Raw genomic sequence first — 138,280 nt, 5'->3', positions numbered from 1 at the left:
CACCCGGCTAACATGGGTCGGCATGGTGATAACATATCACCAGCTGACTCATGAGCGCCCGTGGGAAATTTGAAATGGAGACAGGAGATCAAACAGTATCTCCTGTCTCCATGGTTTACAAACAAAGCAGGGCAATTCTAATTGTCCCGCTTTGTTTACAACTGTATTCATGACCAGGGCTGTGTTTATTTATATATATCTATATATATATATATATATATAGATATATATATATATATATAAATAGGGACACTTCCCTTTACAGTGCCCACATAGATATTGCCAGCAACCACATAGTGCCACAGTGCCCACTGTAGATAGTGCCACAGTGCACACAGTGTCATAAGGCCCACATATAAAGTGCCATAGTGCCCACATGTAAAGTGCAGGGCCCACACTGCCCATGTGGATAGTGACACACACACAGTGCCCATGTGGATAGTGCCCACAGAGTACCACAGTGCCCACTGTAGATAGTGCCAGTGCCATAGTGCCACACACCCCCCTGTAGATAGCGCCACACACAAACCCTGTAGATAGCGCCACATCCAGTTGATAGCACCACACCCCTCCTATAGAAAGTGCCACACCCCCTGTAGATAGCACCAGACACAACCCCTGTATATAAGGCTATACATACCACACCCTGTAGATAGCGCCACACACACCCCACCTACCAAACGTCACTCTAAAGTTCCTCATTGGTAACCTGAAATCAGATCAACTCCCTTCCAGTGTTCTGGCACGTGTCTTCCTCTTATGAGGAACATAATCTCCATTCCTAGATCTCTGCTGTTGTCCTGAGATTTATTTGGCTTGGAGAAAGAGATTAGGACGGTTGAGAATTTATTGTTTCCTGAAAGAAACAAAGACTTACAGGGAATGTGTCACAAATTTAAGTAAGTTACTTATTTTTATTATCTTTTTTTTGTGTATTATTTTTTTTCCACAAGGTGGGAAGTATTAAAAATAAAATAATAATTTGACATGTTTTCCTATGTTGGCAACCAGGGGGAGCACTTCCAAGAATTACAACAAGGTGAATCAGGCAAAACAACCTGACTTACAGCTGCTGTAAATGTGGGAGGGAGACTCACCCCTTCCCTATTTTGGGATACAAGCCAGGAAAAGGTGTCTTGAAATTGATAAGCATTGTCCAGCTCCCACTTTTGAAGAGATTGTACAAATGGCAGCTGGCAGAAGCTATAGGACACACCAAAAGGCTAAGGGATTGTCCGCACTTAACGGAATTGCTGCAGAAAATTTCTGCCGCAATTCCGTTTAAAGTAGCAGACATTCCGCTGCAGAAAAAACGCACCATTTCCTGTGTTTTTTACAGCAGAAAATGGTGTGTATTTTGCTGCGTTTTTCTCAATGCTGGCATATGGTGACATCTCCTCTGAAAAACGCAGCAATTCAGTCCACTTTCCGCAGCAGGAATTGATGCACTGCCGTCCGAAAAATACGCACTGCAGGTCAATTTCTGCTCAGAATTTTTACGCAGCGTGTGGATGAGATTTGTTAAATCTCACTCACTTTGCTGCTACTGTATTCTTCTGCGGATTTTCCTTCCGCAATTCCGGATGGAAAATACGCAGCAATTCCGCTACGTGTGAACAAGCCCTAGGGATGGTGAAAGTCAAGAGGGAAGACACTGTAGTGCATGACTTTTTAGTTGACAGGTTCACACTGCGTGAAATTGTCGCCTTTTTGGAGTATTTTACATGTTGGAAAATGCATAAAAAACACTTGATTACACTTTTCATTTACATAAATGGGAAAGAGCACCATTAGTACATACGACGCGCTTTTTTTACACAAGCGTTTTTAAAAAGCTTGTTGCGTAAATAAAAAAAAGTCAATTCTTTGGCACATAAAATGCGCCAAATGTTCATATAGTCAATCGGAGCCCTAATTATGCGCCAAAAAATTTGCAAAAAGTGCACACAAGATAAAACAAACAAGCAAAAAAAGCATCAAAAAAGCTTGATTAAGCTTCCCATTTTACAACAATGGGAATGCGCGTTGGTACATACCACGCTCATTTTAACGTAAGCATTTTTCAAAAACACGTTTCGTAAAAAAGAAGAGTCTAATTAATTCTTTGGTGCATAAAATGTGCCAAATGTTCCCAGAGTCAATGGGAGTCCTAACTACGCGCAAAAAAAACCTTGAAAAATGCATCAAAATGTGTAGTGTATTCGACATGTTCACACGTCATCTTTTTCTAAGCGCCGTGTGAATATGCCCTAAGGGAATTATTTTTCATTGGCCCCTAATTTACATTGCGGCGCAGGGAGAAGACAGAAGTTTGCTGTAGGTGAGTATAAGTATTTTTCATATTACTAAGGACTCATGCACACATCCGTTGCTCGTCGTACGGCCGTGAAACATAGACCGCAAACGGATGGCTTCCGTGTGCGGTCTGTTTCAACAGACCAGATGAATGGAATGGCCAAGACTGTTCCGCAAAAAATGGACAGGAATAGGACCTGTTCTATTTTTGTCAGAACGGCCACACGATTCCGTAAAAAAAATAAATTTATGGCTCAGTGTGCTATCCGTTAAAAAAAAACCGGATAGCACACTGAAGCATTTTACTGAAGTCTGCTTGAGGCCTAACTTTTAAAAACATTTTTTGCAGGTTCCACTGGACCTATTGGACTACATCGTAGATTCGGCGGACTACTGCGATGATCTTATTTTATTTTTTAAATAAAATGGTTAGCGAGACAATGAATACGACATCTATTTCTAACGCTGTTTATTGTAGCTATATTAACCAGAGACACTTGTATGGTTGATAACTTTTCTTTTCTGTAAACTGTAAAAATTTTCAATAAACAGATTTATTAAAAAAATGGTTAGCGAGGATTGTGTGGGGGAGTTTTAATTTCAATAAAAATATTTTCTTATGTCTGTTTTTTTAATACCTTATTAGCGCCTTGGTAATGGCAGTTTTCTGTTTCTTTGACGACGTCCATTACTAAGGCGGGGCTTAGTGTTAGCAAGTAAAAAGTCTGCAACTAACCCCCAATCATTACCCCGGTAGCCACCGCCACCAGGAGTGCGGGGTATGATCCAGTACCGGACCATCTGTAGTGATGGTCGGGTACTGGGGCAGCCACAAGCTGGTATTATGAGGCTGGGAAGGGCCAAAAACCGTGACCCTTCCCACCCTGGAAACCGCCCTGCTGCTGCTATGTTGTATCTGGCTGGTTATAAAAAATGGGGGAACCCACGTCATTAATGTATTTATTTTCCCAGCCTCATAACTCCAGCATGCGGCTGCCCCAGTACCCGACCATCACTACAGATGGTCGGGTACTGGATCGTACCCGGCTCTTCCCGATACCCCTGGTGGCGGTGGGTACCGGGGTAGTAATGGGGGGTTAGTTGCAGCCTTTTTACTGGCTAACACTAAGCCCCGCCTTAGTAATGGACGCTGTCAGACAACTGCCATTACTAGGGAGCTAATAAAGTATTAAAAAAACCAAAGAGACATAAAAATATATTTAGATTAAAATAAAAAGTCATCCACACTAACCATTTTATTTAAAAATAAATAAAAAAGATCATCGCAGCAGTCCACCGAATCTTCAGTGTAGTCCAATAAGTCCAGCTAAAAAAACTTAAGTTAGCAATATGAAAAATATAAATACTTAGACGTCTGCTGTAGGTGAGTATATCTTCTCCCCTGCGCCACAATAAATACTAAAGGTCAATGAACTGTAGTTTCTGTTGTGGCACACGGAACTTAGAGATGCGACAGAAATATTAATAGTTAATAATTCTGGCGCATCATGGTGCTCCTACCCACAAACCTCCCCCACACATGCAGACTCTACATAACCGTCCTAGACACAACCTTCTTGCCAATTCAGGCACCCCCAAACCCCCACCCCGCAAACCACTACACAACCCCCCCCCCCCCCCCCCCACACACACACACACACACACACACACACACACACACACACACCTTACCTGCTATGCTGCCGTGTTTCAACAAGATAGCGCCGGCTTTCCCCCTACAAACCAGCTTCTACCCTGGTTGCTGTGAACTGTGCAGGTCACAGAGCATGCGCAGTTCAGGGTTAGAACGGCAGAGGCTTGGGATATAGGGTCGGTTCCTGTCCCTATATCCTATGCCCTGTAGCTGCTGTATTGAATTTGTGTGTGTGTCGTGAAGAGACACATACACAGAAGCAATAAAAGATGGCAGCCCCCATAAAAAAGTGTTAATAAAAAAAAATGTCATGTGAAAAACATAAAAAAATAAATAATCTTAAAATAAATAAAAACATAAAATAATATTTTTTTTTTATTACACCTTCCCTTTAAAATCCACCAAACCTACCCTGGGTAGATGAAGTGTAGGGGCCAGAAGACCGGATTACACTGTTAGATCTCTGATTCACCTCATTTTTCTAAAACCTACTCTACCTAGAGCAGTGGCCACCTCTTGGGAAAAATACAGTCTGATCCCGCTGGATCAGATTTGCTGTGCAGCTTGGTACTCGCACTTAATATTTATCAACCTTTTATAGGCTGAATTTTTGGTTCTCCTCAGACGGCTCTTGGGCGGTCAGGTTTGAGTTCCTCCAGTCAAGAGGGCCCTCCCTATGGGGTTACTTCTTGCCATTTCCCCATTATTGTGCTGCTGTAGGACATAGGGAAGAGTAGATTTCTAACATTAATCTGTTTTCCTTTAGTCCCAACAGCAGCACAAGCTTCCCGCCCTCATTAACCCCTTCCCGACATTTGCCGTATGGATGCATCATGAAAAGCTAGTGCTTCCTGCATTTTGCCGTATCCATATGACAAATGCATGGCACCGGCTCAGAAGCTGAGTTCGTGCCATCATCACTGGATGTCAGCGGTGTAACACAGCTGACATCTGACTGTAATGGCGGGGAGCTTTGATCCTACTATTAACCCCTTAAATGCAGCGGTCGCTACATTTTAAGGTGTTTGCAGCTCATCGGCACCCCAGCCATGAAATCTTAGCCGTTGCTAGCAGATCGGCAGTCCTGCCATGCAATCAGGACTGCCGACTGCTGCTATGGCAACATCAGGCCTAACAATGGCCTCCTGCTCTGCCATTACGGAAGCTGATTAGGCCCGCCGGGAGGCGAAGCCGAATCGGCTTGCTGTCAGTGAATGACAGACAGATCTAATACATTGCCCTACACAGTAGTGCAATGTATTAGAATTTTTTTTATAAACAGTTGGACCTTCAAGTCCCCTAGTGGGACGTATAAAAAAAAGTGAAAAAACCCCAAAAGTTTTAAAACATATAATAAAAGTTTCAAGTAATAAAATAAACACAAATCGCCCTTTTCCTTTATCAAGTCCTTTATTTTTTGAAAAAAAAAAAAGAAATAAACCCATATATATTTGGTACCGTAACGGCCTGAACTATAAAAATATTATGTTATTTATTCCACGCGGTGAACAGCGTAAAAAAACCCGTAAAAAACTATACAAGGATTTCTGTTTGTTGGTCACTTTGGTCACTTTGCCCTACAAATATTGGAAAAAAAAGTGATCAAAAAGTCACATTTATCCAAAAATTGGTACCTATAAAAACTACAGCTTATCCCGAAAAAAAACCAGTCCTCATACCACTAAAATTAGGGAACCAGGAACAGTAGGGCCCAAACATATCTGCTGGAAGCGAGGGTGCCCATATTATACCAGGACAAAACTTTCCCAGCAAAATTCCCCAAACTGCAAAGGTGCAGAGTGTGGACCAAAAGGGGGATAGGAAACAAAACCATTTAACAGTGCGACACTGGCCTGTGCATAGCGGATTGCGTCACAGCAAAATATCTATGGATTATTTTTTTATTTTATTTTTTTACCCCATTATTATACCACCCGACTATGCCCCTGATGTACTCTGCCCAGCTTACATATGCCCCCACATTATAAATTGAAATACCAGTAATACTCCAAACAAAACTACTACCAAGCAAAATCCACGCTCCAAAAGCCAAATTGCGATCCCTCCCCTCTGTAACCTATAGCATGCCCAAACACAGTTTACTTCCACATATATGGCATCATGTAGTGGGTGTAGTTTCCAAAATGGGGTCACTTCTCAGGGGTTTCTTTTATTACTTCACATCAGAGCATCTGCAATTGTGAACAAATACTTTGTAAATCGCCAAATTAGGCCTCAATTTTACAACAGCAGTTTATGACCACACATGGGGTATTGCAGTACTCGGGGGAAATTGCTTTACAAATGTTGGGGTTCTTTTTTCCTTTATTTGTTGAGAAAATGAAAAATTTTAAACTAAAGCTACGTCTTATTGAAGAAAAGGGATTGCTTTTAGTTTTACTGCCCAATTCTAATAAATTCTATGACACACCTGTGGGGTCAAAATGCTCACTACACCCCTAGATGAATTCCTCAAGGGGTGTAGTTTGCGAAATGTCACTTTTTGGGCGTTTTCACTGTTTTGGTCCCTCAGGGGCTTTGCAAATGCGACATGGCCTCCGCAAACCATTACTGCTAAATTTTAGCTCAAAAAGCCAAATGGCGCTCTTTCCATTCTAAGCCTCGCTGTGTGTCCAAACCGCAGTTTATGACCAGATGTAGGGTAATGCTTTACTCTGGAGAAATTGCTTTACAAATTTTGCGGTGCTTTTTCTCCTTTAGTCCTTGTGGAAATGAGAAAAATTAGCTAAACCTACATTTTCTTTAAAAAAATTTAGGTTTTCATTATCATGGCCTACTTCCAATAATTCCTGCAATAAACCTGTGGGGTCAAAATGCTCACTATACCTCTAGATAATTTCCTCGAGGGGTGTAGTTTCCCAAATGGGGTAACTTTTGGGGGATTTCCACTGTTTTGGCACCGCAAGAGCCCTTCAAACCGTACATGGTGCCCAAAATATATTCTAATAAAAAGAAGACCCCAAAATCCACTAGGTGCTCCTTTGCTTCTGAGGCCGATGCTTCAGTTCATTACCGCACTAGGGCCACATGTGGGAGATTTCCTAAAACTGCAGAATTAGGCCGGATTCACACGAGCGTGTGCGTTTTGCACTCGCAAAAAACGCGGCATTTTGCGCGCGCAAAAGGCACTTCACAGCTCCGTGTTTCAGCAGCGTATGATGCGCGGCTGCATGCTTTTCATGCAGCCGTCATTATGACACGCCGTTTGGATGTTTGTAAACAGAAAAGCACGTGGTGCTTTTCTGTTTTCATTCATCCTTTTCACAGCTGTTGCGCGAATCACGCTTGTCCCACGGAAATTCTTCCGTGTGGCATGCGTGATTTTCACGCACCCATTGACTTCAATGGGTGCGTGATGCACGAAATACGCCCAAAGAACGGACATGTCGTGACTTTTTCGCAGCGGACTCACGCTGCGGAAAAATCACGCAACTATCTGCACTGCCCCATAGACTAATATAGGTCCGTGCGACGCGCGTGTAAATCACGCGCATTGCACGGACGTATATCCCATTCGTCTGAAGAAGCCCTAAGGCCAATAAATATTAAGTTGCATTTCTCTGGTAAAACTTTCTGTGTTACAAAAAAAATTGATTTAATATGAATTTCTGCAACAAAAAAAATAATGCAATTTGTAAATTTCACTTCTACTTTGATTTAATTCCTGTGAAACGTCTAAAGGGTTAAGAAACTTTCTAAATGCTGTTTTGAAAACTTTGAGGGGTGAAGTTTTTAAAATGGAGTGACTTATTGGGGGTTTCTAATATCTAAGGACCTCAAAGCCACTTCACAACTGAACTGCCCCTGAAAAATAGCCTTTTGAAATTTTCTTGAAAATGTGAGAGATTGCTGCTAAAGTTCTAAGCCTTGTAATATCCTAGAAAAATAAAAGGATGTTAAAAAAAACTATGCTAATCTAAAGTAGACATATGGGGGATGTTAATTGGCAACAATTTTGTGTGGTATAACTGCCTGTCTTACAAGCAGATACATTTAAATTTAGAAAAATGCACATTTTTAGAATTTTTCGCTAAATTTTGGTGTTTTTCACTATTAAATACTGAATGTATCGAGCTAATTTTGCCAGTAAAATGAAGTGCAATGTGTCACGAGAAAACAATCTCAGAATCGCTTGGATAGGTAAAAGCATTCCGAAGTTATTACGACATAAATTGAAACATGTCAGATTTGAAAAATAGGGCTGTCAGGAAGGTCAAAAGTGGCCAAAGAGAATACTTTGAATCTAATGCCACCCCAGATATCAATTCATTTACACTTTGGAACGCGCATAAAGCCTGCATTAGGGGGACCTTTATTCGTCTGGGCAGCAGGCTAAAGAAGCAAAGGGACAGGGACATAAAGGTGACCATGGACCGCATCCAGGACCTAGAAGTCCAAAATAAGAAGCAACATTCCTTTCATATCACCACCTCCTTGGCAAACGCCAGACTTCATTTGAAGCATCTGCTTCTCCAAAAACATGATAAGGTCCTAAAAACAATGCAAACTCATTATTACTCACAAGATAATAAGTCCGGGGCATTACTCGCCAAGCGACTTAAAACCATCACCCAAAAATCTAGAATACCACTTATTAAACACCCTATTACCTCCCAGCCCGTCCACACACCTAGGGGTATCGCCAATGCCTTCCAAGAGTATTACCGATCTCTATACAACCTAAGGCCTGATTTACACGAGCGTGTGCGTTTTGCGCACGCAAAAAACGCGGCATTTTGCGTGCGCAAAAGGCACTTAAAAGCTGCGTGTGTCATCATTATGACACTCCGTTTGGATGTTTGTAAACAGAAAAGCACGTGGTGCTTTTCTGTTTACATTCAGAGTTTGACAGCTGTTGCGCGATTCACGCAGTTCGCACGGAAGTGCTTCCGTGCGGCATGCGTGGTCTTCACGCACCCATTGACTTCAATGGGTGCGTGATGCGCGAACAGCGCACAAAGAAAGGACATGTCGTGAGTTTTACGCAACGCACTCGCGCTGCGCAAAACTCTCGCACTGTCTGCACTGCTCCATAGCCTAATATAGGTGCGTACGACACGCGTGAAAAGCACGCGCGTATATTACGCTCGTGTAAATGATGCCTAAGAGAAGATAGTGCAACGCCTCAACATACTCAAGTGGGTATTGATTCGTTTATATCTAAAGTACACTTGCCTTCCATTTCCCAGGAACAGTTAGATGCCTTAAATCTGCCAATAACCAGGGAGGAAATAAGTAAAGCGATCAAGAACCTTCCCCATCATAAGGCCCCTGGCCCTGATGGCTTTTCCAACGATTACTACAAAATCTTTGAGCCCACCCTGATAGATCATATGCTACCGATGTTTAACCTGGCAATATCAACTGGGTCATTTCCTAAGGAGAAGCATGCTGACAGCCCTTATTGTCACGTCACCTAAACCAGGGAAATCAACAGATTCCACCTCCAACTATAGACCCATTTCCTTACTAAACGGTGATGTGAAGATTTATGCTAAAATACTAGCCAATCGGCTGTTGTCCATAATTCCCCTACTTGTTAAAAACGATCAAACGGGCTTTGTACAAGGTAGACAGGCCCAAGATAACACCAGAAGACTTTTATCCTTGTTGCAGATAGTGGAGAAGTCCCTCTCTCCCGCTGTATTCCTCTCCCTGGACGCGGAGAAGGTGTTAGATAGGGTGAATTGGGAATATGCTTTTTCGGTTCTGACGAGATTTGGATTTGTGGGGCCGATATATTCGGCAATCCGGGCTCTATACTCCAACCCAGCAGCTAAAGTTTATGTGAACAATCAGGGCCGCCATCAGGAATTTCAGGGCCCCCTACAGCTAAATTTTCTGGGCCCCCCTACTGTGGCACCGCCTGTTAACGGTACTCCGTCCAGCACTATATCATGGTACCCAGGGCCGCCATCAGGGGGGGTATTATGGGTACTGATGTGAGAGGCCCGGCCAAACCTAATTGAAAGGGGGGCCCGGCAACTGCCGCGACTTGCCTTTGGTAGAAAAAAACCAGGCCCCTGCAATGGGGCTTGTTTTTTTCACCAAAAGAATGCCGTGAGCTGCGGGCCCCCCTTTCAATTAGGTTTGGCCGGGCCTCTCACATCAGTACCCATAATACCCCCCTTGTGGCAGCCCTGGGTAGCATGGGGGTCGTCATGGGGGCCGTCAAACACTGCCGCCCGTGCGACCGATCGCGCGCACCCGCAAACTCCCGCGCATGCGCACCCGCGAAAGCCTGGAACCGCGCACAGAATTTTGAGGCAGATTTTGACCTGCCCACACTATCTTGCCGCGTTTTTTGCCTGCGGCGATTGAGGACAGCAGACAAAAAACGCAGGGAAAAATGCATTTTCTGCCTCCCATTGATTTCGATGGGAGGTCAGAGGCAGAACCGCGGCAAGAAAGGACGTGCTGCTTTTTCTTTTTTCCGCGACTGGCTCCCATTGATTTCAGATTAAATCAATGGGAGGCGGTTTTGGAAGTTGTTTGGTGCTGATTCTGACGCAGTGTCCGAGTCAATATCAAGGCCCAAAAACTCTGTGAACTGGGCCTTATTGTTAGGGCTTTATTCAGACGAACATGTAATACGTCCGTGCAATGTGTGTGATTTTCACGCGCCTCGCACGGACCTATGTTACTCTATGGGGCCGTTCAGACTGTCAGTGATTTTCACGCAGCGTGTGTCCGCTGCGTAAAACTCACGACATGTCCTATATTTGTGCATTGTTCGCGCATCACGCACCCATTGAAGTCAATGGGTGCGTGAAAAATCACACCCAGCACTTCCGCAGCAATATAAACTATGAATGAAAACAGAAAAGCACCACGTGCTACAAACATACAAACAGAGTGTCATAATGATGGCGGCTGCGCGAAAATCACGCAGCCGCGCATCATACGCTGCTACCACACGGAGCTGTTATGGACCTTTTGCATGCGCAAAATGCCACGTTTTTGCGCACGCAAAATGCACACGCTTGTGTAAATCCGGCCTTAGGGTAAGAACACACTAGGCATGAACGCTGCGGATTTTATGCAACACATTTTATTGTGGAAAATCTGCAGCGTATTACAGTCGCAGCAGAGTGGATGAGATTAGAACAAATCTCATTCACACGCTGCAAAAATAATGGACCTGCAGTGTGGCTTTTTAAGCCGCAGCGTGTCAATTTATTCTGTGGAATCGCTGCTCCTCTGTTGCGGAAATGCTGCGGTTCTGCCGCAAAAATGACACATGAGAAAAAAAAAAGGCACTTTTTAAAATTTATAAAAAAGTTTAGACTTGCCCCGGCCGTAGTCCTGGTGACGCGATCCTCTATTCTTAGCGTAGCCCCCCCTCCTGTCATGAAGTTTCATCCCATGTGACTGCTGCAGCGGTCACATGGTCTACAGCGTCATCCCAGGAGGCGGGGCTACGTTCAGAAGAGAGAGATGCGTCACCAGGACTACGGCCAGGGTAAGTCTAAACTTTTTTTCCCCTGCAGGATTCCCGCAGCGGACACGCCTCACGAAACCTGCGCCACTATTTGGAGCGGTTTTGCTGGCAAAATTACCTGCGGCTACCGGGGCGGATAAGCTGTGTAGTTTTACTCAGCATATCCGCCTAGTGTGTTCCTTATGATGTCGCTCCTGGAGCTGCTGCCGGTCTCTAAATAGGCAGTTGGTCCAGTAGAACTTGGAATTATTTTTTTTTGTAAACCAGCTTAAAAAAATACAAAACTTTTGTGTTAGGGCCTGTTCACATCACCGTTCGCTTCCGCTTCGGGGTTCCGTCTGAGGTTTCTGTTGGGTGAACCCCGCAACGGAAAGTGTAAGTGACAGCACAGCTTCCGTTTCCGTCAGCATTAGCGCAGTCGACTGCGCTATTGATTCCGTCCGAAAACCTGCCGGAACGGTGACGAACGGAAACCATTAGCGATGTTTCCGTCACCATTGAGATCAATGGTGACTGAAACGGAAGCTGTGCTGTCACTTTCCGTTGCGGGGTTCACCCGACTGAAACCTCAGACGGAACCCCGGAACGGAAGCGAGCGGTGATGTGAACAGGCCCTAACACAAAAGTTTTGTGTTTTTTTAAGCTGGTTCACAAAAAAAAATAATTCCAAATTCTACTGGACCAACTGCCTATTTAGAGACCGGCAGCAGCTCCAGGAGCGACATCATAAGGAACACACTAGGCGGATATGCTGAGTAAAACTACACAGCTTATCCGCCCCGGTAGCCGCAGGGAATTCTGCCAGCAAAGCCGCACCAAATAGTGGCGCAGGTTTGGTGAGGCATGTCCGCTGCGGGAATGCTGTAGGGAAAAAAAAGTTTAGACTTGCCCCGGCCGTAGTTTAGGTGACGCATCTCTCTCTTCTGAACGTAGCCCCGCCTCCTGGGATGACGCTGTAGACCATGTGACCGCTGCAGCGGTCACATGGGATGAAACGTCATGACAGGAGGCCGGGCTGCGCTAAGAATAGAGGATCGCGTCACCAGGACTACGGCCGGGGCAAGTCTAAACTTTTTTATAAATGTAAAAAAGTACCTTTTTTTTTCTCATGTGTGATTTTTGCGGCAGAACCGCAGCATTTCCGCAACAGAGGAGCAGCGATTCCGCAGAATACATTGACATGCTGCGGCTTAAAAAGCCACAACTGCAGGTCAATTTTTTTTGCAGCGTGTGGATGAGATTTGTTTAAATCTCACCCACTCTGCTGCGACTGTAATACGCTGCGGATTTTCCACAATAAAATGTGTTGCATAAAATCCGCAGTGTTCATGCCTAGTGTGTTCCTACCCTAAGGCCGGATTTACACAAGCGTGTGCTTTTTGCGTGCACAAAAACGTGGCGTTTTGCGCATGCAAAAGGTCCATAACAGCTCCGTGTGTCAGCAGCGTATGATGCGCGGCTGCGTGATTTTCGCGCAGCCGCCATCATTATGACACTCTTTTTGTATGTTTGTAGCACGTGGTGCTTTTCTGTTTTCATTCATAGTTTATACCGCTGCGGAAGTGCTGGGCGTGATTTTCACGCACCCATTGACTTCAATGGGTGCGTGATGCGCGAACAATGCACAAATATTGGACATGTCGTGAGTTTTACGCAGCGGACACACGCTGCATGAAAATCACTGACAGTCTGAACGGCCCCATAGACTAACATAGGTCCGTGCGAGGCGCGTGAAAATCACACACATTGCACGGACGTATTACACATTCGTCTGAATAAGCCCTAACAACAAGGCCCAGTTCACAGAGTTTTTGGGCCTTGATATTGACTCGGACACTGCGTCAGAATTAGCACCAAACAACTTCCAAAACCGCCTCCCATTGATTTAATCTGAAATCAATGGGAACCAGTCGCGGAAAAAAGAAAAAGCAGCACGTCCTTTCTTGCCGCGGTTCCGCCTCTGACCTCCCATCGAAATCAATGGGAGGCAGAAAATGCATTTTTCCCTGCGTTTTTTGTCTGCTGTCCTCAATCGCCGCGGGCAAAAAACGCAGCAAAAAAACGCGGCAAGATAGTGTGGGCAGGTCAAAATCTGCCTCAAAATTCTGTAAGGAATTTTGAGGCAGATTTTTTCGGCCTGCAAAATACTCTGTGTGAACAGGGCCATACATAAACAGCACTTTGAGACACTTTACTCACTGTGTCAGAAGAGCTGCTCCCACTCCAGTCCTCTTCAGGCGATGTCTTCGGTCCAGACGTCCAGTCCTTCACCTCCAGTCTCCAGAAAATGGCGGGGATCGTGTAACTCCTGCCGCCGCGCAAGAACTGGACTCCTCCCCCTCTCCTTACGCAGCTACGCTCTGGAGAAGGAGGCGGAGTCGGACGAGGAGGCGGAGTCGGAAGAGGAGGCGGAGTCGGACAAGGAGGCGGAGGAGGAGGACGACGAGGAGGCGGAGTCGGAGGCGGGCCAGCAGGTAAGTAAACTGCGCCGCTGCTGTCCTTCCCCGTAGATCGGACTTGTGTTGCGGGCGCACCGCCTCCCTCTCGGCGGCGCGCCTGGTCGTTCGCGCGTGGGCGCGCGCTTGCGGTCATGCGCGGGCGGTCATGCGGGTGCGCGCTTGCGTTCGTTCGCGCGTGCAAGCGGTGTTTCGCGCCGGTGATGAGAGGGGGGCCCGCAGCTCACAACATTGTTTTGGTGAAATTACAGGGGCCTGTTTTTTTCTACCAAAGGCAAGTCGCGGCAGTTGCCGGGCCCCCCTTTCAATTAAGTTTGGCCGGGCCCCCTACACTAGTACCCCTAATACCCCCCTGATGGCGGCCCTGTGAACAATACTCTGTCGGACACATTCGACATAACAAATGGCACTAGACAGGGCTGTCCTCTCTCCCCGATATTTTTTATTTTGTCCATTGAACCCCTGGCAGAACTGCTCCGAAACTCCTCTGATATAGCTGGGGTTAGGGTGGGTGGGTCCACACATAAAGTGGCATTGTTCGCAGATAAAAAAGTGGCCAAAGAGGGAAGCTCCGTATTTTCATAAGTTTTTTGTTAAGAGTATGAACATACCCTAATAGCAAGCCTTGGAGATGTGGGGCTCAGCAAACATCCTGATGGTATGTTCACACGCTAAAGTAAAAACGGCTGTATAATACAGAGCTGTTTTCAGCCGTTTTTAAAGCATCAAACGTTTTTTAATGCGTTTTTTGGAGCCATTTTTGGAGCTGTTTTTCTATTGACACAATGAAAAACGGCTCCAAAAACGGCTTAAGAAGTGAGATGCACTTTTTTACATGCTGTTTTTTCAAACGGCCGTCTGAACGAAACGCAGTTTTTCCCACTGAAATGGGCAGATGTTTGTAGGCGTTCAGCCTGTTTTTCGGGCGTTTTTTTAGGGCCTATTCAAACTGAGTATTTTGACAAGCTTTTTGGAGCGGAAACCGCTCCGCAAAAACCGGCCGAAAATGCCTCCCATTGAATTCAATGGGAGGCGGGTCAGTTTTCTCCCGTGAGCGGTAAAACCGTCTCGCGGGAGAAAGAAGGGACATGCCCTATCTTCGCGCATTTACGCCTCTGATCTCCCGTTGACATCAATGGGAGGGAGAGAGAGCGTATTTCGCAGTTTTTTGCCCGTAGCACTCAATGGACGTGGGCGAAAAACGCTGTGAAAATCGTGGCAAACGACGTCCCGGAAGGACAAAATCTGCCTCAAAATCCCAAACGGAATTTTGAGGCAGAATTTTTCTCCTGCAAAAAACTCAGTGTGAACGAGGCCTTGTAATGTCCAATGGAAAATCAGCTCCAAAAAACGCCTCAAGGAGTGACATGCTACTTCTTTTTACCGAGCGTCTTTTTACGATCCGTTTTTTAAGACAGAGGCGTAAAAAAGACGCCCGTATGAACTAAATGCTGTTTTTCCCATTGATTTCAATGGGCAGATGTTTGTAGGGGTTCAGCTTCCGTTCTTTCAGGCGTTTTTCAAGGCGTAAACGCCCCAAAATACGCCTGAAGACACTGCGTGTGAACATACCCTCAAAGTTTATGCACAAAGAAGTGGTACAGCTGCATTATCTTTGACATGCAATAAAATGTATTTGTTAATTTTGGCGAGGCCTACGCTTTTAAGAAGTAGGGTAAGGTCAAACACGTAGCATAAATTGGCACGCAAATTCTGCTGTGAAATTGAAGCCCTAGTCATAATCTCTACCACTTTGCTGCGACTGTAAACACTGCAGAATTTACGCACTGAAATTTCTGTCAGAATTTCCACAGTATTTATGCTACGTGTGGTCTCACCCTTAGGCCCTGTTCACACTGAGTTTTTTGCGGGAGGAAAATTCTGCCTGAAAATTCCGTTAGGAATTTTGAGACAGATTTTCATCTGCATGCACGAAGTTTGCCACGTTTTTCGCTCGCGCCCATTAAGTGCCACAGGCAAAAACGCCGCAAAATACGCTTTCTCTGCCTCCCATTGATGTCAATGGGAAGTCAGAGGCGTAAAAGCCCGAAGATAGGGCATGTCGCTTCTTTTTACCGCTCAAGTGTGAACAGGGCCTTAGGCGGATACATTGCATAAAAGTAATCAGCTTATCCGACCTAGAACCCGCAAGAAATCCTTCCCAAAAAAAAATCGCATCAAATTGTGGAGCAGATTTTGAGGCGGAATCTCTGCTGCAGCAAGCAGCGCTTGGAGGCAAACAAAAAAAAATAATAGCAAATACTTACTTCCGGCGTTGTCATAGTGACACGTCCCCCTGTTCTGAGTGCAGCCTGGCCTCCTGGGGTGACACTGCGTCCCATGTTACTGCTGTAGTGTGTGATTGGCTGCAGAAATGTCATCCCAGGAGGCCAGGCTGCACTCAGAGGAACTTATCGCTATGACAACGCTGGACGGGGTAAGTATTGGCTTTTGTATTAATTTAGATCTAAAAAAAAGTTTGTTTTTTCTTATACGCCTTTTCTGCAGCGGAATCGCATTTTTTCCGCTGAAAAATCGCAACATGCTATTTGTTGCAGCTTTTACCTCCCCATTGAATTCAATAGCGAAAACCTTCAACAAGAGAGCAACGAGTCCGCAGCATAAATTGGCATGCTGCGGATTGAAAAACCGCACTGCAGGTCAGTTTATCTACGTTTTTGCTGGGATTTTTTTCTGCAGCGTGTGCATGAGATTTGTTCAAATGGTATCCCCTTTTCTGCTACTGTAAATACTGCACAGAATTCCGATGTGGAGATCCTGCCTTAGGCTCCCAAATAACATAAACGCTGCAGCATTTCCGCAACGGAATTCTGTGGATTTCAAAAATCTCATGCCCACGCTGCGTAAAAAAAATGCAGAGTAAACATTAATAAATTAACCTGGGCTGCTGTCAATTTACGCTGCGTTTTAGTTAGGGTATGTACACACAGCTTATTTTCGGACGTTTTTTGGGCCTTTAACAGGCGGAAAATCGGAAGCAGAATGCCTCCAAACATCTGCCCATTGATTTCAATGGGAAACACGGCGTTCTGTTCCGACAGGGCGTTTTTTTAATCGCAACCATGGAAAACAAAAAAATTAAAAATAACTTACCCACAACGCCCTCCTTCCTGCACTCCGGCCTCAGGTCAGGCTGCAGCGTCACATCGTAGGAGGCCGGACTACGCGCAGAGAAGAGGGAGGGCGTAAGTAGACACAATGTGGCGCGATTTTTCGGACGGAATGTAATGCAAGTTCCAGCCTGGATACGCTGCAATTTTTACGCAGCGTATCCGACCCGTGGGAACCAGACCTAAGAGTATGTTCAGTGGTTTATTACCACGATTTCTGCAAAATAAATAAACCTTGGTCTGACCACACCGTGTCCTTTAACCCCTTAACGACCGCCCACCGTCTTTTGACGTCTGGCGGTGCAGGTACTCAGTCTACAGCGACGCCTTTTGGCGTCGCTGTAGTAGAGGGGGTTTAACGGCACCCTGGTGACATCTGCACTAAAAACCGGCTGTAAGTAACAGGTCCGGTTCTTAGTGCAGCCATCAGGACCTGCCGATTTCGTCGTGACCGCTGTGACAGCCAATCACAGCGGTCACATGCTGTTACTGCGTACAGAGCCGCCGGGAGTGTCTAAATGACAGCTCCTGCTCTAAGAACGAGCTGTTGCTAGCAGCTCTGTTCTTAGAGCAGTGAACAGGAGCCAATAGTATTGGCTCCTGATCTTTTGTGATCACTATGAGATCCAATCATAGTGATCACTACTGTAAAATAAAAGTAAAAACAACATGTATCTGTTTCTCCTCACTGTTCTAGCTGTGGAGAGAAACAGATACAAGTGTGTCAGTGTCCCCACACAAAATCACTTGTCCCTTACACAGTTTATTAAAAAAAAACACATTTTTTTCAGTGTTTTATAGTATATACATATATATATATTTAAATATATTTACTGTATATACTAAGAATCGTACTATAAACTTTCTTTTTAGGGTACGCTGTTAGACGGCGTGTACGCTGTTAGGCCTCATGCACACGACCGTAGCCGTGTGCACGGCCGTAATTTTCGGGTCGGCCGGCTGCGGACTGTCAGCCGCAGGCCGCCCGCAAATCGCGGGACATGCACATGGCCGCCACCATTGTTTTCAATGAGCCCGGACCGCAGAACAGGGCCGTAATAAGACATGCCCGTTCTTTCTGCGGTCCGGGCTCCCGGGCCGTGCAAGGACCGCAAAAACTCAGGTCGTGTGCATGGCCCCATAGAAAAGAATGGGGCCGCAATTCTCCCGTGCATTTTCGGGGGAATTGCGGCCGCAAAAACACGTTCGTGTGCATGGGGCCTTAGACGGCGTAGGGTGCTGTTCTAGGCTTGGGTTTACGGTTTGTGTTAGGCGTAGGGTTTAGGTTTAGGTTTGAAAAAAAAAAAAGTTTAATTCTTTTAGTGTTCTTAGTTGACTAGGCTTCATGCACACGACCGTGCTCGTAATTACGACTCGTAATTACGAGCACGGCCGGCCGTGGGCAGCCGGCCGCTTTTGCGAGCCGTGCTGTCATTATAAAGTATAGCAGCACGGCCCGTAAAATAGAAAAATAGAACATGTTCTATTTTTTTAACGGCACGGGCACCTTCCTGTGAGAAAACATGAAGGTACCCGTGAGTAACAGAAGTCTATGAACCCGTTATTGCGGGTCGTAATTACGACCCGCAATAACGGGTGTTTTTACAATCGTGTGCATGAGGCCTTAGTTGATAAAAAAAAAATTGAAACCGCTAGTTCCATTTATTATTTGCGGTTTAGACTGTATTATCATTATGGCTGCCAGAAGATAAAGCGTTGAGGAAGCCTATCAGATGCTATGCTCAGATACGGATTCTGCATCTGAAGTTGAGCTTTTAGGGTATGTGCACACGTAGTGACCAAAAACGTCTGAAAATACGGAGCTGTTTTCAAGGGTAAAGAGACGCTGATTTTCAGACGTTTTTTGAGCAACTCACGGTTTTCGCTGCGTTTTTTAGGTCCGTTTTTGGAGCTGTTTTCATTGGAGTCTATGAGAAAACGGCTCCAAAAACATCCAAAGAAGTGTCCTGCACTTCTTTTGACGAGGCTGTATTTTTACGCGTCGTCGTTTGACATCTGTCAAACGACGACGCGTAAATGACAGGTTGTCTGCACAGTACGTCGGCAAACCCATTCAAACGAATGGGCAGATGTTTGCCGACGTATTGTAGCCCTATTTTCAGACGTAAAACAAGGCATAATACGCCTCGTTTACGTCTGAAAATAGGTCGTGTGAACCCAGCCTTACTTGAAAGCGACAGCGAAAGTGTCGCTTCAAGGGATTCTACGGATATGAGACCCAGCACCAGTGATATGGGAGACGGCGCAGTTGCCACAACGTCCGTTCAAAGTGCAGCCCCTGAAATTGCACAACCCCACCAAACCGATTTAGTGTGGGAACCCACAAATTTATTTTCTCCCGCCATAAATGACTTTATTTCTACTCCTGGCATAATTCCCAATGTCAGTAATTTTTCACCACTAAATTATTTTAATATTTTTATTACGGACCAAGTTTTGGAACATTTTGTGCAGGAAACAAATTTGTATGCCAGGCAGTACATTGCCAATAAGCCTTCGTCACCTAATGCCAGGTTGTGGAATCCCACAAATTTCAAAGGGCGTCTCTCATTCCGTCAATTCATACCCTCAAAAAGTGCAAAATACGGGGTAAAGATCTACAAGTTATGTCAAAGCACTACTGGCTACACATGTGCATTTAAGATCTACGAGGGTAAAGACAGTGAATTTAATCCACCAGGGTGCCCTCCAAATATTGGTACCACTGGTAAGATTGTGTGGGATTTAATTGGCCCTTTCCTACACAAGGGGTATCATGTATACACGGACAGTTTTTATACCAGTGTGCCATTGTTTAGCGCCCTTCATTGTGCCAACACCGGAGCCTGTGGCACAATACGCAGGAATCGCAAAGGTTTCCCACGTCAACTTGTGGATAAAAAACTACGAAAGGGGGAGTCATGCACTTTTCAAATTGAGAAGATGCTGGCTTTAAAATTTCGTGACCGCAAGGACGTCTACATGATCAGCACTGTCCATTCAAGTGCAACAGCAACTATTAGAGAACGTGGGGCCTCTGCAGATAGACAAAAGCCTGTGTGTGTCATCGGCTATAACAAATTCAGGTTGCGATGCAGAACGCATTTGTCCTGTACAAAAAAATCAGCGGGCAGGGCGACATTCTTTGAATTTCAGGAGAAAGTGATTGAAGATCTCCTATTTCAATCTGCAGACCAGAGCGTAGTCCATGAGTCAGAGGATGTACACCGACTTGTTGAAAAACATTTTTTACACCCCATCCCTTCAACATCTAACCAAAAATACCCCAAAAAACGGTGTCGGGTCTGCAGCAAACGAGGACAGCGAAGTGAGTCACGATATTATTGTTCCGCTTGTCCTTCCAACCCTGGTCTATGCATAAGTCCCTGTTTTGTCCTTATCAATAAACTATGGGCTTTATTACAGTTTTGTTCGGGTTTTTGGTGGACCTCTTACACCCGACAATACTTCTAGAAATAGCGACATTAATTTGGGGAGTAGTGGTCCTTTACTGTATCTATACATACGGTGTGGGACACTGCCCCTTTATATATTCTACAGGTGATTGGTTGTTTTGTGCACATGGCGGTTCCTACCTTGCCGGGCAGGGGCTTGTTATGGTGTACCGCGTCACTTGGCACATTCGTCCCTTATACCAGTCACTTTGAATAATAAAGTAATTACAGCCCTACAAATTTTCTTTTATCCTGTGAACATGCTCTAGTTTTCCACATAGCTGGATACAATCTTCCTCCTTTTTTTTTGGATATATTGCCTTTTTCCGCCAACAGTTTAATACATTTTCCCACTCTAACTTACTATATATCAGAGCGGGTTGATATACATAATGTCTATGGACTGACATGATTTCAGGACAGCTGCTTTCTTAGCACGACATAGTCATAGGGTGTAGAAACTGTTAGGGACATCTATTTCTCAATCTAGAAAAGTAGAATCCTCCCATTTTCAAAGCAAAATGTGTCCTGAAAGCCTCCGGGTGCTCCCTTCCTTTTGGGTCCTGCCATGTGTCCAGGAAACACATTAGGGCCACAATGGGGATATTTTTGAACACAGGAGAAACAGGGTGATACATTTTCTGGTGCATTTCCTTATTCTCATGTCCTCTGTACAAGAAATCTGACCTTAAAATGACACATTTGTGAAAAAAAGTGAAATAACATTTTCTTTCCACCTGCTTTGCATTAATTCCTGCGAAAACTGTGGGGTCAAAATACTTAGTACACACCTAGATGAATACCTTAAGCGGTCTAGTTTTCAAAATGGGGTCATTTATGGGGAGTTTCTATCTTTTTGGCAGCTCAGTGCCTCTATAAATGTGTAATGGGACCTGAAACATTTTCAAGCAAAATGTGTGTCCTGAAAGTCTTCGGGTGCTACCTCCCTTTCGGGCCCTGCAGTGTGTCCAGGCAACGCATTAGGGTCACAATGGGGGCATTTTTGAAAACAGGAGAAACAGGGTGATAGATTTTGAGGGGTGTTTCTTCATTCTCATGGTCGCTTTACATAGAAATCGGTCTTCAAAGTGATACTTTTATATAAAAAGTGTTTTTGTTTTTTTATTTCACCTGCTATGCATTCAATTTAGCAAAAAACTGTGGGGTCAAAATACTCACTACAGCCCTAGATAAATACCTTAAGGGGTCTAGTTTTCTAAATGGGGTCGTTTATGGGGAGTTTCTATCGTTCTGGTAGTTCAAAACCTCTCCAAATGTACAGTGGGGCCTAAAACATTTTCAAGCAAAATATGAGACCTGAATGCCCCCGGTTGCTCCCTTCCTTTCGGGCCCTGCCGTGTGTCCAGGCAACGCATTAGGGTCACAATGTGGGCATTTTTGAAAACAGGAGAAACAGGGTGATAGATTTTGGGGTGCATTTCTTCATTCTCATGGTCGCTTTACAAAGAAATCGGTCTTCAAAGTGATACTTTTATGAACAAAGTGAAATTATATTTTTTTACGCCTGCTTTGCAGGAATTCTTACAAAAAAACTGTGGGGTCAAAATACTTACAACACCCCTTAATAAATACCTTAAGGGGTGTAGTTTTCAAAATGGTGTCACTTGTGGGGGTTTCCACCATTCTGACACCTATGAGCCTCTGAAAACCTGGCTTGGTGCAGGCAAACAAAATGTACTTCAAAATTTATAAAATCATTACTAAACTTGTACGTCTTCTAAATTGCTCAAAAAAAAATTTGTTTTTCCAAAAGTGCTGCCAAAATAGAGTAAAGCGATGGCAATATATATTTAATAAAAATTGTACAGTATGTATGTACATATGTGACATATTGCAGTTAAAAATAGGGAAAAATTATAATTTTTACAAAATTTCTTCAATTCTTCTATTTTTTCATTAATTTCCGCAAATCGTATCAGTCTACTTTTACCACTAAAATAAAGTACAACATGTGACGAAAAAATTACTTGGATATTCAAAACTTTCGCAGAGTTATTCTCTGATAAAGTCAGACATACCAGATTTAACAAATCTGGCTTGGTCATTAAGGTCTTTTCAGGCCCGGTCATTAAGGGGTTAAAGAGGCTCTGTCATCACATTATAAGTGCCCTATATTGTACATAATATGATCGGTGCTGTAATGAAGATTACAGCAGTGTTTTTTATTTAGAAAAACGATCATTTTTGACGGAGTTATGACCTATATTAGCTTTATGATAATGAGTTTCTTAATGAACAACTGGGCGTGTTTTACTTTTTGACCAAGTGGGAGTTGTACAGAGGAGTGTATGACGCTGACCAATCAGCGTCATGCACTTCTCTCCATTCATTTACACTGCAGATAGCGATATAGCTATATCGCTATGTGTAGCCACATAAACACACTAGAACGTTACTGCAGTGTCATGACAATGAATATACATTACCTCCAGCCAGGACAGGATGTGTATTCAGAATCCTGACTTCTCTGAACGTCTCTGAGATCTCGCTGTAAATGACAGCTTACAGTGTAATCTCGCGAGACTACGCCTTCTATGCTGTAAGTCACAGAGAAGTGCAGAGAAGTGGTCAGGATTATGAATACACATCACGTCCTGGCTGGAGGTAATGTATATTCATTGTCAGGACACTGCAGTAACGTTATAGTGTGTTTATGTGGCTGCACATAGCTATCTGCAGTGTAAATGAATGGAGAGAAGTGTATGAGGCTGATTGGTCAGCGTCTTACACTCCTCTGTACAACGCCCACTTGGCCAAAAAGTAAAACACGCCCAGTTGTCCATTGAGAAACTCATTAGCATAAAGCTAATATTGGTCATAACTCCGTCAAAAATGATCATTTTTCTAAATAAAAAACAGTTGTAATCTACATTACAGCGCCGATCATATCATGTAAAAGATAGGCCACTTATAATGTGGTGACAGAGCCTCATTAAATTGACTCACCAACACCAGTACTTTATAATCTCTTTACTGGGTTCAAACAGAAAATTTCATACGACCTTCTTAGAACAGTTTAATCTATTAGTGTCTCCGCTTGCATTATATAAAAGGAACCTATTAAAAGACAACAGGAAGTGAATTTATAAATGCAGTTCAAAGAAATCCCCCCCCTCTGGTTAGTAATGTAGCGCGCACACGTACGCACACGTTCATGTTAAATAAAATGTGATGTACTTTCAATGTTAGAATACATAGTGCAGTCTTTTATCCAGATACCTCACATAGAAGAAAGGTAAACAACTACTGTTTCTATAAGCATTGTTCCCCCCCCAAAAAATCGATTGAGTGGCAAATCTCGAGCTTGTATGTTACCCCTCGGCTGTTAATGTGAGCAGCCTCTCCAGACTTGTGGGGGGTTCTACTGTGAAACTTTATAAACTGAAGTCTATTTTTCTTTTTAACGTGTACCTATTGTTAAAAAAAAAAAAAATCTCAATCCTCCTTAGGCAGTTGTTGGGGCTGTTTTTTATACGGATTACCTATTCACAGGATAGGTCATCTGTATATGATCGGTAGGGGTCCGACCGATCAGCTGTTCGAGCTGTCTCCGGGCACTGAAAGCTATGCAGGATCGGTACAGGAAAAGGAAGGATGTGACCGCTGTATAGCAGCCATGCTCAGTTACTGAAGCTCTGCTCCCATTCAAGTAAATCGGAGCAGAGCTGCAGCACGGCTGCTACACAGTGGTCCGAGACTTCTGCTTCTGGCACCGACTGCTGCATAGGCTGCTATACAGTGGCCTGGAACTGTGCAAAAGTCAGGAGTATAAAAACCAGCCCCCAACCTGGACAACCGCTTTAACTCTTCTGGTTTCTGTAAACGTAAGTTGTCTCTCCACTTTTTGAGTGAACAGGCTCTTTCTGGGGTGATGCGAGAGTCAGGCCATATGCTCTGAGCAAATCAGATGTCTCCCGCTGCTGCTCCCCTCTGACACAGACTGCAGCTGCAGTCCCTTTTCCCTTGGTGACTGATAAGGTTTCTGAACATTTAAGCTGGCCATACACAATAAACGTCGGACGAACCCGCCAAGTTCTACTGTGGATGGCTTTGTCCAGACTCTCCCCCGACGGCAGATGAAATTCAGCATGCCAGATCCTTTTGTTCGTTTGGAGATAAGCCGCCACAAGAGAAGTCTGGCAGCGGCTTTCTTTACGAGAACACATTCCCGCTCACCTGAACATACATTGGAATGTAGTCGGGAGGATTAGATTTTGGCCCATGATATCTAAAGTGTACGGCCAGCTTAAGGGTATGTTCCTACAGGCAGGAGACTATGCAGATTTTCCCAAACAGCAGAAAAATCAGTCAAAGGATTCAGCAGCAAATGCAGAGATCATTGTAGATTTTCCACAGCGGTTTGACCTGTGAATGAAGTGTCAAGCAGTGACTGTAACATACTTTGTGCACCTGCAGATTTCCAGTAGTTTATATGGTGTTTCCACTTCGTAAACGCGATACAAACAGTCACAAAACCCAACTTGCGTATTTTAGTATAGAACTTATGCTCCCCATGCACGTCTATAGTTCAAACACGCAGCATCTCCACTCAAAATACGAAACATATATTGAAATAACACGGGTTTAAAAAGCTGCACTGCAGAACACTCTCCACATGACTTTTCTGCATTATATTTTCCGCAGCGTGTGGCTGAGATTTGCAGAAATCTCATCTTTGCTGTTACTGTAATTGCTGCAGAATTTCCACACCGCATTCCCTGGTATAAATCCTGATACATATTTAAGGACTTATACAGTATCACAAACGTCATATGTACTATAGATATATATTTTTTTTAAACGTACTTGTATGCTTTAAAGTTAGGAGTGAAATTTATTTACATGTACAAAGAGTGAGTAATGATACTAGCAGTAAGAATGGCAAAAATACTCATACGGTTTCATATGGAAAGACAATGTTAGAGCCATTTGTACTTTTAACTTGCTTTCTATTTTCTTATTCTTCTTATCACCAACATGGGTGTTTGGGAACAGTAATGAAATCTTTATCAGGCACTGCATGTTGGCACTAGATTCCATAACCAGGGTTAAAAATAGGTCCACTGGAATTGAGAGCTAGGGTCAGCATAATAATCCTAGCACCAGGCACTACACAGCGTTACTAGCCTTTTATCACCAAAGATAGGAGTGTATTATTGGTACCATTAAAATCACAGCATCATCAAAACTTGGTACCAATATAGTAATAATCATATTGCTTTCAGAACTGGAGTCTGCACCGGCACGACAGTACTGCCATCTGGATTTTTTTCACAATTACATTTTCTGTATGGACCATTCATTTGTTCTTACTGTAAACAGTTAAAGGTAAATTATTTTTGTTAGGTCATTTTCATATTATTTGACTATTTTTGATGGTATTAAATCGAAAAATGACTAACAACTAAAACCAAAGGATATCTAGCGGACAGCAATCTTCATGAAAGGGAACACAGAAAAAGCAGGGGTAATTTTCAAGTAGCGTTAAATAGGCACTGCAACTTTGAACAACCTTTGCATAAATCAATAGTACAAGCGAATAAAAGAACCTTTGTAATATATTTTATGATAAAAATGCCTCTTCACCACTTATCAGGCTCCACACCCACCCCCTATTACAAGAAACAAAACCATTTCCATATCTGGAAGAAAACCTGCAACAAACCACTAGATTTCATCCCAGAGAAACCAAGTTTCTGTCTGGATATTCCAGAATATTTATTACAGTAAGTAAAACATGCAAGTAACCATCAAAAAATATAATAAAACGCTTGCTCCACGCTGTTCTACCAAAGTAGAACATACATCAGAAAAATGGCTCATATATAGACATTTAGTACACAATGGCTATTTTGGTCCACAATTAATGTACGGGCTTGATTTTCCAGACATCTTCCCTTTGTGTAAATATTCACTTCCTTTTAGAATCAGTCTGTTAGTGGTGAGGAGATTATATAGAAAACATTTGTCAGCACATTTAGATTTGCAGAAAACCGGCATATCCATCTCAAGTTAGTAGGTGGGGAGTAGACATCAGGTGGCCTAGTAGAGGATGGTCACCCCATGGCCATCATGATGAGCTGCTCACTTGCCATTGCCTAAATATTCTGAAGACTTTGCGAGATTTCTCTGGAACACTCTGAAAAAAAAAAAATTCATAGATATGTATACCAACCAGGATTAAGTATTTAGCAGAGGCAAAACTACATAAATACCATTACTGCCAAAAATAGAAAAATGACTGACAGACTTTTTGGGGGTTGAAGGGCATCTTGCAACTGCACTAAGTCTGCAGTGGAACTTGTAACAGACTGTACATCTTATATTAGGCTGTCTGTTCACACATACATGCATGTCTGTATCACCACTCCGTAAACCTCCTCGCGTAGACTGTAAATCTCAGTGAGTCTATAAACTGGCAACATGAAAACGGATCCGGAAATGAGACAAAACATCCATACAGCCATGGTCCTTAAGAACTTGCCGTGAAGGGGGTTTTCCCACAATTAACATGTAACACATATTCCCAGGATAAGTGATAAATGTATAATCGCTGAGGGGCCCCACCGATCTCTAGGACAGAGGTCCGGACCCCCGTTTGCCATCGCAATGAGGAGAATATTGAATGGAGCGGCGGTCGCTTATGTGCGTTGCCGCGCCATTCAAAGTCTATAAGAATGACTGAGACAGCAGAGTACATCGCTCGGCTGGTTCCGTCATTCCCACAGTCTTTGAATAAAGCAGCAGCGCATATGCGCAACCGCCGCACCATTTAATATATATCCATATATAGACACGCGATGTCTGAGGCTTCCCCAGAGCCGGATTCCCGGGGAGAGCGGTAGAATAGGTTCCGCTCCAGGACTCTGTGGAATCCCCTAGCATCGCTGTCCATATATGGACAGCAATGTCTATGACTTCCCCAGAGCTGGACAGTGATGTCGGGATCACAGCTGGAGTCCCAGTAGGAGCGCTACTAGCGCTCTGCCTGGGACTCCAGCTCTAGGGTTGCCCCTGACATCTCTAGCCATATATGTATGGACAGTGATGTCAGGAGCTCCTCAAGCAGAGGAATCCCTGGACAAAGCGTTCGCAACGCTCTGGCTGGGGATACCACTCCTAGAGGGCACCCCAATGGAGCCATCTACTGGGGGTGTGTGTGTGGCACTATCTACAAGGGGCGTGTGTGGCATTATCTGCAGAGGGCACTGTGCCAGCATCTAAAGGGCACTGTGCCAGCATCTACAGATCTCACTGTGGCATTGTCTACGGGTGGGTGTGTGACAGTATCTACAGTGGACACTGGCATTATATAGGGGTGTGTGGCATTATCTAGAGGGCACTGTGCCATTATCTACAGAGGGCACTGTGGCATCTAAAAAGGGGTGGCCTAATCTTGACATTTGTGTGTCTGCCAAACGCTGCCAACTGAGCAGCCAAACTGCATTTAGCGTCACTTAAACTGTAAAACTGGATTGTTGAAATTGGAGTAAACTCGCAAATTTCCGTTAAGTTTAAACCTAGCGCTATTATTATAGTAATGTAGTGTTATAGTAATGTATTATCATAGTACTGTAGTATTGTTATAGTAATGTAGTATTATTATAGTAATTTAGTGTTATAGTAATGTAGTAGTGTTATAGTAGTGTAGTAATATTATAGTAATGTAGTATTATAGTAATTTAGTGTTATAGTAATGTAGTAGTGTTATAGTAGTGTAGTAGTGTTATAGTAATGTAGTATTATATTAATTCAAATAACAAATTGATTAATAATAAGTTTGTATTGTATCAAATTTGAAAGTAATGCGGCCCGTCAACTTCACATTTTTTCTATATGTGGCCAACTTACCCAGCCAAGTTTGAGACTCCTGATCTATCCTGTGGTTGCTCCTATTCACTTGAATCTGAGTTACAGTACTGCAGCACAGCCGCCATACAGTGGTCGGAGCCATCGGCTTCAGTCATTGACCACTACATAACTTCCGATGCCGAAGGCAGCTGGAACAGCTGATTTAGGGCCTAGGTGTTGGGCCCCCAACGATCATATACTGATGACCCATCCTGTGGATCCTGATGGCATCTTGACGGTCCACTGACACGTCAGGGCAAACATGCCTAATCATTTGTTCTGATGGGAAATGAGCTTCTGCCAAAAGTGTGTCCGCAGTTTGTCTGCCTCTCCTCATTAAAGTTAACATGTACACTCTGTCAGATTCCAATGTGTTTATAATTTGTGGGCACTTCTCACCAGTCTCTGACAGCTTTCTCCCTATCCACGCTGTTGGTGGGGTGCAAGAGTTGTCAGTCTCCACTGATAATTTAAATAGAGGATCTTGTGAAATCAGAACTTTAGTAAAAAGGTACAATATTTTTTACATAAGAGGATGTCCTCTATAGCATAATTTCTATCACTCACTGAAGAATCTGCTTCCAATGGGGTCCTGGATTTTTCCTCTCCAAGCAGTACTCGTAACACTTCCTTCCATCCAGCAGCAGCTGACTGGTCTGAATTTCCATTTTTTTTTGCTTCTGATTTTCCTTTCTCACCTCCCTGTTCCACTATCAACCAAGGACACCAACTTCTGTGCTGATTTAGTGGATCAAGACAACCCTTGGGAGAAGAATCCTGAATTACCAAAATAAGAGTTTTAATGTGTGTAGAAAACAAAAGCCACAAATTTGTAAACACAAAGGGTGTACATTAACCCCTTAAAGGAACAGTGTCATCACAAATAATTTTTTTATATGTTAAAGATGTTAGTGCTTTAATAAAAACGTTTATTTTCATTTGTGTGTTTGTGTTTTACTGTTTCTTATTTTTACACTTTTTCTTCCCTATGGGGGCTGCCATTTTTTGTTCCATTTCTGTGTGTGTCGATTAACGACACACACAGACATGGAATACGGCAGCCACAGTCCCATAGGGACTGCAAACGGCTCCCGTCCCATTGACTGCCGTGTACGGCGTCTGTGTGGGAACTGCGCATGCGCCGCTCCCACACAGTCCTATTCGAAATTGGCGCCGTCCGGCGCCATTTTCCTGTGGACCGGAAGTCGCGGCCGGACAGTAATATTACTACTTCCGGTCGCGGCTTCCGGACTTGTGCACATGGAACAGCGGCAGCAAAGGGAGCGGACGGGCCGGAGGGAGCCGCGGCGGCAGGAGCAGGTAAGAGATTTCAATGTATGTTAGTGTTTGTGTGTGTTTACTACTGTATGTAAACCTACTACACTGTGGGTTACCTCAAAAAATGGCGACACACAGTGTAGGAGGTTAAACCTTTCAAACCCCTCGTTTATCCCGGCACTAGCCAGGATAAAGGAGGGGGGGATGCTGAGAGCTCACTAGAGCGAGGGCTTTTAACCCAATGTTGCAATGCTGCAATTTTGGGAACTAGCTCCATCTAGTGACCAAAAATGGGTAGTATTATAAATTAGAAAAAATTTATAATATTTCCTGACTCGCGAAAAAAAATAAAAAAAATTTGAACAATGTTTAATCACCCACACACTAAATGTTTAATTTTTACAAAAAAAACATGTTTTTCTGGCAACACATTCCCTTTAAGGACAACCTGTTTGGCCTTATGGACCAGGCTAATTTTTTGAAATCTCACAAGTGTCACTATCTGGTAATAACTTTGGAATGCTTTTATTTTCTCAAGCAATTCTGAGATTGTTCTTTCGTGACACATTGTACTTTATGTTCGTGGTAAAATTTGGTCAATACATTCCGTGTTTATTTGTGAAAAACATAAATTTAGAGAAAATTTGCAAAAATTAGCACTTTTGTATCTACTTGTAAGAGATCGTAATACCACACAAAATAGTTACTAGTTAACATTTCCTGTATGTCTACTTTATGATGACATCGTTTTTTTGAACGTCCTTTTATTTTTCTAGGATGTTACAAAGCTTAGAACTTTAGCAGCAATTTCTCATATTTTCAAGAAAAACAAACTAGGTTTTGGAAATTAAGGACCAGTTCAGAAGTCCCTTATATATTGGAAACCCCCATAAATTGCCCTATTTTAAAAACTGCACCCCTCAAAGTATTTAAAACAGCATTTAGAAAGTTTCTTAACCCTTTAGGCATTTCACAGAAATTAAAGCAAAGTGGGGGTGAAATTTCATTTTTTTTTAGCCAAAGTGTCACATTAATAAAAAAAATTCTGTAACACAGAAGGTTTTTACCAGAGAAACGCAACTCAATATTTATTGCCCAGATTCTATATTTTTTAGAAACATCCCACATGTGGCCCTAGTGTGCTACTGGACAAACACCGGCCTCAGAAGCAAAGGAGCACCTAGAGGATTTTGGGGCCTCCTCTCTTTTATCTTTTATATATATTTTCGAAAGTTTGTTTGAAGCCCGATTTTTCATTGGTTTAAAATCAGGGAATAGCCATTTCTGATTGGAGACGCGTTCCCCAGGTAACGAATTGCACGGACAGGCTCCGTCCCCTATTGATGACATGGCAGCCCATAATTGGCTGCAACGTACATCATTCCTCGCTGAATTGCATAATACAGCAGCACTGCGATGTTGACCACAGCGGGTTTACACAGAGGCAGGACAGTTTTCCGGTCTCGTATAATTGAGGGACTAAAATGCATGGAGAACCAATGAGCGATTGAGGGACTAAAATGCATGGAGAAGCAATGAGCGATGGAGGGACTAATGGTAAAGATGAGGAGTGAGGAAAAATTATGCTAAATGAGCATGAATCAGAAGTTCCCGTCCCTCATCCACCACTTCGTAGTTTAGTCTAGGAGCACTGGCTTAGAACTTTTATTTCCTAAAGGGAATAAAAAAAATTTGATCATGTGATCATAGTGCTTCCAATAACATTGGGTCCGGTGTCACCAGTATTCCACCCGTACTTATGGAGCCGTTTTCTCTGCACTAATCGGCAGCCACTTCTCTCTATCAGTGCTGGAAAGAGAAGGGGCAGCCCTTTCGGGCAGAGTTTCCGCAGTGATTGAAAGTCAAAGAGGTTCATACGTACCGTTGTCTTGGTGACGCGTCCCTCTTGACATCCAGTCCGACCTCCCTGGATGACGCGGCAGTCCATGTGACCGCTGCAGCGGTCACATGGGATGAAATGTGATCCCGGGAGGCCGGACTGGAGGAAGAAGCAGGTAAGTTAACTTTTAATACTCTCCTCTCGAAGGGTATGTTCACACGACCTCTTTTCAGACGTAATGGAGGCGTTTTACGCCTCGAATTACGCCTGAAAAGACGGCTCCAATACGTCGGCAAACATCTGCCCATTGCTTGCAATGGGTCTTACGATGTTCTGTGCAGACGAGCTGTCATTTTACGCGTCGCTGTCAAGACGGCGCGTAAAATTACGGCCGCGTCAAAGTAGTGCAGGACACTTCTTGGGACGTAATTAGAGCAGTTTTTCATGGACTCCAATGAAAACCAGCTCCAATTATGTCCGTAAAAGACGCAGCGAAAAACGCGTGCACTTGTAAAAACGTCTGAAATTCAGGAGCTGTTTTCTCCTGAAAACAGCTCCGTAATTTCAGACGTATTCGGCGTTGTCGTGTGAACATACCCTAATTATTATGCGGGTCGTGCTCCCATATAAAGTATGGGAGCACGGTCCGTAAAAAGGAAAAACAGGACATGTCCTATCTTTTGCGGAGCCTCTCTACGGCACGGACACCTTCCTGTAAATATACAGGAAGGTGTCCATGGGCAATAGAAGTAAATGGGTCTGTAATTACGGACGAATTCTACGGTCGTTTGCATGGGGCCTTACAACACATGATTGGGTATTTAAATAGTGAGCTTTTACTCTATCTATACTGTAAGTCAACCTCCCGAGCAACGCCGGGTATAAAAGCTAGTTAGAATATATTTTAGGCACCATGTCAGGTTTGAAGAGGTCTTGTGGTGCCAAAACAGTGGAAACCCCCCCAAAAAAGAGACACCATTTTGCAAACTACATCCCTCAAAGAATTTATGGAGGGCTATGGCTAGAATTTTGACCAGACAGGTTTTTTTTCTGAATGTATTGGAAATAGGCAGTGAAAATGAACATCAATACCAAAAACCAGCAATCCTGACGTTTTTTATTCTTTCAGTGTTTACCATGCGCTTTGAATAGCATTCTTACTTCGTTCTGCGGGTCGATAGGATGATGGCGATACCAAATGTTTGCACAATAAAAATCACCTGTTTTTTTTTTTTTTAATATTTTTCTTTTTGTGCCGCTATATTCTGAGAATCAAAGTTTTTATTTTCCAGTCAAAAAAAGCTATGTGAGGGCATTTGGGGGGGGGGGGGGGACAGGCTGTAGTTTTTATTGGTACCGTTTTGGGCCACAAGCAACTTTTTGGTCACTTTTTATTCTATGTTTTGGGAGGAGTGGTGACCAAAAAGAGATTCTGGGATTGTATTAATTTTTTTACAGCATTCACTGTATAGGAAAAATAACAGGATAGTTTTATAGTTTGGGTCGTTAGAAATGCAGCGATACCAAATGTGTGTGCTTCTTTTAATGTTGTAATTTTTATCCTATAATAAGTGTTATGGGATAATAAAAAAATTAAAAAAATGAGTTCTTATTGGTGACAGCACCACAGGAGGTTGACTACACGCCCTAATAGGGACAGGAAACAAAGGTTAAAAGCCCCTCCCCATCCTAACTCCAGTGTCTTACAAATAACGATCGCACAACATCTAAGAAGGGAGGGAAAGAAGGGAGGGAAATAAGGGTGCTGTCATGGAGGATTCCTAGAAACCGAATTAGCGGTAAGAACTAATTCTATTTTCTCCAGTCACCCTCCATGACAGCACCACAGGAGAATACCAAATGATCACCTTTAGGAGGGACCACTGCTTGAAGTACTTTTCTCCCAAAAGGAGAGATCTTTAGTTGAAAAAACAATGTCCAAACGGTAGCGTTTGGAGAAAGTAGACAAGGTTGCTGCTCTACAGATCTGCTCTATAGTTGCGTTAGCCCTCTCAGCCCAAGTGACAGGGACTGCTGTTGTAGAAAGTGAGCTTTAAGTTTGCTTGGAGGAGATAAGACTTGAATGGGGTATGTTTGACATATTGCCTTTTTAATACAATTAGAAAGAGTACTCATTTTCTTTCCTTTATTTGGACATTGAAATTGAATAAATTTTGATCTAGTCGCCATTCACTGGATACCTCAAGGTATCTTAAAACCGTTCTCCGTACATCCAGGGAATGAAACTCTGCCTCTCTCTGGTTAGAAGGATTTTGACAGAAGGAAGGCAACACAATATCTTGACATGTGAAATTCCAAGACTACTTTTGGAAGGAAATTTGGGCCCATCTTGAAAATGATTAGATCGTCCAGTATGCTTAACGAAGGTTCTCTTATCAAGAGAGCTTGAATTTCACCAACTCTTCTGGCTGATGCAATCGCTATAAGAAAAGCCGTTTTCCATGATAGGTCTCGGATATTTAAATCTATTAATGGTTCAAAAGGTGAAATAGAACAATATTTATATACAATGCAGGAAGAAAATTTGAGACTTTTGGAGAAAGTCTGGCAGGCCAGAAACGTTACCGAAGTGTCGGGATTGTGAATAGACATCCCGTCCTGGCTGGAAGGAATGTCTATTCATTGTCTAAATACTTCAGTAACGTTAATGTGTCAGTATAAGACAGCACGTGGTGAACAACGCAGTGTCACTATGCGCTGACTAAATGAATGGAGAGAAGTGTATGACACTGATTGGTCACTGATTGGTCAGCGTCATACATTCCTCTGTACAACGCCCATTTGGTCTAAAGTAAAAACACGCCCAGTTGGGCATTAAGAAAGTAATTAGAAGCTAAAATCGCTCCCAACGTGGTAAAAATAGATAGTTTTAATAAATAAAAAGCACTGCGGTCATCTATATTATAGCGCCAATCTCTTTATGTAGGAGATAGGGCACTTATGTGGTGACAGAGTCTCTTTAAGATGAATAGCTGTCTGGGATAGTAGGTGCGATTCTGGCCCAAAAATTTTTTGCTGATAAAGCTTGAAGACTTAGATATCTTGTGCCCCCTTGGTGACGTAAATGAGCTACAGTAGTCATGTTGTCTGAATAGACTCGAACATGAGACCCCACAGTTAGATGACTTGATGCTTTCAGGGTTTCCCAAACCGCAATTAACTCCCGGAAGTTTGAGGAACGGTGAGAGACTGTCGGGTCCCAAATACCTTGGAACGTTTGCCGTAGTACCAGCGCTCCCCAGCCCATTTCGCTGGCATCAGTGGTCACTGAGATTACTGGAAATTGATGCCACAAAAACCCTTTTTTCTGATTTTTTGGAATTATCCACCAGAAGAGAGAAGTAGTCACATAACTGGAAAGAGGTATTTTCTTTTCCAGATATAGAGGATTCTAGTCCCAACTGGACAGCATCAGGCTTTGAAGAGTTTTGGTAGGAGCTTGACACCATGCCACTGACTGAATAGACGCTGTCATGGATCCTAGTACAGACATGGTGTTTCTTCTTAGTTTCCGGACTGAAGCTATCTTCTGAATAAGTTGAAGTCTTTTGTTCTGAGGTAAAAAAGGTTTGTTTTTGAGAGTTTAGTAGAACTCCTAAAATTACCTTTTGTCTCGATGGCTGAAAATCCGATTTTTTGGGAGTATGAGATCCAGCCTAAATTTTGAAGACCCTGGCAGGTCTTTTTTTAGGTGAATCTGCAAGAGGGGTGATGCATCAGCCACAATGAGAAAATTGTCTAAATAAGGAAAAATATTTATTTCTTGTTTGCTTAAACAAGCCACTATCTCCACCATAAACTTTGCGAAGATCCTTTTGGCGGAAGAAATCCCGAACGGAAGGGAAGAAAAGCGGAAGGGATGTATCTTTCGATTTGGAATGATGGCAAATCTTAGAAATTTTTGATATGGGGGATGAATAGGTATGTGGTAATAGGCATCCTGAAGGTCAATCGTGGAACGATGGTAGGATACAAATTTGTTTAACGGTTTTAGATTTATTAGTGTCCTGAAAGAGCAGCCTGGTTTTTTTTAACCAAAAATAGGCGAGAATAATGGCCTAATCCTTCCTCTTCCTGAGGAACTGGTAAAATGACTTGCATCTGAAGGAGTTTCAGAATTCCGTTTTTCAGTTCCTTTTGAAGAAAAGGGGTCTGTAGATTTGTAATGACAAATATACCTGGGGGACATGAAGAAAATTATATTTTGTATCCTTTTTGAACTGTATTTAAGATCCAGGTATTTGTGGTAATGTTTTCCCATCCCTTGTAAAATTTGGAGAATTTTCCACCCACTTTGAAGTCACTGTTTATCTGCGTTTGGAGTTAGGATGGGTTGGGGCTTTTACCCTCTCTGTGTTTCCTGTCCCTATTAGGGTGTGGATTCAACCTCCTGTGGTGCTGTCATGGAGGATGACTGGAGAAAAGGCGGTAATTGTTTTTTTTTTTACTTGAAACTTTTGTTTTTATACTTAACATTTTTATAAACTTTTTTTTTTTTTGGTCCCACTAGGGGACTTGAAGGTCCAACCGTCTGATTGCTGTGCGAATACATTGCACAACCTATGTAGTGCAATGCATTAGAAATGTCAGTCGTTCACTTCAGGCAGAGCCTAATCGACTTCCATACTTGGCAGACCAGGAGGCCATTGTTAGGCCTCCGGTTGCCATAGCAACCATTGGCAACCCCGAGATCGTCGCAGGGGCATCAATAGGCTGGAATCCACCTAGATTCAGTGGAGGGGTTAATTGGCCAGATTGGAGGCTAGATTCGGTCCTGGCTGTTACAGCAAGGTGTCAGCTCTAACATACAGCTGACACCCAGCTTCTGAGCCATCTTCTTGGCACTGACAGCTTGCCTTCACCCGGAGGCAGGGCCTAAAAGGCTTCCGTCCTTAGCAGACCAGAAGGCCATTGTTAGGCCTCTGTTTGCCATAGCAACCATTTGCACCCCCGATCGCGTTGCAGGGGTACCGATGGACTAGAATCCAGCTAGATGCAGTGATCGCTACATCGAACGGGTTAATCAGCCAGATCGGAGGTACGTGGTATGTCGTTAAGGGGTTAAATCCATGATTAATACAAGGCTAAATATTAAAAACAAAAATAATATTGCTGGCAGTCCTCTTCTTCAAGACTTACTGTACTACCAGATGAGCATAGTCTAGGACGTTTTGCCTTACGATGAGGACTAGAATACATTTCAGATGCTGCTCCTGGGTTGTCTCCTTGTCCCATGCTGCGGGTCACTGGGCGGCTCCGTACAGAATCTGACTCAGGCGAGACTGAGGATCCTCCACTGCGCACTTGCGTGTTAGCCAAAGAGGGACTCTGAGGAAAAAAAGTTTAAGAAACATATTTGTTTACACACCACTCATCTTGACCAGAGATCTAAATTTTTCACCATTAATCTCCACTGTAATCTGTAAAAGAGGTGGATTGGCTAACCACTGTTCTCTCTATCCAAAGATCCAACCATTAGGCCCCATGCACACGACCGTAAAAATAGTCTGTAATTGCGGACCGAAATTACGGACGCATTCACTTCTATTGTCCAATGATACCTTCCCATTTATTTACAGGAAGGTGTCCGGGCCGTAGAAGCGTACCGCAAAAGATAGGACATGTCCTATCTTTTGCTTTTTACGGTCTGTGCTCCAATACTTTGAATCGGAGCAAGGGCCGGAAAATGCGGGCGGCTGTCCGTGGCCAGCTGTGCCCGCAATCACGGCCCGTGATTATGGGCACGGCCGTGTGCATGAGGCCTTAAGATTAAGGTTGTAGCTTTCATTTACCAAAGGACAACTAAACAAATTAGTACTGGAACCGGATTGGTTGATATTGTCAACGGTTCTACTTTTCCTTTGAACTAGTTTTGATAAATGTACCTCATTGACGCAGATCACACAGTATACCAATTGAGAAGGATCAAGAAAGCGATATGTTACTTTCCTCAAAGTGCACAATAAAGTACATCTTTCGTGAGAGAGGCACTTCAAACAAAGACTTCTTTAAAGAGGCTCTGTCACCAGATTTTCAAACCCCTATCTCCTATTGCAGCTGATCGGCGCTGCAATGTAGATAACGGTAACGTTTTTTTGGTTTTTTTTAAAACGAGCATTTTTGGCCAAGATATGACCATTTTTATATTTATGCAAATGAGCCTTTCTTAAGTACAACTGGGCGTGTTTAAAGTTATGTCCAACTGGGCGTGTATTGTGTTCGTTACATCTCAGCGTTTTTACTTGTTTTACTAGCTGGGCGTTGTGAATAGAAGTGTATGATGCTGACGAATCAGCATCATCCACTTCTCTTCGTTACCACCCAGCTTCTGGCAGTGCACAGACACACAGCGTGTTCTCGCTCATCCGACGCGATGAAGTTCCTGTGGGAGGAAGTGAGTGACGTCACAGCGTGATCTCGCGAGGACACGCTGTGTGTCTGTGCACTGCCAGAAGCTGGGTGGTAACGAAGAGAAGTGGATGATGCTGATTCGTCAGCATCATACACTTCCATTCACAACGCCCAGCTAGTAAAACAAGTAAAAACGCCCAGATGTACACACAATACACGCCCACTTGGACATAACTTTAAACACGCCCAGTTGTACTAAAGGCTCATTTGCATAAATATAAAAATTGTCATAACTTGGCCAAAAATGCTAGTTTTTGAAAAAAAACAAAAACGTTACTGTAATCTACATTGCAGCGCCGATCTGCTGCAATAGGAGATAGGGGTTGAAAATCTGGTGACAGAGCCTCTTTAACATGCCATTAACGATTTACACTATATATACAGAACAATTTCAGGGTGCTATACAATGCACCTGGCATCCAGTGGAGGAAGACATTTAAGAGGAGGAGTGTTAAGACGACCCATGTCCATAACCTGCTGTGGGCCAACCAACATTGCCCAGAGCTCTCCAGGCATGTTTATTGGCTGGGAACAGCAGACAAAAAGGGCTTTCCAGACAGAAGTAAACTGTAAAACTCCCCAAAAAATTCTGCATGTAGTAGTATCCAGTTTCAAATTTATTCACTATATATATATATATATATATATATATATATATATACACATACATACATACACACATATACACACACACTGTTTTTCATGTTAACCCCTTCATGACATTTTATGTAAATGTACATTATAGTCGGGAAAGCCACATTTGTAGCGGGCTCAAGGGCTGAGCCATGTCAGACGCACGTTACAGGCTTCATCTCGCACGAAGGGTCAGTTTACACCGTTTTTGGCGCCGATTTTGATGCAGAAACAGCGTCGGAATCAGTGCCAAAAGAGGTCATAAATCGCCCTACATTGATTTCAATGGGAGGCAGAGGCGTTCATCTTCAGGGTGGCTTTTGGCCGCTCACGGAAAGAAAAAAAAAAGCGACATGTCCTTTCTCGCCATGGTTTACGACTCTGACCTACCAATCAATGGGAGGCAGAAAAAAGCTGTGACGCTAGTTTGAGCATTTTCTTTGCCGCGTTTTTTGCCAGCGACCTTGCATTAGCTTCAATGGCGTGGGCGAAAAAAAAAAGAGGGAAAAATACGTACGTGTGTGTGTGTGGGGGGGGTCTGGATCGGCGCTAGCTCCTTTCCAGGCTGGGCTGTTTAACCCGCCTAGATGCCACACTCAATTGTGCCCACAGTATCTAAGCAGTTAGAGAGGGCGTTGTCCTTTCGTGACCCAGTTGCCACCGCTCCCTAGCCAGGTGATCGTGGGGTGCCAATGGTTGTCATGGCAGCATGGGGTCCTAATAGAGGACGCCGCGAAAAGTACAATACAATATATAAGTATTGCAAAGTACTGTATCACAGTACAAAATTTGTTAAAGTTTTTATTAAAGTAGGAAAAATAGAAGCTAAAAAAAAAACATAATTTTCCATCTTAAGTAATGGCAGAAAAATAATTTGTAAAAAATTGCTATCGCTTCATCCATAAAATCCAGAACCATTACAATATATAGCCCGCAAGAAAAAAAAAGCCAGAATTGTTGTTTTTTTTTGTCACCTTACCTCTCAAAATTGGAATAAAAACAAGCCCTCGCACAGCTCCATCGACGGAAAAAAATGGAGTCTCAGAATATGGCGATACAAAACAAATTTGATTTAGTATTTATTTTTTAGTAAAAGATAGAATAAAAACTTGGTGAACGCAGTAAAAATGAAACAAATGCATATAAATACATTAAATGGTGCCACATCTTGTCCTACAAAATAATAGCCCTTACAAGGCTTTGTCGACAGAAAAATAAAAAGAGGAAAATGCTTTTGGAAGGCTAAAAAATGGCTGCAGCGGGAAGGGGTAATGAACACAATGCACTAGCAAATTAAAACTACCTGTTCGGGATCCCGGCTCCGAGTGATCCTTCTATTAGGGGACATAACTCCCAAAGGTATTCTGTCACCGAAACCTTCCCCTGGAGAAACTGGAGTGCTTGGCGGTCCCAGGGATGAGTCCAGATCCACAAACTCCAGCTGCTGGAAGCTCCACAGGCCAACCTTCCTCATACATCGAGGACAGTGAATGATAGAGAGAGGCAATGAACCAGAGGAAGGGCTTGATAAAAATACAGAATGAGGTTCATTAGAATTGGTGTCCCGTCCCCTTAACCCGTGGTAGTTTTTCTCATACTAATGTGACATTCTGTTAATCTGGTTTTAGGTTGCAGTCACACGTGGTGTAAAAATCCGCCACAAAATTCACAACAGTAATTCAGCAGCAGAATCCGCAGCGGAATTACTTTTGTGGCGAATTTTCTGCGGATTTGAGTGCAGAATCTCACATAGTATTGAAGTTGATTATGAAATTCTGCATCTAAAATATGCAACATGTACCGAAAATGCTGCGTAAAGTATTTCCGCAGTGGCAAAATTCTGCCTGGAAATTTAAACCATTTATGTGTTGCAGATTTTATTTTCACTCAAAGGAATACGTGGTGGAAATTTCTACAGCTGACTTTTTTGCTATGGAAAATTACGTCATGTGTGACTGCACACTTATAGTTAAAGGGGTTGTCCACTTTTTAAAAATTTTTATTAATAGAATAGGAAGTCATACATAAGTGTAACACCTTAAAGTGGACCTATCATTAAACACAAAAAAACAATTCAAACAAAACCATACAATCATCATCTTAGGCAGTTGTATGTTAAACATAGTGCAGCTAGAAATTGTGGCTAGCCTGGGTTTATGTCTTTTTCCATCCCTCTTCCTGTCTATATGCAGAACTTAAAAAGTGTTCATGGAGAAAATCAGCAATATATCCCCATCTAACAGCCTATGTCCTGTTTTATAATCTAAATGCATTAAAAATTCTGCTCATTTACTTTTCTTAAATAGTGCATTGACCTCTGTCTAAACAAAAAATAATAAACACATACGGTATAGCCCATGGATTAGTACTTGTGTAATGCATTCATGGGGTAAATGAATCCTGGCATTCAGGTAACACCATCCAGGTATCGAACAGGTAAGTAATAGATTGTTGAAGATCTTATAAAAGTGTTTTTTATTATCCTTCTATTCCTCAATTGTGTATTTTTATTGAAATGTTTAAGTTACAAAGTACTCCCCAATATCCCCCCCCCCCCCCATCCACTACTAAATTTCCCAACCAGCACAAACTATATGCACTACTCTGGCTAATGTCCATAGGTATAGAAACATCCATTGATTCCTTCTTTCTGCTGAAAATTATTTACGCATAACCCCCAAATATTCTATATAATTGTCCCTTTCCAATGTCCGCCTACTTTCAAGCAGCCTCTCATAGAATCACGTGACCGATATCAAATGTACATGTGAACACATTAGTCATTACAATTTAACCCCTTCCCGCTGCAGCCACTTTTGACCTTCCTGACAGAGCCTTATTTTTAAAATCTGACATGTGTCACTTTATAACGTAATAACTTTGGAATGCTTTTACCTATCCAAGCGATTCTGATATTGTTTTTTTGTGACATTGTACTTTGTTACTCGCAAAATTTGGTCAATGCATTCATTTGCTTATTTGTGAAAAACAAAGTTTAGCGAAAATTTGCAAAAATTAGCATTTTTCTAAATTTGAATGTATCTGCTTGTAAGACAGACAGTAATACCACACAAAAAAGTTACTAGTTCACATATCCCATATGTCTGCTATATGTTTGTATCATTTTTTGAGAATCTTTTAATTTTTCTAGGACGTTACAAGGCTTATAATTTTAGCAGCAATTTATCACATTTTCAAGAACATGTTTGCCTTTTATTAGTGACCAGCTCAGTTCTGAGTGCTTTGGAGGAGCCCATACATTAGAAACGCCATTTTCAAAACTACACCCATCAAAGTATTCAAAACAGCATTTGGAAAGTTTTTGAATCCTTTAGACCAGTGGTCCCCAACCTTTTTTGCACCGAGGACTAGTTTGATGCAAGAGTCAGTTCACACATTGCGTAAATACAGCGTATACCAGTATTAGAATACCTGTATTATGCTGTGGAAAATCTGTAGCAAACAGTAGCCGCAAAGTGGACGAGATAAAAAGTCTCATCCACCTGCTGCGTGAATGCTGAGTGGAACAAACGCTCAGAAATTGACCTGCGGTGCAGAATTTTATTCCGCTTATTTGTTGCGGGTTTTCCCCATTGAATTCAATGGGAGGTAAAATCCACAACAAATAGCAGCAGGGGCGTAGCTAAAGGCTCATGGGCCCTGGTGCAAGAATTCAGCTTGGGTCCCCCTAGCCCTCCCCAACACCACCAGACCCCTGCGCACTCCTATGCCCAGTCGCCTTGCCCAACAGTCCCCTTGGATGCCACCATAGCTGCCTCCACACAGTATAATGTGCCCCATAGCTGCCCCCTCACAGTATAATGCTCCCTATAGCTGCCCCCTCACAGTATAATGCTCCCTATAGCTGCCCCCACACAGTATAATGCTCCCCATAGCTGCTCCCACACAGTATAATGCCCCCATAGCTGCCTCCACAGTATAATGCCCCCTCACAGTATAATGCTCCCTATAGCTGCCCCCACACAGTATAATGCTCCCCATAGCTGCCCCCACACAGTATAATGCTCCCCATAGCTGCCCCCACACAGTATAATGCTCCCCATAGCTGCCCCCACACAGTATAATGCCCCCATAGTGCTTCCCACACAGCATAATGCTCCCCAAAGCTTCCCCCACAGTATAATGCTCCCCATAGCTGCCCCCACAGTATAATGCCCCCACACAGTATAATGCTCCCCTTAGCTGCCCCCACACAGTATAATGCCCCCATAGCTGCCTCCACAGTATAATGCCCCCTCACAGTATAATGCTCCCTATAGCTGCCCCCACACAGTATAATGCTCCCCATAGCTGCCCCCACACAGTATAATGCTCCCCATAGCTGCCCCCACACAGTATAATGCTCCCCATAGCTGCCCCCACACAGTATAATGCTCCCCATAGCTGCCCCCACACAGTATAATGCCCCCATAGCTGCCCCACACAGTATAATGCCCCCATAGTGCTTCCCACACAGCATAATGCTCCCCATAGCTTCCCCCACAGTATAATGCTCCCCATAGCTTCCCCCACAGTATAATGCTCCCCATAGCTGCCCCCACAGTATAATGCCCCCACACAGTATAATGCTCCCCATAGCTGCTCCCACACAGTATAATGCTCCCCATAGCTGCCCCCACAGTATAATGCTCCCCATAGCTGCCCCCACACAGTATAATGCTCCCCATAGCTGCTCCCACACAGTATAATGCTCCCCATAGCTGCTCCCACACAGTATAATGCTCCCCATAGCTGCCCCCACACAGTATAATGCTCCCCATAGCTTCCCCCACAGTATAATGCTCCCCATAGCTTCCCCCACAGTATAATGCTCCCCATAGCTTCCCCCACAGTATAATGCCCCCACACAGTATAATTCTCCCCTTAGCTGCCCCCACACAGTATAATGCTCCCCGTAGCTGCCCCCACACAGTATAATGCTCCCCATAGCTGCCCCCACAGTATAATGCTCCCCATAGCTGCTCCCACACAGTATAATGCTCCCCATAGCTTCCCCCACAGTATAATGCTCCCCATAGCTTCCCCCACAGTATAATGCCCCCACACAGTATAATTCTCCCCTTAGCTGCTCCCACACAGTATAATGCTCCCCTTAGCTGCCCCCACACAGTATAATGCTCCCCATAGCTGCTCCCACACAGTATAATGCTCCCCATAGCTTCCCCCACAGTATAATGCTCCCCATAGCTGCTCCCACACAGTATAATGCTCCCCATACAGTATAATGCCCCCACACAGTATAATGCTCCCCATAGCTGCCCCCACACAGTATAATGCTCCCCATAGCTGCTCCCACACAGTATAATGCTCCCCATAGTATAATGCCCCACACAGTATAATGCTCCCATAGCTGCTCCCACACAGTATAATGCTCCCCATACAGTATAATGCCCCCACACAGTATAATGCTCCCCATAGCTGCTCCCACACAGTATAATGCTCCCCATAGCTTCCCCCACAGTATAATGCTCCCCATAGTATAATGCCCCACACAGTATAATGCTCCCCATAGCAGCCCCCACAGTATAATGCTCCCCATAGCTTCCCCCACAGTATAATGCTCCCCATAGCTGCCCCCACACAGTATAATGCTCTCCATAGCTGCCCCCACACAGTATAATGCTCCCCGTAGCTACCCCCCACACAGTATAATGCTCCCAATAGCTGCCCCCCACACAGTATAATGCTCCCAATAGCTGCCCCCACACAGTATAATGCTCTCCATAGCTGCCCCCACAGAGTATAATGCTCCCCATAGCTGCCCCCACAGAGTATAATGCTCCCCATAGCTGCTCCCACAGAGTATAATACTCCAAATAGCTGCCCCCTCACAGTAGAATGCCACCATAGCGGACCCCATAGGCTCAGAAGAGAAGGAGCGTCATTTGGAGCGAAGATTTTGCTGGATTGGTTTCTCAGCACCATGTCGCTTTTGCAAAGCCCCTAAAGTACCAGTACAGTTTAAACTACCCAAAAGTTACTCCATTTGAGAAACTACACCCCTTGAGGAATTCATCTAGGGGTGTAGTGAGCATTTTGACCCCACAGGTGTTTCATAGATTATATTAGAATTTGGCTTTGGCAGAGAAAAAAAAAAATAATTTCATTTTCTTTACAAATGTTCAGATTATTTTTCTTACGGCAATACACCGTAGGGCTCAGAAGGAAAGGAGCGCCACTTGGCTTTTGGAGCGCAGATTTTGCTTGAATGGTTTCTGCGCGCCATGTCGCAAAGCCCCTGAGGTACCAGTACAGTTGGAGCTGGGCCACTAAATAGTAATTGCCTTTTTGCAGGGTCTTCATCCCAATGTGGACAGAACTTCTGCGCCAAATAACAAAGCTAGAGGACCAAAGGTATCCAATCGAGTGACTTCTGCAAAATTTATAATTCACCAGTTATCTTTATTAATAGTATCAGCTAAAGCAGTGGTTCCCAAACGGGGTGCTATGAGAACCCTGCAGGGGTGCCACAATACTTCTAATACACGCACGTCTGCTACAAGTACCGCCCACTGCTTCCCGCCAGAACAGAGGCGTCATTAACGCTGTGGTCCAGAGCAGCGCAAGTATGCGATTCCTTCTCCTGCAGTAAGCACACTTTTGTGCCGCTACAATCACATCTCTATGATGTCAAAAATAGGGAGTTTTGCAAATACCCTCTCTGTTTATATTATATAGATTGAGTGTTCGGAACCACAAGGGTGTAAACCACCAGTATTATACAAATATTAATTGGGGAAAGAGGGATAAGAATTGTGGTTCCTTTAGAAAATTGTAGATGGTAAAAATAATAAACTTTATTAAGAAATTTTATTAAAAACTTGTATAAAATTCTTGCAATTATCCAATGTAGGTCAAAATTTATTTCAGTGCAAATGACCCCCTGTCATGCACTGTTGGGGCACAATTAGCCCTATGTGTAATAAACGATCATTTGTTACTGTCATGCACTGACACAATCAGAGCAGCCTGTTGTCATTGAGTATGTTACTCTATGATGAGCTGTAATGTTTGCTCTAATGTGAGCTATGTCTGATTTGTCAGAGTCTAGTAATAGTGGCTCACTGGCCCTTAGTCCCAGTGTGCTGTAGTTAGATGCACTAAATATATCAGTGCTTGCTGTCAGATAGTAGACACCGTGTCAGTATCTTGACGTCCTCACCGTATAAATGTGAGACACGACAGGCAGCAGCATGATGAGAAATCGGGCAGAAAAAATTTTGTTCAAAACTGATGAACTCAGTGTGTGGTAGTTAATTGTAATAGATATATCAGTGCTTGCTGTCAAAATAGTAGACACTGTAACAGTGTCTTGACGTCCTCACCGTGTGAATGTGAGAGACGACAAGCAGCAGCACGATGAGATATCGGGCTGAGGAGTTTGTGTTCACCGCTGATGAACTTAGTGTGTGGTGTCAATAAATCTATCTGACAGCCCAAACTGAGACGGTATACTTAAATGACCACCGCTACAGTTGTCAGCAGTGATACAGCAGCCTGTGTAGAAATGTACTGTGTAAAGTGCCCTGATTGTTGGATGTTTGGTATAAATTAGACACCAGGTCAGTGTCTTATGCACCGCTAGCCACCGTTAGGGACAGACTGTGTTGCAGCAGCCCATATAAAGTGCACTGTATGAAGTGCCGTGATTTCTTAGTACTTGTGATCAGTTTGTAGACACAAAGTAAGTGTCTTGGACGTTCTCACCGCTGAATCGGGAGAAAAGAAAGCAGCAGCACAGTGAGATGTTCGGGCTGAGCAGTCACTGTGTACCGCTCTGATGACTCAGTGAAATCTTCCTACAGCGTCTGCCAAGACACAAACGCCGCTCTCCCTGCTGAGAGGCTGGGTAAGAGTGGACACGAGGTGGATTACGGACTGTTGGATTGTTTTGCAGACAGCATTAGATAGACATTAGGCCTATTGCATTGGTGTAGCTAGACACCCGACGCGTGTTTCGCCGGCATTCCGGCTTCCTCCCAATATCCTCAGCCCGATATCTCATCGTGCTGCTGCTTGTCGTCTCTCACATTCACACGGTGAGGACGTCAAGACACTGTTACAGTGTCTACTATTTTGACAGCAAGCACTGATATATCTATTACATTTAACTACCACACACTGAGTTCCTCAGTGGTGAACAAAAAATTTTCTGCCCGATTTCTCATCATGCTGCTGCCTGTCGTGTCTCACATTTATACGGTGAGGACGTCAAGATACTGACACGGTGTCTACTATCTGACAGCAAGCACTGATATATTTAGTGCATCTAACTACAGCACACTGGGACTAAGGGCCAGTGAGCCACTATTACTAGACTCTGACAAATCAGACATAGCTCACATTAGAGCAAACATTACAGCTCATCATAGAGTAACATACTCAATGACAACAGGCTGCTCTGATTGTGTCAGTGCATGACAGTAACAAATGATCGTTTATTACACATAGGGCTAATTGTGCCCCAACAGTGCATGACAGGGGGTCATTTGCACTGAAATTAATTTTGACCTACATTGGATAATTGCAAGAATTTTATACAAGTTTTTAATAAAATTTCTTAATAAAGTTTATTATTTTTACCATCTCCAATTTTCTAAAGGAACCACACATCTCTATGATGTAATTGCAGCGGCCTTATAGTGTGCTTACTGCAGGAGAAGGAATTAACTTCTGTCTGTGCATGTGGACTGGGTGCAGCTCGGAGGGTAAACCTCAGGTTAGGACATTTTTTTGCCTACCCATGTGCTCTGAGTTAGGGTGGGTGGATAGTGATGATTATTTTACTGGGGGGGCGGGCGGATGTTCGCTCCACTGCGGGGACTGATTGTCACTTTACTGGGGGGTGGCTAATGGTCATTTTACTCTGAGTGGAAGTGGGCAAAAGACATGAAAAAAAAAGCGTCAAACGACACTGGCAGTTAAAGATCTGCAGTGTGAACTTACGCGAAAAGTGTACTTCTTGTTTTTAGCCGTTTTGTTTGCCTTATTGTAAACAATTTTTGGTAGGGGTGCCCTGAGCCTGAAAAGGTTGGGAAACTAACCTAGAGACAGGCAGCTATGTTATAATAGTAAATACACACAGTGAAATAGTTGCGATAACCATAATTATTATTCCACCATTAGTTCTATTCAGCTAGTTTTTGGATGCAACTTGTGTGTTGATCCAACACATGTATGTAATGTAATCCTGTTACCTGAAGTCCAGGGGGTCACGACATGTGGAAAGTAACATGACTGACGCCATGTATAGTCATATTTACAAAGCCCATGGATGCATTACATAGGATTGATCTATGGGCTTTACCATTCTACGCTGCAGATATGGGTAAACCGCATTATTGCATGAAAGGTACGTTGGCAGAAGACATGTATATTAGAAAATGGTGTGATTTCTTGTAAAAACAATTGAAAATTAAAACTGGTATACCACTTTTGAAAAGCTATAAGAAGATCTACAGGTGTGGAGAACAGAAATTATTTTTACAAACCTGCTGTTCCATCCACAAAGAGCCAAAATGCAGGCAGAGATGTGCACCTGCAAAGAGTCACTGACGAAGCTGTGGGGGGCATTCTCTCGTCCTTGTAGCTCATCCTCAATTAAGTGAAGCAGTAGGCTTACAATGTCTTCTGTAAGGTCCTAAGAAACACAAATACACATCTCCCTATTAGAAAATGGGATCTTCCATTCAATGAGGACAATTTGATGAAATCAAATAAAAAACCCACAAAGCCTCGAATTTAACCCCTTAAGGACTTAGCCAGTTTTTGCCTTAAAGGGGTTGTCCACTTAAAAGGGAAAGATTTTTATTTTCTGAAATGAGTAAACTTTGAGATATACTTTCATTTCCTAACCTGTGCGGATCGCCGGTTTTCTGTCTCCATCTTGTGGACCCGGATGTTCAAAACATCCGTTCTTGAGGTGACTCGACGACACAGGCTGTGGGGGCGGGGGGACCTCCCCTCCTCTATCTCAGTTTATGATGAAGGGGCTGGCTGCCTGGCTTAATTCATCAGCTAAGCCAGCTCCCTCCCCCGTCACGGATGATTCAAAAACCAAGAAGGGAGCTGGCTTCGCTGATTAATGAAGCCAGGCAGCCAGCCCCTTCATCTACAACAAACAGAGAGGAGGGGGAGCTTTCCCCCCCACAGCCCGTTTCGTTGCGTCACCACAAGAACGGACGCTCTGAACTTCCGGGAACTGAAAACCTGCGATCCAAAACAGGTTGCAAGGGAAAATATATTACAAGGTTCATTTTAGAAAGCTAAAATTAATAGTTATTAATTTTGTCGAACACCACTGTGACAAAGCCCCATTTTTTTAAATCGGACGTGTCACTTTATGTGGGAATAACTTTCTAATGCTTTGACTCATCCAAGTGATACTTTATGTTAGTTGTAAATTCTGGTTGATATGTTTAGTGTTTATTTGTAAACAAAAACCATTTACTGAATATTTTGAAAATGCAGTTTTTCATATTTGTTAGTTTGTTACGCAGGTTCTCCCCAGTTGGTCTTAGTTTATGATGATTTGCTGTACATTCACATGACCACTGCAGCCAATCATTGACCTCAGCAGGGATCGTAGCATCTACAGCACATGACCACTGAGGCCACGTGGCCCAAGTGTGTAGGCAGTTTATGGATGATGAAGGCATTGATGCCATTGACTGGCCCCAAGACCAGAATCCAATCGAGAACCTCTGGGACATTATGAATCAGTGCATACGACGCCACCAAGTAGCACCACAGACTGTCCAGCTCACTGATGCCCTGATCCAGGTCTGGGAGGAGATCCCCAGGACACAATCCGCCATCAGGAGCATGCCCAGACATTGTCAAAAATGCATACAGGCACATGGGTGCCATACACACTGAGTCACATTAGAAGTTGCCGATATTGCCACGACCTTAAAACTTAATTTTGTTCTCAACTAAATACAAAATTGAACCTCTGAGGGAAGAATAAATTACTGAGAAGTGCGGATTTCAACAGTCCGTCTCTCATCTTCGATAGTTTAGTGATTTAAGATAACTTGCATTCTGAATGTTCAGTATATTCATGAGCGGTCTCTGCCCCCGCCCAGCTGCTGATGATTGAGAGCTTATTCCCTATTACGGTGCATTGAAAGTTATCGATCATCGGTGGCTAGGAGGGGAGGCGCATCAGCTAATGAATCTATCGGAAGCCTCACTCCCAAGTAAATCTTATGTCACTTAACTAACAGACATGAGTGACAGACTGATAAAGTCAGCGTGTCTTGAACAGTTCCCTTTAACTTCATTTGTGTTTTTTTCGTTCAATAATAAAATAAAAACGTCCCTAATTACCTGATGCGAACCCTAACTATGCTTCTTAATGCCAACTTCGCTGATGTTAAATGTAACTAGAGTACTTCCTTGAATTAGGACTCTATAACTACTGTACTTGATGCAAAGACACTAAACCTAACTACCCTGCAGTAGACGCCTACCTAAACTCACTAACAAACTTTGTTATAGATTTTTATATTACAGAAAAAAAAAAAAAGAAACCTCCAAGCACCAATCAAAATTGGCCCTGAAGGCTGATCAGTGATATGCGGATTTACTCATCAAAAAAGTTGGGTGACACAAGGAAGTGGATGGGGGGTATTAAGCGGGTCACTGGCACACAAAAAATGCAAACAATTTTCACGGCTTTCACGGCTATTGGTTCCTGGGCAAAATAAAATAAAAAGATGCCTGAGCGGTACCTGACTTTGGACTCACCGAGTACTTTTACATTACAAGACAGATTTTGATATGAGAATTTGTTGTTCAAGGTTTACAATAAGGTCATCGCATTTAAAACTATGCTGTTTGATCTATTCATGGCAACGTGGCTGTAAGAAATTACCATGCTTTTCAGAGCCTCATGTTTCAAGGATGGAAGTTGCAGCTCCAAGTGACAAAGATTTTGGAAACGTTCTATAAAGTCACTTATTACTGAAGATGGCTCAGATACCAGAAGGGTCCAGTAATGCTCTGTAATGAATAAAGGAAGAAGAAATAGAGTGTTGTTCACATAACTGTACGTTCAATATGTGCTTCATTAGCCAAAGTAAACAAAATCATTCATGGAGACCGATCAGATGAACTAATAAGATAAGTAAACTCAATAGCACCCACTAAATAGCCTCACAAACTCCGGATACAGCGGCTTGGCAGAAGCATGCTCTGTATGTAAAACAGTGTATCCCTCTTGGTTGACTGACAAGGGGGACTATCGGACTAATTTTACTTGCTGACGAGACGTTACAATACGACAACGGTCATGGTAACACAATGTGGTTGACACGCTCCGAATAAAAGCCCATAGAACCATAACTGCTCCAATATTAATGTAATGTTATTTAGGGCAGGCATTGCTTCCAGCTGCAGGCGCATCCTAGTGCAAGACTTATTCCCATCGCGGACATAACCTGCGGATATGCCATTAATGTCCAATAGATGCGGGTCCCACCTAGCTGTAGAACTGGGCCCTCAAACCTCCACCCTACCTTCTGCTGCTGGTCTCTGGCTACTAAGTGGCCAGGTTTTCCAGAAACGGAGTAAATTTTCTACGCGGTTTGCGGTACTCCGATAGAAGCGAATGGAAGTTAGGGGAAATGCACAGCACAGCAAGCTGCGCTGTTTCCGGAACTTGGAAGCTACGGAAACAGCTTGGCTCGCTGTGCTATGCGGCTGGCTTTCCATAAACGTCCGAGATGGGAATACCACTTCAGGCAATCTTTTGTTTTGGGCAGAAGTCTGGTGTGCTTGATCTCCGGCAGCTGTTTCACTACATATATGGGCAAGAGAAACAGCTACATGCCAGGAGTGAGACACATGCTAAAGACAAATTATCCCTATATTATGGTCTGTATACAATGCATTACATCCCGTATGGAATGATAGATCTGAAATAACAGAGGCATTCACAACACACATTACCTGGACATGGACTAACTGGCCAAAAACAAAACTTTTCATGAGATCTCCTCAGTGCTTCCTGTAATTCCAGGCAGCGCTGCTTATCTGGACAACACAATAAACAGAGGATCACAATTTAATATTAACATAATTGCTGATGCTAGTTTAACACTTTATGGCCATCTCATAGATGCCATAGATTAAAGTGACTGTCTGATGACGGCCCTTTTTAAATTAAAGAGGCTCTGTCACCAGATTTTGCAACCCCTATCTGCTATTGCAGCAGATCGGCGCTGCAATGTAGATTACAGTAACGTTTTTATTTTTAAAAAACGAGCATTTTTGGCCAAGTTATGACCATTTTTGTATTTATGCAAATGAGGCTTGCAAAAGTACAACTGGGCGTGTTGAAAAGTAAAAGTACAACTGGGCGTGTATTAGGTGCGTACATCGGGGCGTGTTTACTACTTTTACTAGCTGGGCTTTCTGACGAGAAGTATCATCCACTTCTCTTCACAACGCCCAGCTTCTGGCAGTGCAGACACAGCCGTGTTCTCGAGAGATCACGCTGTGTCGTCACTCACAGGTCCTGCATCGTGTCAGACGAGCGAGGACACATCGGCACCAGAGGCTACAGATGATTCTGCAGCAGCATCGGCGTTTGCAGGTAAGTCGATGTAGCTACTTACCTGCTGATGCTGCTGCAGAATCAACTGTAGCCTCTGGTGCCGATGTGTCCTCGCTCGTCTGACACGATGCAGGACCTGGGGAAGTGACGTCACAGCGTGATCTGGCAGAAGCTGGGCGTTCTGAAGAGAAGTGGATGATGCTTCTCGTCAGAACACCCAGCTAGTAAAAGTAGTAAACACGCCCCGATGTACGCACATAATACACGCCCAGTTGTACTTTTACTTTTCAACACGCCCAGTTGTACTTTTGCAAGCCTCATTTGCATAAATACGAAAATGGTCATAACTTGGCCAAAAATGCTCGTTTTTAAAAAATAAAAACGTTACTGTAATCTACATTGCAGCGCCGATCTGCTGCAATAGCAGATAGGGGTTGCAAAATCTGGTGACAGAGCCTCTTTAAGCTTGAATATATGACGAGTGAAACAAGATGGCCCACATGTGCAAAGCAGTTCATGTTAGTTTTTGGCGTAAATGGTGAAGTGCGACAAATTTAAACTTTTCTGAACGCTTGCCAAATTTGGAAAGTGATGAGGAAAATTGGGCATGGTCCTCAATTGACAGTTTAGGCCACATTTGTTAAGAAAACTAGATGAATATGGTGCAAATTTAGATTTTCTGTCATTTAGAATGTGGCAAATTTATCAAGAAGCGTGCACCTTTTAATAACTGTGGCGCAAACCCCCCCCCCAACAATCGGTTTTACTTAGACTAGTGTAAGATGCGCCAGTCTTCGTAAATGTTCGCTAATGAGATACTTACACTTGTTGAAGTCCAAGGCTGGCTGGAGGCTGGCACAGAGGTAGGCACTGCAACTGGAGCACTTGAGCATGTCACACTCTATGTTTGACCATCCATACTGGGCACAGGTGAGAGGAGACAATTCTGGGGGTTTCCCAGCCCATTTTAGGGAGTTTTCAGATTAAGGAAAAACTAAATATTGCTGGTGTGTTTAGATGACTGAAATATTCTAATCTAAGGGAGTTTATGACAGATCATTTTCCAATCTGAGAACAGAGGTAGAATAAAGGCTGGTATAAATGTAAGCTATAGGTAGGTGCGGCATCATGGCCAATTCTGCAGATGAGAACAGTTATGAATTTTATTCAGGTAACCATAGTAAAGGAGAAAAAAAAGGAGCGCATGGATGTTCGTATAAGTACTTATTACATCTACCAGCTGTAGAACATACCATAATAACACAGTATTCAATATTTTTTGTCAGAGAGGAGAGACTTGATGCTTTTAAGGTAAATTCCACCCAAAATCTGAACTGGGGTCTCCAACCCATTTTAGAGTATAATGTAGAGATAACTTGAAAGCAAGAAGCATATGTACAGACTATTAGAGTGATGGGACTATATCACCCCCCCAGTTGGCATGCCAACATACTGTCACAGCACTGGGGTCCTGGGTACGAATGCGACCAAGAACATCTGCATGGAGTTTGTATGTTCTCCACATGTTAAGAAGGGTTTCTCCTCCCACACAAAAAAACAACATACTGATAAGGTATCTAGATTGTAAGCCCCACAGGGGACAGCGGGTGATGACAACTTTTATACAACGCTCTGGAATACGTTGGCTCTAGATCAAGAAATAAATGATAAAACAGGAAAGGATATGGAGAATGTTTCCACCCTGGAGAAGAAAGCCTCTTTGCTTGTTGCCTCATACGAGTCCGTATCATCTAAAGCTTCAAAACTATTGTTTTCTTCTGACAGAATACTTGTGTCCTTACTGAGGATTATAAATAAGAAATAATGCGTAACATGGTGGGACCACGGTATATAAGACAATGTATCTGAAAAATGTTGTGTTAAGACACTCAGGAACAGATAAAAAGAACTTTCGTAGACATCAATAGAAAACAACCCAGAGTTAAGGGTTATGTACACATTTGTAAGCAGTTATTTTTTTTTTAATTAAAATATATTTTGGGAGTACAAGCAACTTCCAAATCACTTATTACATTTTGTTTTTACTTTTTACGATACAGCTTCTATGTTCCCTGAATACATAGTGTATTGTTCTATTTCAGCGCCAATGTTTTGGTGGTTCCTGGAGTGATGGCGTGCTGTACATCTATGCGACGGCTGCATCCAATCACTGGCCTCAGTGGTCATGTGCTGTAGATGCTACGGTCCCCGCTGAGGTCAATGATTGGCTGCAGTGGTCATGTGAATGTACAGCAAATCATTGCTCCAGGAAAATAAACTAAGACCAACGGGGACCACCAACAATTTGGTGCTGGAACGGGAGAATTTAACAGTTGAGTAATGCTTGTTTTTTAAAAAAACATTTCTAGCAGTTACTTTTATTTCTTAAGCTCTCGGACAACCCCTTTAACAGTATTTCTATATGCATTGGCTGCCCTGGACATACTATAAGAAAATAAGAATATCTGTGCACCTGAAGTACAGGCCACTGATGTTGTCCTCAGTATTTGCAAGCTGCGTGGCAGAATGTGGGTGAGACTGCATTGTGATTGACAGCTCTCCTCATAGCCCTGTCTGCCACCTCATTGCACACGACACGCAGCATTGTGATCATCATTGCATCCTCATAGATGTGTGTATCAGGACCACTCCATCACGCTGCGCTGGCCACACTCCTCTGGTTTGAGTCTACATTTTCTACACCTTTCTTTTTCTCCTAAACTTGCTACGTCCTGTCATACTTGTCAGTTTTGTAAGATACTTCCAATACAACAGATGAGTACGGTTGCATTGGACTGCCAAGTCATGATACAAACATTTTTAAATCATGGCAGACAAAGTGAATAAAATATTGTCACCACATGCCTCCATTTTGATAAACAGTAGGCATCAGAAATCTGTACTGGAGTAGGTGTGTGAGTGAGCAGACCCCTACCGCTAACATGCCTGTTCAACAGGGGTCTCCGCTAGAAACCATCGGAGCCCAATGCAGGAAGCAGCGCCACGTCCTCTGCGCTCCAGCGACTAAATCATTATCGGAAATGCACGTCATGTCAGAAGTGAAACATGGAGGTACACTTTATAGGGATTCTCCAGCAACTAAGCCCCCTGAGGTCTCAATTGCCAGACTGGTTACTAGGGACAAGCTGCCAACAACGCCATATTATGATTTTATTCAAAGAAGCCAAGTTCAAACATAGGACTCTAGATAGGACTATATGAGGCGCTCTTCTTCCGTCACTAGGGGCGAACAGACAATAACTGAGGTGGAGGAGGAAGTTCTATAAATGAGCGGGACATATATATGTATATATAGTAGACAACCCCGCGTTGCAGCCAGGAGGAGAGGAGCACTTAGAAGATGATTCATATTTCTCTCACCCTTCTAGCTCTGTGAACCCTTCCACTCACCGGCCATCGCTGCTCCGCTCCTCGCTCACTATTCCCTCATTGATCAGGTCCCGGACCTTTCCAGGAGTTCCAACAGGCGATCTCAGCGGGGTTCCCGTGGTGTCATTACTGGGTGCCGCCATCTTGATTGCCCCGGAAGTGTCCTTGCGAACCGGAAGTTGAACCAGAGAGCCGCGGATCTAGCTAGAGGATGTCAGAGTTCAGATAGTCTTAAAATGGAAATATTGTGAAATTATTTATTTCTCATTACTGTAGTAGCTCCTCAAAGAATGCCCCTTTCTAGGCCTGTCATAGAGTAAAACTGCTCCGCAACACGTACATTATTATTTCCTGGGGAGGGGGATTTGCTCAGCAAGGCACGCTGCAGTCATATAATAGCACTGCTTGTTGTGAGAATTCCCACTTGTCTCATTATAAACATTAGTGGCACAGCATCCAGTGGAGCATGCCACCATTTATATTCTGTCAAATTCGCATGGAATCTGATTGGAAAAACCCTGTATTGAATAAATCGCAGTCATCTCTGGGGTGGATTCACATGTGTCAGATTTGTTGCAGACATTTCTACAACTTTAAAAATGTCACAAAATAGGATTTATTAATATTTCATTCTGATGACCTCAAAACAATTCATCACAACATATTTAATATTGGATATATTTACAGCTTACCGACCCACATTTTGCTACACAAACTGGCCATGAATATACCCAGGACATTATCTGATCATACGCCCCCTAGAAAAGAGTCATGTAAACTGATGTTCTTTGATATCAATTTACATTTCGTAGATCCATTTAACTTTTTGCAATGCAAGTGTGAACTTGGCCTTAGGCCAGTTTCACATGATTGTAATACCGTCGCATTTACTGGTCCGTGTCATGGCTGCAACACCATGGGGATCTAAGTTCGTGGTAGTCGAACTGAGTGGGTGGGTGTTTAGCTGGGTTTTTCTCAACAGAACACATATATATATTTTTAATTATATCCTTAATTCCCGCAATCCCATAACAGACCTATTTTCTGCTTTCAGGACCAAGCATATTTCTTCCATCGCCGCATTCCAAGAGCCATAACTTTTTAGTTTTTCTGTTGGAACAGATGTATGAGGGTTTGTATCTTGCCAGATGACTTGTAGTTTTTATTGGCTCTATTTTAGGGTACATATCATTTGTCAATTAATATTTTTCTTAAGGGGGAATAGTAAAAAAAACAGTCATTTTACCAATGTGTTCTTGCGATTTGTTTTTACGCTTTTTAATCGGTCCCCTACTTCGTGCTAACCTACTAAATGTAAGTTAGCAAAAAGTAGGGAACATGTGTAAGAGTATGACTGCAGGATCTGACTACACTGTTTGTTTGTTTGTTACCATGGAGACACATAGATCTGTATAGGAGCTATACAAAGAAAATCGTACACCGTACACATTGTAAGAATACTACCCAGCACTTTACACTTATGGGCACCTTTATGCAATTTTGCATCAAAGCTTAACATTGCATAAAAAATAGAATACATTTAATGGAGGCATTAACTTTACAAACATTCACGATTATAACCTGGCGGCTAATCTGAGAATTGTGGCAGATTGTGCACAGAACACCTCGCATTACTCCGAACCTCTCGTGGAGGTGCAATTTGCCAAACCCCAGTCTTTATTATACATCCTGCATGCCCCTAGTGACCGCCTGACGGATGGGGTGCGCCTTAACCCTCTCCTCAGCCATCAAGACATGGCTTATTGTGCGCAAAAGAGCTGACTTGACTCCCCATGCTTCACTATTATTGCCATTTGTAGGTAATCCTGATAATCAACACGGGCTTCCTGCTGGAATATTTACTCGCTGGGAGGGGGCGGTGTGAGATGCATATCCGATCTATTGCTGACGGATGCCTCCCGTCCATTGAGTTTAGGGAATTTCAAGACAAGTTCCATTTCTCCTCTCAGGCGCTATTCCCATTCTTGCAGGCTTCTAGTTACGTTAGAAAAATCAAACACCAGATCTCTCCTGATCTCTCACAAGTCCTAGTGGTTGACCTATTTCTAAAAAACGAAAAATACCAAGAGAATAATATCGTAGTATTATAATTTCCTGAGATCTCCTATTGATTACGTTACCCCCACAACAGGTGCACATTGCTGGTTACAACATTTTCCTACACTATCCATCAAAGATATTACAGACGGTTTATACACCGCATCGAGACTTCTACCATCAGCATCCTACTGGGATATGGCACTGAAGATTGTCTATAGGGCCTACATATCCCCAATGAGAAACTTCCTAATGGGCAGAATTCCCACATCAGCTTGCCCCAAATGTTCAGAATTGAACGCTGACCTCTATCATTGTTTTTGGGGTTGCCCCGATATCCACCAGTTCTGGAAGGGAGTTGAATGCTTTGCATTACAACACTTAGTTCATTTTTTACCGCTCTCCCCATCTTGGGCAATTTTTGGTATTTTGGACACTCCGCGTTGCGCTTCAAACGCGACAAAAATGCTTTTTATAATTTCTAGCGCAGCCCGTAAGGCCATCCTACAGGAGTGGCTTTCGCCTCAGGCCCCACCCCTGAAATTGTTTCTGGAAAAGCTCTCTCATATTTTCAGGATGGACTGGGTGGAGGCTACACTGCACAAAGAAGCGAAAGTTAAAAAATTATTTTTCTTATGGGAATCATTTATTGACACGCTCCTGCTCAGGATAAAACAGAAGCGTAACACCTGCTTCCAGTATACCACATGGTATCTTAAACAGTCGGTAGCTGGCGCTCCACCAATTACAATTTGTTGAACGGTTGTGTAATTGCCTAAACTATACTACTCTAATGATTGAGCTTTTTTGCTCGCCTATAAGTGACTCGCGCATGTTCCTCTATAATCCAAGCCCCTCTCCCCCTCCCTCGTGGTCAATATCTACCTTAATGACTCACAGTTCTCCTCTCTATGTTGTATATGTTGAAATCATCTGCATATGTTTTTGATTACTTGATAACTATTGTACCTCTCATATTTGGACTTTCCTAATCTGATGATCTTGCTGTATGAGATGTCTGATAAGTTCAATACCAATGCTGATTTGTGTCTTCCCTCCCTCTCCACTCCCCTACTCTTCCCTCATCTTGTTATACTTAAAATTTGTTGAAACCAAATAAAAACACTTACAAAAAAAAAAGGAATAAAAAGTGTTTGAGGCTAAAAGCAGAGTTTGATACACACAAGACACCCTGAAAATGAAGCTTTAGGCTGGATTCACACAAGCATGTTACGTCCATAATGGAACGTATTTCGGCCGCTAATCCCAGACCGAACACAGTGCAGGGAGCCGGGCTCCTAGCATCATAGTCCCTGCCTCTCCGTGGAACTACTGTCCCGTACTGAAAACATGATTACAGTACGGGACAGTTGTCCGGCAGCGAGGCAGGGACTCCTAGCATCGTACATAACTATAATGCTAGGAGCCCGGCTCCCTGCACTGTGTTCGGTCCGGGACTTGTGGTCGAAATACATTCCGTCCATTACGGACGTAACATGCTTGTGTGAACCCAGCCTTAAAGGGAACCTGTGTAATGTCCACAGCATCTTCTGGCTCCACATCTCATGTAAACGCCTTCCTCACCACCGCTCTCCTCCTGCTGACTCTAGTTTGCATGCCGACCCTTCTCCTCTTAAAGGACCAGCATGTGGCAAATTCCTACCAGATTTTCTGAGTATAAAAAGGTACCTACCACATTGTCCCATGCCTGAGCAATTAGGTTCCATACTCTAGCTTGTTGTATTTTCCTGAGACTTGTATTTTGACTATGCCTCCAACCTTGCCTGAACTTGACCTCGCCTGCCTGCCCTGAGTATTTGCCTGTTTACTGTGACGACCATCTGTCACATGCCCTGATCTGGCTTTGCCAAATGTGAGTGAATGTGTTCCGGCTGCCCTGAACTATTCTAATAACGGACCCTGTATCTTATCTGCAGTTATTTTACCTCGCCTGTCCATGGTGACTGTTGCCAACGGAGACTACTTTGGGTGTTCACATCTCTGTATGGAGGTTAAACAGTGAACACCTAGCTATCCCTTAGCCCCGCACCAATTATGCAGTCCTGTCTGAGAGGGACATATGATAGAGGGGGAGAATCTGAGCTCTGTGATATACAGGTTTATATGATTTGAAGCAGGATTTCTGAGTATAAAACAGAGTTAGATCCTGACAGATTTTTTTTTGAAGAATGTGAGAGTCCTGCTTACTCCACCCACACAGGCTGATTGACAGCTCTGGCTCTATCAGTGTGTATACAGAGAAGGCTGTTAATTAGCCTGTGTGGGTGGGATTAGCAGGACTCTCACAGTCTCTTCTAGAAATCCTGTTAGGAACTACTCTGCTCTCATATAGGACTGCATTAATTCCTTTAAAGAGGCTCTGTCACCAGATTATAAGTGCCCTATCTCCTACATAATCTGATCGGCGCTGGAATGTAGATCACAGCAGTGGTTTTTATTTTGAAAAACGATCATTTTTGAGCAAGTTATGAGCTAGATTAGATTTATGCTAATGAGTTTCTCAACAGACAACTGGGCGTGTTTTTACTTTTTACCAACTGGGTGTTGTACAGAGGAGTGTATGACGCTGACCAATCCGTGACCAATCAGTGTCCTACAATTCTCATTGTTCCAGCACAGTGTGATTGTGCAGTGAAAGAAGCTGGGCTGGAACAATGAGAAGTGTAGGACACTGATTAGTCACTGATTGGTCAGCGTCATACACTCCTCTGTACAACACCCAGTTGGTAAAAAGTAAAAACACGCCCAGTTGTCCATTGAGAAACTCATTAGCATAAATCTAAACTAGCTCATAACTTGCTCAAAAATGATCGTTTTTCAAAATAAAAACCACTGTTGTCACCTACATTACAGCGCCGATCAGATTATGTAGGAGATAGGGCATTTATAATCTGGTGACAGAGCCTCTTTAAAGAGGCTCTGTCACCAGATTTTGCAACCCCTATCTGCTATTGCAGCAGATCGGCGCTGCAATGTAGATTACAGTAACTGTTTTATTTTTAAAAAACAAGCATTTTTGGCCAAGTTATGACCATTTTTGTATTTATGCAAATGAGGCTTGCAAAAGTCCAAGTGGGCGTGTTTACAGTAAAAGTACAACTGGGCGTGTATTATGTGCGTACATCTGGGCGTTTTTACTTCTTTTACTAGCTGGGCGTTAGGAATGGGAGTGTATGATGCTGACGAATCAGCATCATCCACTTCTGTTCGTTAACACCCAGCTTCTGGCAGTGGAGACACACAGCGTGTTCTCGAGAGATCACGCTGTGACGTCACTCACTTCCTGCCCCAGGTCCTGCATCGTGTCAGACGAGCGAGGACACATCGGCACCAGAGGCTACAGTTGATTCTGCAGCAGCATCAGCTACATCGACTTACCTGCAAACGCTGATGCTGCTGCAGAATCAACTGTAGCCTCTGGTGCCGATGTGTCCTCGCTGGTCCGACACGATGCAGGACCTGGGGCAGGAAGTGAGTGACGTCACAGATCTGCACTGCCAGAAGCTGGGCGTTCTGAAGAGAAGTGGATGATACTTCTCGTCAGAACGCCCAGCTAGTAAAAGTAGTAAAAACGCCCCGATGTACGCACATAATACACGTCCAGTTGGACTTTTACTTTAAACACGCCCAGTTGGACTTTAGCAAGCCTCATTTGCATAAATACAAAAATGGTCATAACTTGGCCAAAAATGCTCGTTTTTTAAAAATAAAAACGTTACTGTAATCTACATTGCAGCGCCGATCTGCTGCAATAGCAGATAGGGGTTGCAAAATCTGGTGACAGAGCCTCTTTAAGATCTATGCTCGTCTTCATGCACATATCTTTACATAATGATTTGATGTGCCCATGTTCTCAAATCTGTAGTAGGAGAACCCCCCCTCTCCTGTTAAATGTGACAATAAAAGAATAAAGTCCCTCTACCTGACTTCAACTGAGTGCTGCACCCAAATATTGCAACTTATTATTAGAAACCTAAGATTCTGGGCTTTCATATGATACCAGGATCTAATCATTAGTATACCCAACTTTTAATGAATGGAAAGAGGAACATACTGAGCGAACACTGCACAGTGGCACATTTTCTGTTAAGCCACGCCTCTAACTCCACCCAATCACGCCCAACCTCCACCTTCAAATAACATGAGTATTCTACCCCTGCTGATCACACTGACCTTTGCTTTGTTTGCATCTGGTGGATAATACATACATCAATCCACTCTTCTTCCCAGTTATTTTGTTCAATAGACAAATAATTAAAAGAAAAAAAATCAAAACATTTATTTCCAACCAAGTAGTGTATTAGAATATAAAAGCAACCTTGGCAGTGTCAACGAGAAAATTATAGGGGAGAAAAGGGGGCATGGTGACAGGAATTAGAACCTAAGGGAACCGGAGGAGAAAGTAAATTGGTCACAGAACTGCTCCCTAAATTAAAGAGGCTCTGTCACCAGATTATTATCTCCTACATAATGTGATCGGCGCTGTAATGTAGATAACAGCAGTGGTTTTTATTTTTATAAACGATCAATTTTGAGCAAGTTATGAACAATTTTAGATTTATGCTAATGAGTTTCTCAATAGACAACTGGGCGTTTAAAGAGGCTGTCACCAGATTCTCAAATCCCTATCTCCTATTGCATGTGATCGGCGCTGCAATGTAGATAACAGTAACGTGTTTTTTTTTTTTTAAACGTTCATTTTTGCCAAGTTATGAGCTATTTTATATATATATATGCAAATGAGCTTTGAAATGGACAACTGGGCGTGTTTTTTTTCGTATGTCCAACTGGGCGTGTATTGTGTTTTTAACTGGGCGTGTTTACTTGTTTTACTAGCTGGGCATTGTGAATAGAAGTGGATGATGCTGACGAGTCAGTGACCAATCAGCATCATGCACTCCTCTCCATTCATTTACACAGCACATAGTGTTCTTACTAGAACGATGTGCAGCCATATACACAAGTGTCCTGATAATGAATACACATGACCTCCAGCCTGGACGTCATGTGTATTCAGAATCCTGACACTTCTGAATCTTTTCTGTGAGATTCCGGCAAGCCACTCGTAATCTCGCGAGATTATGAGGTAAACGAGATTTAGTTTCCCTTGCTGGAAATCTCACAGAAAAGAGTCAGAAGTGTCAGGATTCTGAGTACACATGACGTCCAGGCTGGAGGTCATGTGTATTCATTATCAGGACACTTGTGTATGTGGCTGCACATCGTTCTAGTAAGAACGTGATGCTGCTGTGTAAATGAATGGAGAGGAGTGCATGATGCTGATTGGTCACTGATTCGCCAGCATCATACACTTCTCTCCACAACGCCCAGTTAGTAAATCAAGTAAACACGCCCAGTTAAAAACACAATACACGCCCAGTTGGAAATACGAAAAAAAACACACCCAGTTGTCCATTTCAAAGCTCATTTGCATATATATATAAAATAGCTCATAACTTGGCCAAAAATGAACGTTTTAAAAAAAACAAACACTTTGCGGTTATCTACATTGCAACGCCGATCACATGCAATAGGAGATAGAGGTTTGAGAATCTGGTGACAGAGCCTCTTTAAGATTTTTACCAACTGGGTGTTGTACAGAGGAGTGTATGACGCTGACCAATCAGTGACTAATCAGCATCATACACTTCTCATTGTTCCAGCCCAGCTTCTTTCACTGCACAATCACACTGTAACAATCACAAGTAGATAATCGAAGTAGTCCAACGAATCTATGACGTAGTACAAACGGTCCAGTTGAACCTGCAAAAAAAATAAAAGTTAGTAATATGCCGCTGCTTCTTCATTCCTTGATCCTACTGTGAATCGCCATGTAGTTACACGGCGGTTCACAGTAAGAACAATGGAGCAGTGGTCCTATGAAGGATCAGCAGCGCTCGTGTGCCGCTGATCCTTCATAGCCGAAAAATCAGCTGTTTTGAAGGAACAGCGGCGAGCACCACTTCCCCCGTCGAGCGCCTCCCCACACATGCAACCCTGCCACTGACCCCCACACACACAAAACAGCTGATAAGCGGCTGTGAAGGATCAGCGGCACGCACACACACACCTTACCTACAGCCGGTCTTCTCCAAAATGGCGCCAGATTTCCCCCTACAAACCAGCTTCTATGCTGGGTCGCTCTGAGCTGCGCATGCATGGCAGAGGCAGAGGATGTAACGAACGGGTCCCATTCATTATATCATATGCCCTGTAGCTGCCATATTTCATCTGTGTATGTGTCGTTAAGAGACACATACACAGATGAAATAAAACATAGCAGCCCCCAGTAAATGGAAAAAAAAGTGTTAAAGGGAATACGTCGCTAGAATTTTTTTTTTTAGTTAAACAGTTAGTGTATAGGTGATTAAACATTGTTCTAATTTTTTTAATTTTTTCACGAGTCAGGAAATATTATAAATTAGATTCTAATTTATAACATTTCCCTGTGCTGGTCACTAGAGGGAGCAATTCCCAAAATTGCAGCATTGGCATGTGGTAAAGCAACCACATTGCTTTATGCTGCAAAATTTGAGAAGCCACACTCGCTCTAGTGAGCTCTCAGAATCCCCCCTCCTTTATCCTGGCTAGTGCCAGGAGAAAGGAGGGGATTGAATGTTCAAACCTCCTACACTGTGTGCCGCCATTTTTTGAGCTAACACACAGTGTAGTAGGTTTACATACAGTAGTAAACACACAGTAAATCACGTACATACACAGACCTAACTTGCCTGCTCCTGCCGCCGCCGCTCCCTCCGGTCTGTCTGCTCCCTCCGCTCCTAGTGCTTGCATTAGAACACAAGTCCGGAAGCCGCGACCGGAAGTAGTCATCTTACTGTCCGGCCGCGACTTCCGGTCCACAAGAAAATGGCGCCGGACGTCGCTCGGCCGAAGACCTTCCATTTGGACTGTGTGGGAGCGGCGCATTCACTATGGGCATGTATGTGCCGTATTCCACGTCTGTATGTGTCGTTAATCGACACATACAGAGATGAAAAAAAAATGGCAGCCCCCATAGAGAAGTAAAAGTGCAAAAATAAAAAAAAGTAAAACACAAACACACAAATAAATAAAACATTTTTTAATAAAACACTAAGAGCAAATTGATATAAAAATATTTTTTTTCGCGACACCCGTCCTTTAATAAAAAAAACCATTTCATGTGAAAAAATCAAGTACATATAAAATGACATCTTTCCTTTAACACCTTCCCACCACAGCCAGTTTTTGTTATTTTTTTCTCTTTGCCTTCCAAGTGCCATACCGTTATAATTTTTTCAGTAACATAGCCATAGGAGGGATTTTTTGTTGTTGGATGAGTTGTAGTTTTTAATTGCACCATTAACTGTATAATGTACTCAGTTAAAAAGTATTTTGTGGGGTGGAAAAAAAATTCTCCATTGCTTTTTAGGTTTTGTTTTTACGGCGTTTCTGCGGGTCAATACAATTATGGCAATCCCACATTTATGCAATTGTTTTTATAAAATGAACCGAATTCCCATGGAGAACTTTTAGAGGGATTGTATACTGGCATTAGCAATGCTTCTAGTAGTGTTCTGAATAAAAAATACATTTCATTGTTATTATTGACTTCAGTATCCCGCGACTGCACCACTGCAGCACCCAGGTATGATGTCACCGTAAAGCACCTCCGAGTGTGGGTGTCGCAATGATTAACCTTCCCCCGGTGTACAGATGATAAGCGGCCACTTCGTGCAGGTTCTGTGTTTCCGGGTGGGGAGCTTTGGTGGTGCACGGTTTATCATGGCAGCAGAAGCCGGTGGAGGGGAACCGCTGGTTCGGTTCGTGAAGCTGAGCGGCAGAGCAGCAGGTGAGGCTGGCTGACCCGTGGTGGTGTGAGTGAGAGAAGCGGGCAGTGAGGCGAGTGCTGGTAAAATAAGGGGGTGACGTGGGCGCATGAGGACAGAGAACATTGTGGAGCGGTTATCACTGGCTGGTCGGGGGAAGGATGGCATATACTGCTGGTGGCTACCTGAGGGGGCAGTAACCGCACTCCTGGATCATACAACTAGATGAAATAAAACCTGTCAATGGCCTCCTTGCTGGGGTCACTGGAGCGGACGTGAAATATCCATACCTATGAAAAATCTGTTTACACAAAGTGTCTGTGTTGCCCTTTTGAAAATGAAAGCAAGGATCTGATTGGTGACTAATGACAGCATTGATCGGTCTTGTCGGCAGGGTTTTATCTTCCATATCTGATGGTATAAAGAGGACTGTAGACTAGTAACACGCTTCTAAGTTTCTAAAGTCGTTTTGCTGGCAATTATTTGGTAGGTCCAAATCCCATCCAGTGCTGTGATGTGGTAATACATGGCACCTATTCAAATAAACGAGTGACCATGTAATGTATTGCCTTACCAAGTCATCTGGAGCAAGAGACCCTCTCTTTTGCTGCTCTGGCTAGTAGAGAGGGGTCCATTTGTTTAGAAGTAATAAAGGGGCAATAAATTCCGCAGCCCTCTTATTCTGCTGATAGTGGGGCTGTGCCACCCCCCATCCACACATTGACAGGACATCAATGGGGTTTCCCAAATCACCCTGTGCATTTTTTAGGGCAAACCTGGCAAATATTTGTCCTGGGCACTGTCCTGAAAATACAGAGGCTGTTTATAAGGCAGTGCCGCCCTCTGAACTGTCTGTTTTTTTTTATTTTCACAATGGTTTTTCTTTTTAGTAACTATGCAAATAACTTTCATTAAAAAGATTATTTTTTGTTGTCTACAGCACCTATGCAGACCTGTGACTCTGTAGTTCCAGATAATCCCTATGTGTAGTCTGAAACTGCAGTCGTGTGTAGATGGTCTTTTAGGCTCTGTTTACGTCTGTGGGAGGCACCATTAGGGGTCTCCGCAGGTTCCGTTGTTTGTGCGGAACAAAATAGCACAGCATGCAGCGCTATTTTGTCTTGCAAAACGACTGAACCGGTTTTATGACAATGGATTCTGCCGGGCGCCATGGACTTTCGTCATGTGATGGATCTGGCGACTCCAGTGTTTGGTTGTTCTGCTGCTTTGACTAAGCAGAATAACGGAGAACCCGAACTTAGATGTGAACAGAGCCTAACACGTAGCGGTTTATCATGTAAATTTAGTAATATCAACTATCATTGGCCAGTGTATACATGTGCAGCGACTGCACGATCTCTTTGTTGTTCATCATATTTTTTATGATGACCTAAAAATGTTAGTTTGTCAGCATTATACCTCATCATGTAACTAGGCATTTGCTAGTCGTTCGCAGATGAGGCAGGAGGTGTGGAAATGTTAGCCGAGGCGTGGCGAACACTCAAAGGAGTAAAGACTGGTGATCTGAAAAGTGCTAGAAATTCCGAAACAGACATACGATTGTTTTATATAAATGCATGTCTTTCAAGCGTTAACGACTCGCTATACTGTCAATCGGCAGTCATTTTTATAAATTTATCTTCACACATAAATGGACCCCTACTCGATTCTGTCTTCTCTTCTCTTCTGTCTGTGGGTTAGCCAGCTGAGTGGTTTTTGCAGCGTCCCCCCCCCCCTCTGCAGTTCTAAGGTGTTCACATGTATATAAACATTGCAGCGGTGCTCTGGTCTGTACATGGACCTCTACCCGCATTCCCGCTCTGAAATACATGGGACACCCCTACTTTCCACAGAAATTTTGCCCTTGATGCGGCCGTATCGCATACTATCAGTATGAGCACAGAGAGATAGGGGGGGGGGTTCTGTGTTTTGGGCGGCACAACAGTAAGGGTATGTTCACACGCTTAGAAAAAAACCTAGCTGTTTTCAAGGGAAAACGGCTCCTGATTTTCAGACGTTTTTTTAAACAACTCATGTTTTTTACGGCCGTTTTTGGAGCTGTTATTCTATAGCCAATGAAAAATGGTTCCAAAAACTGCTCAAGAAGTGACATGCACTTTTTTGCAGGCGTTTTTTTACACGGCCGTTTTTCAAATAGATGGGATGGGATGACATTTCATTCCATGTGACCGCTGCAGCCTGTGATTTCCTGTAGTCGTCACATGGGATGAAACGTCATTCCAGGGGGCCGGCCTGGGTGAAGAAGCACAGAATTCTGGGTAAGTATAAGTGTTTTGGAGAGTTGCGCTTTTCTGCCGCAAAAATCGCAATATCTGCTATTTGTTGCAGGTTTTACCTTCCCGATGAATTTAATTGGGAAAACCCGCAATAAAAAAGCAGTGGTTGCGCAAACACAATTGACATGTTGTGGATGAAAAAAAACAAAAACTCATCTGCTCTGCTGCTACTGTATTATGCTGCTAGTTTTCCAAAACGAAATCCGCAGTATTTATGCTGTGTGTGAACATACCCTAAGAAGTTAGGGCTGTCACTAGGCGACAGTGACACTCTCCACTGGGACGCAATCCCTGCTGATTCCTCTAATAGAAATGGGCATCAGATACTGTGAATTCGTTTTCAAGCCAACAATTGTTCAGTGTAAATGAGCCTTTACTTTTCTAACACTCGGCATTGCCGAACTTGTGCAAGTTAAAGGGAACCTCTCGCTAGGCTTGGAGCTACTGAACCACCAGCATGTCGTTATGCAGGTACGGATCACTAACCAAATGTCTTGCGGCATCAGGCGCATGCGCGTTGAGGCCTTATTCACACAGTGCAGTTTTAGTGTAGGAAGCCACAACCAGAAGTAGATAAAAAAAATAAAGTAGGATCTTTCCTATATACTATCCCTTCCTTTACCATCCACTCCTGGTTGTAGCTTTAAAAACTACACCAAATCTGCACTGTGTAAAGCAGGCCTAAACCCCAGTTGCATGACTGCATGCTGGTGATTTAGCGGCACCAAACCTACTGACTAGTTCCCTTTTAAGGTTTTTTTTTTTCTTTTCGTCCCCCCCCCCCCCATAAGTTCACACGTAATAATTAAAATGGGGAGAACCATCATATCTGACTTTGTTCGTTGGTTTTGACATGTGAGAAGTACTAAACCACCACTGCTTCACTTGTGAGGCTCTACAGATGTCTTCACTGTTTACATAGCTATTGGTGGTGTTTATGTGAATAGGATTTTGAGAACAGACAGATGGCTTAGCGTTGCTATCACCTGGAAAAATGTGTAGAGAACAAGAAGGTCTATGAAATGGAAAATTAGTTCTGTGCTGGTGAGGAACCTGTTGACGTAGCATAGACATATACCATAGATAGCGGGCAATGGCCCCAGTAAAGAAATCCACAGTTTATTGAATGTCATGGTTAATTTTATATACATAATAGGAAATTACAGATCAGATTTTTTTTAAAGGGAATCTGTTATGTGATACATGCAGTCCAAACTGTGGGACTGGAGAAACCCCTGACATCACTGTACATATATGGACAGTGATGTAAGGGGCTCCACCTGGGGCATAATACCGGGCCAGGGTGTTGCTGACGCTCTGGCTGTGAATTCAGGATTTTTAAAGCTCTTCACGTCGCTGTCCATGTATTGACACAGTCCATCCAAGAAAAAATGGCAGCATCAAGGCAGGTGTATGCAAGAACAGTATCCTTTTATTATTCCCAGCACATCCTAGAAAAAGCAACGTTTAGACTCCTGTGCGAGTCGTTCTCAAGCCTTGACAAAGACTCCTGTGCAAGTCCAAACGTTGCTTTTTCTATGATGTGCTGGGAATAATAATAGGATACTCTTCTTGCATACACCTGCCTTGATGCTGCCATGTTTTCTGGATGGACTCTGAGTACTGAGGCCCCACAGTGATTGGGGGTTAAGTGGCACACACGTTTTGTTTGGTATAACCATTATATTGTTCATCTTCCAGTCTGGTGACTGTTGTAATTGAGGACTTGGAATGTGCTGTTGATATTTTCACACATATCCGGACAGTGACGTCAAGGCCTTTCCCAAGACTGGTCCCCAGGCAGAGCGCTTGCGATTCTCTGGCCGGGGACTCTGTAGTTTATTGTCCCTGACCGCACTGTCCAAGGGGTTTCCTTGTTCACAGCACTTCCAGTAGCGCTCTGCCCGGAGAGTGCGGTTGACTTATACCACTGTATGCCTATACAGTGGAATATGTCGGGACTATATGTGAACCAGTCCTAAGCAAGCAACATGAATACCAAGGAGCTCTCCAAATAGGTCAGAGACAAAGTTGTGGAGAAGTATAGATCAGGTTTGGGTTATTAAAAAAAATAAAAATTTGAAACGGAGCACCATTAAATCTATTATAACAAAATGGAACGAGTATGGGACAACTACGAACCTGACAAGAGAAGGCCGTCCACAAAAACTCACAGACCAGGCAAAAAAGGCGTAAATCAGAGATTCAACAAGGACACCAACGAGAACACTGAAGAAGCTCCAAAGATCCACAGCGGAGAAGAAACTATCTGTCCATTGGACCGCTATAAGCCGTACACTCCACAGAGAGGGGCTTTATGGAAGACTGGCCAGAAAAAAGCCATTGTTTAAAGAAAAACATAAGAAATCACATTGTGAGTTTGCTAAACCGGATGTGGTAGACTCCCCAAACACATGGAAGAAGGTTCTCTGGTCAGATGAGACAAAAATGTAACTTTTTGGCCATCATGAGAAGTGCCATGTGTGGTACAAATCCAACACTTCCCGTCACCCCAAGAACACTTCCCACAGTGAAGCATGGTGGTGGCAGCGTCGGGATGTGGGGATACTATTACTATTCATCCACAGGGACTGGAAGACTGGTCAGGATTGAAGGAAAGATGGAGGCAGTAAATACAGGGCAATTCTTGAGGAAAACTAGTTTCAGCATTCAATTTATCCTAAACATGTCTGAAGCTACGCTGGGGTCGTTTAAACCCTTCAGTATCTAACCTAGTTTGGCGTTGAGGACACAGCCCCGTTTTTCATATGTGGTGTCTCTTTGTGGTAATAGCTTTTGAGTTGATTTTTTTTGTAACACTTTGTTAGTGATACATTTTGGGATATATGTATACTCTTTTATAAAAAAAAAATCAAAAATGTAAAGCATATTTCTAAAAACATTTTTTTCCTAAATTTAGAAATCCTCTGCTTCTAAAATGGATAATGGTACCACACAAAATAGTAAATAAAGTTTACTGTCTATTTCGGCGTAAGTTTAGGTTTTGTTTTTTTGAAGGATGTTTATAAGGCTAAGTTTACTAGCAGTTTTAGAATATTAAACTAAATTTGAAAAACATGTTTCTTTAGGCACCGCTTTTTAGTTTTGAAGTGGCTTTGAGGGGCCTATATATTAGAAACCCCTCAAATCTCCCCATATTTAAAAATCAACCCTCCATGTTTTCAAAACGGCATTTAGGAAGTTTTAACAGTGAGAGTTTCACAGGTATGAAAGCAAAGTGGAAGTGAAATTTACAAGTTGCCAAAACTTAGGATACATCCCAAAAAAGACCACATTTTGGAAACTACACCCCTCAATTACTGGATCTAGGGTTGTAGTTAGGATTTTGAACTATTAGGCGTTTAATAGTATTAGAATTGAGCCATGAAAATAACTTTTTCTTTTTGTAATTATGTCGTTTTTAGCTTGAATATTTAATTTTCACAAGAACTTTAGCAGAAAAAGCACCCTATTTGTTATGCAATTTCTCTTGCGTATGTTAACCCCTTAACGACCGGCGTATAGCCTTTTTACGTCGGCCGTTCAGGGTAGTTCTTCTGAAGTGCCGCCTTTTCACGTCGGCACTTCAGAAGAACTTTTCCCGCATCGTGCGGCGTGCTCCTGAAGTCCGGGCTGTTAACTGCCTTGGGCTTCAGGGCAACGATCGGAGACCACTAGCAGTGGTCTTCGATCATATTTAACCATTCAGATGCGGCGCTCAATAGCGAGCGCCGCATCGGAGTGATTTTAGAGGGAGGGAGCTCCCTCTCACCCCACTGGCACCCCATGTGTATCGCGGGGTGCCGATAGTTTCTATGGGGGCCTATCAGAGGCCCCCAGGTCTGCCTTTAATGATTGCCTGTTAGGCCATGCCAGAGGCATGACCTAGCAGGTGCCAGTCTGTTTTACGCTGACAGGCATAATACACTGCAATACAGAAGTATTGAAGTGTATTATAATAGCGATCAAAAGTTTGCACAGTAAAGTCCTCTAGTGGGACTAAAAAAAAAAGTTAAAGTTTGAAATAAATAAATGTCCCAAGTAAAAAAAAGAATTAATAACCCACTTTTTCCCCTTGCCAAACATGAGTAACTTTTTTCATAATAAAGTGTTTTGTATCGCTGCGTCCGTAACGAACACAACTCTAAAACGATTACGTTATTTAACCCGCACGGTTAATACCCTATATGTGGTCATAAACTGCTGTTTGGATACACGGTAGGGTTCAGAAAGGGAAGGAGCACTGTTAAGATTTTATAATGCAGGTTTTGCTTGATTTCTGGCCATCATGTTGCATTTGCAGAAACCTCAATGTATCAGTGCAGTGGAACCCCCAGAGGGCTGACTTCATTTGAGAAGTTACACCCCTAGAGAAAGTCATCTAGGGGTATAGTAAGTGTTTTGTCCTTACAGGTTTGTTTGTTTGTTTTTCTGTTGAGTTTATTAGAATTGGGCTGTGAGAATTTAATTTTTAATTACATTTTTTTTTTTCTCCAATGAGATGTAGTTTTGGCTAAGTTTCAGTTTCACAAGGACTTAAGGGGGAAAAAAGCACCCCAACGTTTGTTAAGCATTTTGGTCATAACCTGCTGTTTTGTGCACACGGCAGGGTGCAGAAGGGAAGGTACGATATTTGGGTTTTTTAGCGCAGATTTTGCTGAACTGGCTTTTGGTGTTCTATCTCATTTGAAGAGCCCTTGAAGTACTAGGAGAGTAGAAATTCTCCAGATGTGACCCCTTTTTTGGAGACTATACTACTTATGGAATTAAATTAAAGGTGTAACGAGCAATTTGACCCCATAGGTGTCTTATAGATTTTATTAGAATTGTGTATATATAACATTTTTGGTTTTACCAGAAATACAGAAAAGGCACCCCAAAATTTGTAACACGTTTTTTTCCCTGAGGAAGGCAATATTCCAATGTGGTTGTAAACTTCTGTTTGGAGACACAGCAAGGCTCTAAAGCAGGGGTCTCAAGCACGCGGCCCCTGGGGCTGTCATCTTCGGCCCGCGGGACACTGAGCCGATAGTACAGACTCTCTGCTCCGGGACTCTGTGGAATTCCCTGACATCGCTGTCCATATATGGACTGTGTTGTCAGGGTCTTCCCCAGAACAGGAGTCCCAGTGATGTCAAGAGCACAGCTGGAGTCCCAGGAAGAGCCTACTAGCGCTCTGCCCGGGACTCCAGCTCTGGGGTTGCCCCTGACATCCATGTCCATATATAGAGACTGATGTCAGTGGCTTCCCCAGAGTTCCGGCGCAGAGCCTATACTAGTGCTCTGCTCCGGGAAACCGGCTCTGGGGTTGCCTCTGATATCACATTCCGTTCCAGGAGGATCCCATGACGTCACTGTGTATGGACAGTGACATCAGGGGCTCCAACAGTAGAGGAATCCCCAGCCAAAGCGTCGGCAGCGTTTTGGCTGGGGATTCCACTCCTAGAGGGAGCCCCAATGGAGCGATCTACTTGGGGTGTGTGTGGCATTATCTGCGGAGGGCACTGTGGCAGCATCTGCCACATTTGTTTTTTATCTGCAGTGTAAATGAATGGAGAGAAGTGTATGACGCTGATTGGTCAGTGTCATACACTCCTCTGTACAACGCCTACTTGGTCAAAAAGTAAAACACCCCCAGTTGTCCATTGATAAACTAATTAGCATAAAGCTAAAATAGGTCATAACTCAGTCAAAAATGATAATTTTTCTAAATAAAAAACACTGTTGTAATCTACATTACGGCGCCGATCACATCATGTACAAGATAGGGAATTTATAATCTGGTGACAGAGCCTCTTTAATGGCGGAGATCGAAGCTAATTTCGGTCCCTGCCATTACAGCCGGATGTCAGCTGTAAGATACGGCAAAATGCAAGAAGCTGCCCATACGTCGGGAAGGGGCTTAAGGGGTTTTCCAACAAACGCATGTATCCACAGGATAGGGGATATTTGTGTGTGTGTGTGTGAGATTGCTGGGGGTCCGACCACTGGGACAAAATGTCCTGGAAGTCCCATAGAAATGAATGGATCGCTGGCTGAGCATGTGTTCCGTTCTTATGGAGCACATCGGGGGACTTTTGGTCCCTAATCGCTGGGGGTCCCAGTGGTAGGAATCCCAGCAATCACATATTTATCCCCTATTGATAGGGGACATGTGTTTTGTCGGAAAACCTCTTTAAAATAATAAAGGTATACTGACACCTACCAGTCCAACAAAGACACGCTTTTTGCCTCAGTCAGGCTAGTGGAGTCCTATGTACGTATGCATGTACGTGAGGAGCTTTCCTGATATACACGTAAATCGTAGGACCAAAAGTGGTGTACACAGAGCCTAATTGCCCAAAGATATCATTCACAGCTCTGCTGGTTCCTATTGGTACAAGCTGGTCAACTCGCCGTAGCAGTTTAAGGCTGGATTCACACGAACGTGGCGTTTTTGCGGACGCAAAAACACGGCGTTTTGCGCGCGCAAAAATCACTTGCCAGCTTCGTGTGTCATCCGTGTATGATGCGCGGCTGCGTGATTTTCGCGCAGCCGCCATCATAGAGGTGATTCTACCCGACGTCAGTCACTGTCCAAGGTGCTGAAAGAGTTAACTGATCGGCAGTTAACTCTTTCAGCACCCTCGACAGTGAATTCCGATCACCATATCTAGCAACCTGTTAAAAAAAAAAAAAAGAGGTTCGTACTTACCGAGAACTTCCCGGCCGTTGCCTTGGTGACGCGTCCTTGGTGACGCGTCCTTGGTGACGCGCCTCTCTTGACATCTGGCCCCACCTCCCTGGATTACTCGTTCATGTATATTGGGATCGTAAGTCACTGTCCAGGGTGCTGAAACAGTTTAACTCTTTCTGCACCCTGGACGGTGACTATATCCGGACGTCGCGTACTGGAAATTTTTTTGCCGGGTTCGGCCAAAACGAGTTCGGCGGAACCCGGTGAAGTTCGGTTCGGTTGTCCGGGTTCGCTCTTCTCAAAGACACTCCGTTTGGATGTTTGTAAATAGAAAAGCACGTGGTGCTCTTCTGTTTACATTCATCCTTTTGACAGCTCTTGCGTGAATCACGCAGTTCGCACGGAAGTGTTTCCATGCGGCATGCATGGTTTTCACGCACCCATTGACTTCAATGGGTGCGTGATGCGTGCAAAACGCCCAAAGAACGGACATGTCGTGACTTTTTCAGCGGACTCACGCTGAGCAAAAATCACGGACATGTCTGCACCGCCCCATAGACACATATAGGTCCGTGCAACGCACGTGCGTTGCACGGACCTTTTTCACGTTCGTCTGAATAAAGCCTAACTGAGCTTCTCTAACAAAGCTGGCATGTTTTACGTCATATTAAGCCATGTTCACACAGCATGTGTTGAGGCTGATTTCAAAAGAAAACAGCCCCTGAAATCCAGGCTTTACTACTGATTTTCAAAGTGTTTTTCAATTTTACGTATTTGACGTGTTTTTATAACGTATGTTTTTTTGTTTTTGTTTTTTTTTGTTTTTTTTTAAGTCAATCTGAAAGACTTCTTCAATTTGAAAAATCACCTTAGGAAAAAAAAGTAGTGACATCACTTCTCAAAGTATTTTACAAGTGTAAAATACGCCTTGTATGAACTACAGTGTATTTAAATCAATGGAAAGCTCTTTGCAGGCCTATTTTTAAGTGTATTTCGGTGCGTAATAAGAGCTTCCTTGCTTTGAAAGAGCGCCTGAAAAAAGCAGTGTGAACAGAGCCTTACTGTGCAGTGCTAGATGTAAAGACTACAGTTCCCAGAATACAAGCCCTCACAATATACTTAATTTTTTTTAAGTACAGTGTGTTAGGGTTGCACGATGAATCGAAATATCGATGCGATTTCGATGCCGTGCACCCGCAAACAGTTCAATACCATGTATTCATGTATTTTGATACTAAGCTGTGCGGGCCCCATAGCTTAGTATTGTAAAACATGAATGTAGTTAGAGCGGGGCCGTGGCTGTGTAATACAGCCATTGCCCTGTCCTGCCAAGTGTGTGTTTGCCAGTCAGCATGAAGTCATGTGGCCGGCGCTGCACTAATGAGCTCTGGCACTGAAGACCAAGAACATGGTGGGTGCACTGCAAAAAAAAACCCCTATGTTCTTTCTTCGGCGCCACCGCTCATTAGTTCAGTGCCGGCCGCCTCACCTCATGCTGAAAGCGTGCGAATACTTGTCAGGAGCAGGGCAATGGCTGTATTTGACAGCCGCAGCCCCGCTCTAAGAGCATAGATCAGAGAAACCTGATTGCCGCCGCTATTCCCTTGGGTTCTGCGATCAAAGCTAACTGCAGCATTCAAGCGGAAATTGAGAAAGGGGGGGCGGTGCTCCTTGGATCGCATCACAGGGAATCCCTGTGACGCATACCATATATGGGCAGACCGTCCATGGTCCATTGGAGGACCCCAGGTCTGTCTAACCATATTTCCTGTTACGGCATGATTAGTACACAGGCAGTTGTTAGGACAAACCGATCAGTACACAGGCTAATGTACTGGCATATAGATACATGCCACTACATTAAAGTTTAAAAAAATTAATTTTTTAAATACATTTTTTTTAAAAATACACATTATTTACACTAAACATTAAATTAAAGTCTCAGTACATAAAATATACACACATTTTGTATTGTCGCGACTGTAGTAACCTGCACAACAAATTTCAGTGTCGTTTAAGATGTGTATGCTGTTTAAAAATAAAATAACTTCTTTCTTTCACTTATTAATGTGAGGTGTGAATTGTGTGAACCTCCAAGTGCCTCACGTTAAGGCATCATTTACACGAGCGTAATATACGCGCGTGCTTTTCACGCGTGTCGTATGCACCTATATTAGGCTATGAGACAGTGCGTGAGTTTTGCGCAGCGCGAGTGCGTTGCGTAAAACTCACGACATGTCCTTTCTTTGTGCGCTGTTCGCGCATCACGCACCCATTGAAGTCAATGGGTGCGTGAAAACCACGCATGCCGCACGGAAGCACTTCCGTGCGAACTGCGTGGTTCGCGCAACAGCTGTCAAACTTTGAATGTAAACAGAAAAGCACCACGTGCTTTTCTGTTTACAAACATCCAAACAGAGTGTCATAATGATGGCGGCTGCGCGAAAATCACGCAGCCACGCATCATACACTGATGACACACGCAGCTAAGTGCCTTTTGCGCACGCAAAACGCCGCGTTTTTTGCGTGCGCAGAAACGCACACGCTCGTGTAAATCAGGCCTAATAGTAATTAATCCCATCATGTACCTGTTGTCCATTATGACTCAGAAAGATGATGGGGTTAATTACTATTAATGTGAGGTACATGGAGGTTCCAAAAACATCACACCATGTGCCTCAAATTAGAAAATGAACTATATATATATATATATATATAATATATATATATATATATATATATTTATATTATTTTGTTGGAAAAGTATTGTTTTGGTATCGATAATTGCAATACTAAACAAAGTATCGGTATCGAAGTCCAAATTCTGGTGGACGACTTGTTTTCCACCTGTGGTTATGAGTAAATGCTGCTATAGTTGACTTGTTAAGAAGAGGAGTGATGGAGACAAGTTACTTTCACAAAAGGCAGTGCAGTGTGTGGGCAACTGCTTGGACCCCTAAGAAAAATAGGGGTGTGTACTCAGCTGTTTCTGAACCTCCTTTTGTCTCCTCTTACCTGGCCTAGAATGGTGACCAGCCACTATTCTTTTCAGGATCAGTGCTCAGACCCCCACTGATCAGCCTTGCGGCCTATTTAGTGATATACCTCACCGAATATGACAACAGATACTGCATACTCACCATTTAAAAGGTTTTCTTGTTCATCGAGAATTGCCCAATAAAATAAACTCAAACCTTGTGGCCTGCAGGATAATATTCATTACTTTCAGATTTCAAGGCAGTAAGAAGGTATTATTGGACCTTATTGGTGTGAAAGGACAAACCTACTAAAAATTCAATGGCTATGTAAACCTTTTGAAGTTTTTTTTCCATTTACTAAAACAGTGCATATTAATGTTTAGTGCAACTTTGTAATTTTGTTGTTTTTAATAAAAAATTGAGTTATGAGCTTAGATATAATCGATGACAGATGGATCCTGCAAGTCAGACATGCAGGGTCCGCTGTCACCAACGTAGTAAGTCCCGCTGACCTGATGGATTAAGGTTTCAGCACTAGTTAGGCTTCGTTCAATTCTGCGTTGGGACTCCGTTCATGTGTTCCGTCGGACCTTTTCACAGGTTTGCGTTTGCATCACCATTGATTTCAATGGTGACTGATCCGACGCAAATTATTTCTGTTTGTCACAGTTGTGTAAGGTTTCCGTTGTTTTGATAAAATGAATAGCGCTGTCGGCTACGGTTTTGATTCTGTCAAAACAACGGAACCCTTACACAACGGTGACAAACGGAAACCATTTGCACCAGATCCGTCACCATTGATGTCAATGGTGATGCAAACGGGAACCTATGGTTTCCGTTTGTTTCAGTTTGCATTCCGTTCATGGGTTCCCCTGATGGAAAGGTCTGACAGAACCCATGAACTGAGTCCCAACGCAGATGTCAACAAAGCCTTTATATATTCCGGATACAGAGCAGCTGTGTCTGAAAAAGTAAAAAAAAAAAGTTTAATAAAAACAATGTTGCACTACACACTAAAATACACTGTTCTAGTGAGAAAAAAAAAAGCGGTGTTTTTTATTGTACAAATCCAGTTGCCTGAATGAGGCCTAGTTTATTCACTACAATAGTGAGCAGTTGCCCTATGGCGTTGTCAGCAGAAGTAATGTTATCCGTGTTTGCCAGCTGCTTAATGCTGTCTGATTCCTTGTGTTGTGTATGTCTGACTCATTGCTGGTAATTGTGGTAACAGGCTCTAAGAAGAAGGTACGCTGGTTTCCCGTTAGGCGACTCTTCACCCAGTCCTGTCCCAGCATCAGGATTCCTAGCAGGTTTTTAAGAGAAGGTGGGTGATGATTACCAGCCATGCATAGTTGTTTATCTGTTTGGTGTTTTTTTTGTTGTTTTTTTTAACATTTTTATTATTCTGTACTTCAAGAAACTTTGTATATATAAAAACAATAGTTTCCTTGACTTTTTACTTAATGTAAAAGTCTGACAGATTCAGGTCCCAGCTCTGGGACCTGCACCGATCTCATGATCGGGGGTTCCCGACTCCGTTACTGCCTTGTGAGGCGGCCACTGCATCTAGGCGGTGAAGGTAATCAGGATTCCAAAACAGCTGAGCTACGCTGTTTCCGTAAATCCCATAAAAACGAATAGGCCTTACGGTACCATGTTTCGCCTCGAGATACACGGGTTCTTTAACTTCCAAGCTAGTGTCAGTGTTCAGATTCGTATAAACAGAAAATCATTGGGATAGAGTTCATGGACAGGGAGTTTCTTATAGACCTTGCTTTCCCATTAGCGCTACATAGTCTTCAAGGTGATCTCAGGCTTAGGTCTGGGAGCTAAAACTGAAGAAGCCATACACATCTATTTTACAATAAAGGTATGTTCACACTGGGTGGGCTAGCTGCGGATTTTCCACAACAGGTTTCATTGCGGAAAATCCACAGAATATTGCAGTAGCAGCAAAGTAGATAAGATTTGAACAAATCTCATCCAAACGCTGCAGAAAAGATCCGCTCAAAAAATTGTTCATAAATTGACCTGCGGTGAGTTATTTTTAATTTTGTTTTTAATCTGCACCATGTCTATTCATGCTGTGCAATTGTTACGCTTTTGTTCCTGGTTTTTCCCTATTGAATTCAATGGGGAGGTAAAAGCCGCAACAAATAGCAAATCCGTATTATAAAAATGATCGCATAGTAAAGTCCCATAGTGCAACTAATAAAAAAAAATAGCTGAATGATGTTTTTAATTAAAAAAAAAAAAAACAAAACAGAAAAACCCACTTTTTCTCCCTACAAAATTATTTATTCTGAAAAATTTATATATTTTTTCTTAAAACTAAACGTAATTGGTATCGCTGTGACTGGCATCCGGGATCAGGAAAAAACGTTCCCCGCTGTATAGCCCCCTTAGGGCTCATGCACATGACCATGCAGTATTTACGGTCAGTAAATACTGCATGGACAGGCTGTGGAGTGTCACCCGCATTTGCTGTCCATGCTCACAGTAATAAGTATAGGAGCACGATCCGTAAAATGCAAAAAATAGAAAAAAAATTTTGTGGGCAATTTCTATGGCCTGGACACACTTGTAAAATATATGGGAAGGTGTCCGTGGCCGATAGAATTGAATGGGTCAATTACAAATCCGGATTGACTGAATAGAAAACCCTTGTGGTCGTGTTGGCAGAAAAATGAAAAAACTTAAAAGAATGCTTGATTATTAGGGGGTATATGTGCATTTATTATTTTTTTTTTCCTAGCGTTTTTATAGTGAAGCCTTTAAAAAAAAAAAAAAAAAAGCATCCTGCTCCAGGTATGGTGTTCTTCTGGCCTCTATCCCAATGAAAAGATGCAACTGAGGCCAAAAACACTACATAAACACCACAATAAATACATAAAAATGTAAGCATGCCGTGATGGATTAACCCCATGGTCTATAATCAATCAGATATAGTACATATAGAAGATCGAAATTGCAAATTCTACAAGAAGCAGGGCGAAACACATGTTGGGCTGTGTATTACCCCTTGGACTGTTTGTTCCACTTCTCCTGTATCTAGGTATTTGATTGGCTTATTTTATGCATTTTGCACTTCATACTCCAGTCCTAGTATACTTATGTGGCTTATTGATTGTAGTATTTGCACATTCCATTTTCTATATGTTCTGTATCTGATTATAGAACTTGGGCTTAGGCCCCCTGCAAACGGCCGTAGCTGTAATCACGGCCTGTCACCCACATTTGCGGGCCGTTCTCCCATTATAAAGTGTAGGAGCACGTCATGTCCTATTTTTTTTTTTTTGCGGGTCACTTCTACAGCCCGGGCACCGTCCCGTAAATATGTGGGGAGGTGTTCATGGGCCATAGAAAATAAAGGCACAGTATTTTGATTCAAAATTACTGTCGTATGCATGGGGCCTTAATCATTCATCGTGGGTATGCTTACATTTTCATGTATTTTTATCTATTTTTTTTTATGTAACAAAGCTGTTCATTGAATTTATCATTATTTTGAGTGTTGCTGTCATTTAGCAGGAGGTTTATAATATTTAGACAGCACCTGCTTTCCGTTTTGGACCTAGTACAAGCCCCTTTCTCGTAGGTGGTAGTTCTAAGAAACACGGCGATCCATAATGCTGTGTGCGAAGACATTTTAAATCTCACTATAGCAGGGTTACTTACCGTAACTACTTTTTAGTGAAGGTCTGTTTACCTGGGTCTTATATCATGTGAAGATTCAAGGTAAACGCCAACAGTGAGGCCACACACCGTGCAGGGTACATACGCCGTGCCTCCAGTGGATCGTCAACAGAAAAGCAAAAAGCACGGCGCCACATAGTGCAGGTCAATTGAGTTAGGGTGAAATGTTAATCGTAGACTATTATGCTCACCCAGGTAGTGCTTGGATAAGGTGATAAGAAAATCCACAAATGCTGCTGCCGGGATCCAAACCGGTAAACCAAATGGTCACCGCTTGTTAGAATATGGAGAGATAGTGGGAAAAGGGAGGATCCTATAAGGCGCTGCTGCGTGGCACAGCAGAGAAAGAAACACTCCTTCCCTCCTCCTGACACTGTCCATATATGGACAGTGATGCCGTGACGACGGTACCGTCCGCCCCCCCCCCCCCCCGTGGTCTTGGTATCGAGTATTGCAATACTACACGAAGTATTGATATCCAAGTCCAATTTCTGCAATCGTGACAACCCTACTAGGTTTGACACTGACATATGGAATACCATAATGGAGCGCATATGTTTAGTTTTGGCCGAAGTGTCCCTTTACTCTGTTTTTTCTTTCTATTAAGGCTGGTGTATGAAACACCAGTCTTAGTAATAAATTGTCCCCATAGAGTCTGTTGTGATGTGCTGCATTCGTGAATTGCTTTCTTTATGGAAATCGCTCTCTACTGATAGTGTGGAACTTCTTCATAGGGTTTATAAATTTGGAGGTTTGTGCTTAAAATAAAACCAACTTTGTAACGTACTTGCCCTAATAATTCTTCTCTATTCCTACATTGCTGCTCTGTCGATGCCTGGTCCTCTTTTGTTTAAAAAGTGAATTTGAAGTGACAAACGTAAGGTCACTCACCGCAGTGATACTTCGTTCATGGTGACATAATTGTGTTCACCATGTAAAATGAGTTGACCAGGAAATGACGGAGAGGCAACAAAGCAGAATGAATAAGGTAGCTATATTTTAAGTCCAGTTTCCATTTCATTTTAAGGGTTTCCCAGTATATAAAAAATGGTTTCAAGCAAGGTCTTGAAACGCCAAATTTAACACCGTGCACCCTAGTAGTGCATACTCTGCACGGTCCTTGAACCTGTAGGAGTGAATCTTGTAACATCCGTTAAATTCCGTCAGCTTTCCGCTGCTCTTTGATGATTGAATAGCATGTTGATTTTATTATAGCCAATAAAAATGTGAAACCCAATCAATGGGGAGGGGAAAATTGTCGTCATAACCGATCCATCAGATCATCACCCGTCTGCCATATAGGTAATGGAACCGGTATAACAGAAGCCACGATGCCAGTGCGAACGTAGCCTAATTTATATAGGGCTAACATATTTGTCAGAGCTGTACAGGCAATAGACTGGCAGTGGTTCGAGCCCGTATGTCTTCTCAGAGGCCTTTTTTTGTCTGATTTATTTTGGTTTTGGATCTTTTTCTTCTTGCAATTTTGCATGTTTACGTATTTGAGTAAGATTATGTAAGTTACCTGCTTGTTTTTTTTTTTTGTGAGTGCTTATCTTGGCTGATGAAATCACACACTTGCATGATACTTTGGAGTAATTTCTTTCTGGTTTGGTGTTTACTATATCTGATTTCTAGTTTTCTGTGGATTAAGCAGTGCTATAGTTATGCATCTTAAAGAACCTCCGCCTAGGGCTGGGCGATAATTGAATTCATTAGCTCGCAAGGCCACTGACTATCCTTTTTTTTTTTAACAGATTCGTTGAATCTATTCCCTAGTGGTGCCTTACAGCAAGTGGAAGCTCAGCCTATCTGTCTCTTCACCTCATATTCACCCTGTTCTGTCCCAGCTCTGCCTCTACCATTTCACGTGCCCGCGATCGGTCCATGTGTCGGCTGGATTTCCCGGCCCGACCACGGTACATGTGAACGGGGCTCCTGGCATTGTAGTCGTATATGATGCGAAGAGTCCCTGCTTCCCCACAGAACTACTGTTCTGTACTGAACAAAATGATACATTAGGAAATAGCAGTTATATGGGGAAGCAGGGACTCCTAGTATAGTGCCACACCCCCTGTAGATAGCGCCACTGTAGCTCCCTCAGGGAGCGGAATCCCCGGCCAGAGCGTTGCCGATGCTCTGGCCGGGGTGTACCGCTCCTAGAGGGAGAAGCAGTGGTGCGATCTACAGTGGGTGCTGTGGCGTTTTCAGGGGTTGAGACTGGGAAAACCCTGACAAATTAAATCCATGTTTTTTGTTTTTTTTTGTTGTTTTTTTTTTAACGGCTGTGAAAAACAGACAGACTGAAAATTTGGAGACACACTGATACAAAATGGCCAAGAAATATGAACAGTTGATCCGTTTTTAATGGCCATTTTTTTTTCGCCGTCTTGTGAATGTAGCCTAAATGACTATGATGCCAGGAGTCCCCTTCACATGTACCATGGTCGGGATGGAAAATCTGGCAGACACACAGAGCGTTTTCCACAGCCCATTCTCAATCGTGTGAATCCGGAAGCCTCATCATGGGGCCGATTTTGCACAGGGTCCTTTTTACGCTTAAGAGACTGTAATGGAATCTCTCCCCAAAGGGCCCGCTCAGCGTGATCTGCCTGGCCCTGCTGCAATTTACACTGCTCTCGCCTGCAATGTCGAAAGACCGACTGAGGTGGTGACGGGCAGAGAGGGATGTTAGCGCGCACAGCGCATCATTGATTATAGATTGTTAACCTGTTCCCTTCCAGGGAAAACAGAAGTTATAATCTATTAGATATACATTTTTCCAATTGTATTTGCAGAGGTGAAGTTATGTAAAATTATTATAGCAATATTTAGTTATTTATATCAAGAAAATAATTTATTCAATTCTCTCTTGGTATCTTTTTTCCGTTTATTTAACCGTAATAAGAAAATCGGGATTCAAATAGAAAATCGCCCTTACGGTTGAAAAAAAAATTTAGATTTACATTTTTTGCAGAATCGCTCAGCCCTACTTCCACCTAATCTCTTCAGTGTGTACTAGTGGATGACACATATTTATTCATAAGACTACACAGGATAAAGGTCCGGCTTTGAAGTATAAAGAGCGTTTTTTTTTTTTTTCTTGTACGTCTGGGATATTTTTGGAGTTTGTAGGCTAATGCATCTGTGTACATTCCCTATAAACTTTTTGAAGTTTAGTTTTTTGGGACTACGGCGTGTGTGTACCTGTAGGGCTCCTAGTGATCAAATGGTATTCTAATTACATGGGTAAGGCCCTACGGAGTGGCATTGACGTGGCCGGTAGTTGCGCCAGCATCCTGTTCAGCGCGCTTCTCAGGTTGCTGTGGGTAAAACTGATATTTACCTGCAGGATAGTGTGGGCTTAATGTGTGTAATAATAAATGGCCGCAGCAATTTCAATTGCACCAAACAGCATGGCGGCAAGGCTTTTGGACCGCATCGTGGGTGTATAAGTGCCGCTTCGTCGGGACATACCCTTAAAGGAGTTTTCCCACGAGGGACATGTATGACACATCCGCAGGAAGTATGTATTACTTGAAATATATTAATTTTAAATTCTGTATGTATGTGTGTATACACTCACTCGCTCACTCTTTTTATGCATTCTGGGGGGAAAAAATAGTTATGAGTTTCTGCTTATATAAAAGGGCTTATATTTACAGTTATTGCCAAAATGGTACAAACTGATGTTTTTGCTGTGTTTTAAATTTTGTATGAAATCCCAAATTGACATTAAGAAAGCTTGCATTGTACTGAATGCTATGGAATTTCCGTTCCATACTACCTCCGAACTCGGTGTAAATTTAGGCCAGGGCTACCCCTGACTTTTTGTAGTACTACATAGACTTCAGCTGAAGCTCAATAGTTAGAGGCTCTGTCAGCAGATTATAAGTGCCATCTCTCCTACATAATCTGATCGGCGCTGTAATGTAGATAACTGCAGTGGTTTTTATTTTGAAAAAAAAAACGATCATTTTTGAGCAAGTTATGAGCTAGTTTAGATTTATGCTAATGAGTTTCTTAATAGACAACTGGGCGTGTTTTTACTTTTTTTTTACCAACAGAGGGGTGTATGATGCTGACCAATCAGCGACCAATCGGTGTCATACACTTCTCATTGTTCCAGCCCAGCTTATTTCACTGCACAATCACGCTGTGTGTGCAGTGAAAGAAGCTGGGGTCGATAGGGCAGTGATGGGGAGCAAGAGTTCATATGAACGCTTGTTTGCCCGATCATTGACCCATGTGAAAGGGCTTTTAAAGCTTACCTGCTCCTGCCACCTCCGCTCCTATTACTTGCGTCTTCGCTTCCTTGAAAATATGGCCGGAAGCCGCGTCCGGAAGTCGTCATCTTGCTGTCCGGCAGCGGCTTCCGGTCCACAAGAAAATGGCGCCGGATTTCACTCTGCGAACGAGCTTCATTTTGGTCTGTGCGGGAGCGGCGCATGCGCAGTTCCCACACAGACGGCGTACGCTATAGGGAATGGAACGGCTCCCGTTCGCATTCTCTATGGGGTTGTATGTGCCGTATTCCATCTCTGTATGTGTCGTTAATCAACACATACAGAGATGGAAAAAAAATGGCAGCCCCCATAGAGAAGTAAAAAGCAGAACACAAGAATATAAATAAATACAATTTGTTATCATATTAAAAGCAATATGATTAAAAAAAATAAAAATGGTGACACCTTCCCTTTAAAGTGATCAGCCCCCAGATACACTGGTGGTGCAGCAGAGGCTCCGAGGGCAGGCAGATGTCACATAAATGCTTGGTTTACTACACAAATACTCATTTTGATGTCCTCCTTCAGCTTTATTCCTTGTAGGAATGTACATGTTCACTGTGACTATTTGCTCTTCATTAGTTTGTGCCTTTTCCCTTGTTTATGAACCTCTATTGGTACTTGTATTTACAGGTCGCAGGTCACCTCCTGCAAGAAGTGGGCACCGATGTGTGGCTGATAACACTAATTTATATGTATTTGGTGGATACAATCCGGACTATGATGAATCGGGTGGCCCAGAAAATGAAGATTACCCTCTCTTTAGAGAGCTCTGGCGATATCATTTTGCTACTGGTACATGGCACCAAATGGGGACAGATGGGTACATGCCAAGAGAACTTGCATCTATGTCATGTGAGTATTGAAAAGCTGTACATGTGTGGTCTTGTGCATGGGTATATAAGATGTGCTAGGAAACTCTTATGGGTACACTAAGGTTTAGTTAAAATTTGCATCATTATTCATCTAAAAGGCGATGTACACCTTCAAAATAGAGAGATCTATCTAATCTGTGTGCGTGGTGAGACTTTCAAATGACTTTTTAATAAAATTATTTTTACTTTTTGAGATACAGCTGCTCTATATTATGTATACAGAGCAGCTGTATTGTTTCTCTGAATCCTGTACCCGTCTGGCCCAGGGATGGATGGATTCAGTGTCAGCGGGTCCTGCGTGTCAGATGTGATGGATAACATGTGGATCCTGCGTATCAAAGTTCATAAGTTAGATGTAATAGATTACAGGTGGATCCTACGTGTCGGAGACATGCAGGACCCGCTGACACTGAACCTGACAGATTCAGGTCTTCGCGCATGATACAGTTGCTCTGTATACAGGATTCAAAGCAGCTGTATCTCAAACTAAAAATAATTTTTAACAAAAACTAATTTGAAAGTTGCACCAAACACACTGAGGGTTTTTATTAAAAAAATAAAAAGTAATCACTTTCGAAGGTGTACATAGTCAAGTCCCACTATAATCTCCTTGTGTTTTTGGTATTGAGAATAATTTGGAGTTTAGCATATCAGAAGACCAATCTGGACAGTGATCGTATGTGTGTGTGTATATATATATATATATATATATATAGGGGCCCTGTCTTGTCTTTTGAGTTTCAATATTAGCTGCCACATTCGCTTTATAAATATGTAGGCCCACATGTATCAATGTCTTTGCTGCCCCTTTTTTTTTAATGCATTTTGCTGTAAAGTGTTTTAGTCTGCTTTCTAGTTACTCTGCGCAATAATTTAGAGCAGTTTGTAAGTGGGTGTGACCTACTGCTTGTCCAGGATGACGCTTAAGACTTATTTCGGATTTGTTATGTCCACTCTATACGGACCCTGGCGTAGAATGGGTTCCCACACATGTAGCAGATTTCACCCCTTCTATAATGAAAAGTGTGGCATCCACTGTGAACATCCATAACGGAATGAGCATGTTGCGGATTTGAAAACCCGCAGCTTTCTCTGATTTCTGTGCAGAAAATGTTCTTTAGCACGTGGATGGGATTTGTTAAAATCTCATCCATGTGGCTGGTATTGTAATCCTCTGTGGATTTCCTGCGCAGAATTATAGCTAGTGTGATTTATCAGAAATGTGTTACGTGATGTACTGTACATGAGGATCTAAGAACACTGTCCATTTTACATTTTTCACTAGAGGTGCGCCTTAAAGGGTAACTAAACGTTTGACAAAGTTCTGACATGTCCGTAGCTTTGATTGGTGGGGGCACGAGAACTGAGAGCCCCCCAATCACGAAACGAAGTGGCAGGAGCGCACGTGTGAGTGCTCAGCCGCTTCGTGTCCGACTTTTTCCGGAAAGCCGATGTATCATAATACGGTTACGTAGACTTTCTAATGAGTCTGTACTCCGATACATTAGATAGAAAAATGTCAATAAAACAGTGGTCTCCTAGTCTTAAAATGGCGTAGAATTGGTACCCACACACGTAGCAGATTTCATAAAGTGGTTGCACAGGTCCTCTCATTCTAGCTAGGACAGAATGCTTTACATTTCCTGTTCCACTCATTATTAAACTCCACCGTACCGCTTCTCCCCACGTACCCAATTTAAGCTCAGTCTTTAACCCCTTCCCGACATTTGCCGTAAATGTACGTCATGGAAAGCATTGACTTCCCGCATCTTTCCGTACATGTAAGCCGAATGTTTGGGACCGGCTCAGAAGCTGAGCCGGTGCCATCATCACCGGATCTCAGCTGTATCTTACAGCTGACATCCGGCTGTAACGGCGGGGACCGAAATTAGCTTCGATCCCCGCCAATAACCCCTTAAGTGCAGCGCTCAAACGCGATCGCTGCACTTAAGGTGTTTGCAGCTCATCGGAACCCCAGTAATGAAATTGCCGGGGTTCCGGTGGCTGCAATGGCAACCGGAGGCCAAATACTGGCCTCCCGGTCTCCCTAGCACCGAAGTCGGTCAAGATCCGCCCGGCGGCGGAGCCTGATCGGCTTCCGTAGCTGCCGGCAAGATGGCGCCGGGTCAGGAGCTGATCCGGCGTCATCAGCGGTGGAAGTCAGCTGTACTGTACAGCTGACATCCACCTGTAACGGCAGGAACCGGAGCTAGCTCCGATCCCTGCCGTTAACCCCTTCGATGCAGCAATCGAAAGCGATTGCTTCATAGTAGCGGTTACTAGCAGATCGCCAGCCCTGACAGGCAATCAGGACTGGCGACTGCTGTTATGGCAACAGGAGACACAATGGTCTCCTGCTCTGCCATTACGGAAGCCGATTTAGGCCCCGCCGGGAGGCGAAGCCTAATCGGCTTGCTGTCAGTGAATGACTGACAGATCTAATACATTGCACTACATAGGTAGTGCAATGTATTAGAAAAAAAAAAATCAGACCGTTGGACCTTCAAGTCCCCTAGTGGGACTTGAGAAAAAGTGTAAAAAAAAGTATAAAAAAGTGTAAAAAAAAGTGCAAATAATAAAAGTTTGAAAACAATAAAAGTTTCAAGTAATCAAATAAAACACAATCCCCCTTTTACTCTTATCAAGTCCTTTATTATTGAAAATTAATAATAAACCATATGTATTTGGTATCGCCACGACCGTAACGACCTGAGGTATCAAAATATTATATTATTTATTGCACGCGGTGAACAGCGTAAAAAACGTTTCTGTTTTTTAGTCCCTTTGCCCTACAAATGTTAGAATAAAAAGTGATCAAAAGTCGCACGTATCCAAAAATAGTACCTATAAAAACGATAGCTCGTCCCGCAAAAAACAAGCCCTCATACAACTCGGTCGACAAAAAAAATTGAAGTTATGGTTCTCACAACTTGGCGACATACATTCTTTTTACAAAAGTAATTTTATTGTGCAAAAAGTTGTAAAACATAAAAAAGTGCTATAAATTAGGTATCGCCGGAATCGTACTGACCCGCAGAATAAAGTTAACATGTAATTTATAACGCATGGTGAACGCTGTATAAAAAAAACACGAAAAAAGCTGTGCCAGAATTGCGGTTTTTTGTTTACCTGGCATCCCAAAAAATAGGATAAAAGGTGATCAAAAAGTTGCATGTACCCCAAAATGGTACCAACAATAACTACAGCTCGTCCCGCAACAAACCAGCCCTCATACCGCTACGTCTATGAAAAATAAAATTAGTTATGGCTCCAATAAGTCAGGAAATCGAAAAATATGCAGTTGTGCCCGAGGGGAACATTTCTTCTGTTTGAAGAGGCGATTTATCAAGGACCTAAAATTAGGGAACCAGGAAAGGGAGAGCCCAAACATATCCGCTGGAAGCGACGGTGCCCGTATTATACCAGGACAACACTTCCTAGCAAAATTCCCCAAACTACAAAGGCGCGGAGTGTGGACCAAAAGGGGGATAAGAAAGGACGCCATATATCAGTGCGACACCGGCCTGTGCAGAAATGATTGTGTCACAGCGTAACACACATCTATGGATTTTTATTTTTTATTTTTTTTTTTACCCCATTATTATACCACCTGACTATGCCCCTTATATACTCCGCCCGGCTTACATATGCCCTACATTATAAACGGAAACACCAGTAAGACTCCAAACAACACTACTACCAAGCAAAATCCACGCTCCAAAAGCCAAATGGCGTTTCCTCCCATCTGAACCCTACAGCGTCCCCAAACAGCAGTTTCCTTCGACATATATGGCACCGTCATACCCGGGAGAACCCTTTTAGCAATTTTTGGGGTGTGTGTCTCCAGTGGCATAAGCTGGGCACGACATATTTGCCACTGAATGGCATATCTAGGGAAAAATATAAATGTTTAATTTGCACCATCCACAGCGCATTCATTTATGGAAAAGACCTGTGGGGTGAAAATGCTCACTACACCCCTTAATAAATGCCTTGAGGGGTGCAGTTTCCATAATGGGGTCACTTCCCAGGGGTTTATTTTTATTATTTCACATCTGAGCCTATGCAGTTGTGAACCAATACTTTGTAAATCGCCAAATTAGGCCTCAATTTTACATGGTACGCTTTCACTCCTGAGCCTGGTCGACTGTCCAGGCAAGAGATTAGGGCCACATGTAGGGTGTTTCTAAAGCCAGGAAACCCAGCATAATAATTAGAGAGCTGTCTTGTTATGGTGGCACAAGCCGGGCACCACATATTGTCCACATATCTGTGGAAAAAATCCCATTTTCACTCTGCAACATCGAGTTCACACTAATTTCTACAAAACACCTGCACGGTTAACATGCTCACTACACCCCTAGGTAAATGCATTGAGGGGTGTAGTTTCCAAAATTCGGTCACTTCTGGGGGGTTTCCACTGGTTTGGGCCCACAGGCGCCCAGAAACCAATCCAGCAACATCTGCACTCCAAATGGCGGTCCTTCCCTTCTGAGCCCTGCCGTGTGCCCAAACAGCAGTTTATGACCACATATGGGGGTATTACCGTACTCGGGAGAAATTGCTTTACAAATGTTGGGTTCTTTTTTTTTTCCTTTTATTTGTTGCGAAAATGAAAAAATTTGCGCTAAAGCTACGTCTTATTGAAGAAAAAGGATTGTTTTTATTTTCACTGCCCAATTCTAATAAATTCTATGAAACATCTGTGCGGTCAAAATGCTCACTACGCCCCTAGATGAATTCCTCAAGAGGTGTAGTTTCCTAAATGGTGTAACTTTTTGGGCGTTTTCATTGTTTTTTCCCCTCAGGGGCTTTGCAAATGTGACATGGCCGCCGCAAACCATTCTTGCTCAATGTGATCTCCAAAAGCCAAATAGCGCTCTTTCCCTTCTAAGCCAAGCCGTGTCTCCAAACAGCCGTTTATTACCACATGTGGGGCATTGTTTTACTTGGGAGAAATTGCTTTACAAATTTTGTGGTGCTTTTTCTCCTTCAGTCCTTGTGGAAATGAGTAAAAATAAGCTAAACCTACATTTTCTTTTGAAAAAATTTAGATTGTCATTTTCAGGGCCTACTTCCAATAATTTATGCAAAAAACCTGTTGGGTCAAAACGCTCACTATACCCCTAGATAATTTCCTCAATGGGTGTAGTCTCCAAAATGGGGTCACTTGTGTGGGGTTTCCACTGTTTTGTCTCCTCAGGGACTTCGTAAATGTGACATGGCCTCCGCAAACCATTCCTGCTAAACTTGAGCTCCAAAAGCCAAATAGCGCTCTTTCCCTTCTCAGCCCTGCCGTGTCTTCAAACAACCGTTTATTACCACATGTGGGGTATTGTTTTACTCTGGAGAAATTGCTTTACAAATTTTGCGATGCTTTTTCTCCTTTAGTCCTTGTGGAAATGAGGAAAAAAAATCGCTAAACCTACATTTTCTTTGAAGAAATGTTGATTTTAATTTTCACGGCCTACTTCCAATAATTTCTGTAAAAAACCTGTGCGGTCAAAATGTTCACTGTATCCCTAGATAATTTCCTTGAGGTGTGTAGTTTCCCAGATGGGGTCACTTTTGGGGGATTTTTACTGTTTTGTCACTGCAAGAGCCCTTCAAACCTGACATGGTGCCTAAAATATATTCTAACAAAAATAAGGCCCCAAAATCCACTAGGTGTTCCTTTGCTTCTGAGGCCGATGCTTCAGTCCAGTAGCACGCTACGGCCACATGTGGGATATTTCCTAAAACTGCAGAAACTGGGCAACAAATATTGAGTTGCATTTCTCTGGTAAAACCTTCTGTGTTATAAAAAAAATTGTACTAAAAATTTATTTCTGCAAAAAAATATTAAATTTGTCAATTTCACCTCTACTTTGCTTTAATTCCTGTGACATGTGTAAAGGGTTAAGACATTTTCTAAATGCGGTTTTGAATACTTTGAGGGGTGAAGTTTTTAAAATGGGGTGACTTTTTGGGGGTTTCTAATATATAAGGCCCTCAAAGCCACTTCACAACTGAACTGGCCCCTGTAAAAATGGCCTTTTGACATTTTCTTGAAAATGTGAGAAATTGCTGCTAAAGTTCTAAGCCTTGTGAGGTCATAGAAAAATAAAAGGATGTTCAAAAAACGATGCCAATCTAAAGTAGACATATGGGGGATGCTAATTAGCAACAATTTTGTGTGTTATGACTGCCTGTCTTACAAGCAGATAGTTACATAGTTACATAGTTAGTACGGCTGAAAAAAAGACACATGTCCATCAAGTTCAACCAAGGGAAGGGAATAGGGAAGGAAAAATTTCTACACATAGGAGCTAATATTTTTTTGTTCTAGGAAATTATCTAACCCTTTTTTAAAGCCATCTACTGTCCCTGCTGTGACCAGCTCCTGCGGTAGGCTATTCCATAGATTCACAGTTCTCACTGTAAAGAAGCCTTGTCGCCTCTGCAGCTTGAACCTTTTTTTCTCCAGACGGAGGGAGTGCCCCCTTGTTTTTTGAGGAACATGGACATGGAACAGGATTTCACCATATTTTTTGTATGTGCCATTAATATATTTATATAAGTTAATCATGTCCCCCCTTAGTCGTCTTTTTTCAAGGCTAAATAGGTTTAATTCTTTCAATCTTTCCTCATAACTTAAATTCTCCATGCCCCTTATTAGCTGCGTTGCTCTTCTTTGTATTTTTTCCAACTCCAGGGCATCCTTTCTATGAACTGGAGCCCAGAACTGAACTGCATATTCTAGATGAGGCCTCACTAATGCTTTGTAAAGTGGCATTATTACATCCCTGTCCCGTGAGTCCATGCCTCTTTTAATACACGACAATATCCTGCTGGCCTTTGAAGCAGCTGATTGACACTGCATGCTGTTATTGAGTTTATGATTTACAAGTACACCCAGATCCTTCTCAACAAGTGAATCCGCCAGTGTAGCGCCCCCTAGGACATATGATGCATGCAGGTTGTTGGTACCCAGATGCATAACTTTACATTTATCTACATTAAACTTCATCTGCCAAGTGGACGCCCAAACACTTAGTTTGTTTAAATCTGCCTGTAATTCATGAACATCTTCCATAGTCTGAACTATATTACATAGCTTGGTGTCATCTGCAAAAATAGAAATAGTGCTATTAATCCCATCCTCTATATCATTAATAAATAAGTTGAATAATAGTGGTCCCAGCACTGAACCCTGGGGTACACCACTTATAACCGGTGACCATTCAGAGAAGGAATCATTGACCACAACTCTCTGGATACGGTCCTTGAGCCAATTCTCAATCCAATTACAAACTATATTTTCTAAACCTATAGTCCTTAATTTACCCATTAGGCGTCTATGGGGGACAGTGTCAAATGCCTTTGCAAAGTCCAAAAACACTAAATCCACTAAATACATTTAAATTGAGAAAAATGCTAATTTTTGCAATTTTTCGCTACATTTTGGTGTTTTTCACGATTAAATACTGAACATATCGAGCTAATTTTGCCAGTAACATAAAGTCCAATGTGTCACGAGAAAACAATCTCAGAATCGCTTGGATAGGTGAAAGCATTCCAGAGTTATTACCACATAAAGTGAAACATGTCAGATTTGAAAAATGAGGCTCTGTCAGGAAGGTCAAAAGTGGCTAAAGAGGGAAGTGGTTAAAGGTCCAACCAGTTTTTTGTATTTATTTACATCTTCCTATCATGGTGGATACAATATAAATATAATATTGTTAAACTTTGTTTTATCTCCATTGGGTAGCTTACCTCTGTTCACTTATGTTTGACATTTATAAAGGTTTGTAAACGTATTACACTGAAAGCTCAATAAAACATTGTACAAAACAAAAATGATTGTCCCGGGTTAATAAAACATTGCTGCTTTCTTCCAGAAATAGCTCCACATCTACCTGTCCATAGTGTGTGTGCGTGTTTTTACTTTATTTTTTTATTGTGGTTTGAATTAAATGGGGCTGAGCTGCAATGCCACTTCCAACCTGTGGACAGATGTGCACTGTTTTTGGAAGAAAGTGGCCATGTTTTTCCAATCGTAAGTCTTTGTGGTCAATAGGTTAAATGCTATTTGGCAAGGGGTCTCGGCTAATGTTTAGTGAATGATCTTCTGTGTTTTTCTTTATTACATTGCAGTGGTTTTACATGGCTACAATCTCCTGGTGTTTGGAGGCACTGGCATCCCATTTGGTGAGAGCAATGGTAACGAAGTTCATGTCTGTAATGTGAAATATAAGAGATGGGAAAAGCTAAACTGTGACGGCAAGAAACCCAACCGCATTTATGGCCAGGTGTGTTTCACTTTACCTGTGTATGGATATGTTACAGCTAATGGCTTTAGAAGTTTTAACTTCATTGGTGGAATTATCAACCTGTTAATATTTACCTAATCTTTCCATTAACTCCTTAACGCCGAAGGACGGATATATCCGTCCTCAGCAGCTGCTAGTTCGCGCAGGAGGACGGATATATCCGTCCTGTGATGGCGCGGGTACTGACCGAGTACCCATGCGATCAGCGGCAGGAGCACGGCTGTTATACACAGCCTGGCTCCTGCTGCAACTGCCGGAATCGAAGCACGCTCCGATTCCGGCAGTTTAACCCATTAAATGCCGCTGTCAATAGTGACAGCGGCATCTAATGTGTTTGACAGAGGGAGGGAGCTCCCTCTGTCACCCGATCGGCGCCCCCGCAAACAAATCGGGGGTCGCCGTCGGGTTTCCATGACAGCCGGGGGTCTAACAAAGACCCCCAGGTCTGTCTTCAGCAAATGCCTGTTAGGCGATGCCAGAGGCATGACCTAATAGGTTGCCTGTCAGTTTTACACTGACAGGCAATAATGCTTCGGTATACTAAGTATACCAAAGCATTATATATGCGATCAACAGATCGCATAGTGAAGTGTCCTGATGGGACTTAAAAAAAAAATGTCAATCAGTTAAATAAAGTTTGTGAAAAAAAATAAAATAAATTACAGTCAAAGTCAAATAAAACTACTTTTTTGGCCCAAAAAGTGGTTTTATTTAGTAAGTGTCGAAACAAATCACACATACACATATATGGTATCCCCGCGATCGTAACAACTTGACCAATAAAATGAACACATTAATTAAACTGCCGGATGAACGGCGTCCAAAGAAAACGAAAAAAACAACGGCAAAATTCTCTTTTCTCCCATTCCCCCCCATAAAAAATAAAAGTTAATCTACAAGTCCTATCTACCCCAAAATAGTACTAATGAAAACTACACATTGGCCCGCAAAAATCAAGCCCACATACGGCCACGTCGACGGAAAAATAAAAACGTTACGGCTGTTGGAATGCGGCGATGCAAAAACAAGTAATTTTTTTCTAAAAGGCTTTTTATTGTGCAAACGTAGGAAAAACATATAAAACCTTTAGATATTTGGTATCCCCGTAATCGTGCCGACCCATAGAATAAAGTTAACATGTTATTTACGCTGCATAGTAAACGGCGTAAATTTATAACGTGAAAATTAATGCTGGAATAGCTGCTTATTTTCAATACTCTCCTAAAATAAAGTTAATAAAACTTAATCAATATATTATAAGCATCTAAAAATTGTACAATTACAAAATACAACTCGTCCCGCAAAAAACAAGCCCTCATACGGCTATGTCGACGGAATAAAAAAAAAGTTATGACTCTTGGAATGCGACCGTGAAAAAACAAGAAATAATCCTTGGTCATTAACGCGCAAAATGGCCCGGTCATTAAGGGGTTAATCTCTTAGTGACCTCCTCCGTACATCACAATATGGCGAGAGGCAACTGAGCCTAAACAATACCCAGCAGGTGTGGACTGTTTCATACTGCTGACACCCGCCTGCAACTGCTCAACTGCTGCGGTCAATAGCGTCTGAGTACTTATACAGAGGGAGGCGGCTCCTGCTATCCCCTTATGCCCCTTCTTTGCATGATAAAAATGGGGGATGCTGTTTTTTGTTTTTTTGCCATGGCAGCTGGGGGCCTTCAGGTCTTCCTTCTGTGATCCACTATTAACCCCTTCCCGACATTTTGACGTATGGCTGTATGTCCTAGCCGGATAGGGGAAGTATGGAACGGGCTGAGCCCACTCCATACAATGCGGGTGTCGGCTGTATGTTACAGCCAACACTTCACAGTAACGAGCTCGTTTAACCCGTTAAATGCCGCAGTCAATAGCCACCGCGGCGTTTAAATCGTTAGAAAGAGGGGACGACCCCCTCTAGCAGCTCCTAGCGCCCCACGCAATGCAATGGCGGGGTGGCGATGGTTGCTATGGCAGCATGGGGGCCTAATGAAGGCCCCCAGGTCTGCCATCTTTCTGCGCCTATTAAGCCCTGCCTCTGGCAGTTAATGGAAGCCTGTCAGACTATATATACTGCAATACATTAGTATTGCAGTATATAGTGCAAGCGATCAAACGATCACTGGTTGAAGTCCCCTAGGGGGACTAATAAAAAAAAAATCAGTAAAATAAAGTTGTTTTTTGTTTTTATGTAAAATAAAATATTCCGTTTAAAAAAAAAAAAAAAACATTTTCCCCCTAGAGCATTGTAAGAGAAATAAATAAACACAAATGGTATCACCGCATCCGTGAAAGTCTGAACTATTACAATATATCATTATATAACCCGCACGGTGAACGATCAAAAAAAATAGTAATTCTGGCGTTTACATTTTTTATGTCACCTCATCTCCCACGAAAAATGGAACAAAAAGTAATCGAAGCCTCGCATGTACCCCAAAATGGTAGCATTAAAAACTACAGCTTATCCCACACAAAAATAAGCCCTCATACCACTTAATCAACGGAAAAATAAAAGTTATGGCTCTCAGAATTTGGCGACACAAAATAAATGTTATTTTTTTACACTTAGTTTTTTTCCTTGTAAAAGTAGTAAAACATCGAAAAAACTATATGTATTTGGTAATGGTATTGACCCGCACAATAAAGTTAAGATGTTGTTTTAATTGCACGGTGAATTCCGTAAAAAACGAAGCGCAAAAAACAATGGCGGAATAGCTTTTATTGTCTACCCCACAACATTTTTTCCCCTGTTTCCTAATCATATGGCGCTACGAAAAACTACAACTCGTCCCGCAAAAATACAGCCTAGATCGATGGAAAAATGAAAAAGTTATGGCTTTTGGAAAGTGGGGAGGAAAAAAATGAAAATATGAAAGTTGTTTACGACGGGATGGGGTTAAAGATTGTCAGAAGGGCTTAATAGTAGAGAAAATATAATGATCACATGGTGAAGTCCCCTAGAGGGAATAAAAAAGTAAACCTTTTTATAAAAAAAAAAATTTTATCCCTGTTTTCACAAAAATATGTACACAATAAAAATTGGTATTGCCGCATCTGTGAAAGTCAAAACTATTGGTGTCAGTTCACACAGCGTTTTTTGGCACGGATTTGTACGTGGAAACTGCATTGAAATCTGCAACAAAAAAACGCCCCAAGTCTCTACACATTGATCTCAATCTGAGGCTTTCCCACTTCTTCTTTTTTTTTTTTTTTTTTTAAATTTATTATTACTATTCTGGGTGGCTTTTGACCACTTGTGGGAGGGGGTGGGAACTTCAAGCTCACTCTTGGAGCAGTTTCTGATCTCTCACTAGAATCAATGAGGGAGAAAAAAAAAGCCTCTAGTTTAAAGCCTTTTTTTTTTTATTTTTTTATTTTGGGGGCAGTTTTTTCAATTTTTTTATTTTATACTAAGTTAAAAAAAAAAAAATTTCCCTTTTTTTCCGCCTAAAGATATGTTAAAAAGAATCTAACATAACTGGTATCGCCGCGTCCGTAGGAGTCTGAACTATCACCATATAGCGTTGTTTTAGTTTTGTTTTTTTTTTTTGGTCCCCTTAGCTCTAGAAAAAAATAAAAAAAAATAAAAAAAAAAAAAAAATAAAATATATATATATATATATATATATATATATATATATATATATATATATATATATATATATATATATATATATATATATATAAAAAAGAAATTAGTGATCAAAGTCACATGTACCCCAAAAATGTTATCAGTAAAAACTCCAACTTGCCCCGCAAAAAAATAATCCGTCACATCGCTAAATTGACAGAAAAATAGTTATGGTTCTCAGAATGTGGCGACGCAAGAAAAAGACGGTTAGCGCCAGTGCTGAACTGTAATATTAATAGGCGTTTAAGTAACACAAATATATTTCTAAACATTTAAATAGTTCACAGTAGGGATGTCACGACACCAGAATTTGGACTTTGATACCGATACTTAGTGTAGTATTGCGATTCTCGATACCAAAACGATACTTTGCCAACAATAATATTAAAATAAAAGTCCTTCCATTTTCTGATGTGAGGCACATGGTATGATGAATTTTGAACCTCCATGTGCCTCGCATTAAGGCGGGATTCAAACGACAGGGTCCCGCCCGAGTGTCGGCCGGTAAAATCGGCCGTTTTGCATCCGTTCCGGGCCGGGCAGATCTGGACAGTGACTTCAGCGGCAACTCCTGAAGGGGAATCCCCATGTGTTCGGGGATTTCCGCTTCAGGAGTTTCGTCTGATGTCACTGCCCAGATATGGACAGAGACATCAAGCGCTCTGTCCAGGAGCGGAATCCCCGAAAACACGGGGATTCCGCTCCTTCAAGGAGCTAAAGTGCGGCTAGCACATAGCAGAGCGGGGAGATACCTCCCTGCTCTGCTATAGTGGCGTCGCTACAGTAGTAGCAGCCGCAGCAGCTGCTAGCGGTGCCATGGAAGGTGTCGCCGGGCCAGGGCGCTTTTAAAACAAGCAGGGGAAGGGAGCCAGCGCAGCGTTCCCTTCCACCTGCTGTACACCCCGGCCCTGTCACACAGTGTACAGCGATGCCATTCGTCCGAATGGCATCAACTCCTCCTCCTCACATGCACTCTGCGCTGTGAGGAGTAGGAGATGGAGCGAAAGCGACGGAAAACCCGGCCATCACTCAGGACACATTCCGGTGATGGCCGTGTATTACCCGGCCCCATAGGCTTCTATGGGAGCCGGGCGGCCGGGTACCCGGCCGAAAATAGAGCATGGCCTATTTTTTGACGGCCTGTTTTCCCGGCCGTCAAAAAATCGGTCGTGTGAATAGCCCCATTAGGGGTCTATTATTCCTAATGCAGCCGGGTGCCGGCCGATTTATGAACGGCCGGCACCCGGCCGGGAAACCCTGTCGTAGGAATGAGGCCTTAGGAGTTTAAAATATTCCTAGATAAACAATAACTTGTTCCCTCTGCCATTCATGTTGTTGGTGCTAAATCTAGAAAAAGGAGACCTTTTGGAGCAAGAATATTAATTTTCTAATAGCAAAATTGTTATTACTTCAGTCTCCATATTGTTTACACATGTCAAGCCTACTATTTATGGGAATATACTTATTCCTATTTAGCTACATTTGCATACATTGACTTACAAACAGCAACTTGAAATCCTCCCCTTTTTTTGTTTTATTTATTTATTTTTTTCTTCAAACACATGAATATGTTGTAGGTGTTCATGGTGTACAAAAGTTTCAATGGATTTACTCCACATAACTAGCAGCATTGTATTGCTAGTTCTCCATTCTCTGTATGAGATTTATGTATATTAAAGTGGCAGCACTATTGGTGCTCTGTTAATGAGCTTATGCAAGGTTAAATCATTTAAAAAAACAACAAAAAACACTTTTTCAAGATGATGGATATCGAGTATATAGATTTTATTTGCAGCGTTAACCTTGGCCGATGAGTTGTGACTCTGCAATACTTGGCAGTTGAGAGGTATGATATTGTTCATCAGTTAAAGCTAAGAGGGACAACGGATTTTTCTCTAAGCCACACTTTTAACCTTGCCCATACACACCCAGTTCAGCCCACACAGTATCATACTCCCATAGTGCCTCCCCAGAGTATGACCCATAGCTGCCCCCCGCTCAGTAAAGTTGCCACCGCACAGTATAATGGTCCCATAGTTCCTCCCAAACAGTATAATGCCAAAAAGCTGCCCCCATACAGTATAATACCTCAATAGTGCCTAATTAAATAAAAGTATATATCTAGCCCCGTTCCCAGAACGAGTGGAGGAGAATCCTCTGCTCCTTTGTTCAGTGTTATGAGTGGCTCGGCACAGATAGGCGTGATGACGTCACTGCATCTTGCCTGTCTGTGCCGAGCCACTCCTAACTGACGGCTCCCTGCTTCACCATGCAGATGCCGTTGAATCTGGGACATGCCACCGGCTGCCCAGGACAGCGGCACACAGCACGGAATCCGGGACTGTCCCGCTGAATCCAGAACGGTTAGAGGGTTTGCAGTATGTTCATTGTAATGTGATCTTGCCTGAATGTTTATTTGTAATTTACTTCTAGCTCTATCTCCTGCAGTTACTAATGCAATAAAATTGTAATGATCTAATTAAGCTTCAATATTTTTTCTGCATTTTAATCCCTGTATACAGAAGGAAAATGTACAGTAGACCAACAAATTAAAAAATACATGTTAAAAGTTTATAGGGTTCAATTGCATGAAGGTTCATTTTTTTGCGTATTTCATTTAGGCAATGGCAATTATAAATGGCTTCCTATATGTATTTGGAGGAACAACTGGCTATATATACAGTACAGACCTACATCGACTAGACCTTTCTACGAGAGAATGGGTACAGCTTAAGCCAAACAACCCACCTTGTGACTTACCAGAGGAAAGGTAACTTTCTTTATCTTAATCATGTAAATTAGTTAAAAAAACAAAACTTAGTCCTTTCACATATCCCTATATGGACCATGAAAGCGAGCGCCCATCAACGAGACAACTCGATGATTGGCACTCGTTGGCTCCTTTCATAAGGAGAAGTGATCACGGTTCGATGGCATGTCCCCATACATTACTGATCATTCGTCCCCGTACATTTCCATCATATCGGCAGCACGTATGCCTGTTTACGTAGGGCAATGATTAGGAACGATAATATTAAGTGCTGCATAAAGGATACAATCAGCCGATGAACGAGCGTTTGCTCATTCATTGGCTGATCGTTGCTCTGTTAACACATGGTAATTATTGGGAAGGAGCGTTCATAAGACCACTCGTTCGCCCATCATTGGCCTGTGTAAACGGGGCCTTTTAGTTGGCTAGTTTCCCACGTATGTCTATAGAAAATGATGTATGCATATTCATGGTATAACAGTGCTAACATGCACAAATTCTAAAATGCAACTCGGAAGGAGTACCTAACAATTTGAAAGAACTTGAATTCTCCGGATTGCCCCAATCTACTTTGCGATAGTTTCTACTACTAGTACGAGATATCCGGTACATGCTGGTTTCGAATGTGTTCTGTAAATTATCTCCAAATTATATGGGCTTCTTTTTAACCTTACTGTTGCCTTCTAGTACAAATGGGGTAAAATTTACGGCTTTCTATATTTTTCCCCAATTTGATGGTTGGGCTATATATGTGGAAAATCAAAATTTCTAAAGAGCAGAAGCTTTTGATTTTGCAAAAAGGTATGATTTCTGTATGGGTGTTTCCTTGCCTTTTCTCCTAGAAATTAGAAGGGTCTTACTCCTGTAATGCCTACAGCAGTCTGGGGCTTCAAGTTCAGGTTGATATTTTGTAACACCAACATCCTAAAAGGAATCTGTCACCAGGACAAACCCCTCATTTTTAGAACATTTGTTAGATGTCCTTAAAAAAAGCCAGCAGGTTCTATTGCACCCCTTGATATTTTTTTTAAACACCGTGCCCAAAATAATAATAATAAAAAAAAAAAAATGGTTAAGAGGCCCTAAGATCTCACACAGCCCATACCGTAAGTCTCTGTAAATTCATGAGGATACTAACACAGCATGTAATTCTACAATTTTTGACACCGACATGTGCATGAGGCCTAAGTTAAAGGGGTCTGTCCTGGGTTTTGTTTTTTGTTCGACACTTGTCACTCTTGCTTCTCTACAGGGACAAACACATTAACCTCACCTTTGCATTGTTTTACTGCAGGTACAGACATGAAATAGCACATGATAAGCATCGGATCTATGTATTGGGGGGTGGCACATCATGGACCGCATACACTTTAGACAAGGTAATTTTCTTTCAATGAGAGTGGGTGTTAACGTATGAATAAATTGACACGGTCTGTCTTTCTGCATCCTTGCCCAAGGCTCCCAGGACAAAGTTTATACAAAGAAATGACTGTCCTGAATACCAGACATGAGGATGTGGGTTTAGACTGATGACTATTCCCTTTGGCTCCTCTAAATCAGCCATATCGAACCATTTAACTGCCAAGGACGTATGTCCTACAGCTAGTGCTGAGAGACTTCCAAAATAGGAGCAGGTAAAAGAAAAATCGATAAATCAGAGATCGGGGTAGGGAGCTGAAGTCTGAGAAGCAAAGATCTAAGAGAAAAGTAGATCTGAAATCACAGAACAAGCAGACCTAATGATGAGACAAATAATTGAAAGTGTCGCACATGGTCGGAGCATACGCAGCCAAAGATATTTTAAATTAGTTTAGCAAGGTTCTATAGAAGTTTGCATTGTGGAACTTAGAGGGGTATTCTCATCTCCATCATATTTCAATGTGTCCCTTATGTAAAATTATGGTTTGTATGTGTGTGTGTGTGTGTGTGTGTGTATATATATATATATATATATATATATACTCTACTCCTCACTAATTTTGGAGATATTGTGTGCATCGTGACTCCTGGTAATCTATTACTGTGTGCTGTAACCAGGCCTTATTTATAGAAGGCATCGGGTTTTAGAACTAGCCACCGTGGGATATGTTTTATTGCTGGGATCTCCATACTGGCTAAAACTCACGATATTGCTATGCATACTTTAGGTAGAAGCTGCTAGTAATCGTATGTATGTATGGGGGTGTGTGTGTGTGTGTGTGTGTGTGTGTGTGTATCCATCTATCGGGGTCGTGCATGCAGAAGTGGTGGTGGAGGAGTTGAGAATACCCCTTTAATCCAGTCCCACCAGGTAGAGGTGTAGCGTGTTAACGGCACTGGGCTATCGGTGATCAATTCTTCCATTCTATGTTAAAATAGAAACCTCTGCAACCCACTCAAGGGTGAGTGGGGGGTCTAGACTTTTCCAGTGTCAGTGGAGATCATTTGTGGCAGCCCGAAACAAGTATTGTGCAAGTGACCTCTTCTATCTCTGGAAGCCGTTATTTCCCATAAAGATGAGAAGGGCTTCCTGAGGGTAAGGCCGCAGAGTAGAGAACTACTGTATGTGGGGGGACAGCTCCACCATATATGTGACGTTGTCCCCTTCTCTGCCCCCCAACTCTGCAAAGTGTAGAGTTCCATTGCTGAAGCAATCATGTAGCACTGTGACTTTTTTATTTTTTTTATTTTATTTTTTTTAAAATTTTAAATTCGGTTGACTTTAACATTTTCAAAGTTACATAAGTGCAAAAGCAAGCACCAACGTATCATACAATTGAGGAAATGCATATATACAACCAAACCATATTGTGTCCTATAAGCGTTTTTTTAAAATACAGCTCTTATATAGACCATTAAGACCAAAGGATATGAAAATACTGACCGCAAGATGGATAGCTACAGTATACATCGAGGTAGAAGCTCCCAAATATGTGGGAGTGCCCTAGATAAAAAATGTAAGCAGTCACGTATGATGGTAGGTTAAACAAACAAAGGGGGCAGCCATGAATACCCAATGGGTCCTAACCTTCTAAGGCCTTATTCACATCTGCGCCAGGGTCCCGTCTGAGTTTTCCGTCGTAACGGGTCCCTGACTGACAAAAGGGAAACCGTGACTGATCAGGTGCCAATGGTTTCAGTTTGTCTCCGTTGTGCAAGGGTTCTGTCGTTTTGACTGAATTAATAGCGTAGTCTATTGGCGTTGTCCATTGGCACCTGATCCGTCGTCATTGAAATCAATGGTGATGGAAACTGAAACCTATGGTTTCCGTTTGTGTCAGTCAGGGCTCCGTTCCGACGGAAAGCTCCATTGGCACGGAGCCCTGTCGCAGATGTGAGCGAGGCCTAACATGTTGGTCTGGGCCTCACACAATACCTTACCGTGTCAATCTTTAGAGGGAACTTACAATGTTGATATACCATTTTCATATTTGGCAGCACGTGATTTATCAATTTGACCCAGAAACCACTAGTCTAAGACGAGGGTGTCATCTACCTAAGGGCAATGACTTTCCGGGCCATATGAAGGGTCTCCTTTTTTTTTTTAAATGTATAGTAAGGTCACTGATCAGGGTCCTCTAGAAGACCACACAGACAGAGCTTGGGATTTAGAGGAAGATGACTAGGGAGCACATATTTGAGAATGTCTATAACATTCCTTCAGAAATCGGGGGACAAGTCCGCACCCTCTGCTATAGACCTGACAGCGAAAGATGTAAGAATCCCAGCGCAGTGGAGACTCACAAGGGTAAGATATGCTTGATCTGTTATAGATCTGTGGCCGCAGGGGAGACCAAGACGTGGGAGGCAAGAATATCTTTGCATTCATCATCTGCCTGTGCAGATGGGGCTGCAATTTATTAAATTGATTTAATACATTATATACACTAGATACACTTAAACCAGAGGGAATTCCACAATATCGGCTGTGAGGTAACCTGGAAATTGTGCCTGCAGGGTGTGTCTCAGTTGGAGAAACCCTTTAAGGGTAAGGCCACACGAAGCAGCCTTGACACGGTTGTGACGTGGCGAACAACCGTGCCGGAACCATGTTTGGCGCGGCTGTGAAATACCCAGTTAATGGCCGCACGTGATGCGGGTAAAGGGCCGTTTTACCTGCAATAACGCGTGGCCATTAGCGGGGTATTTGACAGCCCGGTTGTTGGTCGCGTCGCGTCCGTGTCAGGGTCGCTCCGTGTGGTATATGAAATGACTGAATCTGTTCAAACGTCAGCGAGGAATCTCCTGTTACCAACTGGGAAATATACAGAATGCCCCTACTGTGCTAGAGTTTCCACCCCTGCATGGCCATAAACTTGGGAAGCAGAGGATTTTCCCATAGCAACCAAATAGGAATATATTCTCAAAAAACGTTGAAGTGTCAGAAAACCATACTTGGCGAGCCAGGGTTATGGAGTGGAGTTGTGGCACCAGAAAAGAGGGAGTGCCTCCCCCCCCCCCCAAAAAAAAAGAGCTTTAGGCTAGTGCGAGTACTGCATCAGCAGTTTTGCCTGTTCCCACAGAGTAGGGACCACTGTTGAAGAACTTGTGCCACCAAGTAGTATAGATAGCAGTGTGAGAAGGCCAATCCTCCCATTTCCTTACTGTGCTTGAGTGTAATCAGTTGTAGTTTAATTCTGGAGCAGTGCCGGATAAATGACAATGGGGTGCTATCTATCTTCCTGAAAATGATTTTGGGATAAGGGTAAAAACCATTCTGTAGTGTATAACAACTTGGGCAATACCATGAATTTAACAAGATTAACCCGACCAGCCACTGAAATAGAAACCTTAGTTTTGTCCCTAAACCACTGGCTTGGTGAATTAATACTTTGAAAGAACTTCTGTGGAGGAACGGACAACATCTATCCCCAGGTATGGAAGGGGGGTAGCCCAACGGCCGCAGTGTTATCGAAGGGGTGTAGCACTGATTTACCCCAATTGATGGGCGAGCCAGATTATGATCTGAACTTGTCAATCAGCTGAATGGCACCTCTTAAAGACGGACTGGAATCCTGCAAAAAAACAGAATGAGGTCATCCGCATAAAGAGTTACTTTGGAGAATGGAGCTGTAGCTTTAACATGCTGCCTTTTATGGAACGGTTTCTAAGGCCTCATTCACACGAACATGTCTGTTTTGTGTCTGCAAAAAAAAGGCAGTTTTTTTCATGCGTTGCAGTTTCGTGTGCCATCAGTGTTTTGTTCCGTGTGGCATCAGTTTTTAATGTCCGTGTTGGTGCACATTTTTTTTTTCTCCGCATTTCTTTTAGCAACTGGTGCATGACTCACTGACCTCACACGCATGACGTCCATGTGCTGTCTGACTTTACACGCACCCATAGACTTCAATGGGCGACGTGGTCCGCAAAACGGACCAAAATAGGACATTAAGTGAGTTTCACGCAACGGACACACGCTGCGTGAAAAACGCATGTCTGAATAGCCCGATTGAATAGCACGTTTTTACTACCAGTCAAAGGTTTTACAACACCACATATTTTTTTTTTTTTCTTCCAGTTATTTTTTACATTAACACAGTTCTAACAAAGCAAATAATGTGAAATGGTTCAAAAGTAAGTTATAAACATAACAATAATATGAATTTTTAAGCTCAAATGCAAAAAATAGCCTGAATTTCTGATTTTAACCAAAGGGCTATTTTCAGGGAAGACAAAGGACAGAAAGCAGATTATGGTTTGAAATTGGATGCAAGCTATTCCTACAGGTGTCTCCACTCGCTGTCTAAACAAGTTTCCATTTCAACTGTGAGAAGAAGACTTCTTTCTGCAGGTTTTTTTTTTTTTTTTTTTTTTTTTTAAAACATCATCATTTTTATTAACAGTTTTCACATTTTCTTACAAACATTTCACGCAAAGGTTGCATCATGAGTGCGCAGCACTCAACTGTCATTAAATTAACCTTGAATTAAATACAACATAACATAACATACAAACATGGCATAAGTGTCGATCTTCATATAGACCGAAAACATGACTTCCCCCATCCCCAACACAACTTAGGTCATCAATGAGTATCTACTTATCATTTATCCCCCGACTAGATCAAAGTTGCAAACCACCTAAAGTGCCTGCCAAGAGCTGCGTATAATACCACTTTGTGTGCCTGAAAGGCGTAACAATTTCCACTACCTCGGCTGCTGTGCACTGCGATTCTATGAATATTTGCCATTTAGCGAATAGCTTCTTGGTTCCCGTTTCCTTCCGTCTTTCCACCTCCACCCTCTCAAGAACTAATAACTGTTTCAGACGAGACACAATCAGGTCTAACCCCGGCGTGTCTGTTTCCAGCCATTTACTCAGGAGGCATCTCAAGGCCACCAGTAAAATCGTGTGCACCAGCAGGGGAGGTGATCTCACCCCTCGAGCGCCCTCTTCCTCCGGTGGCCGCGCCTGATGGATCAATAGCGCTTGAGGCGTCATTGGGAGGTTCGTTTTCCAATGATACGCAATATATTTGTGTACCATCCCCCAAAATCGCTTCGTATGAACACACCCCCATACTCCATGCCATAAATTCGTCAGGGGTGTGTTGCATTTGGGACAACACGTAATGCGGTCGGGGAAGGATTGTGAAGGCAAAATATTAAAGCCATATATAGCCGAATGCATCAATTTAAAATAGGTTTCCCTCCAGCTCTCGTTTATAACACTCTTCCGTACCGTCTCCCAACCCCCCAATATGATCTCACCTATACCTGGATCTTGAGTCCACCGTTCCCAGACTTTGAAACTAACCCTTGATTGTGGACGAACAAAACCATCCCCCAGTGCTCTATACAACCCTGAAATAGTCGCACGCCCAGTCGTTGGACCTATGACCTCATCTAGAGTGTGCGAGGTGGCTTCCTTATTCAAATCCCTGAACCTAGAGGTGCAAAATGCTCGTGCCTGAAGAATTTGTAAAAAAATTAACCCTACCCTCTAGGGGTATGAGTTTAGTGGTGATTTCCGCCCCGGTTAACCATCTCCTTTCCTCTATATGCATAAGATCCCCTGCGTTATTAATGCCTACCGTCCCCCAAGAGGCAAATCTGTCTCCCTTGCCTACTCCCGGTAAAAATTCCGGGTGTCTGCTCAACGGCATATGTTTCGATACCAGGTGAGGTAGATCAAAATGCTTACGTACCGCTTTCCAAGCTAGGACTGTATCTCTCAATACAATGGAGGTTTTGAGACGGCACGGAAGAGAAGCAACTCTACAATGTAGCAAAGCCTTCAGGTTCCAGGGTGAGGCATACTCCCCCTCCAGATCTAAGTTGGAATAATGGCTCGTTTCGTGAAGCCAATCTACTACATGACGAAAAAGACATGCCACGTTGTAGCCCCTGATATTCGGGAAGTTCACACCCCCTTCTTGTTTGCCCATCATGAGCTTGGTGAGTGCAATGCGAGGCCTTTTTCCTGCCCATATAAATTTTGTGAATGAGGAAGTCAGTTTAGAGACATCCACATGTTTCAATAGGAGAGTGAGTGTTTGAAAGGGGTATAGCAATCTGGGGAAACTAACCATCTTAATCAGGTGACACCTCCCCAGGAGGGATAACGGCAATTGGCACCATCGGGTGAGTTCCGCTCGTATTTTTTTAAATAACGGGGGATAATTTAGGCCATACAGGGTGTCTGGCACCTTCCCTATCTTGATGCCCAGATAAGTAATGCAGTGTTCAACCGGGGATATCCCACATCCCAAGGATTGCCAAAAGGTCTTGGGCAATGGTTTGCCCAACTCCAGCAGTTCGCTTTTAGCTAGGTTGACTTTATATCCCGAGCATTGCCCAAATTCCTGTAAAAAGTGAAAAACCGGCATTAAATGCTCTTGAGGATTTGACATAAAAAGTATAACGTCATCAGCAAACAGGGCTAACTTAACTGCCAGAGACCCTACCTGAATACCTCTGAACATATCTGATTCCTCCAGGAATCTAGCCATAGGTTCCAGTGCTAGATTGAACAACAGAGGCGACAGGGGGCATCCCTGCCGGGTTCCTTTATGCAATTGAAAGGGATCCGACAGAAATCCTGAGGAGTGAACGCGGGCCTGTGGATTATTGTAAACACCCTTCAAGAAGACCCGGAAGGCTCCCTGGACATTCATTTTGTCCAGCACCATCCCCAGCCATTCCCACTGCATGTTATCAAAGGCTTTCTCTGCGTCTAGCGCCAAGAGTGCCGGCCGGGTACCTGGCTGGGGATCGTGCCTGACTGTTTCTAGCACCGTCAACACTTTGCGTAAATTAGTCACTGCTGCCCTGCCCTTTACAAATCCTACTTGGGATTTTCCCACCAGTGTGGGTAGATACGTAGCCAGACGATTGGCCAAAACTTTTGTGAGTAATTTCTGGTCTTGGTCTATCAGTGATATAGTACGGTACGACCCCGGGTCAAGTGGATTCTTCCCCTTCTTGGGTAATACCTTTTTATATGCGCTATTTTGGCCTCTGCTGGGAGAGCACCGGTCCTTAGTAAAATATTATAGTATGCCACCAAGGTAGGGCTATTTTCTTCTCTCAGAGATTTAAAAAACTCTCCTGTAAATCCATCTGGACCCGGGGCCTTTCCGTTGGATAAGGTCTTAATGGTGCTCTGGATTTCCTCCAAGGTAATCTCTGCGCTCAAGTGGTCGTTCTACTTCTGAGTGAGCCCTGGCAGCTTTACCTTTTCCAAAAATTCCCTACCTTTTTGGGGGTCTATGGGCGTGTCTGAGTAAAAGGCTTGTTAATTTTTTTTGGGTCTGATGTAGGATTTCCATTGGAGTCGTTAAGTGTTGAAATGTGTGACGGTGCAAACCTCCCCTTCGCTAGTCGCGCTAATAATTTGCCCGCTTTATTGCCGAAACGCATTAGATCGGCATCAAATTGGGACCGATAAATACTTTCTCTTTTGTCTAACCACTGACCAAATTGCCGCTTAGCTTCCCTCCATTTCTCCCCCAAAGGCGTTGATGGCGAGTGTAGAAATGCTGTGTATGCACACCGTAATCGGTCGCTCGCTGCCTTGTACCCTTCGGTAGTCTTGCGTTTAAGATTAGACATAAATTGCATAATTTTCCCTCGTATTACCACTTTGGCTGTACGCCAATACAATGACGGGTCCGAACGATGTGATGCATTATCCCCATCAAATTCTATCCACCACCCCTTAAGCTTCTGTAGAAAGCCCTCATCCTTTGCCAGAAAGGCGGGGAACCTCCAAATAAAATCCGTTCCCCTAGCTACTGTGTCGGCCAAAGTAATGATAACCGGGGCATGGTCCGAAATAACGAGATCCTCAATCGCCGCTTCACGTAATCGTCGAGATAATGCGTCATTAACTAGCAAGTAATCAATACGCGACCATGACTGATGGACATGAGAAAAATGTGTGTATTCCCGCGCATCAGGGTGTAGACTCCTCCAAGCATCTGTTAGGGCAGTGTGTCTTAAAGTCTGGCAAGATCTTATCCCTATTTCTCTGCGAACTAGTCCCTGCGCTCGTATCTTCCCTGGAGGACCTTACAGTGTTAAGGTCTCCCCCTAGAATTAAAAGCCTAGTACGATCCTGCTGGAGTTGGCCTTCCAAATGACCAAAAAAACCTGTGTTAACCGTATTTGGGCCATACACATTATGAATACTGATAGTTTCCCCTGCATGTTCCACCACTAGATGGATCCAACGACCCTCATCATCACGCTCCTGGGACACCAGCGTAAACGCAAAATTTTTATGTACCAAAATTATAACTCCCACCTTACCCTCCCTTGCCGGCGAGCCAAAAGCCTGGCCCACCCAGAATTTTTGCAAGTACTTAAATTCTGGCTCGGTAAGGTGAGTTTCCTGTAATAGGGCTACATCTGGGTGTAATCGTTTCATGTGTCGCAAAAGTTTGGTCCGTTTCTGTGGGGACCTAAGCCCTTTAACGTTCCATGAGATTATTTTCATGTTATTGGGCAGTGCATAAGATGAGCTAAAATGTCTAAAAGTCGTGATAGGTTCGGGGAGTCAGATCCATCTTTTACCGAAAGCCATGCGTAAACATTAAGAACATAGCCAAAACATGGCTTAGAAACCAAAACTAAACTCTATATCAAGGCCATCAGGCCATTACCTAAGAAAAACGAAAAATCACCTGCGGCAAGGGTCACCAGCCCCTTAATACCCATTGGCGTAAGAGACTTCACTTTTTTCTGTTGTGCCAAAACACGTCCCTCCCTCCCCCTCCCCCCCCAGACCTGCATATATATCACCTTCAATGAGTAAGCTGCACCTGCCCTTGCCACCTCATTAACCCTTTGCCGCCTGTACACAAATTTATACATTCTTATACCATCGGTTTAACACCCTAGAGTCCGTTTGGACTATAACATAACATGTCAAAATGAATCCTGCTTCACCTCTAGGCTTCCCTGCCTCCTTTTCCAAGATCCCCTACCGAACCTTCCCCAAGTATGCGATCTGTGGCAGATATAACTAATCCCTTGCGTAGGGGAGGCATTGTATCATTCCCGGTCAAGCACGCCCACAAGGAGAGATCTCCGAGCCTGCCCTAACTCACTCTCTAATCCCCTGTAGTGAAAATGCGGGAAAATACCAAAATGCATACATTTTAACATTATAACATTAGGTCAGCTGCTGACCGGTACAAGGTGCCTTATAAGACCGCCAAATGCTGCCCTCAGAACTTTAAAATTATCTGCAAACTTATCTGCAGCCGATCGGAAGCTGCGATTGATCTACAGCGTCCACATGACCATCATCACCTCAGATAAAATGGTGCTGAGAAAACTTCGCCCGTCAATCAGGAGACGTAGATCGGGTGCGGTCCCGCGTTCGCCTCTGCGGCTTCGGAGAGTCCCCTCCATTTCCGGATCTACCCCCCCCCCCCTGGGATCTTCCTGGTGTGGGCATTAAAGCTTCTGCCCAGGTTCGCTCCATATCTAGTCGATTCCGTTTGGCTTCTCTTGACTTGCGATTTGGACTGTGTGCTGGACTGCGATGCTCCTCGTGCTGGGGTCTGTGTCTGCAAAGCTCTGTAAGTGCGTCCTCCGCTTCCTTCGGTGTGGTGAAAATCTTGGTCCGCCCGTTTTCTTGAAACACCCGTAAGATGGCTGGGTACTGCAGGTTAAAACGTATTTTCGCTTGGAACAGCGCGGTACAGATCTTGCTGAAAGAACGCCTTCGTTTTGCGACCTCCGTAGAATAGTCCTCAAAGTAGCACTTTCATGCCCATTATTTCCAAAGGACGCGATCTGCTGCGGAATGCCTTCATAAGTGCCACCTTATCATTGTAATCCAACAGCTTAAAGATTACTTGTCTGGGACGAAGCGAACTGTGGTCATCTGCTGCTGGGAGATGTCTGTGGTCAGGCCCCACCCTGTGTGCCCTCTCCACCCGGCAGGGACGTGGAAGACCTAACGCTGCTGGCAATGTCCTCTCACATAATCGCTGTAAATCAGAAGGGATCACCGCTTCTTTCAGACCCACCAGTCGTAGGTTGCTCCTCCTGGAGCGGTTTTCCAGATCCTCCTCCTTGTCCCGCAACTGCGTAGTAGCAGACAGCACCACTTTAAGTTTGGATTGCAGGCGCTCATTTTCATCCTCCAGCAACGTCATTCGCTGTTCTAATTCATCAGTCCTGGAAGTGACTTGTGCCAGCTCCGCATGCACGCGGTTCAGGGAATCTTGCACCGTTTTTTCCAGTGCCTTTTGCAGGTCTGGCGCTATCTGCTTGGCCACTTCACGGGCCAGGGCTATATAATCAATAAGTGCAGGATGAGAAGAGACTATGGGCTCTGCAGGGCTTGAAAGCTGGGACTGAGGGTGCTGCAGCTCCTCTTCCTGTGTGTATAGCAGGGGAGCAGTGGCGGGAAGCGCCGCCATCTTACCTCCCTTTTCCACGGCTGCGGCTGAATCTTCCATGGCTGGCTTATGCGCACTTCTGAGGAGGTACCTGTCCATACAGGCACCACCGGGTATGTTTCTGTGTGAAGGGCTGGTGGCTTCACAGCTGATTGTCGTCGCCGGAGCGACTATTGCGAGCAAGCAGGCTGGACGGGAGCGGGAGCACAGTCACTCGCGTCCTGCATCGCCGGAATCGGAAGTCCTTTCTGCAGGTTTAACAGCTCAAGTATCCGTAAGAAAGCCACTGCTAAGATTGCAAGATAATAAAAAAAAAAAAAGCCTGGGCCAAGCAGCAAATCCAGTGGACTACTGAAGAGTGAAAGAAGGTCTTATGGACCGATGAATCAAAATTTGGACATATTTGGTACATCACGCAGGGATTTTGTACGTCGCCGAGTACATGAGTGTATGATACCAACTGTCTAACATGGAGGAGAAAGCGTGATGGTCTGGGGCTCTTTTGCAGGATCCAGAGTTGGCAACTTGCACAGGGTTACTGGCACACTGGACAGAAAGGGCTACCACAGCATTTTGATGCGCCATGCAATACCCACTGGTGTATGCCTACTTGGTCAGGGGTTCATAATACAGCAAGACAATGATCCAAAACCTACTTCTTCTGGGTTGTCAGAACTATCTAAGAAAATAAGAAGCCGGTAGGCTTCAAAGAATGGAATGGACTGCACAACTTTATCCCAAACAAGCTCAATGGGGTTTAAAATGGACAGCAGGGTGAAAGCAAAGCAACTTACTAGTGCCGCATATTTGTGGGAACTTCTGAACAATATCTGAATGCAATTGAAGAAAGAATGCCTTGATTGTGTAAAGCTGTTATATCCGCTAGAGGTGGTGACTTTGAAGAGTCAAAAATCGAGATAAATTTTTTAAAAAAAAGTTAATGCATTATTTTTATTAATCTTGTTTATTTCTATGCTTTTCATTTTATTTTTTTTAAATTCGGTAAATTTTTATTTGGATATGTTTTGTATTCTAAAACAAAATTAACTCCGTCCCCTTATACATAGTCCTAGTACAACAGCATACAAAATGCCAAAGTGCAATGGTTCGTAACATAATCCACAAGTTTATTTCCATTATCTTTTATGCTTTTATTCTTTATATGTTAACCTAAGAACGTGCATTTCAAATAGACATACGTATCTTATAACATCTTCATTTAGTCACAGTGAGCTAGCATATCTATCCCCACAGCTCAGTCATCACTCATCGTGAATCAAAGATGTCCCTCTCCCCCTGAGAACCCAATGACCTCCAAGCCCCAGGCAGTCAGATGTTTTATTAGAGCCGGATGGTATGTTATGAGACCCAGCTTGAATCTCATCAACTCTCTGGATACCAAATGGGAAGCATCAAGCCATGGGGCCCACACCTTTTTTCAAGTTTTGTCAGTGTACCTCTTTTCTTGTAGACTCCCTTTTCCAAGTTCACCAACCAATTCATTTTGTTAATATATTGTCTGGTAGGTCTTGGCTCATCCAGCCAATGTTGGGTTATCAATCTTCGTGCCATGTATAACATTTTGGCTACTGCAAACTTACCAGGCTCTGAGGTCGCCAAGTCCTCCACATACCCCAGCACGCAGAAAAGCGGGCTCAGATCAATGTTTTAATTGCAAAACCTCCTGAATAATCGTTATCCCCTCAATCCAAAAACTCTCCAGCTCCTGACCAGACCAAAACATATGCATCATAACCGCAGATACTAGTTTACTTCGAGGGCATAGTAAATCGGGTTTAACCCAGATATCGTAAAGGCATTTTGGCGTCTTTTATAAACCTTATGTATTAGATACAATACACAAGACCGTTTTGATCAGCACGTTCTAGCAAAATGAAAAATGTATATAGATGCAAGTACGCCTGTGACTGCAAAACAATACACAAGAAAATAACGACCGCACTCTGCGAAGACCAATGCCAGCTAAAACACTATATATAAATAAATATGAATTACTGCTAAATCTACTTACAATAGTGAGGTTCTTAGCCCACATTTTGATCAAATTGTGTGAGCCCATCTGCCACAACAATGCAACCTCACTTATAAGGTGGGTCCCTACACTGGCAATGCACCCTATTCTGGGTCGGAGCCTTCAGAATATACTTGGACAGCAGGAACAAGCTTTAAACTAATTAACATCACCCTAGGGCAAAATGTGAGGAGTGCAAGATCAAAAATGGAGGCAGTCCCTACCTCCACATACATACAATACACAAAGTTTGATCTGCACATTCCAGCAAAATGAAAAAGTGTGTACAGGTGCAAGTACGTCGTGACTGCAAAACAATGCACAAGAAAATTGCCACAGCACTTTGCGAACACCAATGCTACCTAAAACACTATATATAAATAAATACACTGATCAAATTTTATTGTGTATATTATATATATATATATATATATATATATATATATGTGGGGTTAGTGACTGCCCCCATTTTTGATCTTGCACTCCTCCCATTCTTCCCTAGGGTGATTTGAATTAGTTTTAAAGCTCGCTCCTCCCTCCCTGAAGTATATTCTGCGGGCTTAGACCCAGAGCAGGGTGTATTCAGTGTAGGAACCCACCTTATAAGTGAGGTCAACTTGTCGTGGCGGGTGGGCTCACACAATTTGATCAAAATGTGCGCCAAGAACCTCACTAATGTAAGTAGATTCAGCAGTAATGCTTATTTATTTATAGTTTTTAGGTGACATTGGTGTTTGCAGAGTGCTGTTGCCATTTTCTTGTGTTTTTTTGTATTGGATAGCTGTGAGACAACCTTTTGGGCCTCACTTAGGGATAATTGTGGCACCCTCTCCAATATTTCCCCCATTGCGTAACTTCTAAAGGACCAATTTCTGCCTCCCATCGTTCTTTACCCCTCACCGGGCACTTAGCCACCACCGGAACTAAGATTGCTTTGTATAGTCTAGAAAGAACTCCTTCTGTTGACTCCGTAGTTTCTATCATACAGCTTATGTCTATTAGTGATAATACAACCGCTGTCCTCATTTTAGTTATACTTTCATTTCAAAGTACATTTGGGACCTTTAAACTGTGTAAAGATCAATAAAAACTGGAAAAATTGAGGTGTTCTAAAACTATATCTATTATTCCAACAAGTACTGTACATGTTATGCATATTTACAGTAAATGTAAAATCCGTACATAGACTCTATGACATTTTTTTTTTTTATCAACCATTTCTTGTCCAGATACATGGATATAACTTTGAAACCAACACTTGGGAGGACATTCCAACAAAGCCACACGAAAATCTAGGTAAGCACCAACACTGGAGTTTAATACCGTGCTCCAAACTCAACTGAAGTAGTCATAGTTTAATGTGCTGTTACCTATATGTTTCTATAGTTTTTATAATTTTTGGAGCTTATTACATCCAATAGCCTATTGTAACTTGTATCAGTATGAAGCCATTTGCAATACATTTTGCAAAATACCTCTTTTCCAGAAGCGGTCTACAGATGGGTGTGTCTGGTTTGGCTATCCTCCCCATATCGTGTTTCGGGTCTCTTCAAAGGGTTGTACATTGAATTACAGGGTAGTCACCTATAGGTGGAACTACAGACCGTTTTCTTACTTCTGGAGGACCGCTATTTTACTTTTCCCAGGGAGCATTGCCCCTAAGGCTGGGTTCACACAGTTTTTTTGCAGGTGGAAAATATGGCTCAAAATTCCATTTGGAATTTTGAGGCAAATTTTCCTCTGCCTGCACACCGATTTTCGCGGTGTATTTCGCCCGCGGCCATTGAGCGCCGCGGGTATAAAACGCCGCGGAATATGCTTTCTCTGCCTCCGATTGTCAATGGGAGGTCAGAGGCGTAAACGCCCGAAGATAGGGCATGTCCCTTTTTTCCCGCAAGCCGGTTTTTCCGCACGCGGGAAAACGCCTGTCTCCCATTGAAATCAATGGGAGGCATTTTCGGCCGTTTTTTGGCGCGGTTTCCGCGTCAAAACTGTGTGAACACAGCCTTAGACTCCCTAACAGCTGGATCTCCACAACGAGAATCAGAGCATTCTAAGAGCACCACAGCTTGGAAGGAGTACGCAGGGCAAAATATTAACTGGTTTTTTGTTTTTTTTTCGTTTTTGCGCTAATCTCCAAATTTCATTGATTTGAGACCAGAACTGATATTTGCGCCGTATAACACACTTGGCAAAAGTGCCTTGAAAAGAAGGCATGGCTTAAATTGTGATGTGCGCACAGAAACTGGCATAAACAAAGCTAACAAGTGGGTGTTAAGGAAAAGTGTCTAAGTTTAGATGTGCTAAATTTATCATACAGCGTGCGCCACTTTTAAATAAGATAAGTTTGCGACCAGATAAATTTGGTGGATATTCTGACTACATGGCATAAGTTAGCGATGCCTTATGTAGTAAGTGTGGGGGACTGAGTATGATCCAGGGATTCAAAGAGAAAATCTTTGTCATCCCTCAGGCCCCACATCAGGCATAACATTGTGTATTCGTTTTGCCTGGGCTATTCCATGAAGTGTATAAAACCTTTTCTGAACTGCAGTAGATAATCATGCCCGTTGATAAAATATTGAAAATTATCTTATTCCATTTCACAGTAAAATTCTTGGTTGGGCTTTTGATTATGATCCTGCTCAAATGTGGAATAACCTCGTGACTACTTAATCTTTCCAGGTTTCCCAGCTGCCAGAAGATGTCATAGCTGTGTCCAAATAAAACATGGTAAGCATAATATTCTATGTCTTATGTATGCTCATATGTCATTCCCGTCACAACTAAGGGCCTGTTCACAACTGCGCTAGGGTTCCATTCATCTGTTACATTTAACCTTTCCATCAGAGGAACAGATTAACAGAAAGCCGAACTGGAACTATTGCTTGCTTTTGCATTACCATTGACTTCAATGATTCTTCCTTTACAGTTGGTTTCTGTTCCGTAAAGTTTCCCCTCCTTTTTTTTTTTTTTTTCCCCCGGGAAACAATAATGTAGTCTACCATGCTATTGATTCTGTGAAATGGAAACAAACTGAAATTGAAGCGTTACCATTGAAATCAATGGTAATGTAAACTGAAGTTTCTGCTCAACCTTTCCATCAGAGGAACAGAAAACCGAACGCTCATGTGAACAGGCCCTAAGGCTTCCTGTTCAGATCTGCGTTGGAGGCTCCATTAGAGGCCTCTGTTCCAGATCCGGCAGAGATTACCGGAAACTGTTGCTTCTGCTCTGTCAGAGTAGCAAAACAAGGGAAAAACAGAACAACGGAAAGCCCCGACACAGATGTGAAGTCTAAACAGGTAAAAAAAAATGTTGAGCTAGTCAACTGCGCTATCGATTCCATCAAAACGGAACCCTGTCACAACGGTAATAAACGGAAACCTTTAGCAACATTTGCGTCTCCATTGAGATCAATGGTTATGCAAACGGAAGCTAAGGTTTCCGTTTGCCTTTCCGTTGAGGGGTTAACCCGACAGAAACCTCAGACGTAACCCCCTCAATGTAAAGGCAACGCTGATGTGAACAGGCTCTTAATGTGTTTTTTCTTTTATTTTTTTATTTTATAAGTAAAAAAAAAAAGCACTGTATAAAACCTTGTTTGAAAAAGAAACTGACACTTTAAAGTTACTGTGTGAGACACTATCAAAGAAAGTAATATCTGTTAAGCTGGAATCATATATTTTAATTTTTTTTAGGGCGTTTTTGTATCCAAAGCCAGAAGTGGATAAAAAAGGATAGGTATATTAAAAGGCTGTTGTCTTCTCTTTTGTATCCACTCCTAGGTTTGGATTTAAAAATGCATGTGTTATTAAAGCCTAAAGCCCTATTTACACGACAGGGATTCCCGGCCATGCGACGGACATTTTTTGAAATGGGGCTATTTACACTACCGATTTTGTTTTATTTTTTATTTGTGTCTATGGGGCCGTGTAAAGCACAGCCGCCGCTTGGATGTGATCCGAGTGACAGCCGTGCTTTCTGCCGCTCTCTCTTCTCCTCCCCACGAAGTGCATGTGAGGAGGAGCGGAATCCTAATCCCTGGCCGCAGCGTTCCGAAAGCTGTGGCCAGGGATTCTGCTCCTGGAGAAGTTACTGACTTCACTGTCAATATATGGACAGCGACATCAGGGATTACTGCTGTAGCGGTCCCCTACTCCTGAAGCGGAACGGCCGGTGATTCCGGTCCAGAAGTCCCTGACGACACTGTCCATATATGGACAGTGATGTCAGGGATTTCCCCTATAGTGGTCCCCTACTCGTGAAGCAGATCCCCCGGTGCTGTGGGCGGTGATTCCACTCTAGGATAAGTCCCTAACTTCGCTGTCCATATATGGACAGTGAAGTCATGGACATCTCCTGCAGTAGTCTCCTACGGTGGTGCCATCTACAGGAAGGGGGGGGGGGTTGCTATGTACAAGGGGGCTGTCTGGCACTACCTGCCAGGGGGGCTAATTAAATTCATCCGTTTTTAAAATGGACAGGGAAAAAACAGATGCAAAACTGGTCAAAATCGGCCGTTAAACAGAAACACGTCCCAAGAGGACAGATTTTTATCGGCCGATACTAGGACCCTGTCCTGTGTTTAGGGCCTTAAACCAGCACATGCTAATGAATGCCGTGTCTGGGCATTAAGCCTAACCCCTTCTCTCATTTTCACATGCATGCAAGTCGTGGCCCTCAGACCCGCCATGAATGTATGCCTATTAAGCCGTCAGACTGCGTGTTCATTTTACATGGACAGGCAGTAAAGTCTTTGGTATGCTGAGTATATCAATGATCAGAAGATCGCATTGTGAAGTCCCCTAGTAGGACAAAAAAAAATATTAAATGCAGTTAAAGTTTATGAAAAAAAAAATAATAATAATTTAAAAAATGGTTATTTTATTTTTTTGTTCAAGTGTTGGGTCATTATTTCCACTTTTACAAGAAACTAAGTAAAGTAATTATTTAAACCATATGGTGAACGCTATACAAAGAAATGCAAAAAGACAGCGGAATGGTTTTATTTTTTCTTACCCCCCCCCCCCACCCCCTTAAAAAAAACTATTCAAGAAGTCCCATGTACCCCAAGTACAAATGCAAGCTAAATCTTGTCTTGCAAAAAGAAGCCCATGTATTGCTAAATTACTAGAAAAATTCTAGTTGTGGCTCATTGTTTTTGCATCGCTGCATTTCAATTTGAAAAAAAAAGTTCAAATGTATTAAAACACAAAAACCTATACATGCTTGGAATCGCCGTAATAACAGAATAAAGGTAACCCTATGTATGGCACACAATGAGTGGCATAAACTTAAAACTCAAAAAAACTATGGAATATCTAGTTTTGTGTTTATTACCCCACAGCCAAAAAAAGTCAATAAACAATATATTATATGTACCCCTGAAATGGTGCCATTTATAAATACAACTCTTCACGCAAAAAAACATGTTGACGTAAAAATAAAAGTTGACGCAACGATTGACAACTGAAATATAATCTAAATATAAAATACATTTTTCAGTAGTGAGTTAAGTTGTGGTTTTGTTTTATCTTGTTTGTTTTGGCAGAGGTTTTTATATGTGGCGGTTACAATGGAGAGCTTATACTGGGTGATCTCTGGAAGTTAAACCTGCAGACCTTTCAGTGGACAAAACTTCCTGCCGTGATGCCTGAACCAGCGTACTTCCACTGTGCAGCGGTGACACCGGTATGTCCTCCTTTTCTGCCCCTTGGCTTTGTTTTTTGTTTTTTTTGTTTTTTAAACTGTAGGTACTTGGAAATGCCCAATAAAAATGCACAGGTGTACACCACAGAACAAAAAGCAGACACGGCACAATGAATGTTAGGACCGAACATTATGTATATTGATAACAAGAGAAGTGCAAAAACTTTTAGACTACAAAATACACATGTGGAGATGGTCCGTCACTAGGATAACCATTCTACTTGAGGGATGTATAACCATTAAAACAGGTGGACTATATATTTTTTGGGGGCGTGTTAACCGCAAATAAAACGGACCCCTCAACGGGTTGTGGTCAAAACTTCATTGAACTGGACCGAACAGACTATTAGATTATAAAAAATAAAAAAACTGCCTTGCTTGGCCCAGTGAATTTCAGACACTGGAGCTAAGAACATTTCTGGGTTCCCATTGCAGCGAAAACTATTGTTTAGGCTAAATCCACATCTCGCTTTGTGCATACGTTTGTGTTATACGATGACTACAAATTTTTATTTAGCTCAAGAACAAAAAAAACTTATGAGTCAAGATTTCCCATATATAGTGAAAAAAACTTATGTTTTACGTATGCAAACGTAGGGTTTAAGATTGCATACGTCGTCCATAAGTCACCATTGACTTCAATACAAATGTATACGTTTTGGAGAAGTAATGTAAAGCGTAGTAGAATACGCTTTTCATGGCATGGGGGGGGGGGGGGGGAGGACAGAACGTAAGCACACAAGACATATGCACAAACTGCACCATTAGGGTGTCCGTCCTCACCATAGAAGTCAATGTACACGCTGTGGTGCTGCTTTTTCATGTCAAAACATGCGCGTCAGACGTACAGTAAAAACGAGATGTGAACTTCGCCTTATAGACGAGGTCACATATCTCAAAAGAAAAGCTCTAGACACTTCATGTGCATTACATTTTAGAACTTGTTTTTTTTACACATACAATGAATTAAAAAAAATTGGGGTGTTCCTAAACGACAAGTTTATTTTGCCAATATTTAATGGTACGTTTTGAGGCTTCTTATGTATAGTGGTTGAATACTTTCTGCCTAGGATAACGCTGATATGTAGATCTTCTATTCTAGGCGGGCTGTATGTATATCCATGGAGGAGTAGTGAATATCCAGCAGAACAGGCGGACTGGATCTTTGTTTAAAATCTGGCTTGTCGTCCCCAGCCTTCTAGAACTCTGCTGGGAGAACTTACTGAAATATTTCCCTCACCTTGCTCACCTCCCCACAAATCAGCTTCTAGAGCTTGGACTATCACAAGGACTCATAGAGAGATTAAAATGAAGTTGTTTGCGTCCCACCCGGAGTCCCCCAGTGTTTTAGAAGCCTTTCCCAGGAGTCCGCTGCTAATGAGATCTGGATGCCTGGACCTACTCGCACAGATTATACGTGGCCTTCAATCCTTTTCACATTTTAACCATCCCGGCGCATAAATCCGCAGTTTTAAGTCCAATGCCTGCACTGGCCATTATATCTTTTTATTCGGTTAGGAATACATGCTTTTTAACTAACTTATTTGTACCCTGTCGGTTTGAGATGAATTTCACCAAGCGTCCTGCTATTTGTGAACACGATGCCCCACGGGTCACACAAGTCTGTAGCCAGATAATATATGTATTGTGAAATCTGTTCTAGCTGTTTCAGCTGTCGGAAATGTCATGCTTTATAGAGCAGGTGTAATCTGTGCAGGTCATGCCAATTCTCGGACATGGTACTCGGCCTCAATCTTCACGTAGACTCTTGTTTTAAAGGCCTCACGTGTCTTATTTTGGCACTCGTGGCTGATCCGTAGGCGTTCAGCTGACATCTGATATCATCGAATCACGTGGACTTCTTAACAGCCTGCGCTAAACTGACCCTAGATGTTTTCATCTTGACCTCAGACTTTAGGCTATTGAAGGTACATCATGTACGGAACCTGTGAAAATTGTAGCTATAATGTCTTGCTCATGCTTTCTGCTCCTATTCTACAGCTGTCACTACAATTCCTCCTGTCTGTATATCTTACGCTGCTGGCCAAAGCCTCTCCAGCATGGAGAGCAGGGAAGTGATCGGTCATTGACTGTCGTGGAACTTGCGTTTTTTTTTTGTTTTTTTTTTCTTCTTCAGACTATAGGAAGACAGTCATTGTCTAGCTTAGGGCAGATAAATCAAGGCAGATTGATCAATTTATATGCAGATCTGGGATGACTGAGTTATTCACATCGACATAATTATGAATTTATTCTCCAACTATCAATTCGTAAAATCTCAGCAGAAAGTTCCTATTTTTTTTTTTTTACAATATCCTTTAGATCGAATTGGGCTTCAGGGCATTGCGGTTGTCCAAGGGTTAACAGTGCCTATTAAATCTAGCAGGCATTATGTATGCAGTTTGTTACTGGCTGACTACCAAATTACCGTATATGGCTTCTGAATTACATGAACATCCCTCGAGCCACGTGGCTAATATTCCTGCTATCTAACTTTTTGTGTTATTTTCTCAGTTTTTGCAAAGACCCTAAAGTTAGGTTGGCTCTGGCGGTCATTTGGACAAAATACTGTGGAGTTTTTAGAAAGCCGTCAGTCAGAGCAGACGTTACCGTGAATATCACCGCTCCTGGTGAACTTTCTCTGCTGAACATTTGGCTTTTGCTTAGATCTTTGTGCCTTCACTAATCCTATGAAGTTTTGTTGTTTGCTTTACAGCAGACACTGTTGCATTATCTTTTCCTAATCCTATAGTGCTCAATGATGAAATCAAAAGGTAACCAGGTCCCCAATGTAAAAGTTTACCCTATTCTTTGTGCTATAAACTGTTCCTGGTTTTGTCTTTTTTAGAAATTGGCATCTCAGGTACAAGAATGCTTAATGATTGTTAGGGAGATCTATTCTGCAACGAGGAACAGGGAAACCTTCTTATACCCCTTGTCTTCATGTACGTGACTGTATTCGGCTCCACACAACCTCTGGGTCGTAAGGACCTGTAATACGGCCCTATGAATTTGGCAGAAAAAAAAACTGGCGTGCTCCATGGACCATAATATAAAGCTATTCTCCCCATCTTCAACATACAATGGAACACCATATGGCGGCAGGTAGAGACCCATACACATGGCCCTGCTGTGTTCATAAGGCCTTCCTCTGCAAAGTTGTGTCGCTCTTCTGTGCTGGTTTTTTTAAAATTGTTTTAGTGGCAGGTAGAGGCTTGCAACTCTATACTGTGCATCCTATAGTTTTTGAAGTACATATTCTGGCGATCAACCCCATTCACTTAATACGTTTTCAGCTATTCATTCATCACAAATGGTTCATAGGACCGGTGTGGTCCTGCATTCTTCTGCTGTTGTATATTGGTTCAGTTCTTGAATGTATTTTGTATGCAATTTTAGTGCCTTTTTCATTCATTTTAGAAAAGTGTGCTATTCTTTATTGTTTATATCCCAAACAAGGCACCGTCTCAGCAATAACGTTTTATCTGTGAGTAAGCCAAATATATTTATTTACTGCCTCCTCCCAGCTAGAATATAAATTCAACTATGAATGTTTCGAATAAGAACTAGAAAATGAATGCGGCTTACCCATGCAGCTTACCCATGCAGCTTACCCATGCAGCTTACCCATTCAATAGACTGGTCACAAATTGTTTTCAATGATCCTTTTGGTTTATAGAATTGTAGTGTATCCCTCCAAAGCTGCTGGCGCAATGTATTTGTATTTTAATTTTCCTTGCATCATGAAATTATGTAACCACCATGTTTCTTGGTAAAAGGCACTTATTCACATGACGGAGGTTTTTTTTTTTGTGTGTCCCCCCCCCCCCCATATATTTAGATTGTAAGCCAGGAAAGCTCCTGACGTACACGGCAAACATGTCCATAGGGTAATATTAGCCTAACTGAGGTGAAAAGATTGTCCTTTAGGCCATTGGGCTGATATAGGTCGGTATGCCGTAAAAACGAAAGTATGGAATAGCGTAGTATATGGTGCAGTATTTTTATTTATTTTTTAACACAAGAGCCTATAGGTGCTAGATCTCATCCATCACAGGCATCCGTTTAATGTATACACTGAGGCAATGGGTGCCATTGTTAGGCACTCGTTACAGCCTCCGTTTAGCAACCTCCCAATGTATGCTTTAAACGGAGGCCGTAAACGTGATGTAAATAGGGCCTTGCTTTAGAGAAGTAGAAGAGATGCTAGAAATTGAGTTTCTTTTGCTGCTTAATCCCTTAGGGTATGTGCACACACACTAATTACGTCCGTAATGGACGGACGTATTTCGGCCGTAAGTCCCGGACCGAACACAGTGCAGGGAGCCGGGCTCCTAGCATCATAGTTATGTACGATGCTAGGAGTCCCTGCCTCTCCGTGGAAATACTGTCCCGTAGTGAAAACATGATTACAGTACGGGACAGTTGTCCTGCAGCGAGGCAGGGACTCCTAGCATCGTACATAAGTATGATGCTAGGAGCCCAGCTCCCTGCACTGTGTTTGGTCCGGGACTTGCGGCTGAAATACGTCCGTCAATTACGGACGTAATTAGTGTGTGTGCACATACCCTTTGTAGACATCTCTGGTTTATTTTGCAACCTGCTGTCTTCTGTTGGGATTTAAGTCGAGTCAACTCCATTTATTTTAGGGTATGTTCACACGACCAAGTTTCAGACGTAATTCGGGCGTTTTACGCCCCGAATTACCTCTGTAAAAACGGCTCCATTACGCCGACAAACATCTGCCCATTTACTTTCAATGGGCTTTACGATGTACTGTGCCGCGAAAAATGCCAGTACGAGCAATTACGTCTGAAATTCAGGAGCTGTTTTCTCCTGAAAACAGCTCCGTAATTTCAGCCGTATTTTGCGCTGTCGTGTGAACATACCCGAACTATCTGAAGACTACTTCATGATTTATTAAATCCATTGTAGTTTGTACCTGCCGAAAATGACTCTGCTGCCTTAACCCAAATGTCTCCACCCGTAAGGTTGGGTTCACACAGCGCAGATTTTCTGCAGACTTTGCATGCGTTTTTAAGTCGAAACCAGGAATGGAATCTAAACTGAAGTAGTATATAAAGAAAGGCCTTATAGGTCTGCTCCCCTGTATCCAATTCTGATTTTGGCTTCCAAAATGCAGGCAAAATCTGCAGCAAATCTGCACTGTGGGAACCCAACCTAAAGGAATCACACGACAAAGCTGAAATGGTAAGAAGTACTCTACTGTGAAGGGGGCTGATGAATGTACTGATCCTTTCACTGCTACATGAACTTTTTAACTTTCCTGGCATGATGTATAAAGTATGATAGACTTTAGACTTGGTGTGTCAGCTTTTAATAGGTGTACTTTTTTAAATGTAAAAAAATGTAAGTGCAATATTTTGCTTTCTCTGTCATGCATGATAAATGCATTGTTATTTTACATGGTATTATTTTCTTGAAACCGAATTAAAAAAATTTTTTTTTCAATGTTACATATTTATACAGACTTTTTGTGTTCAAAACCAGGCAAATGTAACTATCCTTTTTTTTTTTTTAAGATTCAATTTGTAGGTAGCATGTGCGTTTCCATTACACCCATATACTATATTCAAATAGCTCCTGCAGCTATTGGGAGAGATTCCAAGAATACCAGAGAACTGCTTATGTAGCCGATTCCTAATGCAATCCATAGTGAACCTATAATGTAACGGTTTATATGGAAGAGGGTTCAGGTTAGGGAATTTGCATTCATTTTACACACCATTTTCACCACCAAACAAATGTTTCAAACTGGCCGTAGGCAGTTCGAGTCCTTGCGTCAGAGCTGCAAGTTTACACTGATTCTTTCCATACATTTTCAGTCTTCTGGTTTATTTTTAATTCGGAACATATATTAACCTTTTCCCGCCACAACCGGTTTCAGAATACTTTTTTTTTTTTTCTCCCCACATTCCAAAAGCCATACCTTTTTTTTTTTTTTTTTTTTTTTTAAACTGGTACGAGGCCTTGATTTATGCAGGACGAGTTGTAGTTTGTGGTACAATAAATGGTGCGATTTAAAATGTACTAGGAAATGGGGAAAAAATACCGGGTGGGGTGGCATGGGGGAAAAAAAAACTGTCACCCATAGTCTTTTGGGTTTTGTTTCTATGGCATTCACCGTTCAATAAAAATGGCATGTTAATTTTATTCTGTCGGTCAATACAATTAAGAATGTCAAATTTTTATAGATGAATGGATAGAATTTTATTTATTTTTTTAAAGTTATTGCTCTCAGATTATATGACTAGCTGACGTTTTCAATAGTACCATTTTGGAGTATATTTGAGGTTTTTATTTTATTTGGGATCTCTAAACATTTTTTATTTTTTTTTAACATCGTTCACCGTGCGGTTTAAATATTATACTGTAATAGTTCAGACTTCTACGAACGAAGCAATACCATTTTTTCAATGCTTTAGTGGGAGTTTTTTTTTTTTGTACATAACACATTTTTTTTGTAAACTTTATTTTTAACATTTTTGTCTCCCTAGGAGACATGAACCATCAATCATTGGATCGCTTGCACGATATACTGCAATACTAATGGATTTCAGTATATTGTGATTCTGACCGTCTCCTTTATTAAGCCCTGCCAACGGCTTAATAGCAGTACATAGATGGCAGGCGTGGGCTTCCATTAGGGGGTCGTGACATTTAAGAGGTTAAATGAGCAGGATGCCACTCGTTAGACTGAATAGTTGTTTTAAAAGCCTTTATATGAATTTCACTGTGAGGACTGGACTCTCTCTCAGGCCCCCATGTATTAAGTGCTGGTTGGGGTATAAAAATACTCGCCTCGCACCCATTTCTTCACAGGCTGATGAGTGATGTTACGTGCTGTGTCCATCTGCTCCCGTCACACTGTGCTTGTGTCAAGTGAATAGGACGGAGTTAAATGTACTGCCGCATGTATAAAGATGTGCCTGGTAAGCAATGAAGAGAGCTGCTGCCCCTTCAATCAGCTGATCGTGGGGGTGCTTGGAGGCTGATATCACTGGTCAGCAATATCAGATCGGTGGGAATCCAAGTCCCAGAAAACCCCCCTTAAGTTCAATGTATAAACAGTATGCTGTAAGCGCCCTCTAGTAGTGGTGAAAATGTCTGAACTCCGCCTTGAAGGCAGAAATGTATGCTAGTCTAATCTAGTGTAAACTATGCAAAGTATAAACTACAAAACGCAGCAACCCCAAAGTTATAGATGCGATGAATATCTACCGTGAGGAAATCCGCACAGGCTGTCTTGACGCAAAATTTCCAGCATGTCAACCGTTAGGACAGTATTTGGGTCTATTCATATATTGTGGTTTTTGATGCTATATATTCATATATTGGTGGTTTTGCCTCCAACAGATCTTAATTTGAGGATATCACACAGGGGCTAGCTGTGGCAATTCCTGATATACAGTCGATAGTTATGGTCAGTTCAATAGTAAGTCAATTACCACCAACAGTACATGTTTTCAGGATTTCCTGAGTTGGGAAAGAAATGGCATCCTTTTGTTACATGTTAGGGGAAAAAAAAAAATCTTTCGTCTCCTGTACTATAATCATACTGTTCAAATGTGAGAATCTAATTTAGGCCAACAATAGGATTTCCTGTTTTAAAGTGTAGCTAAATGTTTGACAAACTTCTGACATGTCATAGTGACATGTCAGTGCTCGGACCCCCACCAATCGCTAGAACAAAGCGATAGAAGCACTCGTATGAGCGATGAGCCGCTTCGATACATTTATTTACGGAAAAAGCCAAACCGGCACGTACGGACTCAATAGAAAGTCTATGAGCCCGTACTTAGTTTCTGTTGGGCTTTTTCCATAAAGCCAATGTATCGAAGCGGCTCATCGCTCATACGAGTGCTTCTATCGCTTTGTTCTAGCGATTGGTGGGGGTCTCAGTGCTCGGACCCCCACCAATCCAAACTTCTGACATGTCACTATGACAGGAGTTTGTCAAATGTTTAGCTACGCTTTAAGGGTTCTTTAATACGGCCCGATTTTGAGTTCTCATTTTCTTCATTCTCAAGTAGCAATAACTGGTTATGTATGAGGATGAGCGATCATTGCAACGATCGATATGTATGGGGACAAACTATCATGTCTGCAGCACATCTCCCTCTTTACACAGGGAGATGTTGCCAACTAGCAACTGTTTTATAAATGAGCAAACCAACTGATGAACGAGTGTTTGTTCTTTCATCGGATGATCCGTTGCCCAGTTCATACAGGGCACTTATCAGGAGCGAGCGTTCATAAAACGCTGTGTTAGGCTATGTTTACATTGAGTTTTTTTGCAGGCGGAATTTCTGCCTCAAAATTCCATTTGGAAATTTGAGGCAGATTTTTCTCTCCCTGCATGCCGATTTTCGTGGCATTTTTCGCCCGTGGCCATTGAGAGCCGTGGGCATAAAACGCAGCGAAATATGCTTTCTCTGCCTCCCATTGAAGTGATAGATTTTGTGGCTACTGAACAGCAGCTAGATCAAACTGTTCTTTAGTAGCTGCAGTCTCTCTCCTATGTACAGTTCAGGGAATTGCACACAGCAGAGAGTGAACACCAGAACTTTAAGTTTGCTTGTAGTTTGTAACCCTGGAGACCATAAGTCTACATAGGATCGGTAAACAGGAAAAAGTAGGCTATTTTTAACCAAGACTACATGCGAATGTGCTTTATTTAGTTTGTTTTTTTTAGATGCATTGCAGCAATAAAATGGTACCAAAGGTCAACATACCCTCTAAGTTCTTTTGTGCCTTCTTTAAATGTGTTTGAGCTGCTTTTCGCTCTCATATTGCATCAGTGGTAGGGCCTGTGCACATCACGTTTGTGCCCCAGGTTTATTGTAGGTTAGGAAAATTCCTGACGTACATGGTAAGGGTATCTATAATTGTCCTTTTGGGCTCTGTCAGGATAGTATATGCCTTTTTTTTTTTTTTTTTTAAATATGCTGGACTAGCGTAGTCTACTACACTATTCCATCCCGAGGGATCCCACAAAAAAAACTAAAAAAAAAAAACTATACTGTAATATATAGAACTACAGTAGAACAGATCTGTTGGGTAACTCCTGACCTCAGAGTCTGTATAAGGACAGTGATGTCAGGAGCTTCCGCCCAGGACCAGAGGCCCTGGCAAGAACATTTACAATGCCGTAGTCCCCGGCCAGAGAATCTGAACGCTCTGACATCGCTGTCTCTATCGATAGATCGATCTATCGATGACGTTTTATGTGCTCTTCTTGTTGGCTCAGGAGAAAGTGTTAACGAGGACAGGGCAGCTTCTATAATTCAATCACCATGACAGAGTGATAAGAGCAGGCTGGTTGCCTTAAATTCCAGTGGGGAGGGGGAGTTGGCACTACTACAAGGAGGACTGTCCATTCACAGCAACAGATTGTAATAACAGGGATTCCAATTCCATTCATATGGTGGTGCTCTGTAATATATAAATAATCAGTTTAAAAAAAAAAGGAGAGGGAGAAATTGAAAAAAGCAGCACTCACCCAAAGGGAGAACAATGCAGAGAGCTATGAGGTTATGGGCTGTTTTGTGCTGTACAGCACGGAGATCAGTTGATGCAAGTGCAGAATGAAACCACTCGCTGTACATGCACCCACGCCAGCGCGTCATCGCTAGAGCACAGGACAAGCTGCATCTACACCGGCATCAGCTGTAACAACTAGACAAAGGGGGAAGAGAAAAGAATTGCGGGCCCACATCGATGTCATCCCTCGCATCATCTGACACCAGGGGAGGTGCTAACTTGCAAAACTTGTACCCACTCCTTGGGATTCTGTTTAACAATCAAAAACCTTTATCCCCAATGAGCGGTTAGTTATCCATAAAGTAGGGGAGCAAAGAGAATAATTATAGATCTTTACTACAATATATAAAAAAAACTTATTCAAGAGGAAAAGAGTATTCACATAAGATATATATATATATATATATATAATTTCCATTTCCTTGTACGGACAGAGCGTATACAAAATGATGTAATACTATTATCATTGCAAGAATAAAAGCATAGATTATTTAGAGTTACCAAACTGACAATCCATACAGTGTTAAAAATGATCTGGCAGTTCCCCAAGAGTAATAATTTATCATTTAGGCCTGCCGGACCTACTGCTTTAAAAGGAGGATGGTGCTTGAAATCCTGGTCTTCTGTTAACCATGGTTATCTCCAAGGAAACCCATACAGTCATCATTGCTTTGCATCAAAAGGGCTTTACAGGTAAGAACAATATTGCTTGTAAGATTGCCCCTAAATCAACCATTTATCAGATCATCAAGAACTTCAATGAGAGAGATTCTTGGGCGTCCTGAAGCCTTCACAGCAATTGAAAGGCCAGCAAGTGCCAGGACCGTCTCCTAAAGAGGATTGAGCTACGGAATTGGTTCAACACCAGTGCAGAGCTTGCTCGGGAATGGCAGCAGGCAAGTGTCAGTGCATCTGCACACACAGTGAGGCAAAAGCTTTTGTAGGCTGGCCTGGTGTCAACAAGGACAGCAAAGAAACCACTACTTTCCAAGAAAAACATCATGGACAGATGCACATTCTGCAGGAAGTACAGGGATTGGACTGCAGGGGGCTGGGGTAAAGTTATCTCTTATGGAGCCCCCTTCAGACTGTTTCGGGCATCTGGAAGAATGATTGTCCAGAGAAGAAAAGGTGAAGCATCCTTCGACCATTCGTGTGTGGGGTTGCTTTTCATCCAAGGGAGTGGGCTCATTCACAATTTTGCCTAAGAAGACTATCCAAACATCGTCCAAGAGTAACTTCACACATCAACCCAGGAGCAATTTGGTGATGGACAATGCTTTTTCCAGCATGATGGAGCACCATGTCACAAGGCAAGAGTGAGAACTAAGTGGCTCAGTGAACAGAAAATTTACATTTTGGGTCCATGGCAGGAAACTCCCCAGATCTCAATCCCATTAAGAAACTGTGATCAATTCTCATAAAGCAGGTGGACAAACACAGAAATTGTGATAAACTCCAAGCACTGATTAGGTAAGAATGTGTTGCCATCAGTCAGGATGTGGCCCAGAAGCGGATATCCAGCATTCCAGAGCAAATTGCAGAAGTCTTGAAGAAGAAGGGTCAACACTAAATATTGAGTCTTTTTGACAAATACATTAAGTTTATGCAAACTTATGAAATGCTTATAATTGTACTTCAATATAACACACTAACATCTGATTAAAAGATCTAAAAACACTGAAGCAGCAAACTTTGTCAAATTTTAGTTTTTACAGTCTCAAAACTTTTGACCAGAACAGTACTAAGGCGATAATTGATTTACATAAGACAGCCACTTTAAAATACAGATTCATCCGTATTTGATCTATATTACATCCGTATGTGATCAGTATTACATCGTTTTGTTTTTTTTAAATCACTCTCCATGGAATTCAATGGATGTTTTTCATCTGCAATACATATGGAAGTAATCCATACTGCATTTTTAAAACGCACACTTTTTTTTATGTTCATGGGAATAGGCTTATTGTAATAAGGAGCTAATGTTAGACAGAAAAAAAACAGATGGACTACAGATGTAAAGTATGCATGTTTGAAAAGAGCCTATAGGAGAGAATAGATGGTGATCCTCCTACAATGGATACCCTATGACATCCATAGGGCAAATGGACTGGCTATAGACCGCACCTTTTCATGGCTGTAAAGAGAACTGTTTTACCGCTCTGGACCCTCTTTTAGTCAGAGCGGAGAAGCACTGCATTCAGCGTTTTTCCTTTTGGACCTGGCTTGTCCGAGCATGATACAGATTCATTAAATTAGACGTTTATTTTAATGGGCTTTGGGAAATGCTTTGTTTCCACTTCAGGAAATAAAGTCGCACCAGCTTTTTTCCCCAGCAATAATATCTTCGGCTCTGTTCACATCTGCGTTGGGGTCCCGTTCTGACGTCCCGTCGGAGGTTTCCGTCAGAACGGGACCCTGGAGGAGACAAACTGACACATACGGAAACCAAAAGGTTTCCGTTTCCATCACCATTGATTTCAATGGTGACAGAGCCGGTGCCCGTGGTTTCCGTTTGTCTCTTTTGTGCACCGGACCTGTCGATTTGCCGGAAGAAATAGCGGTCGACTACGCTTCCGGAAAAAAACGACGGATCCTGTGCACAAAAGAGACAAAAACCACGGGCACCGGCACCATTGAAATCAATGGTGATAGAAACGGAAACCTTTTGGTTTCCGTCGGTGTCAGTTTGTGTCTGCTTAGGGTCCCGTTCTGATTTAAACCTCCGACGGAACATCAGAACAGGACCCCAACGCAGAAGTGAACAGAGCCTTATTTAAGGGGATCCTGGCAGCAAACAACCCCTGAATTTGTTAGGCCTAAGAGCCACTCTCCCGTAATTGCATCTTGATAAAACCTCACAGGTCAGGACTGGATGTTACTAGTGGAGCTCTGGGCAAACATTAGCACACCTTGTAGTCTTCACAAGTTGAAGTATATTCCCAATACATAATTTAAAGTCACCTTGATGTGATTCTCCAAATCACACACATTTAGGATTTTACCTACGCGGTACATTTGGGGTAATGCTAACACCGGCGGTAGCCGATAATGAAAATGATAGCCTTTTCCGCTGAGATATTTAACGTTAAAGTAGTTTGCAGCATCGTTTTTGTATTGAAAAACGCTTTCAAATGAGCCCCCACTCGTGCCATTTAAGATTTGCTGCCCCCACCCCCAAGGGGGTGGTGGTGGTGGTGGTGTTTTTTTTTTTTTTTGCGTTAACTGGTAGATTCTAATGACCCCATTAAATCCCACCAAATTTTAACCCTCTACCTCAAGCCGTTCAAAAGTTATGAGGGTGCTCCGGAACTTTTGGTGGGCACTGTATGGACAGGGACGTCAGGAGCTCCCTCTGGTTAGGTATTCCGCTAATAGAGAGTCGGCAATGCTCTGGCCAGGTATTCCCAGGTGGATGCGGTAGCACCCAGGTTCGATCTGGCGAACAGTACATTTAATAGGATACAGTGCCGCACCTCCCAGGGAGTCAGACACAAAAACGCTGCAGGTAACTTTTTTGGATGCAGCTCCTGCACAAGTCTAGCGCCATAACTTATGTGCCAGAACAGATCCCATTGAAAGCTATGGAATCCGTTGTAGCATCAGTTTCCCTCTGGCTTTTTTTGCAACATGCTGGAGGGAAATGGACAGGGACAATGTCTATACACTGCTTTTCTTTAAAAAAAAAAAAAAAAAAAGGACATTTCTAAGTGACCCTAAACTTTTGAACGGTACAGTTTTTTTCAATGAAGATAACATTAACCCCTTAAGGACGCAGCCTAGTTTGGGCCTTAAGGCTCAGAGCCCATTTTTTAAATCTGACATATTTCAATTTATGTGGTAATAACGTCGGAATGCTTAAACCTATCCAAGCGATTCCGAGATTGTTTTCTCGTGACACTTTGGGCTTCATGTTTGTGGTAAAATTTGGTCAATATATTCAGTCTTTATTTGAGAAAAATTGCAAAATTTAGAGAAAATTTAGAAAAAATAGCATTTTTCAGAATTTAAATGCATCTGCTTGAAAAACAGACGGTTATACCACCCACAATGGTCACTAGTTCACATTTCCCATATGTCTACTTTAGATTGGCATCGGTTTTTGAACATTATTTTATTTTTCTTGGACGTTACAAGGCTTAGAACATAAACAGCAATTTCTCATATTTTTAAGAAAATGTCAAAAGCCTTTTTTTTAAGGTACCTGTTCAGTTCTGAAGTGGCTTTGAGGGGCCTATGTATTAGAAACCCCCATAAAGCACCCCATTTTAAAAACTAGACCCCTCAAAGTATTCAAAACAGCATTTAGAAAGTTTTTTAACCCTTCAGGCATTTCACAGGAATTAAAGCAAAGTGGAGGTGAAATTTGCAAATTTCGTTTTTATTTCTGAATTTCAATTTTATTCTATTTTTTTCTGTAACACAGAAGGTTTTACCAGAGAAACACTACTAAATGTGTATTGTCCAGATTCTTCAGTTTTTAGAAATGTCCCACATGTGGCTCTAGTGCGCTCGTGGACTAAAACACAAGCCCCAGAAGCAAAGAAGCACCTAGTGCATTTTGGTGGTGCTTTTTTATTAGCATATATTTTAGGCAGCATGCCAGGTTTGGAGAGGTGTTGAGGTGCCAAAACAGTAGGAATCCCCCAAAACTGACCCCATTTTGGAAACTGCACCCCTCAAGGAATTAATTTATGGTTATTGTTACCATTTTGACCCCGTAGTTTTTTCACAGCGCGTATTTGAATTGGGCTGTGAAATTAAAAGAATGACAATTTTTCCAATAAGATGTCATTTTTGATCAGAATTTCTTATTTTCACAGGGAACAAAATGCCCCATTTTGTTGCCCAATTTGTCCTGAGTGCGGCAATACCCCATTTGTGGTGATAAACTGCTGTTTGCGCCCATGGGAGGCCTCAGAAGGAAAGTAGCGCTATGTGTTTGTTGGAGTCCAGATTTTGCTGGATTGGTTTTCGGGTGCCATGTCGCATTTGCAGAGCCTCAGAGGTATCAAAGCAATGGAAACCCACCAAAAGTGACCCCATTTTGGAAACAAAACCCCTCAAGGAATTTATTTATGGCTGTTGTGACCATTTAGACCCCACAGTTTTTTCACAGAATTTATTTGAATTGGGCTGTGAATTCAAAAAAATGTCATTTTTTCCAATAAGAGGTAGTTTTGGCTCAAAATTTCTTATTTTCACAAGGAATAAAATACCGCATTTTGTTGCCCAATTTGTCCTGAGTGTGGCAATACCCTATTTGTGGTGATAAACTGCCGTTTGGGCCCATGGGAGGGCTCAGAAGGAAAGGACCACCATGTGGCCTACTGGGAATTTTCTGGTGCTAAGTCGTGTGTGCAGAAGCCCCTGAGGTATCAGTACAGTTGAAACCCCCGAGAAGTGACCCCGTTTTAAAAACGACACCCCTTAAGGAATTCATCTAGAGGTGTAGTGAGCATTTTGACCCCACAGGTATTGTGTAAAAGATAATGTGCAGCAGTTGGTGCAGAGTGAAATTTGCAATTTTCTATACATATATGCCAATTCAGTGTCCGATATATTGTGCCCAGCATGCGCCACCGGAGATATACACCTCATAAACTGTAATGTTGGCTCTCCCGGGTACGGCAATACCCTACATGTGGCTGTTATCAGCTGCCTGGGCACGCAGCAGGGCTCAGAGGGGAAAGATGAGGAGGGGTAAGCTGTGCGAAGTGGATCAGAGCGAGTAAAACTGGGGTAAATTAAAAATAAAGGGATGGATGATAAATTTGAAAACACTCTTTCATACAGAGCTCTGGTTTTTCGGGACACGCGTCACATTGATATATTGTGTCCTTCCTTATCCCCCTCTTATAGCAGACTCTGCACCTCTTTTGTCTTTTTCCCTTCTTGCCAGTTTGGGGAACTTCCCCTAAAAAGTGTTGCCCTGGTACGATGCCTGTGGCCCCGCTTCCAGAAGTACTGTAAGGCTTCAGGACTTGATCTGACAAGTCCACCCCTCCCATGTACCTATTGTAGTCCAGGATGCAGTCTAGTTTGGGGGTCCCTGTCCTGGTACCTTGTACAGGTACATGGGTACTGGTGTGGCATCTCCCTGGTCTTGTACTTGACACACAATATGTTGCTGCTAGATTGTGCCCTGCTCTCACCCCTTCTGAGTGTTTGCCCAAGCAGAGTCGTAGGGAGGCCTCTCAGGTTTCTTCTAGCAGTGCCGCATGCCGCAGGACTTCTGGAAGCGAGGCAGTTGAAGAGTGGGACGCTGGTATAAAAATTATCCAGGTAGAGGTGGTAACCCTGGTCCAGCAGTGGATGCACCAAATCCCACACAATTTTTGTATTAACTCCCAGTAAGGGGGGGCATTCTGGGGGCTGAGAACTGGTGTCCTTCCCTTCATATATCCTAAATTTGTAGGTATACCCTGATGCACTCTCGCAGCTTATACATCTTCACGCCATACCTTGCCCTCTTACCCGGCAGGTACTCGCGGAATTGAAGCCTCCCTTTCAAATGTACCAGGGATTCATCTATAGAAATACACTTCTCGGGGATGAATGCTTTGGAAAACCGGGCACTGAAATGGTCTAATAGGGGTCTCCGTTTATACAAACGGTCAAAACTGGGGTCATCTCGGTGTGGGCACGGCTCATTATCAGTATAATGTAAGAAGCAAAGTATTGCCTCATTTTTATTTTATTTTTTAGTTTCCAGCTCAGTTCTGAAGTTGCTTTGAGGGGCCCATATATTAGACACCCTTATCAAACACCCCATTTCAGAAACTAGACCCCTCAAAGTATTCACAACAGCATTTAAAAAGTTTATTAACCCTTTAGGCGTTTCACAGGAATTTAGAGCAAAGTAGAGGTGACATTTAATTAATTTAATTTATTAGGCACCATGTCCGGTTTGAAGAGGTCTTGTGGTGCTAAAACAGTGGAAACCCCCCAAAAGTGACCCCTTTTTGGAAACTAGAGACCTTGAGGAATCCATTGCAGTTTTCTTGGGGTGCATGCGACTTTTTGATCAGTTTTTATTCTAATTTTAGGTGGTGTGGTGACTAAAAAAACAGCAATTTTACTATTTTTACAATTTTACTATTTTTTTTACAGCGTTCACCGTGCGCTATAAATGACATTCACTTTATTCTGCGGGGCGATACGATTACGGCGATACCAGATGTTTATAGTTTTATTTTATGTCTTATGGCGTTTGCACAATAAAATACATTTTGTAAAATATAATTAATTTTTTGTGTTACCTTATTCTAAGAGCCACAACTGTTTTATTTTTCCATCAGGAAAGTCGTGCGAGGACTTATTTTTTGCGTAACGAACTGTAGTTTTGATCAGTACCATTTTTAGGTACATGCGACTTTTTGATCTCTTTTTATTCCATTTTTTGGGAGGTGAAGTGACCAAACAATTGTGATTGTGGTACGGTTTATTATTATTTTCTCTTACGGCGTTCACCGCGCGGGATAAATAACGACATCGTTTTGTAGTTCAGGCCGTTACGGACGCAGCGATACCAATTATGTATAGTTTATTTATATATTTTTATTAATAATAAAGAACTGATAAGGGAAAAAGGGGGACTTTTACTTTTCTTATTTTTACACAACTTTTTTTTACTTTTTTACACTTTTTTTTACTTTGTCCCACTAGGGGACATGAGGGCAGGAGGCTCTGATCGCTATTCTAATACACTGCACTACATGCGTAGTGCAGTGTATTAGAGCTGTCAGCTGTTCGCTGACAGCAAGCATAGTGGGTCCTGATTTTGTCGGGACCCACTAGGCTTCCGTCGATGCCGTAGCCAGAGTCCATTGTTAGGATTCTGGTTGCCATAGTAGCCATCACGGCCCGCTATCGTGTAGCAGGCCGGCGATGGCAGCTTAACCCCTAAGAAGCCGCGATCGCTATTGAACGCGGCTTCTAAGGGGTTAATCGGCGGGGACCACCGCGATCGGTCCCTGCACACTAAGCTGTGATAGCCTGCTGTCGGAAACAGCAGGTATCACAGCTCAGACACGCGCCGGGATTAAATGGCGCCGTGTTTACTCAGGTCAGTAATAGTACTGACCTGAGCGCGAACGTTCTACTTAGCAGGACGTACTATTACTGACCTGAGCGCGAAGGGGTTAAATTAATCAGAAATACACTCTATACATTGCAGCTAGAATAGTCATTTAGCACATTAACAAACGTCTGGTTTTTAATGGACTATCTACATAGGTGTA

The 138,280-nt window shown here is 42.7% G+C and overlaps 2 protein-coding genes across 3 annotated transcripts; one reads left to right on the top strand and one right to left on the bottom strand.

The window, feature by feature from the left end:
- Positions 1-26,020: 26,020 nt before the first annotated feature.
- ZC3HC1 (zinc finger C3HC-type containing 1) lies at positions 26,021-55,659 on the bottom strand. The gene is made up of 10 exons (XM_075857531.1): positions 55,502-55,659; positions 53,778-53,891; positions 52,914-53,065; positions 51,484-51,567; positions 50,408-50,535; positions 48,021-48,169; positions 39,812-40,031; positions 36,604-36,792; positions 28,893-29,102; positions 26,021-26,613 (listed from the first exon to the last, which is right to left on the bottom strand). The coding sequence occupies exons 1-10, from the start codon at positions 55,621-55,623 to the stop codon at positions 26,545-26,547; spliced, it is 1,437 nt and encodes a 478-aa protein (XP_075713646.1). The 5' UTR covers positions 55,624-55,659; the 3' UTR covers positions 26,021-26,544.
- A 9,615-nt stretch (positions 55,660-65,274) lies between these two features.
- Positions 65,275-124,758, top strand: KLHDC10 (kelch domain containing 10). Of its 2 annotated transcripts, XM_075857528.1 has the most exons (10): positions 65,275-65,390; positions 78,550-78,642; positions 85,934-86,155; positions 94,312-94,466; positions 100,742-100,890; positions 102,185-102,269; positions 115,988-116,054; positions 117,444-117,491; positions 120,313-120,452; positions 121,573-124,758. In XM_075857528.1, exons 1-10 carry the CDS (start codon positions 65,324-65,326, stop codon positions 121,780-121,782), a joined length of 1,236 nt encoding a protein of 411 aa, XP_075713643.1. In that variant the 5' UTR covers positions 65,275-65,323; the 3' UTR covers positions 121,783-124,758. The 2 variants fall into 2 exon arrangements, with proteins under 2 accessions (XP_075713643.1, XP_075713645.1); XM_075857530.1 differs by lacking the exon at positions 78,550-78,642 and having other exon boundaries at positions 65,280-65,390.
- The last annotated feature ends 13,522 nt before the right edge of the window (positions 124,759-138,280 follow it).

Source organism: Rhinoderma darwinii, chromosome 3 (genome assembly GCF_050947455.1).
Source record: "Rhinoderma darwinii isolate aRhiDar2 chromosome 3, aRhiDar2.hap1, whole genome shotgun sequence".
In the NCBI taxonomy this organism is placed as follows: domain Eukaryota; kingdom Metazoa; phylum Chordata; class Amphibia; order Anura; family Rhinodermatidae; genus Rhinoderma; species Rhinoderma darwinii.
The sequence above is the reverse complement of the archived record's forward strand: the minus strand, read 5'-3'. Positions and strand labels throughout refer to the sequence as shown.

Coding starts and splice junctions, on each gene's coding strand:
- ZC3HC1 (XM_075857531.1), bottom strand. CDS start 55,623: ATGGCGGCACCCAGTAATGACACCACGGGAACCCCGCTGAGATCGCCT. Junction 51,568..52,913: donor AGCCTTGGACTTCAACAAGT/GTAAGTATCTCA, acceptor TGTGTTGTCCAG/ATAAGCAGCGCTGCCTGGAA. Junction 40,032..48,020: donor CTTTGTGGATGGAACAGCAG/GTTTGTAAAAAT, acceptor ATTTTTATCAAG/CCCTTCCTCTGGTTCATTGC.
- KLHDC10 (XM_075857528.1), top strand. CDS start 65,324: ATGGCAGCAGAAGCCGGTGGAGGGGAACCGCTGGTTCGGTTCGTGAAG. Junction 116,055..117,443: donor AAAGCCACACGAAAATCTAG/GTAAGCACCAAC, acceptor TAATCTTTCCAG/GTTTCCCAGCTGCCAGAAGA. Junction 117,492..120,312: donor CTGTGTCCAAATAAAACATG/GTAAGCATAATA, acceptor TTGTTTTGGCAG/AGGTTTTTATATGTGGCGGT.